This window comes from Diachasmimorpha longicaudata, chromosome 4, assembly GCF_034640455.1.
Source record: "Diachasmimorpha longicaudata isolate KC_UGA_2023 chromosome 4, iyDiaLong2, whole genome shotgun sequence".
Taxonomy (NCBI): Eukaryota; Metazoa; Arthropoda; class Insecta; order Hymenoptera; family Braconidae; genus Diachasmimorpha; species Diachasmimorpha longicaudata.
The window spans coordinates 3,554,875-3,698,245 of record NC_087228.1 but is presented as its reverse complement, the minus strand read 5'-3'; the positions used below and the strand labels follow the sequence as shown (position 1 = coordinate 3,698,245).

General features: G+C 41.3%; 10 protein-coding genes across 15 annotated transcripts; 4 read left to right on the top strand and 6 right to left on the bottom strand.

Annotated features, from left to right (window-relative positions):
• The first annotated feature begins 4,900 nt into the window (after positions 1–4,900).
• On the top strand, positions 4,901–5,731 carry LOC135161807 (uncharacterized). The gene has a single exon (XM_064119731.1). It carries the CDS (start codon positions 4,901–4,903, stop codon positions 5,729–5,731), a length of 831 nt encoding a protein of 276 aa, XP_063975801.1.
• Positions 5,732–19,637: 13,906 nt separating this feature from the next.
• On the top strand, positions 19,638–20,447 carry LOC135161492 (uncharacterized). Its single transcript, XM_064119096.1, has 3 exons — positions 19,638–19,725; positions 19,795–19,888; positions 19,931–20,447. The coding sequence occupies exons 1-3, from the start codon at positions 19,638–19,640 to the stop codon at positions 20,445–20,447; spliced, it is 699 nt and encodes a 232-aa protein (XP_063975166.1).
• Positions 20,448–26,135: 5,688 nt separating this feature from the next.
• LOC135161491 (uncharacterized protein F54H12.2-like) lies at positions 26,136–27,997 on the bottom strand. The gene is made up of 4 exons (XM_064119095.1): positions 27,749–27,997; positions 27,539–27,622; positions 26,405–27,428; positions 26,136–26,248 (listed from the first exon to the last, which is right to left on the bottom strand). Exons 1-4 carry the CDS (start codon positions 27,995–27,997, stop codon positions 26,136–26,138), a joined length of 1,470 nt encoding a protein of 489 aa, XP_063975165.1.
• Positions 27,998–38,959: 10,962 nt separating this feature from the next.
• Positions 38,960–40,290, bottom strand: LOC135161488 (uncharacterized). The gene is made up of 4 exons (XM_064119091.1): positions 40,004–40,290; positions 39,701–39,953; positions 39,291–39,598; positions 38,960–39,242 (listed from the first exon to the last, which is right to left on the bottom strand). The coding sequence occupies exons 1-4, from the start codon at positions 40,288–40,290 to the stop codon at positions 38,960–38,962; spliced, it is 1,131 nt and encodes a 376-aa protein (XP_063975161.1).
• A 2,921-nt stretch (positions 40,291–43,211) lies between these two features.
• Positions 43,212–43,796, bottom strand: LOC135161110 (uncharacterized). Its single transcript, XM_064118402.1, has 2 exons — positions 43,432–43,796; positions 43,212–43,365 (listed from the first exon to the last, which is right to left on the bottom strand). The coding sequence occupies exons 1-2, from the start codon at positions 43,794–43,796 to the stop codon at positions 43,212–43,214; spliced, it is 519 nt and encodes a 172-aa protein (XP_063974472.1).
• A 10,163-nt stretch (positions 43,797–53,959) lies between these two features.
• Positions 53,960–56,519, top strand: LOC135161487 (uncharacterized). Its single transcript, XM_064119090.1, has 8 exons — positions 53,960–53,967; positions 54,053–54,165; positions 54,220–54,390; positions 54,491–55,005; positions 55,113–55,548; positions 55,591–55,738; positions 55,781–56,092; positions 56,516–56,519. The coding sequence occupies exons 1-8, from the start codon at positions 53,960–53,962 to the stop codon at positions 56,517–56,519; spliced, it is 1,707 nt and encodes a 568-aa protein (XP_063975160.1).
• Positions 54,528–59,563, bottom strand: LOC135161108 (venom acid phosphatase Acph-1-like). Of its 6 annotated transcripts, none has more exons than XR_010298694.1 (10): positions 59,369–59,563; positions 58,779–58,889; positions 58,433–58,695; positions 58,078–58,361; positions 57,397–57,605; positions 57,116–57,318; positions 56,744–57,040; positions 55,874–56,623; positions 55,601–55,770; positions 54,528–55,537 (listed from the first exon to the last, which is right to left on the bottom strand). XR_010298694.1 is itself a non-coding variant. In XM_064118401.1 (6 exons), the coding sequence occupies exons 1-6, from the start codon at positions 59,456–59,458 to the stop codon at positions 57,187–57,189; spliced, it is 1,089 nt and encodes a 362-aa protein (XP_063974471.1). In that variant the 5' UTR covers positions 59,459–59,563; the 3' UTR covers positions 57,063–57,186. The 6 variants fall into 6 exon arrangements, 1 of the variants encoding a protein (XP_063974471.1); XR_010298695.1 differs by having other exon boundaries at positions 54,528–55,770; positions 55,874–56,095; positions 56,514–56,623; XR_010298696.1 differs by having other exon boundaries at positions 54,528–55,770; positions 55,874–56,057; positions 56,514–56,623.
• Positions 59,564–84,193: 24,630 nt separating this feature from the next.
• On the top strand, positions 84,194–87,283 carry LOC135161288 (venom acid phosphatase Acph-1-like). Its single transcript, XM_064118723.1, has 6 exons — positions 84,194–84,364; positions 85,014–85,124; positions 85,208–85,470; positions 85,760–86,043; positions 86,395–86,603; positions 86,688–87,283. The coding sequence occupies exons 1-6, from the start codon at positions 84,275–84,277 to the stop codon at positions 86,817–86,819; spliced, it is 1,089 nt and encodes a 362-aa protein (XP_063974793.1). The 5' UTR covers positions 84,194–84,274; the 3' UTR covers positions 86,820–87,283.
• Positions 87,284–94,000: 6,717 nt separating this feature from the next.
• Positions 94,001–96,743, bottom strand: LOC135161486 (uncharacterized). The gene is made up of 4 exons (XM_064119089.1): positions 96,737–96,743; positions 96,357–96,496; positions 96,285–96,306; positions 94,001–95,265 (listed from the first exon to the last, which is right to left on the bottom strand). Exons 1-4 carry the CDS (start codon positions 96,741–96,743, stop codon positions 94,001–94,003), a joined length of 1,434 nt encoding a protein of 477 aa, XP_063975159.1.
• A 7,963-nt stretch (positions 96,744–104,706) lies between these two features.
• On the bottom strand, positions 104,707–109,359 carry LOC135161485 (uncharacterized). The gene is made up of 3 exons (XM_064119088.1): positions 109,189–109,359; positions 105,261–109,066; positions 104,707–105,112 (listed from the first exon to the last, which is right to left on the bottom strand). The coding sequence occupies exons 1-3, from the start codon at positions 109,357–109,359 to the stop codon at positions 104,707–104,709; spliced, it is 4,383 nt and encodes a 1,460-aa protein (XP_063975158.1).
• Between the last annotated feature and the right edge of the window lie 34,012 nt (positions 109,360–143,371).

Sequence of the window (143,371 nt, the reverse complement as noted above, 5' to 3'; positions counted from 1 at the left end):
TGTCTTGGAGCTTGAGAACCCTGGTCTGCACAAAGTCTTTCTACCGAGATGGATCTCCGTTGATCCATGCGATGGCTACTGATGAGTCGCTCCATAGGTAGAGCTCCGCGTCCTCAAGCTCCAGAGCTCGCTCTACATAGGCCAGTAGATTTGTGACCATGACAGCTGCCGTGAGCTCCAGCCGCGGAATGGTCATCTTCTTGAGGGGAGCCACCTTGGTTTTGGCACAGACCAAGCTGACGTTGGCTCCCGATGATGCTGACCAGGTACGAAGATAGACCGATGCACCCATTGCTAGGGTCGATGCGTCCGCAAATCCGTGTAATTGTGTTTCCCTTCCCGATGAGAGATGTAGCCATCGTGGTATTGAGAGGCTGCTCAACTGTTGAAGTTCCTCCCTGACACTTCTCCACCGTTTTGCGTGTGTCATTGGTATTTGCTCGTCCCCGGTCGAGTTTGAGCAGCCATAATTCCTGTATGAAGATTTTTGCCGTGATGATGACCGGTGCTATAAGTCCCAAAGGATCGTAAATTTGAGCAATCCCGGACAGGATTACGCGTTTGGTGATGGTATCTCCGCTGAAGTTCCTTGCCTTGAAGTGGAAAGTGTCTGTCTGAGGCTGCCAGCAGAGGCCCAGCACTTTCACTGATGATTCCCCGAATTCGATGGTTGGAGCTGATTCCGTTGACATTCCAAGTCGTCCGAGTGTCCGTGGCGCGTTGCTACACCATTCCTGCAGTGGCATGCCGCCCGCCATGCAGAGGCTGATTAAATCCTTAATTATTTTTTCTAAATCCCGTTCCGTTTCTGCACCTCCGTAGATATCGTCAACGTATCGCAAAAAATGCTGCTCGCATTCTGCGTCAGCCTTGCTCATTACCGTTGCTGGTGTATCCGGTATTTCTTCCTGCGTCCAGAATTTCTTTAGGCAGTCTAATAGTTGTTGGTTGATAGTCCGTGTGGTCACCCTCAGTGACCTCTTATTAGCACAGCCTGTACAGCAGACTGGCTCCGATACTACCCAGCCAAAGGATGTTTGCTGGGCTATGAGACTCGTTCCGGTGTATCTCCTAAGTCCGTCCATGATGATTTTTCCGGAGAAATCAGCTCCGATAATTATGTCAATGACCCCAGGTTGTCGAAATTTCCGATCTGCCAATTTAAGTTCCCATAGTTCCTGGGGAGTTGGTGCGTCACAAGCAAATGGTGGGATCTTTGCCGTGAGCTTGCTCATGATGTGGGCTTCCATGTTAAACAACGCAGTGGAATTATGTCTCGGTCGTAAGTCGAATGACACAACCCCACGCGTGCTTCCCGAGGAAGTTTCTCCGATGCCGATGATAGATAACGTTGATGACCTCCGTTTCAGTTGTAGTTGATTGACCAAGCGCTCAGATACCAATTACACTTCTGAGCCTTGGTCGATGAGGATCCTTGCTGGCCTTGAATATCCCTGGTGATTCAGGGCAGTAACCCTTGCCGTTGCCAAGACGACCAGTGGATAGTTGTTTAAATCGAGGATGAAGGGAAAAGGTAGGCGTAGACGCCTAGATTTGATGGTGAGTTAGTTATTTTATTTGTTCGCCTTGGGTTAAGTCCAAAGCGCCCTTTCTCCGCGTCCGAGTGGTTAATGATTAGAGTTAGTAATGTTTTTCCCAAGTGATGACGATTTACCCGTCAATGCAGTACGCGTGTTCTCCAGATTTTACCTGGCCCAAAAATCCTCTTGAAGTGTTTTATTAGTTTTTCTTTTTTTGTGTAATTCCGAGCCGTAATGAATAAATGAAAGAAAGGATAGAATAATGGTTACGGTATTGCGTAGTAATGTGACGGATAGAGCGGGGTGGGGAGTGCATCATCCACCCGTTCGATATCCCGATTGAGATTCCGCCGGAACTTCTAATAGTTCCCCGTCGGCTACTAATGATCCGAAATCTCTCATATTTTGTGAGATTGCTCGGCGAGGTATTCTCTTAAGATGGGCCTTTGGATTTCGGAAATCCACTGAGCCGTTTTCGAGATATGTTAAATCGCCGGTTTACCGGTTAATTCCCCCCTTGGTGTGACACCTTGGGTGGGCCCATTGAAGCGAGTTCGCGTTTCCGACAGGATTACGGTGATCCTGTACGGCCAGGAATGATTAAAAATCGTTGAAATGTTACTGGGAGCATCTACTAGAATATCGCGATTTAATGGGCTAAAGTTTTTGATGTTCGCCTCTACGGATTAGGCGTTTTCACAAATCTCCGGAAGCGTGATTTCCGGCCTTCGAAAATCTCCCCCATGCGTGGTGGGTTTCGCATCCGTCTCTCGCTCTCTATCTCTCTCTCTCTCTCGCACGCGTTATATTAGATATGCTGCAAGATCTTTAAAATTTATTGGTTATTTTCACATTGTTTGAAGGGAAATTTTTAAGGGACACATATTTAGGGAATTAGGCAAAATATTTGGTAACCTATCCCGAAGCTTTGATAGTAATTTGGGATTTATTAAAGATTATCCAGGATTATTGATCCCGGCCAAGATTAAAGGAAATTAATTAAGGGGAATATCGAAGAAAAATAATGTTAGGAAAGTTTTGTATATTATTTGCGGATAATTGGGAGGGCGGAAAATTTGGAAGAATATACATAATTTAATTATTCTTGTGACTTCTTTTTTCTTTATTTTTCCCTCCTAAATCCCTTATTTTGTAGCCAATACCTCTAGTTCCACCTGAAATCCACCCCTCTCTCCACAACCGAGCATACTGAGCGACCCGAGGACCGTTACCTTTCCCCCGAAATCTAATTGTCTCCTTTTTTTTATATATATGTTTTAGTCACGTTTTCGTTTTTGCGTATTTTGGGATTTAACGATTGAGGTTCAGTCAAACCTCCGGTTTGGTACTTCCGGCTTAAAAAGTATCTGGCGCCCATTGATTTAAATTTTTGAGTCTAATTAGATAAAGGGGAAGTAGGGCGAACGTGATGGGCATTTTCCGACCCCCATAGAAAATTTCACGTTACAAATGGCTTTTGGTTCCGGTGGATGAGGATGTCGAGGATGATGATGCTGACGACGATGACGACGAGGAGGATGAGGACCTGGTAGAGGAGTGACGTCCTCTCTTCAGGGTCTCCACAGGAGTTGGTAAGGGGGGTACGACGTACCTCAACCTGGGGATGTACCTGAGGGGTTGTAGGCTACAGGTTTGGAGGGCCTGTAGGAATCCACGTTTTCTCTTCTCTAACCTCCTGATGTCCGGGAACCATGGCCGAAGGGGCTCCCAATAGTCGTCGATATGAGGGGGCGTCATATTTGGAGGTAGCCTTTCCAGGACTAGCACTGGCTGGATGCTGCGGATCCTAATTCCTTTGCCTGGTTTACTCTGGTTATCCGCAGGGGTCGGTTCCTCTTTCATTTCGGAGACAGGGACTTCGGGGTCGCAGCTGCTGAGGTTGGTTGTGGCCACCTCCTCACTAGTCACTGGTATGACGGGCGTATCGGGTTCTGGAGTGTCTGGTCGGGAGACTGGCTCGACGTCTGGGTAATAGGGGCTCCTTGGGGGAGAGATACCCTGGATCTCTCGCTCCAATTCCGGGAACTCGAAGTCAGCTAGCTCAGACGGCATGCCGGAAGGCCATAAGGCTGCGATGAGGGCCTGCTCGGCCCTTGAAGTTCCACCCTCTTCAGTTGTTGGTGTGGATGGGGGGTTCTCTGGTAGAGGTCTGGGCTCATGAGTAGCAGGTGAGCCTGGCGGGGTGTCCACGATGTCCACTATTTCCGGTGACTCCTCTGGCATTGTAGTGGCCGCTTTCTGCAATGAGAAGGCACGGAGAGTTTGTCCAGACATTTGGCCACCGTAAGGTGGATTTAGATCAGGGTTATTTCAGTTGGTGGTGTCGGCCAGTTGTGTTTGGAGGGGTACCACGGGTAAGTCGTGGAGAGATACTAAAGCCTTTAGTGATTTGCCGGGGACCGGTGTAGCGCCAGCTACATCATCAACACCGTCAGAGTGAGACGATACGACTCTCACTCCTGGTGTTGTTATTCTTTCGATGGTTCGACGAAATTCCTCACCGGATTATCCCCACTCCCGGCAAAATCACCTGCCAAATTCCGGGATTCGATCGTTCTAGATCATCAGTAATATTTCGCCCCTGACACGCGACACTCCAAATCTTTAATATTGTAATTAATCATTGTGATAATAAACTATGTATTATGTTTTCATTATCGAATGAGTTATTTATGTGGTAAATCCGCTACATAATTGGTGACCCCGACGAGTGAATAACCCCGTCAAGTGAATAATAATCATTTTTCTAAATTAATATTTAAACCGCGCACGTGCTCGCAAAAAAAAAAAAAAAAAAAAAAAATTCTTTTGTGTTAAATCTCAACGGCGGACACATTTAAATAACCGGGACCAACTAAACCACAAAATAGTAAACTAACGTGCCCCAGGCACAGTGCTAGTGATTTTTAGTGAGTGGCAAAAAGAAAAAAACAATTGTAAAGCAAGACGCTCAACCGAAATTTCGGTCAATTCTTTCGCCACGCAACCAATACTGCCCCGTGCGGACAGTACTTCTCCGGCGCGTCAACACTTACACAGCACGTCAATACTTACTCCGCGCGGTCAATTTCTTTTCGGGAGGGCAATATTTGTCCCGCGTGTCAACACATCTCCGTCGGACAATATTTTCCCCGCGCGACAATATTTTTCCGGGAAGACAATTATTTCCCTGCGCGAAAATACTTTGTTAAAAAACCGACGGACGAAAATTACGCAATTTGACATTTTAAACATTTAAAATTAGTGTTTTTTTTTTTTTTCAAAATACATTACTCATTTAGGGCGTCAAGTGAATTTAAGTGCCGAATCTCTCCATTGTACTTCCTCGCGCGCGTGTAATGCCCGGTCCAGTGCTTCCAGAAAACATCACACCCCCGCCTACCAGGATGACCGAGGGTTCGTTTTCATCGTCACTTCGACCACCCGCATTCAGCGTCGACTCGCCCAGAATATGGTTCACGCAGATGGAGGCGAACTTCGCGATCGCTGGAATCGTCACCGAACGTGACAAATTCAACAGGATCGTTGCCTCAATAGACACCAACATCTGCAAGGAGGTCAGTGACGTCATTGACCCGATACCCACTGACACACCCTACCAGAAGCTAAAGCACGCGCTGATCTCACGTTTCACAAGCTCGCAAGAGGCCAGAATGCGTCAGCTTTTGGACAAGGAATCCCTTGGCAGTCGCACTCCTTCAGCACACCTACGGCATCTCAGGAGTCTAGTCCCAGGGATCGGCGAAGACGTCCTCAAGTCGAAATGGCTTTCGCACCTGCCAAATCAGATGGAAGCTTTTCTCTCAGAGGACGAGGGCACCGACCTGACGAAGCTCGCTGAACGAGCCGACAGACTGAACGAAATCTTCAGCCCGGGATCAGCACCCATGGTCAATGCCGTGGCACACACGCCGACGCCTACGTCACAAGAGTCGGAGATAGCCGCACTGTCCAGACAAATTGCAGCTCTCCAAGCTTCTGTCCGACAACTGAAAGCCACGACATCCAGGCCAAGCACCAAAGCTTCCGAAAACCGTTCCCGCAGCACTTCACGGAACAGGCTTCCCAACAACACCGGTGTCTGCTGGTACCACAGGAAATTCGGTAAGCAAGCAAAGAAGTGTATTCCAGGTTGCAAGCGTGAGGGAAACGCCAACGGGGGTCAGTGATGGCGGAGACTGACTCTCACTTAGCTTCTCGCCGTCTGATTATCAGGGACGTCAAGTCGACCCTTGAGTTCCTGATCGACACTGGCTCAGACTCGTCAGTCATACCGTCCAGACGGCACCACACAAGATCCAAACCAGCAGAGTACCAATTGTTCGCTGCAAACGGCTCAGTGATCAACACCTACGGATACGTTCTACTGAACCCTGACCTTGGTCTTCGCAGAGATTTCCCTTGGCGATTCATTGAAGCCAACGTCTCACGGCCAATCATCGGGGCAGATTTCTTGTACCATTACCATCTGGTACCTGATCTACATGAGGGCGTGCTCATCGATCAGTCTACCGGACTCAAGGTCACAGGATCTCTCAAAGACGTAGCCTGTTGCTCCATCAAAACACTCCAAGCAACCAGTACCTCGGAGTGGACGGAAATCCTAAAAGAATTCCCGGCGATCACTCGCCCTGATGGAAAACTGAAAGCCACAGCACACCAGACGAAACACTACATCAAGACGTCACCTGGTCCACCGGTTTCCTGCAGGTTCCGCCGCCTGCTTCCAGACAAGCTGAAGCTGGCAAAGGCGGAATTCACGAAGATGGTACAGATCGGCACCGCTAGACCTTCAAAGAGCCCCTGGTCTAGTCCACTCCATATGGCTCCTAAGAAAAACGGAGAATGGAGACCGTGCGGAGATTATCGCCCACTAAACGCGAGAACAGTCCCCGACAAGTACCCTATACGGTACATCGAGGATTTCTCGGCTAACCTCCATGGAACGACGATATTCTCCACGATCGACCTAGTGAAGGCCTTCAATCAAATTCCTGTCGCAGCTGATGACATCGAGAAAACGGCTATTATCACACCGTTTGGGCTCTACGAGTTCCCTTTTATGACCTTCGGTCTCCGGAACGCCGCCCAGACTTTCCAACGTTTGATCGACGAGGTCACCCGAGAACTACCATTCACGTACGCCTACATCGACGACATCTTGGTTTTCTCCACAGACCCTGCCGAGCACCGGGATCATCTCCGAGCTCTCTTCGCCAAACTGCAAGAGTTCGGCCTCGTCGTCAACGTTGCGAAGTCAGTGTTCGGTAAGCCTGAAGTCATATTTCTCGGTCATCTAATTTCAGCAGAAGGAATCAGGCCACCTCAGGACAGAGTCGCAGCAATAAGAGAGTTCCCACGGCCAGCTACGGTTAAAGCCCTCAGGAGATTCCTCGGCACCCTTAATTTTTATCGTAGATATATTAAGGGAGCCGCCGAGATCCTTTCTCCACTGACTCGCCGTTTACAAGGCCCGGACCTAAAAGGCTCTCATCCGGTAGAGTGGACCACAGAGCTGGACCAAGCTTTCCAAGATGCCAAGCAAGCCCTTGCTAACGCCACTCTGCTGTCACACCCGAACATCGAGGCAGAGTGGGCAATATTTAGTGACGCATCAGACCACGCCATCGGAGCGGTCCTCCAACAGCGTAATCAAGGATCTTGGCAGCCGATAGCTTTCTTCAGCAAAAAGCTATCGGGTTCAGCAATCAAGCACTCGACGTACGATCGAGAATTGCACGCGATATATGAAGCTACCAGGCATTTCAGGCACATTTTTGAGGGTCGTCACATCGTAATGTTTACGGACCACAAGCCCTTGACGCATGCCTTCGCCCAGAAGCCAGAACGAGCAACTCCATGGCAGTTCACACGGCTAGATTTCATCGCGCAATTCTCGACCGACATACGTCACGTAGCAGGAGCCGATAACATCGTCGCCGATACTCTCTCTCGAATTGAAGCCGTCTCAGCAGTTGTTTCGACCGAAGAACTGGCACAAGCACAACGGCAAGACGAGGAGCTTCAACACATAATTCAACGAGAGGAAGGCGGCCTACGACTCCAGAAAGTCCATTTTCCTGAGCTGGACACCACACTATACTGTGATGTTTCATCACAGTCAGTACGGCCATTCGTCCCTCAGCCTCTACGGAAGCGGGTGTTCACTTCCCTGCACTCGTTGGCACACCCAGGAAAGAGGGGCTCAAAGAAACTTGTATCAGCTAGATACGTCTGGCCTGCGATCCAGAAGGACTGCGGCAAATGGGCGCAACACTGTCTTGAGTGTCAGCGAAATAAGGTGACTCGACACTGTGCAACCCCGCTCGGAAGTATCCAACTTCCATCGCAACGGTTCGAGCACATTCACATCGATCTTATTTCGCTGCCGCCATCGAAGGGCCATAGATGGTGCTTAACAATCGTCGACCGTTTCACCAGGTATCCAGAAGCAGTACCGCTCATCGACTCGAGCCTCAACACAGTCGCTCAAGCTCTGCTGTACCACTGGATATCTCGACATGGAGTACCACTGAGGATCACGTCTGACCGAGGCGGTCAATTCTTCTCAGACACCTTCCAGAAGCTCTCGGAGCTATTGGGCAACCATCGACTGATGACAACACCATACCACCCGCAGTCAAACGGCTTAGTCGAACGACTCCACCGCCAACTAAAAGCCGCCATACACTGCCACGGAAACGAATGGTACGACGCCGTCCCAATCGTCTTGCTGGGCCTACGAAACGCTTGGAAGGAAGATATCTCCACCACACCAGCCGAGATGGTTTATGGCGAACCACTGAGACTCCCAGGCGAATTTCTAGCTCCTTCAGCCGATCAGTCTCAAGCTTCAGACTTTGTCGGAAACCTGAAAAAGCGCCTCCGCACCATGGCACCCCAACAAACATCTCGTCACGGAAGCAGACAGACCTTCGTCTTCAAGGACCTGGCAACTTGCTCTCATGTCTTCGTCCGGAATGACCAAGTCCGTAGGGCTTTTGGATCGCCTTACTCTGGCCCATTCAAAGTGATCAGCAGACATGAGAAATTCTACAAGGTCCACTTCCGTACCGGAGGATTCGGGGAGTATCAGAGCGTCCCAATCTCAATCGACCGACTGAAGCCGGCGTACGTCCTGCCAGAGGATTTAGACCAGGTGCTAGGTCAGCCTCCAGAGCCACAACAACAGCAAGGTCGAGACGAACCTCAGCCGTCCACCAGCACAGCGACCAACTCAGCCGTATCAAACACCCAGGCCAAACGCAAGCGAGTAACCTTTAGCCGTCCAAGGCGACCAAGATAGCCAACGCAGCTATCTCTCGTTTGCACCGCTATACTTTTTCTTTTCTGTTACAGATTTTTTTTTATAACCATGGCCACTTTATCAAACAGGGGAGCCATGTAGCGCCAGCTACATCATCAACACCGTCAGAGTGAGACGATACGACTCTCACTCCTGGTGTTGTTATTCTTTCGATGGTTCGACGAAATTCCTCACCGGATTATCCCCACTCCCGGCAAAATCACCTGCCAAATTCCGGGATTCGATCGTTCTAGATCATCAGTAATATTTCGCCCCTGACACGCGACACTCCAAATCTTTAATATTGTAATTAATCATTGTGATAATAAACTATGTATTATGTTTTCATTATCGAATGAGTTATTTATGTGGTAAATCCGCTACACCGGTAGGGTTTCAGATCCTGAATGGCTGATTCACCCTGATCTCAACCATTGAAGTCGATGAGTCGATACCGGACTCGTGATACTTTTGTCTGGATGATAAATGGCCCTTCGAAGGGAGGTACCAATGCTGCCGAAAAGCGTTTTGCCGCATTGGATAGGGGGTGTGATCGTCGTAAGACTAATCACCCTCCTGGAACTCAACATCACAACGACGGAGATTGTAATATTGCGCTTGTTTGTCAGACGATTCCCGTAAGGCATGAGTGAGGGTCTTACGGAGGGTTTCCAGCCGCTTCATTCTAGTAACCCATTCCAGCAAGTGGTGAGTTGTCAGCATTGGTGTAACAATATCCCGGTGCAATTTCCGACCTTGAACGGTGCAATCCGTGGAGGTACATCATGTTGCTGAGGGATGCCCCGGCGGTGCTGTTTGACCAGAGCGTGGCGTTGGCCTCCGAAATAGCACAGCCTGTTCCAACGGGTCTCAAAACTTCGAGAAATCCAGTCATTCCAGGTACAGTCTTAACTTCGACCAATCCTGGCTGATGCTTCATCACTTCCCTGTTCGTGATGTAGGTGTTGACCATATGAACGATTTGCGTTGAATACTGTATCCTGTTTCTCACGGTACCAGGTTCGTTGTCAAATACGATCATATCTGTACTGAGCGTAGCCTCTGGGTGTATTCTCTCTGCTGGTCCGTATTTCAAACCAAAAGGATCGGCCCGTCGGCCCGGAGTTTGGTTGATTTCTCCGTTGACAGCTCTCTTGAACTTCCAAAACGTTGCGTGTGTCCACCTGATTAGCCGGTTGCGGTTCCGAGTGATGTTGATCCCCGTGGTGATTGTCCTGTTGCTGTTCCGATTGTGGTTCCTCTTCATGAGGCATGGCTTCTACATGGGATTGCTGTCCGGTTTGCTTTTCCGCCGAATGTAAATTATCACCCGAATGTTGTTGCTTTGCCGATAGATTTTCCGAATGGTGGTACACTTCCGGTTTTTGAAGTTCCCCGCAATGATTCTGAGAGGTCGTCGACCTCTTCCCCGATGGTGATGCGCCTTGTTGTTTGTCTTGGCGTGATGCTGGTCCCGCTAGTTCGTTGACAGGATCCTCTTTGATGCTCGCTCTGGTTCCCGTGATGTTGTTGTCTCCTGTCAACGTACACAGCGGTTAATGTAGCCATATTTATTATAATGGATAATAAAATGCTACTTAACCGCTCGTGCTAGGCTCCGATGATGTGCTAGCCTTTGTTGAGATTTCCGGTAGATCGTGCTTCCTTTCATGGATTAGCGTATGATGCAACCCGTTGCAGTGCCGACACCTCCTAGTGCTCTTGCACTTACTTGCCCGATGAGGCCCCAAGCAATTGTAGCACAGTCCCTCGTCAATTAGGAACTGCCTCTTTTGGACGGCATTCGTGCCGAAGAACTTCATGCACTCTGGCCCAATCCAGTGTGGCCCTCCGCAGGCCACACAGGCCGTCTTCTTGGTTGAGGCTCCCTTTGAGGCCTCTGATGGTGGTCCCGATGATGTACCGTGGAAGGCCTTTGCCGATTTGTTTCGGCCTTTCCGAGCTCGTCTTCTCCCCCTCCCGCTCTATATTTGCCCTCGCTCTGGCCCGGAGAAACTCCAAGAAGCTATCCAGCTTCGGGGGATCCGTTGAGTCTCCCAGTTTGAGCTCCCAGTCCTGACTGGACTTGCGATCCAGCGCCTTCCTGATTAAATGGCAGACCATGATGTCCCACGTGTTTGTTGGAGCCCCGAGATTTTTCAACGCCGTCAGTGATTCGGTCACTGCATCGATCACTTGAAGGAGACTCTTGGATGACAGTTCCCGCACCTCCTTGAGCCTCAATAACCGGTTGAGGTGGGCTGCCATTATCAGCCTTGGATTCTCGTACCCAGCTACGAGTTTCTTCCAAGCTGTCTCGTAATGGGCAGCTCCAGTCCCGATATTGGTGATAAGCTCCGCTGCCGAACCCTTTAAGGTCTTCCTCAGCCTTATCATCTTGTCCATATCCGAATAGCCGGTCTGGCTATGGACAAGTGAGACGAAGGCGTCGTGGAAGTTTCTCCACTCCGAGTAGGTGCCGTGGAACTCCGGCACCTGTAGCCTTTCCAGATGGCTAGTTGAGGATCCTTATTGGTTGCCCGGTCCCCTTTGTGGCAGGCTAGCCGTTCTGCGGCCTAGCTCCTCCATTGCCTTCCGATAGGCCCGGTCTGCTTGGGCAAACATGTCTTCAGCGAAGTAGGGGTGATCCATTGCCTCTTCGCAAGACTCCTCAATTAGCTTCTCGTGGTAGGCCGAGAACTTGGACCACGTGTCCCCTACCACGGCCCGGAGCGACTGGAGCTCATCATAGCGAAGTGATCCTGCTTCTTCACTTCCGAGTTTTTCGATGATTTCCCGAACGGATTTCATCCGAATCAGTTGGATCCTGATCCGATTTTTGACGCTGCTAGGCCAGGGTGTAATTGACCTCCGCGTCTTGGAGACCGGCTCCGACTCCGGTTCCTTGGAGGAAGGCTCCTCCGATGAGGTGCCGGGGTTTTCCGATGTTCCCAACGATGCGAGCATTCTATCATTTTTCTCCATCATCGTGGTCCACAATTTGGATTCATCTCGTTCCATGATTTAATGATTATCCGTTTAATTTTAATTTATTTAATTTGGATCCAACTGAATGTCTTCCCCTTACTTGAAATGTTGCACATGCGTTGACACGGGACGTTTGAAATAGTTGACTTACCGATCGGCGTTGGTAATTATTTACCGACAGTAGATGATGTGCCGCCGATGTATTACCGACCGTCTCGTCGATCGATAACGCGCTCGATAAATGAAGATGAGCGCCTGGTGTGGTCGACCTTGTAACCTCTCGAGGAATCCGACGTAAACAAAGCCCGGTGCGTATCACGTGCGTAATCCCTTGAGGAATTCGACCGTTGTCCTCGATGAGTCCGTGGGGTCTGTGATGTGGGCCCCGTAGATTTAATGTGTGGCCGGCGTCCCTTTTCCCACGTTGGATTTTCCGCTTCACACTTCACACACTTCACTCCCGTATCCGGCTCGAAGGACCAATGTTTGATTTTTGATGTGCCGTGGGATTGATGGGCCGGTTGGGATGGTGGGTGAGGAAGTTCCGGAGGGTGAATAACTAGGCACTGGGTGTGTTGAAGAGCTGGTTTATTTTAGTTAAAATGAATACACACAATATGCACTCCGAGTTGTTAAAAAGTTCTTCGTTATGAGTGGACTCTATAAACCGATTGATAATTTCCGGTTCCAACCGCGTTGGTTATCCGAATTCTTGCCGATAATTCCCTGGAGGAATTACGTAGATTTGACGACGCTTCTTGTCCGATTGCTATCTGATGGTGTACCGACCATCGTAACGATCCCGAGATCGATCGTGACCTCTCGTTACGATGGTCAAAGGTGATTGGCCGAGGTCATCCGGTTGGTCATCCTGACGTTTGACCGCGGGATTTTGAACAATGGGTAAATAATTAATTTTCTCCCAACGCTCAGGGAGGTGATGGAAGTTATCCCCCCCACTTGATAGTTCAAACATTTTTTCGTCATTAGTCGATAGGAAATCATTTGATGTTGATTGTTTGTTTATAAATATTGATTAATTCAATATTAGTAGGATGTAAACCATTAACATTCTATCGACGCTCCGAATGGCGATTTAAACTCACTAAATCCAATATGGCCGCTAAGGATCGATCAGTCGGTTGTCATTTTGAAGTAAAGAACCGGGCACTTCGGAGCGTAACATTACCTGGATTACCTATCAACGTGAAGTTGTGAAATTCTAATATGTTTCAAATGCGTGAGTGTCAAATTCCCGAATTGTATGTCTAATACATCTAATGAAACCAATAGTGCCATATTTTCTCTGAGAGGCACATAAAACTCATCGTGAATCACTTCAGAGAGCGTGCCTCGGCATTTGTTAAGCATAGGGATAACGAATTCTTTCCTTAATTCTATTAACCATTAATTGCATGAATTATCATGTTCCTATCTAGGTTCTGATTTTTGAGGGATAGATCGTTTCGGATGTACAATAAAAAAATTATCCGAGAAGTTGCTGCCATTAATTCAATAATAAATTGGCTGCTAGATTTGACTCCTTATTATTCTCTGTCCATACGAAATGAAGCATTCTGTTGCGTGGCAAGCCCGCAATTGTTAGGATATTATTATAAGAATTTCCTCATTTTTTTGAGAAGCGGAAAGTGCCCATTCCTTCGTTTTCCTTTCCTTCTTTTTCCCAAATTTTTATTGGTAGGCAAAGTCCCCAACAGATGTTTTGAAACAGAACTGCCGAATAGAGTTTGAATTGTCCCTCCAATATAACTAAATCCTTGTTTTGTTGTCCACCTCAATATTTCTGAGTGCCAATCTCACCTTTTATCGATTCATTGCCCGCTTTTAGTTTTTCCAGACAGACTAATCCCTTGCAATTGGCGTTTACGAGCCCGCTCGGCGCCAGTTTGGTCAGGCCCTAAATTTTGAGTTCCTAATTACCCTCTTCCCAGTTAGTAGACTCCTGATACTCACTAGTCCTCAAGAACTAATCAAATCAACCCTCCTCCCTCTGCCTCTAGTATTGACCAACCACATCACACTCCGTACCATCCCATTGCCCGCCTTTTCGGAAAAACTCCCACTCGCCGAAATTTGTTAACACAGTTAGTTATAATTTGTTCACCAAAGTGGAAACAAGTAATTTTCTCTACCTTCCACGCTCACACCAAGTGTATTCAGTGTTTAGTAAAATAAATTCTAAATCGAAATTGTTGGTGTTGCCATCAAGTTTTTTACTATACAATCGCTTCCCTCATACCTCATTCGTTCAATTTCTTAATCAGAAGTGACATAAAGAACCGATACGGCGTGTCACAGTTTCCCGCGGTTTAATTTCATTTTTATTTTATTTGAACTGGTGGAACTTACAACTCCATCAGAATTATTCAGTAATTGTTAATTCGCGGCAAAACACATTCATAGAAAACCTTAAAGAATTCTTTAGGAATCTCTATTGAACTTCTATTGGATTTTCTATACGTTTTTTGCTATTTCTATTGACATGTTCGATGGGGAATATTGTATAGAAAAATGTCAATAGAAAATAAAAGTTAATAGAATTTCATTTTTCGATAGAATTTTTTCGACTCAAATTTTTTAAGTTTTTTCAAGTCATTTTTTGATTTTCTTCTCTCCAAAAAAATCTAATGAAAAAACTTGAAAAATCTGAACCGAAAAAATTCCATAGACAACGAAATTCTATACACTTTTTCTATAGAATCTCCTATCGAACACGTAGAAGACAATGGCAAAAAACGTATAGAAAATTCAACAGAAGTCTTATAGAAAGTCTATAGAAATACCTCTAAAATTCTTTAGGGTTTTCTATTAAAAATTTTCGTGCGGGAACAGCGATCATTCTCGCAGGAATTGGTGTGGATTCGAACGATAATCCTCACCCTATGACTTTTAATCACCAAAGGATAGGAGTGACTTAAAATTATTCTCCAAATGACTTCGTACGTATTAAAAGGTAAGTTATTTTCAGTTTTTTCCGTTGGTGGTTTTTAAATCCAATTAGAAATTCTGTTTCAAGGCATTTGTGAAATGGAGAAATTGTTTATACCAGGCATAAAGATGCGTAAAACTTGGATTGTTTGGAGGAAAATAGAAGTTCAACGAAGGTGAGTAGAAAATATTGTTTAACGTTTTCTTAGAGAGAAATGAAAAATTTCATTCCATTGTCATAGTCACTATAACTCCGAGAAACTATTTGCAATATTCCTCATCAAATCGATTAACTCTGGATCTTCTCAGAAGTTGACGGGAGATTTGCTGTATTGTTCATCGGTGTTGAATAAAGTATTCTCTGGAATTGCACATACTTTTCTAGCTGCGGCAATCATCTCAGAAGATCACGATTTTTGTGATGATCCCTTTTACCGTGGACAATTTTTTTTTCTTAAGGTTCAAACACCTGTAATAATAATTTTTTTACTGGTATTGTGAATCCAATTAATTTGATGATGATCTTTAATGGAATTTAATTTGATTTTATTCAGTTTCGACATCAAAACGGAAAATTGTACTGTTCTCTTCCATGAAGATGGAGAAAACTAAAAAAAATCATCGCTGAGGTACTGACATTGTTTGACTAGTAAGGTAAGGTCGCGTAAGAGCGATAGGGAAATTTCACAACACTTAGAAAGTTTTTTTTCGAGTCCTCTAACTCCATAGAAACAGTTCCGTTGATTTTTGCGAAAGTGAAGGTCAGAGTTTGTTGAATTGAGTGTGGAATATTTTCATTATTAGTTACGAAAGTATACTTGAAAAAAATAAAATATTAATTTTCAGACCATACTGGACATGGGAATTGTCCAGACGATTACAAAGGATCCTGGACAATTCTGTTGCTCCCACCACGAAGACTTCGGCGATGCGTGTCCTAAATATACAGAGGATAAAGAAGTCTGTCGAGCAATTGTGAATGATTTAAGACATCAAAATTCGCCTCATTCTTTCCCTTTTTTTATGGAGAATTGCTGGAGTAATTGTTCATTCGGATGATAGATTTATGACGTATTGTCTCCGGGAAAGTGCATCGAATAGTTGGTGGGAGACGTATGATGGTGGACTTGGCAAAGTACAATCGGCTGGACCTGGTGATATTATTAAGCCGCAGGGAGCTATTTATGTAGTGGAATAAACATTCTTCTGAAAAGTACTGTTTTTCTCCTTTCCCCTAACTACCAAAATGTAAGAATTGGAGGATTCAAGCTGACCTACAAAACGAACTGAAATAAAAATGAGCTAATTCCAGTAACGTTGATGACTTGTATTATAAAACAGATGACTCTTATTCTATAGAATTATTAACTGATTTCTAGAATGTAGGGACATTAGGATAGATTATCCAAAAAATAGTTTCACTCGAGTTGATTGACAAATCCTGAAAACAGCATGTAGAATTAGTCGAATTCCTAAAATCAATTTCGATTTTCTTGAGAAAAAAAAATATTTTATCCAACATTTATGCTCCAAATGATCCAATCCTGAAATCGGCTTCATCCCCCCGATTAATTATCTTTGATTTTGTTACGGTTTTCCCGGTAAACAATGGTATCACCGATGAAAAAATCATTGAAAAATGCGAGGTTGATGGTAACCAAAATTGATGAAATAGTCAAAGATTTTCATTCATTACATAGATGAATCCCAGTCTCATATACATATCCTCAAATATTCGGAAAACTGTAAACATTTAAATGGGAACATCGTAACATATCGTCGCATATTGGCTATGTCAGAACGGGAACACTTCATTTACACAATTTTTTGCGATCAATAAATCTCAACTGATTATTCCATATGTTAGGAGGATTCAATCAACATCAAATGATTTCCTATCGACTAATGACGAAAAAATGTTTGAACTATCAAGTGGGGGGGATAACTTCCATCACCTCCCTGAGCGTCGGGAGAAAATTAATTATTTACTCATTAATATGATTTATTAAGTTGATGTCTATGGACCCGCAATAGCCAGCAAACGATTTTCCGACTATTGGTGGTGAGAAAATTTCAAAAGTGTATAGTGGGGGGTCATCCGATTTTTTTTTAATACAAATTTTTATAATTAAATTTTTAAAAAAGTAATCACCAGCAAACATTTTTTATCAACCATCAATCATCAGCATACGACTATAAAACGGAGAAAAATCGGAAAATTCTTAAATGGGGGGGTAACTGGACGGAGGTACTCAAAATGCTGTTATGTCCTACCTGAGTTACCAGGAGGATAGTGGCGCCTCTTACCAGGCTGCGCACCAATGTTTTAAAAATCGCAGCTTCGTCAGCCTCAAAATCTCTAAAGAGGACTCCGTCGAAGTTGACTGGTTCACTCACCGGATGCCAGGGTTCGAGTTTTAATTATAAATAAAACGATAATGCAAGCTCTTAGGGGAGCACACTTTACTTTATTTAAACTTCTGTTGAACCTTCAAGAACAGAGATTATACGGGAGATCACCAGCGCTTATGGAAAGGCTTCAGCCGCAATATTGCGTAGCGGTGGCGCAGGAACTAATTCCGTTAACGTCCCTGTAAGTAAAACAGAGAGCGTACGAGAGCGTCAATAATGACTAGAGTGGGAGAAAGCCCGTGAGTGGGGGAATGAGTGAAAATGAATGAACGTGCTGTGATCTCAACGAAACTGAGGGATTTTGAGTTTCATAGGTGCACGCCAACTGATCCAGAAAAATGCCCTCAATTAATATTTAATTTTGTTGAAAAATTCATTTCTCCCCCCTAACGAAGATTAAGGGATGAAACTCGTAGCCTTCCATTGAGAATTTCACTCTCAATAGACAGCCCAAGTTTCATTTCTCAATTTTCAGTTTTAAGGGGGTCAAATGAATTTTCAAACCGCGGGGGGCAAAGTGTCCGCGCTGAGTCCGTGATTAAAAAAAAATTAATTTCTCATCCCCTAATAAAGATTAAGGGATGAAACCAGCGGCATTCGATTGAGAATCTTATTCTCAATGGATACTCCAAGTTTTTATTCCTTAATTTTCATTCGAAGCGGCTCAAATGAATTTTCAAACCGCCGGGGAAACTCAGCCGATTCAGTTTCTCTGTGGGCGAAGTGCCCGCGGTGAACCCGTAATAAAAAAAAAATAATTTCTCACCCCCTAATGAAGATTAAGGGATGAAACCAGCGGCATTCGATTGAGAATCTTAATTTCAATGGATACTCCAAGTTTCATTCCTTAATTTTCATTTGAAGGGGCTCAAATGAATTTTCAAACCGCCGGAGAAACTTAGTCGATTCAGTTTCTCTGTGGGCGAAGTGCCCGCGGTGAACCCGTGATTAAAAAAAAATCAATTTCTCACCTCCTAATGAAGATTAAGGGATGAAACCAGCGGCATTCGATTGAGAATCTTATTCTCAATGGATAGTCCAAGTTTCATTCCTTAATTTTCATTTCAAGAGGGTGAAATTCATTTTCAACGAAGATCGATTGGAACTTAAATGGCCAATCGAATATCATCGGTTTCAGCTCTTATGTTGCTGATGGCATTACGAAACCCTGAATTTTGTGGTCACTGTTCTAGTATTACCCGAATGCATATACATTTTAATCATTTTGTCGATTGTTTAGCCGAGTATATCAATAGCGATAGAGATAACAAAGAATATTGTCATCTGACTTTCGATGTCAGATTGCCATAAATACGCGAAAAGTACGCATTAATATACTCGTTTTCAGGGAGCACCCCGAGAAGGCCATCAACATCACTCCCCATCTGTAGCTAACAATAAAAGATATTAGTTTTTGACTCACAACTTGGAAATGCCGAATCAATCTCTAAATGATTCTCAGAAATCTCGTTGAAGATATCGATATAATCAAATTTCGATTAATTGATGACATCAGTGGTGATATATGCATAGACGAAACGGATATGTGATAGGGAAAAATTCACATCGACTTACAATTTTTCATCCGCCCTGGGTGAATGCAGTAGTTACAAGATTAATATGTATGTGGTATCCTACCACATCGACACCAACGACGTGAAATTAAGACGAAGTTATTATTCGGCCCTTTTCGCCTATTGTCGTACACCGATACACTAACACTCGACCCGAATTATTATCGCGCCTGACCAGCAGCAGATTGAGTAGTCTAAATTTAACTTTGATTTGTATACATCTTTTCACGTAATAAATTTATCTTCGATAAATATTTAATAATTGATAGTTGAGTTAGCTAAATACCCAACTCACTTCATTGATGACCCCGACGTGATTTGTTGCAAATCAGTTACGTTAACAATTGCAAGCAATCTCACATTTTGTCGATTTGTTTGACCGGGTGGCCGAGTTAATTTTTCGCCGCACATCATTCTCCAACGTGTTAGCTAGTGCATTAGTGCTTCTCAGTGCCTAGCCTCACTGTTTTGTATAATCGTCGACAAGATAAAAGTATTGTTTAAATCATCGCCGCAGTATCTCGTAAACGATGATTTTCGGCGTATGGAAAATTCTCGTTAGGTGAACCTTCGAGAACATTCCATAGCATTACCTCAGTATCGATAGCCAGCCTGCGGAACCAAAACAAACGCGCCAAGGCCACCTCACGACACTTCAAAGCAGTGCCCGGAGAACAGTGAATTTTTGCCTAATCCGTTTTCGACAACAACACTCCTAAATCGATAATTCCGCGTGTGTATTACCAAGTGCCGTCAGCTGAGTGCCGACACATTGCTGAGCACCCTATAGACGCTGTGCTGTGTTGGTGAATTTAATACGGACTCACAACGCCCGATTATTCCACGATGCCCGTTGATCCAGTCACAGGTCTCCCGACACCTGCGACGGGAGTGTCAACGATTGTCACTGCTGACCTCAAAGCACCACCATTCAGCACGGAAAAGCCTGCCCTTTGGTTCGCCCAGCTGGAAGCTTAATTCAGGAACCGTGGTATCGTCACAGAAACTGATAAATACTACCGAACTATTCCTCTAATTGATACTCGCTCTGCATCGGAAGTGGAGGATTTAATTATCAATCCACCCACAGAGATACCGTACCAAAAATTTGAATCTGCCTTAATATCATCTTTTTCTAGATCCCGGGAGGCAAATCTCCTCCAACTGCTCGATCGCGAGAGCATTGGAGATCGCACTCCTTCGCAGTACCTTCGTTATCTACGAAGCCTGGTGCCAGATATCGACGAAGAAGTTCTAAGGACTCGCTGGATTTCACATCTGCCAGAGCAAACCAAGGTCTGCTTGATAATCCAGAAGAACGCCTCAGTCACCGAACTGGGAGAACTTGCGGACAAACTACACGAGGTCTTTCAGCCCACAGTTACCGCAATCTCAGGCCCGAATCTGGAGCACCAGATTGCCGAACTGACTAAGCAGGTGGCCGCGCTTTCTTCCGGCCGGTCACGGCCGAGTCGCTCGCCATTCCGCACCTCACCCGACTCTCGCAAAAGGCGAGGTAGTCGATCTCGATCCAGGAAAGTATCAAAAAAATTCGAAACGTGTTGGTATCATTTCGCTTATGGCGACAAAGCACGCTCTTGTTTACCAGGATGTAAGTTTCAGGGAAAAGGCCAGGAGAATCAACAGAGGCGGTAGTTGGTTCCCCTATTTCAAACCGCCGTTTCGTCGACGATACAGCCAGCCGTCAGAGATTTCTCATCGACTCGGGCTCAGACGTTTCCGTCCTTCCACATAATCGACGACCTTCTCTCCGAAGGATCCCTTATCAACTCTTTGCAGCAAACGGCTCGGTGATTAACACCTACGGCGACGCAGTCCTCACATTGAATTTAAAACTGCGCCATGACTTCACTTGGCGATTTCTGGTCGCCGACGTTACCCATCCGATCTTGGGCGCCGACTTCCTCAGCCATTTCGGTCTCGCCGTCGACCTTAAAAACAAACGCCTCATCGATACTGTAACGGACATGTCGACACCGGGTAAGACGACGGAAAACCAAACCGTAGCATCTATTAAAGTGCTTCAGCAACACGATGATTCACCGTACCTGAAGCTACTTCAAGAATATGCGTCTATAACGAAACCTGACGGAGCCTTCTCCAGAGCTAAACATTCGACAGTCCACCACATCAGAACGACAGATGGACCCCCAGTATCGAGTAACGCTCGTAGATTAGCACCTGATAAACTCGCTGTAGCTCAGAAATGTTTCCAAGATATGCTAAATTTAGGAATTGCTCGTCGTTCCCAAGGGTCCTGGTCATCTCCTTTACCCCTCGCACCGAAGGCGACAGGGGATGTACGACCATGCGGAGATTACCGCCGACTCAACGACAGGACCATTCCAGACAGATACCCAATTCGACGCCTAGATGACTTTGCTGCAACGCTCCACGGGAAAACAATATTTTCCACAGTCGATTTAGTCAGAGCGTTTAATCAGATACCTGTGGCAACTCGAGACATCGAGAAGACAGCCATCATTACGTTTGGGTTATTCGAATTCCCAGTAATGACATTTGGTCTCCGCAATGCAGCTCAGTCGTTCCAACGTTTCATGGACGAAGTCACGAGAGACCTGTCATACGCCTTCCCATACATCGACGACGTGTTAATCGCCTCGCGCAACGAGGAAGAGCATCTTCAACACCTGAAGACACTTTTCGACAGATTCCAAGAACATGGACTCGTCATCAACGCCGCGAAGTCGACATTTGGGAAGCCAGAAGTGAAGTTTTTGGGTCATCTCATCAATGCGCAAGGGATTAAACCACTACCCGAGAAAGTAGAGATGCTATTGAATTTCCCTCAGCCAAATAACATCAAACAGCTGCGTCGATTCATGGGCATGATAAATTTCTACCGCAACTTCATTAAAGGCCGTGCACAACTCCTCGCATCCCTGAATCAACTGACGAGTGGTAACGTCAAGGGTAGTACACTCATCGACTGGACACCACAGCTCAACGAGGCTTTCACGAAATCGAAGGAAGCCTTAGCCAATGTCGCGCTCCTCGCGCATCCTGACACTAGCGCCGAGTGGGCAATATTCACCGACGCTTCAGATCATGTCGCCGGAGCAGTTCTGCAGCAACGTCGTCAAGAGGGTTGGCAACCATTAGCCTTCTACAGCAAGAAGTTCGCCCCTAATGTCAGCAAGTTATCGACATATGATAGGGAACTTCACGCTATTTATGAAGCTATTCGCCATTTTCGATACATTTTTGAAGGACGACATGTCGAAATCCACACAGATCACAAGCCGCTAACGCACGCTTTCCAGCAACAACCTGACAGAGCCACTCCCTGGCGATTTCATCGATTAAACTTTATCAGCAATTTTACCACTGATATTCGACATATCGCCGGTGATGAAAATGTCGTCGCCGATTCTTTATCACGACTAGAATCGATTTCAACGGCCGTCACCATACAACAAGTAGCTGAGGCGCAACACTCCGATCCTGAGCTGGGAAATATCCTACGAGGAAATCACCCGGTTTCAACTCTAAACCTTCATAAAATTCGTTTCCCGGACACCGAGGTGGAACTGTACGTCGACGTCTCGTCGAGTTCAGCACGTCCTTACGTCGCACAGCAATTGAGAAAACAAGTTTTCAACTCGCTTCATTCTCTTGCGCACCCAGGACATAAAGCTTCCTTAAAGCTCATCGCTCAACGCTACGTATGGCCTTATATGAATCGCGACTGCCGCGAGTGGGCCAGAGCATGCATAGAGTGCCAAAAATGTAAGATAACTAGGCACCAGTCAGCTCCAATCGCTCATTTCGAACTTCCGTCTCAGAGATTCGAACACATACACATCGACATCGTCTCATTACCCCTGTCCAGAGGACACCGCAAATGCCTCACAATCATCGACAGGTTTACTCGTTTTCCCGAGGCAGTGCCACTGGAAACGGCATCTACGGAGAACATTGCCCGAGCACTATTACTGCACTGGATTTGCCGATATGGTGTGCCACTACAAATCACATCCGACCGAGGAGGACAATTCGAATCAGATCTCTTCAGACAGCTAAATGATCTACTAGGAACTAAACACCTCGTGACGACACCTTACCATCCACAAGCAAATGGCCTCGTCGAACGCCTCCATAGGCAGCTCAAGGCTGCACTACTGTGTCACAATGACACATGGGTCGCACCATCGAATAAACCGCTCCGCGCCGGAGAACTCGTCCAGAACTTGAGAAACCACTTCAACAACCTAGCCCCAGAACAAACATCAAGACAAGGACATCGTTCAATTTTCAAATTCAAGGACTTGAACGCCGCCAGCCATGTCTTCATTCGCCAAGGCCAAATCCAAGCAAGTTTCTCCAAGCCATACTCTGGACCACATCGTGTAGTCGAACGTCACGAAAAATACTTCATTGTCCAAATCCGCGATAAAACAATCGCAATCTCAATCGACAATTTGAAACCGGCATACCTCATGGATGAAGATATCAACCACACAGCAGAAGTACCTGAACAGATTGAGTCTCAACCAACAGCAGGAACAAGCTCATCGTCTACACCACCTAATCGAACCCGGAGACGAGTGCATTTCAGCGACAATTAATTCTTTCTTGTCTAATAGGCAAACACACCTATTTTTTTCTCTGTTTCAGCCAGTAATCTTTCTCAAAGCAAGGGAGGCATGTGGTATCCTACCACATCCACACCAACGACGAGAAATTAAGACGAAGTTATTATTCGGCCCCTTTCGCCTATTGTCGTACACCGATACACTAACACTCGACCCGAATTATTATCGCGCCTGACCAGCAGCAGATTGAGTAGTCTAAATTTAACCTTTGATTTGTATACATCTTTTCACGTAATAAATTTATCTTCGATAAATATTTAATAATTGATAGTTGAGGTAGCTAAATACCCAACTCACTTCATATATACCTGACTCCCAATTCCTAACGATCTATTGGCCTGTCACCTTTTGTAGCTCTTTGTTGCGACTAACGCCTTTGATGCCACTCTTCAATGCTTCTCGATTGTTAAATCTAGTTCTGTTATAAATTTTAACTCTTATCATGAATTCCATAACTGTTATACGATGGCTACAGCACGGATGATTCTGATCAAACCAGTCTGGGGCAGTCAGTTGAAGGGATTTAATTATATCTCCAGCAATGCTTTTAAGTACCTATGTTGATGCCCAGTGCTTCTTCCAAATGTTATCAAAGGCTCGCAGTTGCAACTGGACGATCTTCGTAAAACGATCAGTAGGACGAGTGAGTTTGGTAACTGGTGGAGCATCTTCGTCAACGTTTTCGTACGCGCGGAATTCGATGTACAGCTCACTTACACAGCGAGCGTCCATAGGTGACTTAGTCATATCTACCTTGCATGACTGACACTTCCCCACAGTTTTAAAAGCTATATAGCCGGCGAAGAAGGCGACTGCGTTCACTTCATAAAATGACATTGGCTCTTCAGCTGTGTCATTTCCGTCTCGATTATGTTCCAAGGTGAAAATGATTTCGGCAGCCTCAGAGATTCCCTCCCGATTCTTATCTTTATCCTCATCGTTCATTTTACGTGAATGGTTCGTAGATACTGATGGATCAGTAAAGGCTGTTGAAATACACGTGGCCTTCGGCCCTACAAGAAACTCGTTACCTTCGCATGAAACATTCCCTTTTTCTCCAATGTTGACATCGTTCATGGCCAAAACATGCCTTGTGGAGAGTCGTACCATTCGCGCTCTTGGATTTTGGCAATTACCGTTTCGAGCACGAAGAAGTCCAAATCAATGTTCCGTCCCATCTTGATTGCCTCGTGCAGTTGCGAACTTGAAGTTTGGATATTCCTGGGACACTGAGTTGTAGACTCCTAGGAGAGCATTGCCAGTTAGTTGCAAACCGTAAAAACTAGGCAGAATTGTAAAACCTCTTTTCTGAGGGATCCTACACGTTTTGGACCATTGAATCATGTCCTGAGTGAGTTCTTCTATTTGGGGATTATCCGAAGACAATGGTCTTCTATTGGGATTTCGATCGATCATGCCCATAGAGTTACATGCATCAATAATGTTATTCATTTTTTCCACAAATTGAGCTGTAGCCTCCCACGTGCTTGATACGAAGTTGTGTCCCGCTGCAGTCTTCGTCGAATAAGCCCACAACCGAATTGCTTGAGCGTATCTAGCTCCGAAGATTTGAAACGCTCGTTTGACATTCATTGACTGAAAATTATTGGGAGCCATATGAATATCAGAAATATGACTCAGGAGATTGGATGTCCCCAAAGTTTTGTCGAACAGTAGTAGTAAGTGGGCACGATTGGCGAATTTATTCCAGGAATCGTCCCCCTTCCCCCCTTTTTCCAGACGTGTCCGAACACGTTTTCCCCATTGTCCTTTGAGGAGGACGTCGCCGCTCTGGGGCCCCCTGGGGTGAGGGTCCCTAAAAGAATGTCTTTGTTCTACAGGAAGTGGGTGGTAAGGGTCACGTGATTCAAAAGGGGAGTGGGGGGGAATTGGGCGACGTGGGAAATGTGGGTATATATGTGGAAAATGAAATAAATATATAATACATAATTTATTGAGTATATAAATCATTTATTCAGAAATTATACTTATATGAGGGGTGGTACATAAGATGGGGGATTTAAAAAACAGTAGTCATCAAAATTATTATTATTATTATTATTATTATTAAATTAATGCAAACGGAATATATTTTTTAAAGACCGTTGGTTACATTGCAAACTACCTTTACCAGACAAGTTCTGAAAGGTTTACTTAAATTCCTACGATTACAATTGTGTTTTTGAATGATTTTGTTGAACATTTTCATAACAATGCGATCGTTACGTTTTGTGTCTGAAGTAAATAGTTTATGAAAGGACTGTAAAGACCGATCATTGAACAACCAGTGAAGCACAGCAATGCAGTACTGCCCACAAACATCAGACGATATATCTTGGAGTCTTCTCTGGCTCCATTCATAAACATTGCAATTTCGCGTGAGGCGCTGAGAGATTCTTGTATCGAAGGGTGGCATTCCGAAGCTGTCGAAATAGATTCCTTGCCTATTTGAACCGAGGTAAACGGCAACCCAGTGACTTCCTGCCTGATTGTGGTTGTCGGTGTTGATGATGATAGCACAGGGCGGGGGCCATGTCCATGGGACACGGTCGGCAGGGTAGACACCTCCAATGCGGTAATACCTCCAGGAGCTGAAGTGTATTCATAGAACGACGGTAATCCGGGAAATTAGCGTGGGTCTCGTTCAGCAGGCTGTGTGCAACTAATGCAATCTTATGCTGTGCGTCCATTAAGTAGTCTTCCATTTTCACCCGCTGTAGTCGACAATAACCTGCCTTGTGGAATTAATTTCTAGCAAATTGTCATATTCGGCGTAGAACACGCAATTTATATTCTTCTCTGTTGCTCCATGGAAGCGAACTTCAATGCGAATACTTCCACATTTCACCAGATTCCAATGGCCAGCGGAACTTGCAGATAAATCACGAGTCAGATCGAACGCGAACAAGCAAAATCCATCGGAATAGGCCGGACGAGAGATGTTATTTCCATGGTCGCTGAAATGTGTTCCAGTACCAGAAAATAGGGTGTTGAATGCCTCCACATCTAGGCAGACGGCAGAGATGAAACTCGGTTGCAGAGGTTTTGTAGGTACTTGACGTCCATCGACATTCAGGCATAAAAAGTTTATCCCAAAATTTTGAAAGTTGAAGGGATTCTTCTTCCTCGATCCGTTGAAACTGGCATTTTCAACAAATCCCAGTATGATTCTTTTAGGCACTTTCCCCAAAATGGCATTGTCTATTGTCTCTCCCATAATCCCCCTATGGAGAACAAAGGATTTGACCTCCACCCGTGTCAAGGGATATTTCGCAGTTGTCTTTGCAAGCATTTTAGCGTGAGCTATCAAAATTCCAGGGCTGAGTTTCACACGGCGAACTATCAAGGAGGCTTCCTCTATATGCACCTTATATCTCAGGGCACTATCGTCTATAAGACAATAGGCATCCTTTGCACGGATAAGACGAACGCGTAACTCTACGTCATTCATCAAAAACTTATCTTGATTGAACACGTCACAATGTAAATGTCCCAGTAGATCAAATGTTTTTCCACCTTTAGTAAATGCCTGACGTGCCGCTAGCCCATTGTTGGTTCTCGCATCGCCTGCCGCTACAGCAGTAGAATCCATTGCACCATAGCTATCCGTAGCCCAAAGTGACATTCCAAGATGTGAGGACTTTGCATCTGTTCCATAGTTCAGTAATGTTTCAATGTATGCTCTATAGGCGTACAGATTATTTGGAGGCGTAACAACCTTTTGATTGAAATATACATCCACCTGGTTAAACATTGAATGTAAAAAATTATTCACAGGACCAACAGAGTCGTCTAGAGCAGCAGTGCCCTCGGGTTTCAGGATTCTGGCGCGAACTTTGATCATGGTGTGTGCCAAATCAATATATTCTTCTCCATGGCCTGGTACGATGAATTCAATTGGGGCATCGTCGGACAGCGTAGACACAGGATTGTAATAAACAAATTGAGAATTTTCAATACTTGTTTGGGTAGGTGATATGGTAAATAGGTCCAACTCCGACTTCACACACTCAGAAGAGTGCGAATGTAGAAACGCCATGATGATTAGTTGAAAATATCGTACAAATCACGAGTCCTCCGTTTTGATTTATGTCTCGTTACTATTTTCACTTTCTTGCTTTTTTTGTATGCAGCGGGTCTCTTCTTTTTATTCTTCCGAGTTTTGGATGTCTTGGCAGATCCACGGCCAGTGAGCTTATGAGAGGCGAGGCGTTTACGCTTCCTCTTATATCCTGTGCCACGCATCATGGTTCCAATTTTGTCCTGGGCCCTCCTGTTCAATTTCAATCCAGACTCGGCTAATCGGTTTTCCAGCGCCACCTTTAAAGGCTTGCCATTTGTCACCACATACCCAACAACGTTAATACCCGCATTGAGAGCTTCTTTACCGACAGCTCGGGCTCCGCTTCCCAGATAGGGTAGAATCCGCCGAAAAACACCTCCAAGGAAAGCACCAATTCCATGGCCTCGATGATAAGGACTTCCAACGAATACCCTTCCAAAATTAGTATATCTATCCACTGTTCCTCCACCAGCTTGGTTTGCGTAATATGCAATGTAGGGGCTCATTTTTTAGTCAATCAATCCTCTTGAAATGAAGTGTCACGTTCAAAGGACCATACTCGAATGGAATCATATCACCCTGATTGCATCTTATATCTATTTCAATTGTGCGAAATGAATACCTCATCAACGGAATATAATGAGGAGTGGAAAACGTAGTACAGTGCATGGTCCCATAGGTATACGTAGAAGCGCTGAATGGTACCACTCGTAACAGAAATGACTGCACGTCACCTGTTACGGAGGGTACACAAAGATCGCTGTAGATGAACAAATTCCCAGGCAAAACTTGCTGGTAAGGTCATTGACGGTAGGGCCTGGCGTTTGTGAAGCTGTGTACACGTCTCTCAAATCCCAATATATCGGATATTTTATTGGAAAAGTCTATTGCATGAACTGTGCTAGTGCAGTTCTTGGAGTTGCAGTGTTTTACAATTTTCACAAAACTTTGTTGCGATAAATATTCAAATCGGATATGAGTACTCAAGGGCGGAAAAGTATTCATGAACCCCACTAAATCTGTTATATCTTTGAAAACTGCAGTAGGTAGAAAAAATGTTTGTAGTGAGTTTGTCTTGCTCTTTTTGTCGATTGAATTACTAATGAAATTGATTGAAGAATCTTTTCCATCACGTATATGTAAAAAATTGCAAGGAAATTGTATTTCACTCAGACCCACTACCCATTCTCCTTCCAGTTCAACTTGTTTTGGAAGCAAGGTGGTGAATTTCGATGCTGTATTATCAGGATGATAGTTCATGCTGCTGTTGCTGGGGAGCACCATATAAAATTCGTTTCTCTTCATTTTTTTCCAATTGCATGCAGTTCTGCAGCAGGTATTCAAGAATCAAACTTATCAGGATATCCTTCCGAATGAACAAGAACCTTCTTATTTTTTCCTCTTCCCTTGGAGCGTATGACACGTTCCACTATGAACTCGTCCCTGTCCGTTGGTTTATTGACAAGCACCAATTCTGGTTCGTAGAAAAATCCTTCAATTGGTTCGTCAGCAAAATCCATCAACTCGTATATCGGCAACGATTGCTTGAAAACAGCTTTCGTTATTTTGAATATTTCTTTACTCCAATTAGTTTCATATCCTTTCTCAAAGGTGCCTTTCGTTCGACTGATGCGTACATAGTCGCCAACTTTATATTTAAAGGATTCTTTAGGTGGTTTCTCCGTCTTGAATCGACTTTGTATATTACGCCATACGTATGGTGCATTATCCATACTCACAGCCGCAGGCGCCATCTTTATTGAAGAATGTCGCGCGTTGTTATAAGACTCGACAATTTGTTTCAAAACATCTGTATACTTATATGTTCGACTATGTGTGAAGTAAGGCCACATACGTTCCTTCAATGTCCGATTGAAGCGCTCCACAACTGCAGCTTTTATGTGGGGATTACGTGGAACACGAAATTTTATTTTCTTATCAGAAAAAAATTTTTGGACACTGTTGGCCATAAATTCTTTTCCCTTGTCCGTTTGTATAGAAACAGGAACGCGCCCTTCATTTGTATCGATTATACGCTTGAAAGCTTCAAGAACCTGTGATGCTGATTTGTGTTTCAATGGCTCTACCCAGGCAAACTTACTCAAGACGTCAATAACTACAAGTAAATATGAAATCCCATGATTATATGTTTTTAATGATCTCAATTCAACTAGGCCAGTCTCCGACACATCATCAATGTTGGTTACTGTATAATGAAGACGCGGAAATTTACGCTTAATGGGCCTATGAAGTGTATAAGGATTCTGAGCATTAATCCAATATTTTATTTCACTTTCAGGTATTTCTTTCTTATGTTTTGACAAAATATTTCGAGCCCCTATGTATGCTTCAGGCTCTGGAAGGTTAAAATATTTCCTTGAGAGTTTTTCATAGCTCAAAACGAACGCCATGATGTAACTTTGTCGGTTTTCGGGGTGTAGGAAGGACTTAGCCGTGGTTTTTTCGAGTTTTTACGGGGACGATGTACAGGTGGAGTGAATGGCCTATAGCTTTTCCTTCTTCTACCTTCGTCTACAGAACTCTCGTCCTCCGAAATTGCAGGTTCTTTTCGATTCCTAATGTCTGGCAATGCTGGTGGAGGCTGATGAAACTTGGGATTACCCAGAAACTCCCGAGGGGTGTTCAGGCTTTCGATATAAACGACAAAATGTTCCCATCCTTTAGCTGAATATATTTCCGTGCTCTGACAACATCTTGTATGAGATCCACCATATTAACACCATGAAATGTTTGTCCATCCAAAGTCACTTGTCCTTTTGAATTCCATTTGAGTCTGTTAGCAGTGTCGATGGCGTCAATGGATTCTAGTATACCAGCAGCTTTTCGCTGATATACTTTAGGTACAGTAGCAACAATAGCTTTTGGATCGTATCGTTCAGTGGTTTCAGTTTCGACGGGGGTCTCCGTTTCTAGCACCGGCGTTTTACTCTGTTCTGTATAAAACAAATATCGCCTCAGAACGTCGTTATACAGCTTCCATTTTTCATGATCGTCTCTAGGGCTTTTCGAATTTAAAATTTCCAATAGCTGGGTAGCTAATCTACCTGTAACAGTGCCTGGAATTTGGGCTGATGGCTGAATTTCTTTAGCCAATTCAGTTAAAACATGGTGAGCATCAACATGTGAAGAATTTTTTTTTTTAGACGCTCCACACTGTCCTCTGGTACAAACTCATTTTAAGTTCATGTTCCATCCTTATACAATGGCTGAGATAAGTGCGCTTATCAGAGGACCCAATAGCATCGGTTAAATTGAACCACCTTTCTGATTAATGATTTTTTTCTTGCTACTTAAACTTTGTTTTTTATCGGGGAGTTTTCTCAATAGTTTTTTATGTTTGCACAGTTTTGATTTCTCACAATTTTTCAAAGGAATATTTCTGTGTAACAAATTTAAAGCACACTCACAAATGCAGCGAATCAAATCTTTATTAGCGTGTTGTATTATTACTCGTCGTAGCCTGGGTGGTGCGTAGATGAGAGCGTGTAATAAGGCTGCATTCTTTTCTCCCAGCGACTTGCGAACAGAGCCGCTTTCAGAACGACTTCTCGTTGCCATCACACATGAACGACTGGTACACTCCGTGATGCCCCTCCTCCTTTTATATTGCGATCCTTCCGCGGAATATAAACATGATGATGGGGATCACTGGGGAATACATTGGTACGAAACGTACAGTTTTCAGGAGTCGATTGTTTCAACTCTAACAACAAATAGCCATGAGCTGCCGAAGTTGCATCAAAATAGGCTTCTTGCAGAAATTTTGGATCTTCTGGATATATTTGACGAGCCAAATGGGCAATTTGTGCACGATCTCTGGGATTTTTAAATACGACGATGTAATTTGTATTTAATGAAATGTCTCTCTGTCCTTTTCCTTGGTGGAATAAATTCTGAGATAGAAACATTACACTGAGATTTTTATGATGGCTTCCTTTTGTAAATAAATCAACTATTGCACCATTCGAAGATTCCCGCATCAAATCGTCTACGACAACCAATTTTGGCTTATTATCATCAAAATCTCCAGATCTTGGTAGGCCTTCACGAAATTCGACAAAATTATTATCATAATCCGAATATCCATTCTGCCACTCAGCGTAATAAAAGATCACTTTTTCAATTTGTGTATCGCACATTTGCTTAATTTCTTTCAAAAACCTTTTAACAAAAAATGTTTTTCCACAACCCGTGGGGCCGCAAATCATTGCAGTGAAGGGATGTTTCCACCTCGTGTCCATATTGCCTTCTGTTTAATTATGCCTAAAATCTCATCATTTTATACAATTTTACGATATCAGAAAATATGGATTTGAAAATGCTAGAGAGGGCGTGACGTAATGCACCTGTATTGGGGGTCAAGTGGGCTTGCCTATGGCTAGGGCAAGGGCAATGCGCTTAGACGGGGGCAGGTAAAAAAGGTGAAGAAGTGTAGTAGCCCTCCTGTGGCACCAATATTAAAATCTCTGACTTTTTCCAATATAGACCGAATTTTCTCGCACTAGCTGCAGTCGTCCAATGACCATTCACAATGTCGGACCCAAACGATTTAGCGGGGCCCAGTGACCCTTCCGAAGAAAATACTGCACCTCCACAGGAAGATTTTGATTGGATAAATAATTTTGATCTTGCGTTATTCGGTGACTTTGCCATTGAAAATAATTTTGATCGAGATTTATTCGAAAATTTCAATTCTGAGCTCTTTGATATTCAATGTGGTGGTGGTGAAAATGTGGTGAGTGACCCTAAGGCTTTGGAAGCTGTTGAAGAGTTTAATCTAGATTTACTAGATCAACAGAATGATAAGTATCTAGCTTCATACCGTTTATAATACCGAGAAAAAATTTTAGGCATATTTTTTTATTGAAAAATACTAAACTCGATTTCAGATCAACAAAATGGCCGCGAAGAAGAAATTGAAAATCTATTGCCGCCCTTAAGGACAATACGACGATCACGCCAGAGACTTCCACGTTTCAAACTCGACACACATGTGATGGAGTTTGCAATCAACCCTTTACCTGAAAGTCGTGACCCTGCCGACTGGATTGAAGAAGCTTTTCGTGATGACTATAATAAAATTATTGAGGCTCGAGAACGTGGTATGAATCGAATGTGCCTTACATTCAATTTTGCAAATATGCAAAGAGACAATGCCTGGATAAGTCCACTTGGATAAGTGCGATCATAGGATATGAGTTTCAAGATCTATGGAATCTTGTCAGCTCTATCGCGCAGAGCGCAAACGGTTTCGGATGTGCCGATGAGTTCTGGATCAAACTTCACGTGGCTGAAGCTCCGGTAGGTCAACGTTTTCTTGAAAACGACATGAAAAGAGGGCTTAGTAGAAAATGTATCCTTCATATTTCGAATGAAGATGGCTTGTGTCTAGCTCGATCACTTGTTGTGGCCAAAGCACATGCCAAAAAATTGAAAACCAGAGCGGATAAGGGCAAGATCCACGAGGTATGGCAAGCCATACGACAATGCAAGGGAAGAATGCAACGTGAGGAGGCCAAAAGACTAACTCAAAGGGCAGGAGTCATTGCTCCTGACGAGGGCTGTGGTCTACAGGTAGTTGCTCAATATTAGCGGTACTTGGCTCAAGAAGGATGCCTTATCAAGGTTTATTCCCTCATGAGAAACGGAAAAGATCGCCCTGTACTCGATGGTACACCTACGATGGTACACCTGAATTGATTACCAGAAAGATGGCCGTCCGATATACCTTTCCGATTGTGTATTATCCAGAAGATAACCACTATGAGCCAATCCAAAATTTACCTTCATTCTTTGGCGTGAAGTATTATTGCGAGCATTGTAACAAACCTTACACTACGCAAGGACATGTTTGTGATAAGACTTGTGATAGGTGTTTGAAGAATCCTCTGTGTAACTCTACGATTGTTGAAAAAATAGTGTCTGACGGATGTAATCGAGAGTTTCACGGCCAATTGTGCTTCGATCAACATAAGAAGCCAGGATCTTTCAGCAGAAATAACCCCACCGTCTGTGGCTACATAAAATTGTGTGGACAATGTAATACGAAAATTGATCATCGCAAAACTCAAAATCATGTGTGTCATAAATATTATTGCACCGTATGTCAAAAGGACGAAGATATTTCTCATCTCTGCTATATGCCCACCTTAAAGAGCAAGAAAAAATTGACTTTGAAGCGCGTGGCGTTTGTTTTCTACGACTTTGAAACCAGACAGGATGAGCTTCTGCAAGGAACTACTAACGTCAACGTACACGTTCCTAATCTTTGCGTTGCACAAACTGTGTGTGACCGTTGTGCAGATATGAACGACGATGACATTGTGAACGCCAACGATAATCACGGAAATCCATGTGGCGTTTGTAAACATTGGGAAAATGTTTTCGATGGTGAGGATCCTGTGCGAGGATTTGTTGATTACATCACGTCGATGGGTAAGACGTATAAAAAAGTAGTTTGTATTGCACATAACGCGAAAGGCTATGATTCATAATTCGTTTTGAGAGACGTCATGAAACGCATTCACAGTCAAATTGAAGCAATAATTAACGGAACAAATATTATCTTGATGGATTTTGGGGACAATAAATTTATAGATAGTTTAAATTATTTTCACATGGCTCTGGCAAGTTTACCCAAAGCTTTTGAATTGGGGAATATAGCGAAAGGCTATTTTCCACATTTTTTCAATACAAAAGACAATCAATACTACGTAGGGCCTATACCTGATAGAAAATATTACGGTGCTGACACTATGCGTGTACAAGATCGTGAAAAATTCTTATCGTGGTATAATGACCGCGTCGAAGAAAATTATGAATTTGATTTTCGTAAAGAAATTCTTCATTATTGCAGACTTGATGTTACAATTTTGAGACGAGCCTGTGTTGAATTTCGAAAACTGATTATGAATGCTGGAAATGTCTGCCGTTTTACAGAGTGTGTAACGATTGCTTCTACATGCATGCGTATTTTTCAAACAAATTTCTTAAAAGACAAGCAGATAGGCATTATACCTCAGGGAGGATATCGGTTAGGGAAAGCGCAGTCGAAAATCGCAATTGAATGGCTCTTGTGGCGCGAACATTGCGAGAATCATCGAATAATACATGCCGGACGAACTCGTGAACACAGAACAACATCAGGCCTGCGTCTAGATGGTTTTTGGGAGGATACCGCGAATAATAATAAGAAATATGCATATCAGTTCCACGGATGTTATTGGCACGGATGTCCACGGTGTTTCAAATTCAATAGAGATAAAGAGTTAAGGGGTTACATGGGTTTCACGGTTTCAAAAAATCGATTTTTTTTTGTCTTATTAAATTCTATAACATCTCTAGAATATTGTCCTAAATTTTCAAGTTGATCCGAGAAATAGTTTCGGAGATACAGCCCTGAAAAGACGGACGCTCGAGGTCAGGTAATTCAAAGTGTTTAGAGCCGTTTAAAGTGTCTAGAGCCCAGATAAGCCAGGGTTCGTCATCTACAGGAGCAAAAGGATGCCCTGGACATTGGAGCTGCAGCAGGTTCTCTAATTTATGGCCCAGGAATCGACGATTCAATGTAAGTTGAAAGAAAGATTTTTTTTCTCACTTTTATTGTCTCCAAAACTTTAAACGCGTTTTTCTCAAAACTATATTTTCAAAGTCGGTTGTCAAGATTTCTCGCGAACTACTCAACCGATCTTAATGAAATTTTACACAAATCTTCGAGATATCATTTACAAGGTCTTGAACGAAGGATTTTTTTTTTTTTAATTACAACTATTTAAAAATAAAAAAATTTCGAGAAATTTTCATCAAAATTTGCATTTTTTTATAAAAATGTCTGCCAAAACTCGAATTTTCATTTTTTTTTTTCCTTCGTCCAATACCTAGTTTGTTGTCTTTAATAAAACACGAGTTTTTTCCTTTCATTTCAGATAATCCTGAAAGAAGTTCTGCTGACAACGCGGAGGCACCTTTTTTCCGAGGGACTGCCGGAAATGGCGTCGTAATGGCCGCCATCTTGATATTTTTTTTTGAAAATTTCACAAAATGTTTATTAAATATGTATCTTTTAAATAATAAAAAGTTTCATCTAAATATTTCATTTTTTATATGCAAAAAAAATATTGAAAAAAGGCCGTTTTTTGCCCGAGGAAACCCATGTAACCCCTTAAGTCACAAGGATACACTAGAGAGTCGATATGAGAGACCAGGGGCGATTACACGGGAATTGCGACACTCGGGTTATGAAGTCGTTGAAATGTGGGGATGCGATTTTATTCGTCAAAAAAAGACAGATCGTGCGTTGGCGAATTTTGTAGAAAACGTTGATCAGCAGATGTTTATAGCCCTGGATCCACGCGATGCATTTTTCGGGGGACGAACAGGAAATACGGTAACACATTATGATGTAAAAGATAATGAAAAAATTCGCTATATTGACGTTTGTTCGTTATACCCATACGTTTTAAAGACAAGGATTTTCCCGATTGGACATCCCACTGTCCCTGTAGGGCGTGATTGCCAGCTTATATGCCCTAATAACAATATTTCGCGGATAGACGGTCTCGTGAAATGTCGCGTTTTACCCCCTCGTCAATTATTTCACCCTGTTTTACCAGTAAAAGCCCATGGAAAGTTACTGTTCCCTCTCTGTCGATAATGCTGCGATGATCTTGTTCAGGACAATTGCCCTCATGATGATCCCACTGATCGCGAATTTTTGGAAACTTGGGTCGCTCCAGAACTTCGTAAAGCCGTAGAAATGGGGTATAAAATATTAGAAATCAGTGAGCTTTGGGAGTATAAGAGAACTACGCGTTATAATCCTGCTACGCGAACAGGCGGATTATTTGCCGAATATATTAACACTTTTTTGAAAATAAAACAAGAGGCTTCGGATTGGCCTGCCGAGTGTGTAGATGATGAATCAAAGAATAGATATATTGCTGAATATGAGGCGCGAGAAGGTATAAAACTTGACAAAGATAAAATTCAAAAGAATGCCGGATTAAGAGCAGTAGCAAAACTTTGTTTAAACTGTCTCTGGGGTAAATTTGGGGAGAGGGAAAACTTGACAAAAAAAGCTATTATTCGAACACACGAGGAATTTGCAAATATAATGTTTAATCCTGAAATTGAAGTAACAGGATTTGTTCCTGTCGATAACGACACTCTCTTCATGTCCTGGAAACATTTAAACGAAGCCGTGGAAATGTCCACTAAGGCTAATGTCGTTATTGCGGCTTATACCACCGCTCACGCGCGTCTAAAGTTATATTCTTATCTAGAAAAACAGCAAAAACGTGTTTTATATTATGATACAGATTCGGTAATTTACGTCAGCGATGGATCCAATGAATTACAGCTAGGGAATTTTCTAGGGGATTTGACCGACGAGGTAGAGGGCTACGGAGAAGGAAGTTTCATTACTTCTTTTGTCTCTTGGGGGCCTAAATTTTACACTTATCGCGTAAAAATACCGGACGGCAGTATCGCGGAAGTTAGTAAAATAAAAGGGGTTAGACTGAATTATGAATCGCGTAAACAAATTCATTACGACTCGATTCGCGCGCTCCTTGTCGATAAAGCAGATCCCTACCAGATCGACAATCATGGTATTCGTGGGACAGTTTATCATGACGTCATAACGAAACCTGAGAGCAAGATCATACGTATGACAGGCCCAAAACGGAGGCTTGATGGTTTTGCGACTCTGCCCTATGGTTTCAAAAAACCGCGATTTAACCGCTGCTAGTTGGCGCGCACTGTTTATTTAAAAATGAGGTATTTTATCAAATTAGATTGATTGTAGTAGTTTTGTATAATATTGTTATACACTAAAAACGTTTGTAGGTCTTCATTATTTAATAATTAATTAAACAATTTACCGAGTAGGGGCTATCCCGCCACTCGATCAATATTTATTTGTAGCCTCGAATAGTTATTATCGTTGGATAGGGAATCGTTTGTTGATAATTAATATCCAACTTCCATATTTTTAAGTTTATTTGTTCACTAGATATTCATTATTTTAAAAATAGGCCCTACAGTGTTTACATTTGCGCAGAGCCTCCTACTGTCAGGAGGCGGCCATACGTTTTTATCGACACTGTGGAATTCTGGGAATCTACGTTTCTGGGAGGAGATGCCGATTCTCGGGGGCGCCACCGTCAGCTTTGGCTGGCGGGTTTTTAGCCATTCGTATTTCGAATTGAAAAACGAAGTTTCAAAACCCCGCGGCCCGCGAAAATGAAAATTAGCTGTAAGAAAAATGTATGCTATATAAGAAAAAAAATAATAAATAAATAAAAATTAAAAAAAGGTTCCCTCTCAGTTTCTCCCCACCCAATTCCTATTTAATAATAATTTAAAATTAAAAGAAGTAAATGTTTAAAAAGGAGAATCACAAATAATTATTTTAAAAATGTTTTATTAAAAAAACTTAAAACTAAACTACATTATATTGAATAATAATCTGAAAGCCTAATATACTTTTCTTAATATTTAAACTTAAAACTAAGGAAGTAAATCTTCGGGTCGAAATATGTAAAAAAATAAGAAGAATTATTTATTTGAAAAAATTGATTTATTAAAAAACTTAAAAACTAAAAATACATTTCTTTCCTTCTTATTTTTAAACTTACAACTAAGGAGAGGAATTATGTGCAAAAAAAGAAAAGAAAAACATTTATTAAAAAATTTTTTTTTTTTTTTAACAAAACTTAAAGCTAAAGAACAGATTTTTTTTTCATTCTTATCTTCACTTATTCACTTATTATTCATTAAACGTTCCAAGCCAGACGTGCAATCAGCCTCACGGCCATTTTACACCCTGCCATTAGGCAGCCGTCTAGTCGCTGGTATCGAGTATCTGTGCCCTACGAGCAAACTCATAGAGCCCCTTGATCCCGTCCCTGTCGACGCATATATCTGTGCATGCAGACCCAAAAACATCCTACCGGACTTCATCGAGCCCGCTGCATCTTGTGCATAGGTGAAGAGGATCTTCCTCCGTCAACCCGCATCTTTTGCATAGGGGGTCAGTTCCCTGGCCTATCCTTGACAAATACAGAGCCAGGGGCCAGTGTCCAGTGATAAGCCCCACTATAGCGCGGAGCTTAGCCCTGTTTAGGCCCAACAAAGTTTCTGCGATCTTCCTAGTGGGTTTTTCTAGGAAGGATTTCGTGTGCCTGGCATCCGTCTCCGAGTCCCATCTCTCCAGAATCCTCCTATCCCCACGCTCCTTGACCAGGTCCTTCACAAAGTCGGTGTGCACGCCTACGTGCTCCACCTCTCCCCGAAAGGCCCTGTTGCTACCGTTCTTTGCTAGCTCATCGGCTTTCTCATTGCCTTTGATGCCAGCGTGGCCCGGAATCCAAGCCACCTCAAGCCGATTATTTACGGCAATTTCCTCCATCAGCTCAACGCATTCACCCACTAACTTAGAGCAACACTTATACCTGAGCATTGCCCTCAGCGCGCGCCTGCTGTCTGAGTAGATGACGATCTTTTTGCCCTTGTCCCCTCTCTCCAGGATCATCCTGGCGCAGTTCCTTTAGGGCAGCCAGCTCAGTCTGGAGCACGGTTGCGTGCGAGTCCAGCCCAATGGTCCTCGCTATTGCGGGCCCCTCTGACCAGACCCCCGCTCCAGCCCGTCCGCTCACCCGTGATCCGTCCGTATACCAGACTAGTCCACGGGGCGGCCCCCAGTCCGCGTCCTCTTCTGACGGGGTTTCCCTTCATCATAGGTTGACAGAGAACTTTCTGCGAAAGTGCCATATGGGCCTGCAGGCGTCAGCACCGCACGACAGTAGCCCTTCCAGCTCTCCGTCTGCGCGGAGGACACTACCGTGCCCATTCCTGGCTTCCTTCCATGTTCCCTGCAGCCGCAATCTTGCGGCCGCTTTTGTCGCCTCCTCCCTTATAATCAGGGGTGGCGGTTGCATGAAGAGCAGGGCCTCCAATGCTGAGCTCGGGGTCGTTCGAAGGGCCCCTGTTATGCCCAGCATCGCAAGCCTGCCCACTCTGTCCACCGCTTTCCTGTGGCGGGCCTTATTCAAGGCTGTCCACCACACTGCGGCTGCGTATGCTAGCTGTGGGGTCATAATGGCCGTGTAGATCCACTTGACCATCCTCGGCCTTAGACCCCATGTGCTTCCGAACATTCGCCTGCATGCCCAGTATGTCATAGTGACCTTGTTAGTCTGCATGGCGATATGCTTTTTCCAGCTGGATTTCTTGTCGAGCCAAATACCTAGGTATTTGACTTCCCCAGAGAATTCCAGCTCTGTGTTATAGATGGAGGGAGCTTTAACGGCACCCCTCCTTCTGCTTGTAAAGTGCACCATCTCCGTCTTGCCTGGGTTTACCCTTAGGCCCTTCGATGTGCACCAGTGCTGAACATAGTTCAGCGCCTTCTGCATTTTGTTATGTAGCGTGCTCGCGTCCCTGCTAGTTACCAGCAGTGCCACATCATCTGCATACGCGACTGTCCTTACCCCCAGCTCTTCGAGTCCAGTGACGAGGCCGTCGACAACGAGGAGCCACAGCAGAGGGGAGATAAACCCCCCCGCCGGCAGCCCCATCCCGCCGCAGCCCTTACCGCACTGTCCCCAAGGGTGGAGTGGACAACTCTAGTTCGGAGCATGGCGGCTATCCATTTGGTGACCGATTCCTCGATGCCAAAAGATGCCGCCGCTTTCTCAATCGTATCAAAGGAGGTGTTGTCGAAGGCCCCCTCGATGTCTATAAAGACACCAAGGGTGTCCTGACCCTCTTCTAACATTCTAATTTATCGGAATATCTTTTCAAATTTCGGGGATAAAATGGTGACTTAATAGTGCCATCTATGTAATTCTGGCCGCAGGACATCACAATGCTGTTCACTGCACCATATGATTGACCGTACTCCACCTGAAGTTGCAATAGCTGCTTGCTATGGCTTAACAATTACCCGAAGCTCAGATGTTAATGCCAATAAAATATTTTTGTGGTTATGGTATGTGATGATAAGGATACAGTCAATATTACCGAGGATTAGTCGTCAATTAGAGATTAAAATATTTATTCTGCAAATTAACATTTTTTGGGGAAAGGGTTATATCATGGAATCAAATTGCCATGCAATTGCTAAAAAAATGTATTAACTCACACACGCTTTGAATTTTACATTTCTCATAATTCACTTCTTTTTTATTATTTTCTCTCATCAAATTGCACATTTATGCTAAATTTAATTGAATTTGCAATTTGAAATTTTTATTTGTACGACCGTTAAAAAATTAATTATCAATGCATCATTGATATCGCATAATGTCGATTCGCAATATTAATCATAATACATTTTTGCTCATAAGATCAAGATTGACTCCAATTAGGAGTTCCAAGGCTTGAGATTATCTAGGTATAATATATTAGGTCGTGATTGAAACTACCTTGGTATCCAAGCTTGTATTTGCATTGTACCTTCAAGCTTGGTTGAACTCTGGTAATTCAATAGGATCAAGGATGGTCCAAACTAGGAATTCCAAGGCTTGGAATTACCTAGACATCAGCTATCGGATCAAGCTTGGCTGAAAGTGGGGAGTTCAAGCTTGAAATACCAAGGTTAGGCCATGATTGGAACTACCTTGGTATTCAAGCTTCTATTTGCATTGTACCACCAAGCTTGGTTGAACTCTGGTAATTCCATAGGATCAAGGCTGGTCCAAACTAAGAATTTCAAGGCTTGGTATCCTAGGTTGGTTCAAGCTTGAATTTCCCCACCTCAATAGAGGTTTAATTTTTACCTAAAATTGAACAATCAAACGAGCCCGCTGAAGGCGGGCGGAGTTCGATCTAAATTATACGAAGCGTCTCGTTCGAAGATGATAGATTATATGTAGTACTGTCTGGTACGCGGCAAATACACAACCTTTAGAGTTTTTAAAAGAAAGCGCCGTTTTCGTCAGTGGGCGCCCTCTCGGAGGCCCCCCTCTCCTGCTTTCATATTTTTAGAGTGTCCAGCTTATCACAGGTTTTTGCAAGATGATCGGGGAATGGGTTTTTTTTTTTTTTTTTTTTGGGTGGGTGATGATCATCTTCGAACGAGACGCTTCGTATAATTAAGATCGAACTTCGCCCGCCTTCAGCGGGCTCGTTTGATCGTTCAATTATACTACGCGTCTCGTTCTCGATGATAGATTATATGTAGACCTTTAGCAACTGTGATAACTGGAGATTATGTATATTTATCAAATTTTTTAATTCATATGCAAATAGAAGAAGGAAAATTACATAAACTGTGAGAATTTAATCTTTATGTTTCTTTACTAAACACTACCCTTGCAAAAGTATCTTCTGATTTCTGGATTGGCTTATCATAAATTTGGGCAAATACCCTTGATCTCTCAGACCATCCGGCTGTTTTAATTATGGTTTGAACATCAATACCTCGATTGTATGCAGCAGAGACAGCTGCGTGATTTGTACTGTAGGCACTGAATCTTTCTATATCAATACCAGCTTTTTTCAATAATGCTTTAATCCAATGCCCCAATGTTTGTGCGCAGACCGGACGATATGGACGGACCGTTGATATAAATAATTTATCAGTGTTATCTCTCAGGTCCTGAGTTAATCTTACGTAATGTAGTACGATAGAGGCTACGCACACGTTTTTTCTTTGATTTAAGAAAGGTAAGATCAATGTTGGTTGGGCCTTCCCGGGCTTGGAGGTCTTGATAATGTCTGGAATTTTTATTTTAATACCTGAAGAGAACGATTCGATGTTATTAACATTGATTAGGGCAAAAGTGTGAAGTCTAGGAGCTGTAGCTAGTGCAAGCAGAGTAATGGCAATCTCTGATATTTCCTTAAGTGATAATTCTGCAATGTTCTCTAAATTTTCGATGTATGAAAGCACTGTCTCAGTATCCCATTGTGGGAAGAAAGTTCGGGATCGGAGGGGATCGGGTGGTGTGTGGGGGTATGAGCAATCCCAAAAAAACTAAAGAGAGATGAATTACACTGCACGTGTCACCTTGATTTATTAACAAACACAATTCGTCAGTCTTAATAATATTTAATCATATGTTGAAGAGCGGTCCGTTATTATAACTTATTGAAAAGAGCAAAAACAATATGATTATATTAGAGGCATATATAAGTTTACACCAGTACTGTGAGGTCATTGTTTCCTGGAGAGACCGTCTGCGTGGTCTTGCGCCGAAACCTCCAGTTTATGTTTATAGAATAAAAGAAAGAAATCATTGTTCATTGGAAGAAAGAAACCATGATGACGATGCTTTGGTTTTTAAGATTTTCCAATTCGTTTGTTAGTTCGTCGACTGCTCTCGAAGTGTGAACATATATTCCTCAAGAAATAAAAACTGCTCTTACTTATATCGTGCATTTTTGTTAATTAACCTGGCTTCCAATTTATTAAAATCTAATATAACTAATTATAAGAAAACCCGATGAGCCGTTTCGCGGATATGACGAGTAACAATAGTTCGAGCGGTCTAGAAAGATCGATTTAGATAATTGAGCGGTAGTTAATAACCACGTGTTACTAACACAATAATCCGGAAGCGAGTGAGCGAGCGAATCGCCCGATCGATCTGATGAGTCGAATTCGGGGATCCTCGTGGTCGGTGGTGGGGCAGCTTCCCTATGCAGGAGAGCTAGGAGCGGTCCAGGAAGTGGCGCCCCATCACCCAAAGAATGCTAAGTAGGCCCATAGTAACAACTGGATTGTTTTGATTTTGCCTGACGGTGAGCAGGCGTAAGTATTGGTGATGGAATCCTGTCGGCTTCCAGGAATTCCAACACCCATGTATCAGAATATTTCGGTTTTGGAGGACGTTTCTTCGAAATACCTCTGAAATATCTAGATATGAGTGCATCTTTTGACAAAGCTTTCCCAATTATAAGAGATATAGCAGACCTAGTAGAATTCAAGGTACCGTAGCTAGCTCCCTCATCAAATCTTGAAGTTAAAAATTTGATCACATCAATATTTTGAGGATTACACATGTTAATTCCCTCCTCTTTGGAGAATTTTGACCATTTCAATAGCGGTCCCTCATATTGCTTCAGAGTTGATGAGGTGACTGAATTCACCATAATGTCTAAAGCACGTTCGGGGATCCTCTTATTCCGGTATGACTGCTCGACAATTTTCCTGCCATTAGTGAAAGGTTTGGGGTCAAGGGATGCATTTTCTGCCTGCAAGGAGACAATAATAATTTTGAAGAGCGTTCGAACATTAAAGGAGAACCCCTTAGTAAAGTTGTAAAGAGTGGGTACCATGGCTGAGTGGGCCAGTAGGGTACCACCACGGTTCCCATCGCTTTTTCGTTAATTATTTTACGTACAGTCGGACCAATGAGTGCGAAAGGCGGGAAAGCATAGAATTCCTCATTATCCCAAGAGATTGAGAATGCATCAACAGTTTCTGATTCGGGATCAGGATAACGAGAACAATATATTTTACATTTTTTATTAACCCGACAAGCAAATAAATCAATTGTGAAAGGACCGAATTTTTTCTTGACCAGATCATAATACGATTGAGCAAGTTCCCATTCAGTATCAAAATTTGTGACTCTAGATGCTGCGTCGGCTTGTACATTCTCCCTTGATGGAATATAAATCTCTCGCTAAGATGTGGACACTTTATGCCACCTGCCTTGTTTATATAGGCTATTGCAGTTGTATTGTCTATATGTATTAATATTTCGCAATTTTTAATATCTGATGCAAAGCATTTTAGCGCAAAGAAAGCTGCTAAGAGTTCTAAATAATTGATGTGAGATTTTTTGTCCTCCTTGTCCCAAAAACCATGTGTTACGACTCCATTCGACTCAGCACCCCAACCCGTTCTCGAGGCATCAGAACTAATGACCCGTTTGTATTGCTGCATTTTAATTGGATTAATCCCTACTATTATATTATGTTTCCACCAGACGGTATCTTCCATAGAAGCTTGACTGATTTCCATAAGACCCTCAAAATTATTGTCATTCTTCAATAATGCCAACCATTTTTCACGTTCCAGTCTTTTACAATAGACTTTTCCATAATCAACTCCTGAGCAACAAGACACTAATTTTCCCAGAAGATGTGCAACTTCACGAATTTTGTATTGCTTTTTTAATGAAAATTGATTTAATAACCTCGTTACATTTGTTTTCTTGTCCTTAGTCATTTCAATTTGATATTCCGCAGAATTTATGATGAAACCGATATATTTCTGTCTTCTTTTGGGTGTCATAGAGCTTTTCTGATAACTTATAATAAATCCCAATTCCGCTAATATGATCCTTGTTTTTAATGCGTTGGCCTCGCAACTCTCAGCAGTAGTACTAATGCCCAATATATCATCCAAATATATCACCGACAAGAGGCCCTGGGTCCGCAAAACATTAATAACAGGTTTCATAATTTTTGTAAATACGTATGGACTTGTACTCAAGCCGAACGGAAGACATGTGAATTGATATAATTTATTATCGAAACGTGTTGCAATATAGCCTCAGTCTGTTGAGACTTGATTTTATGAGTCTATGGTTTCAAAAATGTATCAACATGAAGAGAGAGAGAGAGATCTCTAGACATAAACACAAGCCATGGGGTCATGTGGCAAAGGAACTGGGGATCCTTTGTCACATTATCACGATTTTTCTTTTTAGTCTAGTTGACCACTTCAGTCTGGTGTGGCAGGTCGTAGAGTACAGACATTTCTTCCTCGAGTAATTTTTCAATAAACGATAATTAAGAATATTTAAATCCACTGCGTTAAAAAGTTATTGTTCTGTCCCCCATATTCCATTAGGTTATGGGCCCAGAGCATATCGTGTATTAACTGTGTATTTTCTGTGAAACAATCTTAGTGATACGTCGAACTGAAAAGTGAAGTGACGTGAAAGTGATTAGGATTTAAAAACTATATAGGAGTGTAAGTGATAATGTCGAAATCGAAGGAAAGAAGAAATATTGAACAGTTTGATGGAAGCAAGTACATTCCATGGAAACATAGAATCCGAAATTTATTAGATGAACTAAATGTGCTTCAAGTGATTTATCAAGATCCTCCTAATCCTATCACTAGACGATGGAAGAAAAAGGAGAAGAAGGCAAAGACAACGATTGTTGAATATTTATCAAAGTCTGATCTCAAGTATGACTCACCAGGATGCACTGCTAAATCTATTCTAGAAAGTTTAGATGCTGTTTATGAGAGAAAGACATCAACTAGTGAAGTGTCAATTCGAAATCGGTTAAATCGTCTGCAAATGAAAAGCGATGCAACATTAAAAGAACATTTTGAAGAGTTTGATGATCTTGTCACAGAACTAGTAGCTGCAGGAGTGTACATGAGAGAAGGTGAAAAAGTGTCGTATCTTCTTCAAAGTTTAACTTTAGTGTTTGAAACGATTTCGACAGTGATCGGAGCAATGAAAGATAGTGAAATTACATTGGATGGCGTGAAATCCAAGCTCCTTGACCAAGAGACAAGGATGAAAAGACGAAATGATGACACAAGTGTAAAAGTGTTACATATTCGTAATGAGACTCCACGTGAAAACGATCAAGACCGTTCAAGATGTTACAAAAGATTTAATCGAAGAAATAACAGACAAGGGAAAGGCCCAAGATTTTCGTCATCATTCCGACACCGCAGGGATGCACCGCATGTTATGTGTCACAACTGCGGACGAAAAGGTCATAAAATAAGGGACTGCTATTACTACAAACGATCACAAGACAAAAACCAACAGAACAAAGTAGCCCATACAATTCAGGCAACACGCACAACCACAAATGACAACATCTCTGGATTGGTGCTCATGACTGACGGTGACAAATTAGCATTTATTTTGGATTCGGGTGCAACCGATCATCTTATCAATGATGACAGTCGGTTCTCGAGCGTGATTGAGTTAAATCCACCACTCAAAATCTCCGTCGCTAAAAGTGGCGCATTCATCAAAGCTACAAAACGAGGAAAAATCAAGGTGACGACAAACATGGGAGTTGAATGTACCATCGATGACGTCCTGTACTGCCCAGAGGTTCCCTACAACTTGTCATCAGTGAGGAGAATGCAGCACAAAGGGTTGAGTATTATATTCGACGAGAAAGGTGTGGAGATACGCAAAAACGGTAAAACGATGATGTACGGTAAGCTCACAGATAATTTAATTGCATTAGATTTTAAAGTAGCGGAAACGGTGAATTCCAATAAGATGCAAGTATTGAACGCAAGTACTAATAATTATAATTTATGGCATCAGCGTTTGGGCCACATCGGTAAAGGAAAATTTCTAGAACTAAAGAATAAACAAATGTTTGAAGATGTGAGTCATCTTCAAAAAGTTATTCCGAGTGACGATTTATGTGAGGCTTGTATAAACGGAAAACAGTCTCGATTGTCCTTCAACAAAACAAAAGATAAAAGTCACATAAATCGACCATTGTTTATTGTACATATCGATGTATGTGGTCCAATAACTCCTCCAATGATTAATAATCAGTGGTAATACCCCAAGACCTTCAAAATTATCGGATATTTCCCGAGAGTTTCGTTGCGTAGCAACGAGAGGGATAAGGTTCGCAGGTTAAAAAACCCGAGCGCGAAGCGCGAGGGTTTTTCTGCGAATCTTATCCCGATCGGTGCTACGCAGGGAAACTGGAGGGAAATATCCGATTAATTTTGAAGGTCGAGGGGTATTTGGCTGGATTATTTTTTTCATTCCAATTTCAAACAATTAAATGTGTGGCATTTCACGTCATATAGTATGGTTGTTCACTCGTAGTCGTGGCTTCTCCAGCGTATATTTTTTGTCTGCACAAAATGCAGAGAATTATTTCCAAATTGTGGCTTTTGTCTTCACTGTATTATTAGGAACATTTTAAAAAATTTTTTGATCAATAATCTCCAAGGATTCCCGTCCAAATCTGCTCATGTCGAGGTAAAGTCTTTGAACTTGATTTTTTGTAATGACAGTTTTGGGGTTTGAAACGCGTACAAATTGTTTATCGGATATTTTCATTGCTTAGCAACAAACAGGGAAATATCCGAAAAATATCCGAAGTAAAACTCTCTTACTTGTACCACGTGACGGGAAATGCCACCATTTGATTGGTTGAAATTGGGATGAAAAAAATAATCAAAATTATTTTCTAACTTTTATTGATGAATTCACGCATTATACTGTAACGTATTTAATCACTCATAAGTCAGACGTGTTCAGATTTTTCAAGGATTTTATTGCAAAGAGTGAAGTTCATTTTAACGTAAAGCTCGTAAATATACATTGCGATAATGGTAAAGAGTATCTGTCAAACCAGATGAAAGATTTTTATATAGAAAGAGGAATTAGCTATCATTTGACTGTTCCATATACTCCTCAATTAAATGGCGTTGCGGAACGTATGAATCGAACGATTGGCGAGAGAGCCCGTGCAATGTTAAATGGTGCAGCTCTGAGTAAAGAATTTTGGGGAGAAGCCGTTTTAACGGCAACATATTTAATTAACCTTACTCCAACAAAAGCTATACAGTTGTGTAAAACACCATTTGAATTGTGGCATAGTAAAAAGCCCAAATTAGAGTATCTGAGAGTTTTCGGATCGACAGTTTACCTGCATAACAAAAATAGAAAAAGGACATTTGATGAAAAATCGTGGAAGGGTATTCTTGTCGGTTTTGAATCCAACGGATACAAAGTTTGGGATGTTGAGACTCAGAAGTTTGTGAAAGTAAGAGATGTAATAATTGATGAGGTAAATTACGTGACATCTCGGCCAGTGTCAAAAGAAAATCCGCCACCTCGCCACACTGATGATTTTGATGTGATGTCAGAACCAGTTGAAAGGCGATGTGAACCTGATGATGAGAAATCAGGAGGCGTTGATACGAGTATACCTGGTACTAACCGACCGGAGGCAACTCATATAAATGAATCTGATAAAGAGAAATTTGAAAATGATGTTGGTTTGAATATACCTGGCAGCCATAAACCAGATGCAATTCAAAGACAACGATCTGAAGGTGAGAAATCAGATGAACAAGGTATGAGTGAATTTGACAATAATAAAGCTCAGAGATGTAAATCTGATGATGAAAGTAATTCAGATCCACTGGAGCCGATTGATCAGAACGTAAAACAAAATCGTAATAAATCTGCAGATGAAGCAGATGGTCTCCATCAAACCGACAAGAAAATTAAAATTAGAAGCGAAAGAATTAAGAAACAACCACGTATTTCGTATGATGAAACCGAAACTCCAGATGATTACCTCTTGTGTGCTCAGTCTATTGTTTATAAAATACCTACAATGTTCGAGGAAATAAAAACAAGGGACGATAGGCTGAAATGGGAGAAGGCCATTGGGGATGAACTAAATTCTCTTATTATAAATAAAACGTGGACATTAGTAACGAGACCTAGTGGTAAAAATATTGTCGATTGTAAATGGATATTTACAATTAAAAATGATGGACTCGGGAATCCGATAAAATACAAAGCTCGTTTAGTCGCTCGCGGTTTCAGTCAACAGTATTTGGTAGATTATGATGAGGTATTTGCACCAGTCGCGAGAATTTCGAGTTTTAGATTCATTGTAGCATTTGCAAACCAGCATAATTTACTAATTCGTCATATGGACGTTAAAACTGCATTCTTGAATGGTACATTAAAAGAGGAAATTTACATGAAAGTACCAATGGGTGTAAAAAGTAATGAAAATCAAGTTTGCAAGTTGAATAAAGCACTATATGGGTTAAAACAGGCTGCAAGATGTTGGTTTGCAATGTTTGAAAAAGCTCTCATTGGAAAAGGTTTCCAAAACTCAGCAGTCGATCGTTGTATTTATTTTCTAAATCGAGGAAATGTATCGGAAAATATTTATGTGGTATTATATGTGGATGATCTTGTGGTTGCAACGGCTAATGTCATAACCATGAGAAAATTTAAGAATTATTTAATGAGTAAATTTCAAATGACAGATCTAAATAGTATCAAATTATTTTTGGGAATGAAAGTTGACTGAAAAGATAGAATTTTAACGTTGAATCAGAGTGCCTATATGAAAATGGTTTTAGAAAAATTCAATATGCGTGATTGTAACTCCGTCAATACACCTCTCCCGAGTAAATTTAATTTTCTTGCTTTAAACTGAGATGAAAAATGTGAGGCACCTTGTAGAAGTTTAATTGGATGCTTGATGTATATTATGATTTATACGAGGCCTGATTTAAGCGCAGCAGTTAGTATTTTGAGTCGTTATGCAGCTAAGAATAATACAGAGCTTTGGCAAAGTTTGAAAAGAATTCTAAGATATCTCAAGGGTTCAATGGATCTGAAATTAACATATGTTATGAATCATTTTAATGAACTTTTAAGTGGCTATGTTGATTCAGATTGGGGAGGTGGTGAAAGTACGGATCGAAAAAGTACAACAGCTTATATATTTAAGTTATATGATCGATGCACAATATGTTGGAACACGAAGAAACAATCATCGGTAGCTATCTCCTCCACAGAAGCCGAATACATGGCTTTGTCTGAGGCTGTGAAAGAGGCTTTATGGTTAAAATCATTAGCAGTAAGCCTCAATGCATACATTTCAGACCCAATAACAATTTACGAAGATAACACAGGTTGTATCAGTATTGCGAGCAATCCGAGCAGTCACAAACGATCAAAGCATATTGATATAAAGTATCACTTCTCGAGAGAACAAGCGGAAAGAAATGTAATTAAATTAAAATTCATTTCCACAGGTTGCCAACTAGCCGACACAATGACGAAGCCGTTACCAGCGGTTAAATTCCTGGAATTCAGAAGGGGAATTGGTTTAGAATAAATAATATGAGTCGATTATAATTAGTTTGTTTGTTTAACAGAGATATGATTGTTAATATGGTCTGATTGGGTTTTTCTGGGTTTCCCCAATCCTATGCAACAAATGTTGGACCATTTTGTATTAGCCCCAGGTATAAATAGAAGTATGAGGAAGATCTGTCTTGAGTCTGATAGTGTTAAGAACCTCCTAAGAACCTCCCAAATCAGGTTCCTCGTGGATTCTGGATCCATCATATCCATAATTCCACGAGGGAAGCGACAAAATAACGAAAAACCAGCGGATTTTCAATTATATGCAGTCAACGGGACCATAATCCACACGTACGGACAGCGAGTGCTCAACCTAAACCTCGGTCTCCATCGTGCCCTGAAGTGGCCCTTCACCATTGCTGACGTGAAGACTGCGATCATCGGTGCAGACCTACAGGCCTACTATGGTTTGCTCATCGACATCCAAGGTCGCCGTCTGGTTGACAAAGTGACCAGTCTCAGTGTCACCGGCACCTTGCTCGAGACCTCAATTTTCAACGTCTTTCCAGTCGACAAAGCCCGGCAGTTGCCACCATTCTACACGGGACTGCTGCTGTATATTGACGTCACCAAACCTGCACCGATCCCCATGATCAGCTTCAGCAACCCAGTCGCACACCACATCCTCACGACAGGCCCACCTGTAGCCGAGCGCCCACATCGTTTAACTGGCGAGAAATTCCAGACCGCCAAGGAGAATTTCGACCTGCTCTTACAGTTCGGTGTCATCAGGCCTTCCAGCAGCCAGTGGTCCAGCCCCATACATATGGTGGCTAAGAAAGACGGCGCATGGCGTGCAACAGGTGATTACAGACAGCTCACTCGTCAAACGACACCCGATCGCTACCCCATCCCACACATAGAGGATGTGATCCAGCGCTGCCATGGTAGTAGCATTTTCACGACCCTAGACCTGGTGCGTGCCTATCACCAGATCCCGGTAGCTGAAGAGGACATCCCCAAGACTGCGGTGACCACTCCCTTCGGCCTTTTTGAGTTTTGCGGCATGCCACCTGGGTTGTGCAACGCCCCACAAACCTTTCAAAGGCATGTGGACAATTTGCTACGAGATTGTCAATTCGCTGCGTGTTCCTTTGATGACATCATCATCTACTCCACGACTCCAGAGCAACATCAACGCCATGTGGAAGCCATCCTCAAGCTGCTCCTCAACAATCACCTGACGATCAACCCAGGCAAGTGCCAATTCGCTCAGGAGGAGGTCCTATACCTGGGGTACATCCTTAACAGGCATGGCTACTGTCCACCCACAAACAAGGTAGAAGCAATTTTGACCTACCCAAAGCCAGAGACCATCGAGGACCTCCGGAGATTCCTCGGCATGGAAAACTACTACCGGCGCTGTATCCCTCTAGCCGCAGCGATCCAGGCCCCCCTGAACGAGCACCGGAAGCAGGCCAAGGAAAAGGACAAGCGTAAAGTCCCTTGCACCGCGGAATTGGAAGCAGCCCTGGAGAGTTACATGCAGAGTGTGGCCAAGGTCACCAGGGCGTCTTTTCTGTCAGCATCAGCCCCTCTGTCTCTCTCCACTGACGCTTCCGATTCAGCCATCGGTGGTGCCTTGGAGCAACTCGTCGATTCTACACGGCAACCATTAGGTTTCTTCTCGAGGAAGCTGAGCCCCACTGAGCAACGCTACAGTACTTATGACCGTGAGCTACTCGCCATCTTCTCCGGTATTAAATACTTGAAACACATAGTCGAGGGTCGTGAATTCATCGTGAAAACGGACCACAAGCCCCTCGTCTACGCGTTCCACCAGCGACCCGAGAAGGCATCGAGAGGGAAATATTCTATAATTTTGAAGCTCGAGTGGTATTCAGGGGATTATTTTTCCTATCCAAATTTCGGCCAAGAGAATTGTGCCATGACATGAAAAAAGGTTTATTTGGTTAAGTGTCGTTTGTTTATCAAAATTATCAAAAAATTATCGCATATAATACCACAAGAGCTCCGAAATTATCGGGAAATATCCGATAATTTCGGACATCTTGTGGTATTATATGCGACAATTCCACTTTTTTTCTTTTTGAATGGAAATCACTGTACCTGATACATCTTGATCTCATCATTGTATTTGAGAGCATCATCCCCCCAGCAAAGTATGCGAACCCTTCTGCCATCATTGTTATTTATATTTCGTCCTCGCTCTCCTACATTACAACTGTAGTATGCCTTCGGTCGGCAAGGCAGCACACGCGACTTTAGAGTTAAATAGAAAAAGAACACGAGAGGTGACCCCCACCTCTCCCCATCCTCGCGCGGAGACCTCGCTTTTCTTTCGCGCGCGCTTGATGACACACGTTTTAAGAGTTTTGTGACATTTTTAAGTGGTCAAGATGGGAAAGAAATCCAAGAGATCTCGTGAAAGAGACGAATTGTTAGAAAGTTTACTAAATAAAGTTCAGAAGATCGAAGAGAAACTGAATATTCTACCGGACGATTCGGAAAATGAAGCACCGAACAACCAGCAGAATTTGGGAGAAGACACTGAGATTACATCAGATGCAGCGACAGGTGTCATATCGGAACTGGTGGATAAAACTGCCGCGGAATCTAAGGATGACGAAGACTGGATAAAATTTGTAAGTCTTTCTTTTATGATAAAAATATTAATTTAATCGCAGAGTCCAGTTAGAAGGCAAATGACAAGGGAAACATGCATACATGAAGCGATCTGTGCTTGTGTGTGTGTGACAAGCACAGACACACATAACGCACCACGCAAACATATCGCACCACGTCTGTGCTTGCTGAGTGGTAAGACATGACGCATAGAGCCTTGCAAACGGGATCCTTCTTTCAAAGGACGTCTGAAACAAAGGGTATTTTTAAAAAACAAACAACAGTTTGTCAACCACAGAGCTCAGGTGCATCAACCCCCGAGATTTCCGAACAAGATCGAGAAGACCAATTAAATAATGTAAGAGCAGGTAGATTATCCCTTTTCTATAATAATTGGACTCAGATTACTGATGATAAGTTTGTTCTATCCTGTATTTCCGGATATAAGATTCCTGTCGAAAAAGACCTTATTAAAGAGAACTACAGGAAGTGTGAATACTCGGGATCAGACTTAGAAGCCACAAGATATTGTATTAAAGAATTATTATTTAAGAAAGCCATTAGGAAGTGTTCGGACACAGAAGGTCAGTTTTTATCATCTTATTTTTTGGTCAAAAAGCCTGATGGTTCAAACAGGTTTATTTTAAATCTAAAAGCACTTAATAAATTCATCACAAAACAACATTTTAAACTTGAAGACTTAAGAACAGTAATTGAGCTGATTTTTCCAAACTATTTTTTAGGATTGATCGGTCTACAGGACGCGTATTATTTATTGCCAATACATAAAGAAAGCAGAAAATAGTTGCGTTGCAAGTTTAAAAATGAATTATTCGAATTTCTTTGTTTACGCTTTGGTTTGTGCACAGCTCCATTCGTGTTTACGAAGGTTATGAAAGTAGTGATGAGAAAATTGAGGGATAGAGGCTTATCATCAGTAATTTATTTAGATGATATCTTATGTATTGAAGAACCTCTCGAACAATGTCAAGGTAACTTGAAGCAAACACGAGGCTTTCTCGAGTGGTTGGGTTTTTTGGTTAATTATAAAAAATCAAGCCTCATCCCTTCCAAAAGGTGCAAATTCTTAGGTTTTATTATTGATACCAAGAGCTACAGGATTGAACTGCCGGTTGAAAAGAGAAAGAAAGTTGACGACTTACTAGAAGTCTTTTTGAACCTAGATAGATGTTTAATCAGAGAGTTTGCTCAATTAATTGGAACCCTTATTGCATGTTGCCCAGCGGTCGAATATGGTTGGTTATACACTAAGGCCTTGGAGAGGGAAAAAAATTTCCAGCTCTTATTTAACGACTATTGTTTTGATAGAAGAATGGTTATTAAAGAACCGATTAAGCAGGAGTTAGCCTGGTGGAAAGAAAACATATTGAGTAGTGTTCACTACATTAAGGACGGTTCTTTCTTCGAAATCGGGCTGGGGAGCATGCAATAGTAATAAGAAAATTTACGGTTTTTGGTCAAAGACGGAACAGGCGTTACATATCAACTTTTTAGAACTTTCAACGATAAAGCTCGCATTAGTAGAACTAGCTTCAGGGTTTGAAGACTGTAAAATTCTATTGCGAATAGATAACACCACGGCCATTGCATACATAAATAAAATGGGTGGTACCAGATTCCAGAGATATAATAAATTGGCTCGTGAAATTTGGCAATGGGCAGAGCTTAGGAAGATAATTCTGATTGCTTCTTATATTCCATCTAAAGAAAACATTATTGCTGATAGCTTATCAAGAATTAAGAATATTGATACGGAATGGGAACTGAACGAAATTTATTACAAGGAAATCATTAGGAATTTTGGCGTTCCTGAGATTGACCTTTTCGCATCCGAATTAAATACGAAATGTACAAGATTCATCTCATGGAAACCAGAGGGTAGATCCCTGTATGTTGATGCCTTCACCATCACCTGGGATAAATGGGATGTTTACGCTTTTCCCCCCTTTTCATTAATTTTGAAAGCCTTAGCAAAAATTAAACGGGAAAAAGCAGAGGGTATCTTAGTGGTTCCTCTGTAGAAAAATCAACCTTGGTTTCCGCTTTTCGAAAAATTAATAGTAGGCAAGCCTCTATTTTTCAAACCTAATTCAAGACTACTCCTTTCTCCATGCAGGAAATTATCACATCCCAGAGCAGACCATCTGGGTTTAATTGCGAGCAGAATATCCGGGAGGCCTTTCTAGCAAGGAAAGTTCCCATTGAAGCCTTAGACATTGATCTAGCTTCATTAAGTAAATCTACATTCAAACAATATGGTAGTGCTCTAAAGCAATGGGATGAGTTTTGTAGACGGAAGAACAGAGACTGTTTAGATATAAATGTTAAGGTAGTCCTAGAATTCTTATATGAGAGATACAAAGCGGGGGCGTCTTATGGTACGCTCAATTCTTGCCGTAGTGCAATTTCATTATTGTCTAAGAAGAAGATTGGGGAAAACGCAATCATTTGCCGTTTAAAGGGGGTATACAAGATGAGACCATGCAGACCCAAATATTCCTCTACATGGGACGTGGCAACTGTCCTCCGTTTCTTGGAATCCTTAAATATATGTACTTTAAGAGATCTAACATATAAGACTGTAATGCTTTTAGCCTTACGTACCGCTCAAAGAGCGCAAGCTCTCTCAAAGATCAGAATCGATCTTATAAAAGAATCACCTGACGGTATTGAGATAAGGATCCCTGATGTTTTAAAAACTTCAGGACCAGGACGTAATCAGCCATGTTTTCGATTACCAAAGTTTAACGAAAAACCATTGTTATGTGTGTATTCTGCAATTAGATTATATTTAGAAAGGATAAGTCCTTCACGAAAAGAGGAAAAACTATTATTTATCTCATATAAGAAGCCTTATGAAGCAGTAACCACTCATACCATTAGTAGATGGGTGAAGAAATGTTTGTTTTTAGGTGGAATTGATACCACTATTTTTCTGCTCATTCCACACGGCATGCTTCTACGTCAAGATCTGCCGAAAAAGGTGTTGATTTCGATACCATTCGCAGAACTGCAGGCTGGTCTGCTGACTCTCAGACGTTTGCCCGTTTTTACCAAAGGCCTATCAATACAAATACTTCAAACTTTTCTTTATCGGTACTGGAATAAAAAAAAAGAGAAAAAGAAAAACCAAAGAGGGAATTGATTATTTTCAAATCTCTAAACAACTACAGTTGTAATGTAGGAGAGCGTGGACGAAATATAATTGGATGATCAAACTAACTTACCTGTAAGTGATGTTCGATCGTAATTATATGAAGTCCTCGCTCGAGTACATTAGTCCCACCTAGAGGCCAAAAACGATTTTTTGTTTTTCCCTCCCCTTTAAGTTGTGTGTATGGTGGGGCTCTAAAATTGAGGTCTCCGCGCGAGGATGGGGAGAGGTGGGGGTCACCTCTCGTGTTCTCTTTCTATTGAACTCTAAAGTCGCGTGTGCTGCCTTGCCGACCGAAGGCATACTACAGTTGTAATGTACTCGAGCGAGGACTTCATATAATTAGGATCGAACGTCACTTACAGGTAAGTTAGTTTGATCATCCAATTAAAATGCACTTGTAAATCCACTTAGATGGAGATTTTGGCAGCTCCCTCAGGCCTTCAATGCAGTCGACGTAGCCGATGATTTTCCTAAGAAAAAAAAATGAAATTACTCTCCGAACACGTGTCAATGATAGGTTATGATGATTGAATGCGTAATAAAATTTTGAAATATGTCCATTTTTTGAAAATAATCATAGGAATACTTACATGAGTGTAGCTCCAATATTGAAATGATCAATGGCTCTGTTGGTCGTATATTTAATAGGTGGAGATGTCATGATGTTTCACGATTATAAATTATCTCCTTTTTATAATAGGATAAAAACACTCAAACACGTTGCCAAATGTGATGGTTTTTACCGGTTCATTTGTTCCAGTTCATTTGTTCCCGTCCAATGTGCGACTTATATAATCGACAGATGTCGCTTCGGTTTCTGTCTTACGCTTACGCATTTTCGAGATATTTCTTTGAGAAATATCGATATCGATCTGTACACGGGTCTCCTTTTTATAATAGGAATAAAGACATTTGTGAGGACGGTTTTGCAGGGATCAGATGAATAGTTTTTTCTTTATTACCGTTTCGAGACATCTAATTGACTACATGAATCCTAGTAATAGAAAATATTTTTGAGTGGAAGCCATCCTGGTCAACAGCTATTCTCAGCCGTTGGCATGGAACTGCCAAATAGTTCCACAAACTTTTCCAGAGGACATAGTTCTTCACATCCGGGGATTCTTAGGGATTCTGTCGCCGAAGGGTTCCCCAGGTAATAATGAATCTATAGTGAGGGTTCGATGGCAAATATCAATGAAACTCGTATATTATTATTATTAACCTAGAGAGAATGTGAACTTACGTTGACAAAATATTTATCGCCATCCGCCAGTAATTCAACAAAAATGGCGCTGGCATATTCTGGAACCTGAGGTTCGTAGAGGTTAAGTATTTTCAACAACGAAACGATATTTATGTCGTGGGCGGCTAGTAATTCCATCTTCAATTTTGATTGGCTATCTCCACTCGCAGCAATTAACATGTTATCTGTAAATTTCTTTAAAAGCCTTCCTATAACACATAGGAACACATTGATAAGTTAATGAACTAAATAGTAGTCGTGATAGTGTATTGGTCAAGGCCATAAATTCTATCGAATTGATGGTGCGATAGGAATCATTGAGATCTTAAATTTCAATTATGTGGTGTCGGAATTTATGGAATGCAGTACCATCATTTGTCTGATACTATCCTAGGTTAAACCTAATTTACAAAACTGTCCGGAAATTCTTTCCTGAATCCCTTGAACAGTTTTTTTATTCAGGTCAATCCGAATAAGACCGTATCGAATTTCAAAGTCATTCAAGAATTTTGAAATCATTATTCTCTCCTCCTGTCTTTGATCGTAAAAAAATTGCCCGGAAATTACAGCTTTGATTTGAGACATGATGTGGCCTGCATTCTTAAAAACAATATTGAAAACCATTAAACAAATAGTTCGCATATTGTTAATTACTTGTGTAGATAATTTTTTCATAGTTACCTCCACTGAGGCACCTCATTTTCCAGTTGTAATTTAGCACTTTATATTCTTGATCGACAGCATCTAGTAATAGACCTCTTGGATAAATCCCTGTAGCCCATGAAGGAAGAGAACAATCCATGGACTCTAGTGACGCTAAACCATGATAAATAAAGTTGTACTGTTTAGTATCCGTGACGGGAGTACCGATCCAGTCGCTCAGATTTTTCGCAAAATCACTTAATGTTTCAATTTCTGCCCGAAGCTTCGAATCTTTGAGGACACTAGCGCGCTGTTCTTTGAACCTACCGTGAAGTAAAGGGTCAGTTTGCATGGTAAAATTTACGACCTGTGAAGAAATAATATTTGATCTCACTCCGGGTGTTTGTGGAAAAGCAAGAAGTCGTCGTCAGGTGGTGGAACATTCATCACCACTGGCTGCCAATTTAGTTTTGAATTCCATTTTTGGTAAGGACCAGGGGGAAACATACCCGCCATCGCCATTTGAAGAGACATTTGCGTTCTGTCAGCATGAGTACTACGCGCGGATACCACGTTAGGATCATATAGATCCCCCAGAAACTGGTCAAGACGTTCGCGCATGTATTTACCCAGTTCATAAACACTTTGCTTTCCTTTCTGAATAAAAAAAGGGAACAACAAATGATAAGTGTGTACAAGCACGATTGATCTGATAAACATAAGAAAATGATGCAATTTACGTTTGTCAATTGTCCATGACCGTAAGGAGAAAAATCCGATTTTACATATGGGCTTGTTGGAAATGATTCGTAAGGTTTATTCGTCGGAGTTCGATCTCCATGGCGAAAAATCTAAAATCAAATGACGATGTTTTATTACAAGGATGTTATCGTTCTATAAACATGCATTGGGAACCGTTGCTATCATATGTTCGTGAGATAAGGAATTGATTTTTATGCCTGATTTTTATAACACGTAAAAGATAAGGTCGAATGCCTTCTCATTCGTCATTATCTTTTACGTATTATACCACGAACATGTTGCATATCCAAACATTGTTATAAAACTTGAAAATAGTGAATACGTGAAGAATCATAACTGTACGTGACTTGATTAAATTTGCTGGTAATCAAGTTATACGTGAATGCAAAATATTTTTATGTTATTCGTTTTATGTTAATTACGAGATGAATTTAAACGGTTCAATTCTTCGAAAAAAAACGATTTTAAACTAATTCTACAGAGATTATTCCTTACAAGATCCACTGTGGTATATTTCTAGGGCTAAACAATTCTCTTAGAGGGATTATGAACAATTGATGCTACCCACCACATTCACGAATTTGTATTCTAGGTCACTAGTGACTTCAAGTATCCCGAGAAAGAAAATAATCGAGTGACAAAAAATTATTGTCGTCATTTCAATGCAAAAAACTGGAACCGAGTACCTCGCAATATTTACTGAAAAAAATTCTAGGATGTGTCAAGAATTTCCCACGACTTCACATTTTAAAATCCCAGCTTGGACGCTAGTCTCCGCACTTTATATACCTTAATGACAGTGCCACACTTGTAGTGGGGGAAAATTAGAAGAATGACTCATGCCATTATTCAATGAGTACACTCTATAAACAAGTTACGGAATCGTTTCACTCAGAAAAGTGCAAATCAGGTCCGGCTGAGGGTCAATGATGACTTTTTTTGTTGGCGTACTTGCGAAAGACATCATCACCTCTTCAAGGTTCTCATATACCTGGAAATGAGCTTGTCATCCAAATTTTCGTGAAAAATTTTTTTCCATCATGAATTGATGAGAGAATCTGAGGGTGATTGGCATTGAGTGACGGTTCGCACTCGAGTTACTGGTGAGAGGGTTCGTGCATTACTGAACCAAATAAGATTTTCGAGGCATTCGCCCGAGCAGTTTATCCACCCTCCGAGAGTGAATATATGAAATGTTCAGAACATGTCTATTATGAATGGCAATTGCCTTCACATGAGTATATCAAGGAGATGCAATATGTAATTTCAATTTATGATATCATCTGGAGCGAGTACAAGTATCAAGTGGGGTGGTAGGGACTCGTGCCAAAAGCATTTGTTGCCTGAGGTGCTGACAGTATTTACACAGTAGGGTGTAAGGTTCATGGTGTGGGTGGAACTGTTGTTCACAGACTTGTTTCGAGTACGTGGATAAGTGCTTTGGGACTTGGTTTCAATCAAGAATTTTATCATTGCCCTGGAGCAATAGAATTTTCAAAACATTTTTAATGAGACCTATGGAATTTCGATTGACTTCTCCGAAAAATGATGTCTTCTACATTTCCCATCGAATATTCCTATAAAATCGGCATTTATTCAGCTGTGTTGAGCTGTCAATTACGAATACCAATCTCTATATTTGAACTATTGTAGTAATGAGATATTTAAATACATAAATCGATATTGAAATTTTGATGAATGCTGTTCATCAAAAATTTTTGACGAAATTCTGCATCATTCGGTTCATCGAAGATTTACAATTCGATTTAATCTATTATTCAATTCAGCATTTGCAATCGTGAATTTTTTACCAAATTGCAACACTTGAATATTTCCAGAGGCTTTAACTCCCTCATTGATTCACTTCAGCTTATCGCTTCGAACTACCGCAAATACTTGGAACGTCGTAAAAAGAGGTTCTTTGTGCCCAACACGTCGTACGTCTGGCAAAAAATTACAGATCAGTTTTGCATTAGCAGGCCGTCAAGACAGACGAATAAATTTCTTCCATCAAATACGAATATTCAAATCTTTATCATCACAGTGTGATTCAAATCCAAAATTAACTGCGAACCAAGCAAATCATCTAAATTCAATTTTTACATATTTTTTCTGATAATCCCATTAATAATTTTAATTCAGGAAGCGAGAAAATGGAATTCAACAATCTTCAAGTAAAACTTGATTCTGTCTCGTTGAAACATAGTTGGGAAAGCGCTCAGAAACGACTGGAGTACATTGCATCCACGTTATCACCAATAAAATTCATTTCCAGATTGAAAAATGAAAGTTCTAGTTCTAATTTTTATTGGGTGGAACAAAATAGCTCAGATCCGTGGCAAAATCGTCCGGAAAAATCCCATCAATTCTTATTAAAATGTAATGAATATTATGAGAATTCATAGCTATATTAATCCAGTGGGTCGCCCTTAACATGGTACCTTGGTGCCACGTTTACCTATGCATAGGAAAAGAATGAAGGAAAATAGGAGCCAGAGTGTTACACGATATTTTTTAAATATCACTTGGCAACTGATCCATTATTGTTGGAATTTTGCAATAAATTATTGTTGTATTTTACATAAAATTTTATAGTGTTACCACGACAGATCCTCAGGTTTAGAAAATTCTCACGAGATAATAGAGAAAAATTCCGGTTTTGAAACGTAATCTCCAAGATAAGGACACGAATTGTTATTCATAATTCGCAATATTTTGAGACATCGCACGTACGACAAAATTCATTGATTGCACCATATGGAAAACGTAATAGCAAGACTCATAAAGGACATTTCGCTCTTCTGTACGACAGAACAATACGCAGGATCATGTGGGCAAGATTCGAAATATCGCCCGAAAACTTGAGTATACAAAGCAAGAGCTAACTATTATATCTTCAACAGCTCGCTATAGTGGGTCAATATTGCAGACAGTTTGGGTTACAAAAGAGTATTGTATGGTAGGTATACGGTGAAAACGTGATGAAGACAATGGAGACCCCGGGTCTTGTAAATAAACATTGTCATATTTCCATGCAGTGATGTTACGTTATGATGATAACCATTAAAGTTCTTCGGGTACAGCCAGAGGTACACGAAATACTGTATCGAGTGGGACACACCTTATAAGGAACCATCAATTCCTTTTCTCTTTGGTACTGAAGACGGCAATCGATAAACGATTAGTCGAAAATTCACTAGACATCCAACGATAATATTTTTTTACTTCAATACTAGTTATATTAACATAAATAATATATTTACTTATTTCTTTCATGGTGCAGTATTTGTGAAAAAGGGCCCGAATATTCGGCCATTTCGGAAGAGTCAAAAATTCGTTTGTGATAAATAAATTTTATTTTAATTCAGAGAAATTTTATTTTGATGAAAATAAAAAATTCTTGCGCAGAGTAGAAATGAATTCTACTGGCCATTTGTTATGCGTCAGATTAAAATGAAATCGGCATCAAAATTTCAGTTCGTGTGTATATCATCAATGATCAATCTGTGTTAATGGTTCATATTTTTTTCAATATTCAAGAATCTCCAGTGCAAGGAAAATCCCAACTAAATTTCCATTCCCGTTTCAACTTCAACACTGAATGCATAAACGGACAACTACGACTTTCCAGAAATACATTTTAGATATCGAACTGGTAACCGCGTTTTGGCATCTCCAGGTCGTTGTCGCTTAGCATGTTTATTGAAAATTGTTGGAAGGGAGAAACTAATACCGTTCGAAAACTCCTGAGGAAAATGGAGAAACATAAATCCAATCCAATCTGGCGAATTGATGAAAAAAGTTTCGTATTGTAGAAAAATATTGAGTTTTTTACATCAATCCGCAGCAAAAATCCTACAATAAAGGGGCAAAACCAACCGAGCTATCGAACTACATCGAAATCTCGAATCCGTAACATCCGGATGACGATAACGATGCACTCTACGATTTGATTGTCGAAACATGTTTCATAAATTTAATGCAATTATTCTGAATGTTTGCGAGATAAAGTAACGGTAGGAATAAATTTGAATAATTGTGAGAATTTTTCACTCCGAAATGTCCATTAATTTTTAATGCCCGAATCCAGATGAATCTTATTTAGGTAATTTACTCGGGTAGTAAACCGAAGCCCGTTTTTTTCTGCCCGAATTACCATGAGTTCCCCTGGGTTTGCCTGGTCAATAAATGGAACTGACGCTGGTACAACCAAGAGGGCAAGCTTCTGAGTTGCTGCATTTTTAATGTGTTTTCTTAGGATTGGGTTATTCTTCATCATTAATGAGGACGCGAGGTTGAGCGAGAGATTAGGAAAGGAGTGAAGAGCAAATTTTGTTTTTAAACACGTGTTTAATATTCCCAGATAATTTTCTCTTTATTAAACTATAGACATTTACACTAGTTCGTTTTCGCACTCGCTCTGGACCTTTCTATTACTGAAAAATAAAATTCTACAAAAATCTCGAGTTGTTGGTCAACTTCTTTACGTCTAGATAGAATCCGATAACTTGAAATTTTCTCTCCGTCAGTTGAATTATCCGTAGATCAAGGAAATATTGAGAAAAATAATATCACCAAAACCGCAGCGTTTTTGTGAAATTGATTTGCGCATCACTCGCAATTGAAATTGATATTGCAATTTCTAATAAACACTGTCATGTACGGCACAAAAAACGCTCTTCATGGACGGTTGTCCACTGCCTTGTAAATAATACTCTTTGACCCCGGCCCTTCACTGAAGCACATTACGATACATGTGCTTCAATGAATGGCCATTGAAAATTGAAGCATCCTAGAAAAATCGTGTGGAAAGTATTTCAACACACGAGCCATGGAAAGCTCTACCTCGTGATTTTCAAATTTCGAAAGCATCGGAAGCTTGTCAAGAAAGAATCCTCCTGTGGTATCGTAATTAAATGGTGTCATCCTTCAAATTAACGATTGGATAATTATGTACACCACCATTTCGAGAGATATCGATGGAGGAGAAATCGATAAATAACATCGAAACATAATTCGACCCATACTCTATGATCCACTCCCCCAAATATCGAACTAGATCAAATCACAAAACTTCCAAAAATTTTTTTTTCTCTGAATATTGATGTAGCCCAGCAGCAGAGATCCGACGAGTTATTTATGACGTCTACAGGTGATTTCCACAACGAGACAACTATTCAGGAAAAATTACGTTTCTTTTTCTTCTAATTCCAGAGCGAAATGTCGAACATTTAGTGGAACCCAGATCCTGATCTACAACCGAAATCCATTTGTTTATGATAATTATTATAATTCGTTCGATCTGTGTGTCCTAGCAAATGTGTATTTTGTCGGATGGTGTGATCCAATACCCATCCTGATAAAACACCAGGGTAACAGGTACCAATAACTCCGTCTAAATGGCTTTTCTTTATCTCATTTCACGAGAACGTTCGCCTTTTTCTCTTGTCCGCGTTTAAAATAGGACGATGACGCACAACGGGTGGTAATAGTTTCGAATAAGGGTCGTGGTAGGATATCCCAAACGTCCATCTGCTGAGGACGGTGGAGTGTGGCTTCCAGTATCGATTTCATATTTCGCGTTTCAATGCTCAGAAAAGGTCCATTGTGCGTTATCCTCTTCAGTACAGTGCACACTTGGGAGTGGATCGGCGAACTCATCTATTTTGTTACGGTTTTGGAACTTCAACTCTTTTCAAATCTACACACTCCCGTTACATCCCTTGTTTCAATGTATCAGAATTTTTTTATGTCTCCGAGGCAATTTTATTTCTTATATTTATTGTTTATTTCTTTACATTTATCGTAGGAAGGAAGAAACCTGGAGGAATCCAGGGGATAGAGGGAAAACAATTAATAAATCCACTTCGATGGCTCAAGAATTCAATGGCCCAGTTCGTCAAATAGTATCATAACTAAACAATTAATAATTGCAGCTAAAATGTTTATTTAAAAAATCAGGCTGCGACTGGCTAATTATCGTTGTTCCTTAGACGAGGGGTATACAACTTTCCGGAAGGCTTAACTGACCTCCCAAGTGTAACACTGTGACAATTCCATCACATGAATAGTCACCGAATTCTCCGGCCTCTAATCCACCTTCTCCCTTGATATAAATAACCCGTAAACATCGCCCTTATCACCCCCCCCCCCCCCAACGAAATGGTTTTTTGCCCTTGTCATATAATTACAAGCTATGAGACACAATCCATACATGAAATTTTGAAGTCTATGTCCCCTGGAATTCCATAAAAAAGTGTAGCTTTCTTATAAAAAAATACGTATAGCTGTACAGGAAAACGGTAGTTTGACGGAAGGAAAGCGAAATGAACAATGGGCCGACGGGGTAACATGAAATAAGGCGGAGATGACAGGATTGGATGTCGTGGGATTGGATTTGTAGGGTGGGGAGAACAGCGATATTGCGAATAGAGAAATAACCTACAGGTGAATACCCAGATCCCTGCGAACTCGAATATATAAAATTAATTTTAGGAAATACTTTTTTCATTAATGAAAAAAATATTTCCTAAAATAAAGTGCCCAAATTTTCTTCGCATTATCTAATAAGAACTTAATTTACTCCTCACAATCACTATTCAGATCGTGTCCGCACGTTTCTGTGAAAGTTCGATATTGACCGCAGCATAATCATAATCTCAAAGGTTCGTCTCGTTGGCACTAGATCGGCATTTCTCCGGGACATCTGCGCTGAGACAAAAATCTGATGTTGCCAATTAAATACTTTTCTGACAAGAATTTAAAGCGATTGACAAAATTATATTTTTGTCTTCGTGCGAATGTATCGATGGGTGTAATGGCACGAATTCATTCCCAACCATCTCCCCACGAAATAGTGTCATTAACACACATATCTACCAGTCTGACATCTGCATAGAATTCCAGAGGCCATGATCAATAACAATGTCAAATGTTCTTCAATTCGTCCCACGATTAGACGGTAGCACATTGTCCACTCATCACAGCCCTCGTTATTCCCCAGTTCTCTCATCCATAAACCAGTGCTTGTTAACGTTTCCAATTTCACTATAAGCCGCGAGAATAGAATCATGACTAATCCATTGTGTCGCATTCTGAGTTAATTGGTTTATACCATTACATTCAAATCTTCTACAAGTGACGGGTAATCTGTCGAAGTGGCAGCGACAGATGGAATATTCCTTGATGAGAATTGTCATTTTTAATTAAATGACATTCGTCGGTACGTAGCATATATGTATCTATATGTCAATATTATTATTATTATTCTTTATTTCCTTGATGTTACAACGTATTTCCGTTGTTTTACATCTCCTCCCGCCTCTCTTAGCCTTTCTCCCTTCTTCCTACACTTTGTTTTTCCCTTCCTCTGCGGTGCCATGGGACCGACTTTTTTCCCCAACTGTACTGCATTTGCACAGGAGTAGAGGGAAACCATGGAAAACCTCTACCGTACAGTCGGCCGATAGTGCAGGGTCCCAGTGTACCCTTCCGTCACACTGACTCGAAGGGTACACTGGGTCTCCACACCCGTGCCTTCCGCGCAGTAATTTTTGAGCGAGCGAACGGTGTTCCTAAGCGGTCACCCATCCAAGCAGTATCCCAGTGGAACGTTGCTTAGCCTGGGTGATCGCCGGAGCAACACCACACTCGCCCAACCATTACAGTCGGTTTCTATATGTCAATAAATCTTATATATAAAATTCTCGTGTCACAGTGTATGGCTCCATACTCCTCCGAAAAGCAGTATCCTATTAGCCGCAAAAAAACGATTTTTGAACAAAAAAACTTATAGAATCGTTTGTACTTCGTTAGCAGGTGATTGTACCTTCGTTTTTAACGTTTAAGAGCTGATTATTCTTCTTTAATTCATTAATCAAAATAATGCGTGAAGTTAGCCGACGAAATTTTGAAAAATCAATTATTTTGAGTTTTTTTTTTCATTCGATTCTAAATCGTTTGTACAATCCGCCTCTATAATTATTATCGTTTAAGAGTCCATATTTTTTTATGAATCATATATTTTTCTCAATACCATTTGACATAGGCTCCCCCCCCCCTGTACTATATTAGCCGACAAAGGTCAGAAAAATACAGTATCACAATATTCTCTTCCTGTCATCAATAAGAAATCGTTTGTAGAATCTAAATCTAAATCATTTATTGTTTAAGAGTAGATATTTTTCTTATATTGTAGCGCATGTGCTCATCCGCATGCGCACTCGTCCGTCAGAATAATATTCTTTAATTAATTAATAGCCCATAAATGATGATTGATAGACTAATGACAATGGACTATATATGACCTACAAACAATTTTCAATCCAATGACGAGGTTACTTTTGACCTTCAATCGAAAATTAAAAAATGGGGTGCTAACTTTTGCTTGAAAAAGTTTTTAATTAATAAAAAAATAGATATTGACTATCAAAGCAAATTGATCGAATATCAATGGTCTTCCATGATAAGTCCAATGTACTGTCCAGCGTTTCGTTTTGGACTGACTCACCTGACAATTTCTTCATGAGCAACGACCATAAACCCGCTTTATTTTGACGCTTTTTATTTTGTTTCAGTTTATTGTACCAATTATGATGGGACCAAGCATTGTCTTTCTCTTTTTCAAGATCTTTCCAAACCTTATGTGAGTAGATCGGAATCTCTCCTGATCGGAAATAAATTTCGTACTTCATCAGAATCGCGAGTGCTTCTTCATCGGAAATTTTACACGTTGGTGGCATTTTTAATGTTTTAATGTTAACTTGTTGCACAGTGTTTGAGACACAGTGAAAACACTTTTTAGAATAGTCTTTATTAACACAAGGAAGACACGTCTTAGGTAGAGGACCGTTGTCCAGAGACTGAAAACTATATCAAAGGGAAAACGCTCTCAGGGAAAAGAAAAACAGTTTTATGACTCAAAATGAACGCGGTCCATTGTTGAAATTTCAGCACATGTTTAGGGGGGGGGGCTCTGTTTGTACGTTTACAAATGTACGAATGATGAACAGTAGAGAGAATTTTCAAACGTTGAGAGCACCGGTGTGCAGGGATCCAACTGTCGAGACAAAAATGTGGCTGTACATGTGGACCCAGCGCCACATGTACAGCTTACCTTTTATTGCTCATTTTTTTGGGTGTTCATTTTTTTCATTTCCCTCCCCTTCCTCTTACCCGCCGACGCCTGTCATCTCTTTCTGCCGCCGCAGGGGAGTAGTACGGTATGGTGGGGACACGACCACACTCGTATGTTTTCCTCACCGTCGTGCGACCGGGTATTCCACGCCCCTGATTCGTCCAAATTCAACCCTGAATAAGTTGAAGAGGGTGCGTCTGATCAAAAAGTCGCTCAGGACTTTTCGACCCAGAATTTCACTCCCAACTTAAGTTTAAAGTCTGGACGTGCAATTCTGGGACACCCTGTATATTAATCCTATAACTGTTCGCCTAGAATCGGGGAAAGAATTCGAAATTGAACGTATCGACGTAAAATTCGAAATCATGAGTGGAGCTTACATATCGAGACGACAGTTTCCCATCTATTTGAGCTATGGAATTACAACACATAAGAGGCAAGGTTTGAGTTTACACAATGCTGTTATGGATGTGGGACAAACCATATTTTCTTCTGGTCAAACGTACGTCGCTCTTTCAAGAGTAACTACATTGGGAGGCGTCCATTTGATCAATTTCGATCCATCTCCGGCAAAAGCTTCCATTACGGCCATTGAAGAATACAATAGACTCAGGGCAAAATACAGACCTGATATGATACAAATACCTCTGCCCGATAAATATTGGCCGAAGGTATGGGACGCTCAGTGGGCTTTTGAAATTGGTTAAAATGATGAGACGAATGTAGAAAATAAACAAATCGATATAAGTTCGTCTATCTGTGGGCTATGCAATTCTGCCGCTGGTGCCAGTTATGCTAATGCAGTAATTCAATGCATATTTCGGTCCCTCGTAATACGCCAAGTACTGTTGCTCACACCTGAAGATGAGCACACAGTAATAAATGAATTATTGAAAAAATACATAGAAGGCTCTGAAGTTTTGAATGCAAGTGCACTCATACAATTCGTCTATGATAAATTTTCGCTTGATAACGAGCAGGATCCCGTAATCTTTCTGGAACGTTTATGTGACAAAGTGCGTGATTTACAACAAAATTTAAAACATGAATTTACTCATCTTGATCGATGTAAAGTATGTAATTATATCAAAACTTCAAAAGAGAATAATATTGTTTTGAGTTTATCATTTAATAACATCAAAGAACCAGTGTGAACCAATTATGAAAATTAGAAAAAACTACATAAATAACAAAAGACGCCAAGCTCATTGATTGAATTTACCAGTGGAGAAAGCTGGTGATAATACGAGTCCATAAACGGTTTTGAGTTCTCTATGAATATTTTGACTAAGACGAGTCCCATAATATCTTACAAAGGACATCGCAGTCAAATCAAATACTCGACTCAAATCGAAAGGGGTAAAAAGTCCTTTGTGAATCAAAAGAGTATTTGATTTGACTGCGATGTCCTTTGTAGGATATTATGGGACTCGTCTTAGTCAAAATATTCATAGAGAACTCAAAACGGTTTATGGACTCCTATTATCACCAGCTTTATCCACTGGTAAATTCAATCAATGAGCTTGGCGTCTTTTGTTATTTATGTAGTTTTTTCAAATTTTCATAATTGTGGCTTCACTTTGTAAGTAATTGTTGTTTTAAGTTTCTTTTCAATTATGTTTTTCAAATGAACAACATCGAAATGTATGCTTGGCGCATTTTTTTACAAAAACATGTTTTGTTTTTGTTTTTTGGCGGATTTTAGGATGCTATAACCCTCTCCCATCCGATGTGTTTATTCACAAAAATCACATCTCACGAAAAATCCTGAATTTTTAGTAGATATTCAATAATAAATACATCAAACGGAGAAACTGCCGGTTAAAAAATCACAAATACAAGTTCCCAACAGCCACCAACTGGATTTTATTTCCACGCAACAGTCGTGTGCAGGAAAACGACTCAAAGATTTGGAAATAGAGTAAACTCCTATTTTATATTACCCCCTATAAAGTGAATTCACGTACTCGTCATTTATCACGATCTAGGAGGCAATTTTCGCATATAATACCACAAGAGCTCCGAAATTATCGGATATTTCCCGATAGGTTCGTTGCAAACAAATGAACGTGTCAAGTTTTCCAGTCTAAAAATCACGAGCGCGAAGCGAAGCTTATTTGTTTGTAGGGAACCTTGAGGGAAATATAAGATAATTTCGAAGTTCGAGTGGTATTCGGGGGATTATTTTTTGCATCCAAATCTTGGCCGATAGAATTGCACCATGAGACATAATTTTCAACGAATTGCCATTTAATCTGTCAGATACAATTGAGGGTTACTTCAACATTTGTTTTTTTTTTTGTATATAGCAACATGCAAAATTTCCAGTGAAATTTCCAAGAATTTCCGCTGAAATACCGTGTTGACTATATAAAATAACGTCGAATGGTGCAATCCTATTGGCCAAGATTTGGATGGGAAGAATAATCATTCGTCAAATCACGTAATTATCAAACTACAAATTATCAATTTAGGGAGGAAATTAAATTCTGTGCAACTATTTGTCACTCGTAATTCCAGGAGTGCAGAAGTTTGGGCAGTAGCGTTTCCAATCACAGAATCAATAATTTCACTCTAGAATGAACGAGGATAATTGTTGAAAGTATATTTGTCCTGGTAAAAATTATTCGAGAACTCTCAAAATTGAAAAGCCCACTTTTCCTTGAAACGTAGATATAATGCAGGCAATCAAAAGAAGAGAAAAATATTCTCTAAACAGTGGACTGAATTGTTTACTTCTACCCACCTGAAAAATGGAAGAATAGTACAACAATAAACTGTGGAGTGGAATAACTAAAATTACACCGAGGTAGCCGTCGGCATTACTCGTCAACTTTGACTTGTTTCGGCGGTCGTCAGGGTGGAGAGATTAGTTGACGAGGAGAAATTCCAAGAGCCTTTTGACTTGTCCACGTATATCGCTGAGGGTGAACTTTCCCGCTTTTCCCTTGCGGTATCACCTACATTTTCAGCACTTTGCATTTCCGGAGGATATCATGTCCCTGAATTTTTTAGCAACGCCATAAGGAGAGGTATTTATCAGGTCATTTGTCAATTTCGCGAAGCAACTTCAGTGCACTGAGAGAAAAGTCCAATAAAAATTACCCAAAATCCCTTCAGGAAAATTCCCAGAACTGCCTAGGATTTCTTTTAAAGCATCCCCTGATTTTTAATTGGATTTTCTGGGACAAATTACGTCAAACAATTTGCCTGAACGTTCCGTATACCGCCGCAGGGGTGTAGCACTATGTGTGGGCATCCTCGCCTTCGGCTCGGACGACAACTGCGATTCTAGTTTACAAACTATTTTTATTCCCACGGTATTTTTATCCTGTTTTTTTTTTCAATGTCCTTGTATTCATTCCATTACTCAATTCCATTACTTAGGCAACATTTTTGTCATAAAGGTACTACCACCTTTCTGACTAACGATTTTACAGTATTCACTGTTGCAGATCGTAGTGAAAATATGCCAGAAGAACCGAAACTGCAAGTTTAATACAAGTCCAAAAAGTATAACCGACTGTAATGGTTGGGCGAGTGCGGTGTTGCTCCGGCGATCATCGATGCTAAGCAGCGTTTCGCTGGGACACTACTTGGATGGGTGACCGCTTAGGAACACCGTTCGCTCGCTCAAAAATTACTGCACGGAAGGCACGGGTGTGGAGACCTAGTGTACCCTTCCGTCCCACTGACTAGAAGGGTACACTGGGACCATGCACTATCGGCCGACTGTACGGTAGAGGTTTTCCGTGGTTTCCCTCTACCCCTGTGCAAATGCAGTACAGTTGGGGAAAAAGTCGGTCCCATGGCACCGCAGGGGAAGGGAACAAAATGTTAAAAGCCGAGAGGGTATACATGTGAAAAATAATATACAAGTCCAAAAAGTTTCCAGAATGATCCTTGTCCAGGGTTAGCCAAGTACCTCGAAATCGCCTACAAGTGTCGTCCCTATAAGTACTCCCATGAACATTAATGCATGAATGTGGCACTCGTTCATTGGAATAAATGAATATTGATATTGCATTCAACTTCTCCGGATAATTTCCAATTGAGCGCTGAAAGTTCTGGGGGAATCTGCTCTTGTTTTCGCAAAATTACATGTTCGTACAGCCGATGATTGCACGAGTATCGAGTTTAATAATGAGATGGAGTATTCAAAAAGTTTTAGCTAATGAAATATGCTGAATTCCGACGATATTCAGAAAATGTATCATCCAGCCTTCCCCAGTGCGAGAATTGGTAGAATGAGAATCAGGAATTTAATGTAGTGACAATTGAGATTTGCTTTTTAACATTGATGTATGGAAAATACCTTCGTGGAAGGAAAGAAAAATGTATCGCCATTTTTTGCTCATTCGCTCAATTTTTTTCCTGTGTCGCAGGACCGCTCTCCAGTTTTATTCGAAGCTACCACTTTCATTGCAGCTCACGTGTGCTTTAGTGTCACACGTTTTCACGTATCGTCACCATCAAATTGCGCCGAAATGATCAACAGAGGGGTCAAATAAACTCGTACACATGTTTTTCGCGATGCTACATGAAAAGCTCTTTTCTGTCTACCCACGTATCTGTGACATGAAAATCAGAGATTTCTGTGAACGAGAGAACAAATGCTGATTTTATCAGACTCGTTAGGATTAGATCCCCTCGGAGCTAAATTTAAGTTATTGATGTGACAAATTGAATAATTGTATTATAATAAATAAATAATACAGGGCAAATGGTTTGTGTAAAAGGGAATCATCAAATGTCAGAAAAATCACAGGTTGATTGGCGACAAGTCAGCTTTTTAATATCACTCGGATGTTCAAACGTATCCAGGTATTACGTCAGCATTGATGGAAAGAAAGTACATTCTGCAGATGCGCAATCTTCCACAGCAGTATAAAATTCAAGATAAAATCGGCAGAATTGTCGTCCCGGTATTTACTGCTTCATAAAATCGTCTTGGACATTTGTCCCAGGTTTTCGCAAATCGTATGCTTAATACTGTTTGGAAATTGATGATTGTATTGCGCGCCTCTTCCTCAAGATGAACAACGTAGTACTCTTTCTACCGACCGAGGCGCCACAAGTTTAAAGCGAGAAAACAAAAATGTATCGACCCCCCACTCCTGCGTCCCATGCATCGGGGCCTGCCTCCCGAGACTCATTATCTTTAACGTGCTTCCGTAGCCAAATATTAAAATGGGTGTCCACAGAACCAAGGGTATTGGGACGGACTCATGTTTTCGGAAGTGGCGCTTCATACAAGTATGATAGAACTTCACTTACAGGTAAGTTCGTTTAATCATACAATTGTATTGCGCGCCTCTTTCTCAAGATGAGCAAAGTAGATGTTTAGAGATTAGAAATAAATTGAATTCCTCAATATAATAGAATTTAATGAAATGCATTGTATCAAGTAATTAATCCGCAAAAAAATTTATGTATTAAAAAATCAGGATCTTCATTGAAAAAGGCCCTCAACATGTCAAAATAGATTTAGCAAATAAACTCGGATCTTGCATAATAGGCCTGTTATAAAAATTAGCAAAAACCGACGAACTTTCTGTCCAGCCAACACATTTCTTTATCAGATCAATGCCTACTCCCAGTTTTTTTGCAGAAGAAGTAGAAGCATGTCTGGCGCTATGAGCAGAGAAAATCTCTATATCAACGCCACATTCCTGAAGGGTATCCTTCAATCATCTACTCAATGTTTGAGTCGAAATCTTATGATACGGTTTCTTAAATGAAATAAACAGTGCATGACTCTCAGTTCTAATATCTTTTGAGATATTCAGGTATTTCTGAAGCGTTTTGGCAGGACAGATGTTTTGGTTTTCTTTAAAAAATGGTAAAATTAATACTGGTTGTTTCTTACTGTCAATCTTAATTTCTACTGAATCGTTCTTAAATCTAATATTCCTCTCATCAATTAGAGCTAAGGTTTGCATCCTTTGGCCAGTAATTAATGCTAATAAGGTAACTAATTTTTTACTCAATACATCTAAAGGCAAGTCTTCATTCGATAAATCCTTAAAATAATCCAAGACACAGTCGCACTTAAGACGTTGACGCGTCAACAACTGTGTATAGTGGTCGCGAAATTAAATTAACCGATCGAGTATACCACTCTAGTGTGTCCTTATGAAGAATAAGACGAAGAAGGGTGAGAAAACCAAAACCCAACCGCCGGGGTATGTGAAAGCAGTCTTGAATCTCTTCCAAGAAAAAGAAGAACCGGAAAAGATGACAGCCAATTTGCAAGTTCTGCATCCAGCATGAATACTGATACCTCTCCATCACGCGGATGCCCATCTCTTCCAATCACCACCAACAACTCACTTCCGTCGACATCCAACAACACTCCAAACAGTAAAAAATCTATCAATTCCTTCAAACGCTTCCAAGAAATCATCCAAAAAACATTCAACAACCTATACTAGATTAAATCAAACATCATAAATCGTATTGAATTCGCAAAACTCGGGAACTCAAACCGTAACAACAACAATGATGTCATCATCCAAACGAGTCAAGGATTCCTACTCAAATCCAACACAAGCAAGATCGATCTCATCAACACTCTCAATCTACTACGAAGCCAAGGTAAACTGACCGATTTTAAGGAAACATACCTAACCACATCCCAGGCTAATCCTTCCCCCCCGCTACCTTCGCTATAGTAATTGCGACTGTCTAATTCGAAATCGATGATGACACAATGAAGAAACACCTGGTTCTCATCAGTATCAATCACCGCTACTGCAAAAGGATTATCGCTAGAGCAACAAGCAAACCAACCTCACTCTTCAGAGTTATCACCGGATGCGAAAAATCATTCCACAAATTAATGAATGAGGGAGTTTTTCTCTTCAACAAACACTATCCCGTATATCCCAGTTCCCCTTCCCCCGCAGCCCCGTCCCCATGCAGAAAATGTGCCCAATTCACGCACACCACCTCTGACTGCCCAAATAAATTAACATGTCAAAAATGCCAAGGTGCACACAATACCAACTCATGCATCAGCGATATGGCCATCAAGTGCAGCTCCTGCAACTCGTTCGATCATGCTGCCTGCTCGTTCAAATGTCCCAATAGGCCAACAAAACCTGTAGAAGGAGTCTTCAATGCACCCACTAAATCAATCAATAAAAAATCATCCGAGCTTGATAAAACCATCACCAAAAACAATCCCATTCACGCCCCAATCACCACCCACGACTACATAATCAGCACCTACATCAACAAAATAAACATCCCCAAAAATAAAAACAGAAAAGAACTCATCGCCAAACTGACAAAAACGCTTCATCGACACCTTCAGGTTCGACACAGCAGCAGTTTTCTCCGGTAACAAGATATACATTTTGATGTTCAACTTTGATGCACCAGAGACCCCGTCACCTACCGAACCATCCAAAGGTAAAAGTGTCATAATCGAAAATGGAAACAATTAATATATTATATTCCAACATTAACAGTTACTCCAACAAGAAGCCCCTCATAAATCCCTTTATGGAAAAGCACAATATCAACTGCAGTCTATTCGTTGAAGCCAAGATCAACGAGAACACCAACATCAAATACAGAGACTGGTTCTCAATGGGTAAAATCGGAGTGAGACTGAGAGGGTAAACAAGAGGAGGGGCACTAGTCCAAACACCTCCAAACCTCCAACTAAAAAAACAAAGTGCTCCGTCCATTAATCATCAACTGAATAAAATTCTCCACTTCTCTCTTGCCTTCAGAGATGAACCACTCCATATTTTTCTAGTATATTCCCACCACTCGGCAAAACTAGAAAACTCTTTGTTCATCAAGGCATCACTCTGCAAATACGCCATCATAATAGGGGACTTCAATCCTAATAAACACATAAATTATCAAATCAAAAACTTTCTTTTTACTGGGCAGTACACCCAACTACACACAGACTCAACATTCATCATGCCGTAAAACGATGACACTACACCTGATCTAATCTTCTGTACCAAGAACATTCAAAACAGAATACGCGACATTGAACTCTTCCCAGATCTGAGTTCGGATCACCTAGCAATCAAATTAAGCATCACCAAAGACCCCAGAATTTTCACCGAAGACCTACACCCTCCTCTTTATAACTTCGCAAGAACAGATATGGATAAAGTTAAGGCCGAATTACAACAGTTTATCACCAACCACCCGGAAATAAACGAAAGAAATATTACGACATTCAATACATTTCTATCAAAAACCATACTGAATCACACGCCTAAAATCAAACATAATTTCTTCAGTTATACGCTACCACCGTTCATCATACATCTCATCAAAACTAAGAGGAAGAATGTTGGATTTTGGAGTTTTCTCCACTGCAAAATTCAACCTGCTATAAAGCCATTCACTCTATAAAAATATTCTTTGGTATATGTTTATGGAGCCCTCCTCCTATAATAATTTAAGGGGAATCGCACGAGGATTATCCAGTATAGTTTTCCCCATTTACGTCTAGTGACCAGGATGGGTGCAGGGAGAGGGAGCTCTATTGCCCTCTGAGTCCGGGCCTTACGAGAGTTAGTTAGCTAGTTCAGTTCATAGTGAACATTTGTAGTATGCACTGCCTCTTGAGTGTGTAAAATCAATAGTAATATTCTATAATAATAAATTGAATTAAACAAAACTCGAACAGTGTTGATTCTTTTCTACCCCCATAAAACCAACAAAGAACTACAGGAGATACCAGGAGAACAAACTTGGGACTCCTCCTACCGTTAACAAAAAAATCAAAGCAGAAATAAACGCCCTCAACAACACCATCTTCGGTCTCTCTCAGAAGTTCAGCTCCTATCAATGGCTCAAGGCGTGTAGAGAAATCCAGTGCAAACAGGGTAAAGAATATTGGTTCACCATCAAGAAACTTTCCAGATACAGACCGGAAATGACAATCCCAGAAATAATATACAACACCCGCTCCCTTACTTCTGACACAGACAAAAGGGACGCTTTTGCAGAATACTTTGAAAACGCATATAAATTCACCGAATCCGACACCTTTGACGACATAATGCATAACCTTATAGATGACTGGTACGACGCCTTCTCCCATTCTCCTTCACCGTCTCCCGAAAACACTCCCACCATTTCCTCCAGAGAATATCAAAGATTCCTGATGAGCGGTACAAATACAGCTCCCTGTCACGATAGCATACGCCAAATTACCTTAAAGAGTTTTTCCTACTCAATTCACCTCCACACCAGGACAATTTTCAATTTCTGCATGAAAAACTCCTACTTTCCACCAGAATGGAAAAAGGGAATTATCACATATAATACCACAAGTCGTCAAGTTTTTCAGGAAAAATCACTCGTTCTGCGCACTCGTGATTTTTTAACCTGATTATTTTTCCCACCCAAATCTTGGCCAATAGGATCGCACCATTCGACGTTATTTTGTATAGCCAACACGGTATTTCAGCGGAAATTCTTGGAAATTTCACTGGAAATTTTGCATGTTGCCTATATAAAAAAAAATGAAGAAGTAACCCTCAATTGTTTCTGACAAATTAAATGGCAATTCGTTGAAAATTATGTCTCATGGTGCAATTCTATCGGCCAAGATTTGGATGGAAAAAATAATCCCCCGAATACCACTCGAACTTCGAAATTATCTGATATTTCCCTCAAGGTTCCCTACAAACCAATAAGCTCGTCAAGTTTTCCAGAAAAATCACGAGCGCGAAGCGCGAAACTTGACACGTTCATTTGTTTGCAACGAACCTATCGGGAAATATCCGATAATTTCGGAGCTCTTGTGGTATTATATGCGAAAATTTTGCATGTTGCTATATATAAAAAAAAATAAATGTTGAAGTAACCCTCAATTGTATCTGACAGATTAAATGGCAATTCGTTGAAAATTATGTCTCATGGTGCAATTCTATCGGCCATGATTTGGATGCAAAAAATAATCCCCCGAATACCACTCGAACTTCGAAATTATCTGATATTTCCCTCAAGGTTCCCTACAAACAAATAAGCTTGTCAAGTTTTCCAGAAAAATCACGAGCGCGAAGCGCGAAACTTGACACGTTCATTTGTTTGCAACGAACCTATCGGGAAATATCCGATAATTTCGGAGCTCTTGTGGTATTATATGCGATAATTTTTTGAATATTTTGATAAACAAACGACACTTAACCAAATAAACCTCTTTTCATGTCATGGCACAATTCTCTTGGCCGAAATTTGGATAGGAAAAATAATCCCCTGAATACCACTCGAGCTTCAAAATTATAGAATATTTCCCTCTAGGTTCCCTGCATACAAATGAAGTCGTCAAGTTTTTCACATATAATACCACAAGTGGTTCAAAATTATCGAATATTTCCCGATAGATTCGTTGCAAACAAATGAAGGAGTCAAGTTTTTCAGGCTAAAAAATCACGAGTGCGAAGCACGAGTGATTTTTCCTGAAAAACTTGACGACTTCATTTGTATGCAGGGAACCTAGAGGGAAATATTCTATAATTTTGAAGCTCGAGTGGTATTCAGGGGATTATTTTTCCTATCCAAATTTCGGCCAAGAGAATTGTGCCATGACATGAAAAGAGGTTTATTTGGTTAAGTGTCGTTTGTTTACCAAAATATTCAAAAAATTATCGCTGATATTCGAGGTAGGCTATACAAAATATCAACAAATGGTGCAATTCTATTGGCTGAAATTTGGGTGGGAAAAATAATCACATATAATACCACAAGTGGTTCAAAATTATCGAATATTTCCCGATAGATTCGTTGCAAACAAATGAAGGAGTCAAGTTTTTCAGGCTAAAAAATCACGAGTGCGAAGCACGAGTGATTTTTACTGAAAAACTTGACGACTTCATTTGTATGCAGGGAACCTAGAGGGAAATATTCTATAATTTTGAAGCTCGAGTGGTATTCAGGGGATTATTTTTCCTATCCAAATTTCGGCCAAGAGAATTGTGCCATGACATGAAAAGAGGTTTATTTGGTTAAGTGTCGTTTGTTTACCAAAATATTCAAAAAATTATCGCATATAATACCACAAGAGCTCCGAAATTATCGGATATTTCCCGATAGGTTCGTTGCAAACAAATGAACGTGTCAAGTTTTCCAGTTTAAAAATCACGAGCGCGAAGCGCGAGTGATTTTTCTGGAAAACTTGACGAGCTTATTTGTTTGTAGGGAACCTTGAGGGAAATATCAGATAATTTCGAAGTTCGAGTGGTATTCGGGGGATTATTTTTTGCATCCAAATGTTGGCCGATAGAATTGCACCATGAGACATAATTTTCAACGAATTGCCATTTAATCTGTCAGATACAATTGAGGGTTACTTCAACATTTGTTTTTTTTTATATATATCAACATGCAAAATTTCCAGTGAAATTTCCAAGAATATCCGCTGAAATACCGTGTTGACTATACAAAATAACGTCGAATGGTGCAATCCTATTGGCCAAGATTTGGATGGGAAAAATAATCGCTGATATTCGAGGTAGGCTATACAAAATATCAACAAATGGTGCAATTCTATTGGCTGAAATTTGGGTGGGAAAAATAATCACATATAATACCACAAGTGGTTCAAAATTATCGAATATTTCCCGATAGATTCGTTGCAAAAACTTGACGACTTCATTTGTATGCAGGGAACCTAGAGGGAAATATTCTATAATTTTGAAGCTCGAGTGGTATTCAGGGGATTATTTTTCCTATCCAAATTTCGGCCAAGAGAATTGTGCCATGACATGAAAAGAGGTTTATTTGGTTAAGTGTCGTTTGTTTACTAAAATATTCAAAAAATTATCGCTGATATTCGAGGTAGGCTATACAAAATATCAACAAATGGTGCAATTCTATTGGCTGAAATTTGGGTGGGAAAAATAATCAGGAAAAATCACTCGTGCTTCGCACTCGTGATTTTTTAGCCTGAAAAACTTGACTCCTTCATTTGTTTGCAACGAATCTATCGGGAAATATTCGATAATTTTGAAGCACTTGTGGTATTATATGTGAAAATTTGTAAAAATTGAATTTAGATGATTTGCCTGATTCGCAGTTAATTTTGGATTTGAATGGCGCTGTGATGATAACGATTTGAATATTGGTATTTGATGGGACAAATTTATTCGTCTGTCTTGACGGCCTGCTAAGGCAAAACTGATCTGTAATTTTTTGCCAGACGTACGACGTGTTGGGCACAAAGAGCCTCTTTGTTACGACCTTTCAAGTATTTGTGGTATTTCGGAGCGATAAGCTGAAGTCAATCAATGAAGGATTTGAAGCCTCTGGAAATATTCAACTGTTGCAATTTGGTACACAATTCACGATTGTAAATGGTGAATCGAATAATAGATCAAATCGAATTGTAAATCTTCGATGAACCGAATGATGCAGAATTTCGCCAAAAATTTTTGATGAACAGCATTTATCAAAATTTCAATATCGATTTATGTATTTAAATATCTCGTTACTACAATAGTTAAAATATAGAGATTGGTATTCCTAATTGACAGCTCAACACAAATGAATAAATGCCGATTTTATAGGAATATTCGATGGGAAATGTAGAAGACATCATTTTTCGGAGAATTCAATCTCATAAAAATCAAAAATAATTTTTGAAAAAAATGGCCAAGTCCACGTTTCAATGCATTGTGTTATGCACGGTTTCGTTAATTTCACTGGTTTCAAAAAATGCTAAAAATAAAAAAAAAGCCAAGCTTGTATAAATACACTGCCTTATTTATAAAGCCACCACTCTGAATACAAGATTTACGCCAAAAACGCCTGATATTTGGTCGAAAAAAAAAATTCAAAAAAAACGCCGCGACCAACGTACTTGGCGCGGTTTCTACAAAACCCCATCAGATGAGAGCTGCTATTCACTGTAGATGTAGGTCCTACATTATAGGATTGGGTGCAGGAAGTGTCCCTGAACAAAAACATCATTGCTGCCTTGCTGTGGCAGAGTTATTGATATGTGGATGCCAGATTATCCAATGGTATAAGTTGAAAATTCCCTTAATTTCAGGGTTGCACTATTGGGCAGCTCTGGGCTTACACCATGGATGGATTCTAACTGATTGGAATAAAACACATATCATCTCATAATCTGCAAACACCTCCGGTGGCAATATAGTTCCTGTTCCTGAAGTATGCTTCAGGGTAAAGAACCTCCTAAGCTAACTTCTCGTTAGTAGGAAAAACCGCGCCAAGTACGTTGGTCGCGGCGTTTTTTTTGAATTTTTTTTTTCGACCAAATATCAGGCGTTTTTGGCGTAAATCTTGTATTCAGAGTGGTGGCTTTATAAATAAAGCAGTGTATTTATACAAGCTTGGCTTTTTTTTTATTTTTAGTATTTTTTGAAACCAGTGAAATTAACGAAACCGTGCATAACACAATGCATTGAAACGTGGACTTGGCCATTTTTTTCAAAAATTATTTTTGATTTTTATGAGATTTTTACTATTTTTCCAAATATATTTCAAGTTTTTTTACCTAAATGAATTTTCATATTAATTGTTAAGAAGTTGCCAGCTAATTGTATTTTTTTGAGGCCATCCGAGAGCGGGAGTTATGATGAGTGAGTGGGTGTTGGGGGTAGGATTGAAGGATAAAGGGTTGTCCAAACCGGATTTCCATCTCGAAACCTAAGCACCTTTCCTTCTTAAGCTGTCCACACGTAGATTATTTTTTCATTTTTCAATTGTTTTCGTAGTCTAATTGTTGCCGCCGGTACATGCCCCTCTTGGTTAGCTGTACCGATGTCTTCCTGAACAGTTAGCATGTATCAACTATTTTTAATTTTTTCTGTAGACTATACGAGAGCTAGAGTGATGATGAGTGAGTGGATGTTGGGGGTGGGATTGAAGGGTGAAGGGTTGTCCAAACGGGATTTCAATCTCGAAATCTAAGCACCTTATCTTGTTCAGCTATTCACACGTGGAGTATTTTTTCATTTTTCAATTGTTTTCATAGGCTAATCGTTGGTGCCGGTACATGCCCCTGTTGGTTAGGTGTACTGATGTGTTCATGGACAGGTGGCATGTATCGGCTTTGTTTAATACTATATCAAATATATTTTTCAAGTTTTTTCACGTAAAGGAACTTTTATACTAATGTTAAGAAGTCTCTAGTGAATTGTATTGTTTTTTATGTTTTTATGAGAAATATATAGATATATTTTGAATATTTTTACTTCTAACTTTTTATTCCCTATTCCTTACCCCGGTAGCTTATTCTAATTTTGACCGCAGATATTGGTATTCCTTGGGGTTTCTTTAAGTTAGGTATATTAACAAGATAACCTTTGAATAAATAAAAACGAAAAATAGAAAAGTATATAAGAAAAAGACAATGGGAAAAAGGAACGCAAAAAAATTAGTTTAGACATTTTATAAGGTCCATTATTTTTTTTTTTATTGTCAAATTCATCACAAACTTCTTGACTCCGGTGATCACCTACTTTTCTTATTTTACATAAACAGTCTTTTTCTCTATTGTCTACTTAATATTTCACATTTTCAAATACCTTCGTACGTTTAAGTTTTTCCGATAATTATATTTTAACATTAATAATGTTACGCTATATTATATTTTAACGAGACTCATATTTAACATGGACATAGATGATTTTATATTTAATAATAATTAACAGACTTTTCTTGATATGATCTATCACAATATTCCTGAGGTACGAAATTCATTAACAATTATTTGTTTTACTTCATCAATTAAAAATACAGCTATTTTATTTTTATTTTTCGGAAAATACTAACGCATATTTCCGTGTGAAATTTTAACCTAAAAAATCGTCGACGGACGCCGGCGGTTTTCCCCCCCTAAAAACATATGCAATAAATGGATCACATAGCTCAATGGGCTCCGAATATTGACGCGGATAACTTAATTAACGTTTTATATATTTAAAAGCTTACCAGGTCGTCGTTACTCTCCATAACTGCCAGAGGTGGGATGTTATTAAGATTGTTGTTGTCCATATTGATACACTGAAAAAACAATAGACGATGCATTCACCAACACTTCACTGCACTGTACACTTTTATCTAGGGACAAAAAAAAATCGCCAGCGTCTTACTAGCGAATGGCCAATCACGATTAGGTATTTCACTATAGTACACTACACTGCGCGCTGCCAACTGAGCGGCTCCAATGTAGCCTTTTAGTGATCGACATAATAAAAACTCGAGAAATGTGCATGTTAGCTCGTTGCTATGCGCATATTTTCCTTAATATTCCATAAATAAAAGCGATAATTGGTTCACTGGAAAGCTGATACGCGATTTATATTACGTAACTAAGGGCAGTTTTCACCTAAATAATCGCATAATGTTATTAAGTGAGAAAAAAGGATTGGAGGTAGTGGAAGGGGAAGTTGTGAGGTGTATAGATACTTGGTAGCGTTCGGCGATCTTTCGCGTATGAAACGTGTACTTGGCCGATACGCTACCGCGTATCTCGATCGAAATCACATGTCTCATTAAAAATGTTTTGAAAATTCTATTGTTCCAGGGCAATGACAAAATTCTTGATTGAAACCAAGTCCCAAAGCACTGATCCACGTACTCGAAACAAGTCTGTGAACAACAGTTCCACCCACACCATGAACCTTCCACCCTGCTGTGTAAATACTGTCAGCACCTTGGGCAACAAATGCTTTTGGCACGAGTCCCTACCACCCCACTTGATACTTGTACTCGCTCCAGATGAAATCATAAATTGAAATTACATATTACATCTCCTTGATATACTCGTGCGAATGGAATTGCCATTCATAACAGACCTATTCTGAACATTTCATAAATTCACTCTCGGAGGGTGGATAAACTGCTCGGGCGCATCCCTCGAAAATCTTATTTGGTTCAGTAATGCACGAACGCTCTTACCAATAACTCGAGTGCGAACCGTCACTCAATGCCAATCACCCTCAGATTCTCTCATTAATTCATGATGGAAAAAATTTTTCATGAACATTTGGATGACAAGGTCATTTCCAGGGATATGAGGACCTTGAAGAGGTGATGATGTCTTTCGCAAGTACGCCAATAAAAAAAAATCATCAGTGACGCTGAGCTGGACTTGATTTGCACTTTCTGAGCGAAACGATTCCGTGAATTGTTTATAGTGAGTACTCATTGAATAATGGCATGAGTCATTCTTTTAATCTTCCCCCACTACAAGTGTGGCACTGTCATTAAAGTATATAAAGTGCGGAGACTGGCGTCCAAGTTGGGATTTTCAATTCTTGACACATCCTGGAATTTTTTTCAATAAATATTTCGAGGTACTCAGTTGCAGTTTTTCGCATTGAAATGACGTCAATAATTATTTGTCGCTGGATTATTTTTTTTCTGGGGATACTTGAAGTAACTAGTGACCTAGAATACAAATTTGTGAATGTGGTGAGTAGCATCAATTGTTCATAATCCCTATAAGAGCTTATTCTATAAAAAATTTCTTAAATTGTCATCGTAGCCTCCTGAGTATGCTGTTAGTTGTTATCAATTATCACCGTTTTGCGTTATTCCTGTATTGTTTAGCACTAAAAATATACCACAGCGAATCTTGTAAGAAATAATCTCTTTAGTATTAGTTTAAAATTATTTTTTTCTAAGAATTGAACCGTATAAATTCACCTCGTAATTTTCTTACAACATAAAAAGAACTACTGGAATGGAAAAACTACTGGAAATTTTTAAACATATCAATTAGCGATGGCATAACATAAAAGATATAGCATAAAAATTTTCTGCCGTCAAGCATGACGATTATGAATAAATTTAATCACGTCATGTGCAATTATCATTCTTCAAGTATTCATTATTTTCAAGTTTTATAACAATGTTTGGATATGCAACATGTTCATGATATAACACGTAAAAGATAATGATGAATGAGGAGGCATTCGAGGTTCGTGAAGTGCAAACGATTCGAGATTTATGAAACTAAAAATCAATTGCTTTTCTCACAAACATATGATAGCAATGGTTCCCAATGTATGTTCATAGAATGATAGCATACTTGTAATAAAATACCGCCATTTGATTTCAGATTTTTCGCCATGGAGATCGAACTCCGACGAATAAACCTTACGAATCATTTCGAACAAGTCCATATGTAAAATCGGATTTTTATCCTTATGGTCATGGACAATTGACAAACGTAAATTGCATAATTTTCTTATGTTTATCAGATTAATCGTGCTGGTACACACTGATCATTTGTTGTTCACATATTTTATTCAGAAAGGAAAGCAACGTGTTTATGAACTCGGTAAATACATGCGCGAACGTTTTGGCCAGTTTCTGGGGGATCTATACGATTCTAAGGTGGTATTCGCGCGTAGTACTTATTCTGACAGAACGCAAATGTCTCTTCAAGTGGCGATGGCGGGTATGTTTTCCCCTGGTCCTTCTCAAAAATGGAATTCAGAACTAAATTGGCAGCCAGTGGTGATGTATATTCCATCACCTGAAGACGACTTTTTGTTTTTCTACAGAACCCCGGAGTGAGAGAATATATTTAAAGTATATTTCGATGCAGGTGCGACAGGATGGTAACGAGGGTGAAGTTGTCAATCACATGAGTCAAAACACCCTGTCGCACGTATATCCGAACTATTCGTCTTTGTTAGTGATGCTACGTTCGGGGAGTGGCGAACTGTGCCATTTTTCGTTTACTAGTAAACGAAAAGGTACTTTTCAATACGAGCTGAATGTAGCAGCAGTGAGAAAAAATATTATTTCTTCACAGGTGATAGATTTTAACATGAAAATTGACCCGATATTTCATGGTAGGTTTCAAGCGGAGTGCGTTAATGCCCTAAAAGTTCTGCAACTTCAGGAAGAAATTGAAAAATTCAGTGATTTTGGGAAAAATCTGAGCGAATGGATCGGCGCTCCAATCACGGATAGTAAACACTATAATTTTGTTTATCATGGTTTAGCGTCACTAGAGTCCATGGGATATACTCTTCCGTCATGGGCTTCAGCGATTTTTCCCACTGGTATATTATTAAAGGCTGTCGATCAACAATATAAAGTACTAAATTACAACAGGAAAATGAGGTGCCTCGGTGGAGGTAACTATGAAAAAGTTATGGGCAAACTATTTGTTTAATGCACGGCAATCAGGGCAAATCTGGGCAGGAGGGGAGAATAATAATTTCAAAATTCTTGAATGACTTTAAAAGAATTTTCGGGTAGTTTTGTTAATGAAGTTCAACCTAGAGTAGCATCAGAAAAATTATAGTAGGGTATTCCACGAATTCCGGCACCATACCAGTAAGTATTCAGAGCTCACTGATTTCTATCATACGATAAATTCAATAGAACTATTGCCTTGACCGATGCACTACCGTATATTTGGATTCCAAAATATAACGACTACTATTCAGTTTACAAATTTATCAACGTGATCTTATGTGTTATAGGAATGGTTTTAAAGAAATTTACAGATAACATGTTAACTACTGCGAATAAAACTAGGCATTCAAAATTGAAGATGGAATTACTAGCCGCCCACGACATAAACATCGTTTCGCTGTTGAAAATTCTTGATGTCTATAAACCTCAGGTACCAGAATATGCCAGCGCAATTTTCGTTGAATTACTGGCGGATGGTGATCAACATTTTGTCAACGTGAGTTCAAATTCTCTCTAGGTTAATAATAATAATATACGAGTTTCATTGATAGCTATATTTGCCATCGAAACCTCACTATAGATTCATTATTACCTGGGGAGCCCATCTGTGACAGAATCCCTAAGAATCCCCGGATGTGAACAACTATGTCCCCTGGAAAAGTTTGTGGAACTACTTGGCAGTTCCATGCCAACGGCTGAGAATAGCTGTTGACCAGGATGGCTTCCACTCAAAAATATTTTCTATTACTAGTATTCGTGTAGTCAATTAAATGTATCGGTCATCACAAACGTGTTTATTAATCTTTATAGTGTAATGACTCCATTATGAAGGTCAACACTTTTTCACCACACGAAACGAAATTTTAGGTAGAAATTAAACTTCAAGGGGGTGGAACGAGGAACCGTAGTTGCGCGAGGGAGTTGCGCATGAAACTCCCACGCGTGGGATTTTTACCCCGGTCTGGCATTTTATTTAAATATTTCATTTGACTTGTGTTGCTGCTATGGTATTGTGTTGAAAAAAAAATCTAAAGTGTTAATAGAATTAATAAAAACATTGTTGTAGTGCTTTTGTATACTATAGTGTTACTATATTTTGTATACATCATTACAACTGCTACCTACATAAACAAATGCAACACGTTATTAAATAAAATTATCTAAAAAAGTGAGAAACACGATGGGGATATATATGTTTACAATAGTGTGCAATACTATTAGTATACGCATAGGTGTGACAGGAGGTATTATTTTCCCCTCGCGTCGGAGTGATTTCCCCACCCTCGGGAATCGCCTCAGATCACCGTAGGCTAAGTCCTAGGGATTAAAACCCACCATCCGTCTTTACGACGACTGCTAGGGACTCTAGCCACCCTCAAAGGGCGCATGCGTTGAATTATCGATCGAACCACCCTGCAACAGGTCGTTCGATCGGGACAACGATTACTCTTGCCCCGGTGCTATTCTTGATCACATTGTACATGTCCCGGTGCCACTTTTGCCCGGTGTTACGTCTGAATACTTTTATCTTATTATTGCACGCGTGCCTTCGTTAATACGTTTGTAATTTGTAACAGACATTTGGGGATGTCTGTTGGGAACCCCAAAGACGGGAGGAAGACCACCAAATCCCGAGACGACGAGTAGAATAAAAGCGTGAGTGAGCGGGAAGAGAGAGAGAATATTTTTATTTATTTTTGTACTATTCCACTTCGGTGTGGCTAAACACGGAAAATGGGGATTTTTATACTTTACCGCCGTTTACCGACCCAAGTAGGATTTTTGTGGGCCCATTAAAATTATCGCGAAGAAGGGCCAAAATACGAGTCATCCGGTAATTTTGGTGGGGTTCACCCTTAGTTAATCGTTCGGGCATTTGAATGAGCCCGGCTGAAATACCAGCGCTCCAATATGCGGATTTTCGGGGGATTAATTGGTTACGTTTTAGGTTTTTTTTTTTGGTGGAAGGTCGCTCGAAACAGGCACAGCCCCTGTCTTCGACGAATTGCCAGGCTGTTTGGAATTTACGTCATTAGTTTTCGGTTTTTGGATATATTGATTTAACCCCCCTAGATCCCGGAGAGTCCAACCCGCAGGAAGCGCCAAAGCCATAGAATCATTTCTGAGTAATCACGTCCGTAGAACCCAGTCGGTAAAGGGGAGAGTCAGGACCACGATTGGACTAATTAGAGTAGAGAGGGTGACACTACCCGGTGCCCTCGGAAAATTTCGGGAGGACCTCGGGAAATAGGGCGGAGCCGCCCGGTCCATCCACATTCGATCACATCGACGTGATCCATCAGTTGTGATCTACGAATCAAAGGGATAAGTAGTACTTAGAGTTATCCGTGAATACTTGTTTCAATCGAGGATGAAGGGAAAACGTAGGCGTAGACGCCTAGATTTGATGGTGAGCTAATTATTTTATTTATTCGTCTTGGGTTACGCCCAAAGCCCCCTTTCTCCACTCCCGGGCGGTTAATGATTAGAGATAATAAGAATTTTTTACCCGTCAATAAAGTACGGGTCTTCTCCAGGTTTTACCTGGCCCAAAAATCCCCTTGAAGTGTTTTATTAGTGTTTCTTTTTTTTGTGTAATTCCGGGCCGTAATGAATAAATAAAAGAAAGGATAGAATAATGATTACGGTACTGCGTAGTAGGGTGAAGGATAGACCGGGGTGGGAATTGCATCATCCACCCGTTCGATATCCCGATCGAAATTCCGCCGGAACTTCTAATAGTTCCCAGCCGGCTAATAATGATCCGAAATCTCTCATATTTTGTGAGATTGCTCGGGGAAGTATTCTCTTAAGATGGGCCTTTGGATTTCGGAAATCCACTCAGCCGTTCTCGAGATATGTTAAATCGCCGGTTTACTGGTTAATTCCCCCCTCGGTGTAACACCTTGGGTTGGCCCATTGCAGTGCGTTCGCGTTTCCGACAGGATTACGGTGATCCTGTACGGTTAGAAATGATTGGAAATTGTTGAATGTTTACTGGAAGCACCTACTAGAGGATCGCGATTTAATGGGCTAAAGTTTTTGATGTTCGCCTCTACTGATTAGGCGTTTTCGCGAATCTCCGGAAGCGTATCTTCCAGCCTCCAGAGAATCTCCCCCATGCGTGGCGGGTTTCGCATCCGTCTCTCTCGCTCTCTCTCTCTCGCACGCGTTATATTAGATATGCTGCAAGATCTTTAATATTTATTGGTTATTTCCACATTGTTTGAAGGGAAATTTTTAAGGGACATATTTAGGGAATTAGGCGAAGTATTTGGTAACCTATCCCGAAGCTTTGATAGTAATTAGGGATTTATTAAAGATTATCCGGGATTATTTATCCTGGCCAAGATTAAGGGAAATTAAGAGGAATGTCGAAGAAAGATAATGTTAGGAAATCTTTGTATATCATTTGTGGATAATTGGCAGAGCGGAAAATTTGGAAGAATATACATAATTTACTTATTCTCGTGACTTTTCTTTATTTTTTTCCTCCTAGATCCCTTATTTTGTAGCCAATATCTCTAGTTCCACCTGAAACCCACCCTTCTCTCCACAACCTAGCACACTGAGCGACTCGAGGACCGTTATCTTTCCCCGGAATCTAATTGTCTCTTTATTTAATTGTCTCTTTTATTTTAATGTCTCTTTTTTTTTTTGTCTCTTTTATATATATCTTATATATAAAATTCTCGTGTCACAGTGTTTGGTTCCATACTCCTCCGAAACGGCTTGACCGATTTTGATGAAATTTTTTGTGCTTATCCGGTATCTATGAGAATCGGCCAACATCTATTTTTCATCCCCCTAAATGTTAGGGGTAGTCCACCCCTAAATTTTTTTTTCTATTTTTTAGACAAAATTTTTAATTTCTATTTTTTTATGATACAATATACAAAAATACATACAACCCTCAATTTTCACCCTTCTACGATCAACCCTTATTTTTTAATAGCCATTTTAGTAGTTTAATCATTTTTCCTCTCCGGTCGATAACTGATCAATCGTCATTTAATTAGTTATATCCCCGCCAGATATCTACAGATGTCACTTCTGACCAGGGTTGGGTAAATCGGGGGGGGGGGGCTCCGTTTGTACTTTCTCAACTGTACAAATGATCAACTGTACAGAAAATTTTCAAACGGTGAGAACACCACTGTGCAGGGATTCAACTGTCGAGACAAAAATGTGGCTGTACATGTGGACCCAGCGCCATATGTACAGCTTAGCTTTTTGTACGTAAAAACGAAAACGTAACTAGAACATATATATCTTATATATATGTTCTAGTTACGTTTTCGTTTTACATATATATCTTATATATATATCTTATATATATGTTCTAGTTACGTTTTCGTTTTTGCGTATTTTGGGATGTAATGATTGAGGTTCAGTCAAAACTCCGGTTTGATACTTCCGGCTTAAAAAGTATCTGGCGCTCATTGGTTTAGATTTTTGAGTCTAATTAGATAAAGGGGTAGTAGGGCGAAGGTGATGGGCATTTTCCGACCCCCATAGAAAATGTCACGTTACAAATTTCTTAATTAATAATCCTATTATATTGTGAAACCGTTTAATTTATTGTGTGACGTGGAGTCGATTTGCGAGCTGTGTTAAGCGTACAGGTCATATTATCGACAATAAAGTAAGTTTTGAATTTATTACGCTTCTGCTTTATTTCTTTTTTGTCTCTCTCTCTAATCTATGTTGGGTCTTCCAACTCTCACACCCCGAGATTGCCGGGAAACGTTGTTGGCTTTCGAAAAACCAACTGGCGCCCAATTAATTATTATTAAGTTGTTTATTAAGAATTCCTTAAAGGAAAAATCTAGAGCCCTGACAGCCCTTGACCCAGGCCTCGTCAGGTGAGGGTCTTTAAAATGGTTGTTCGAAATAACGAATAAACCGTAAATTGTTTAAAATAAAAAAGCCCTTGTCTCATAGATATATATCAGCCGTCTCTTTCTTTGGCTAGGGAGACAACTTCCTGTTTTACCAACAGTTACATTACAAGACTACAAGTTTGGGGCTAGCGTTTAAAAGGGCGCTGCGTTTAAAGTGTGAAGTTGATAAATTTTTACAAAATTAGAGGGAATCTCGAAATTTTGGCGAATTAGGAAAATTGACTCTATGCTCATTTCAGCTAAGAATTAAAAATTATCGAAAAGCCGGAAAAGTAGGAAAACCCGAAAAAGTATATATGCTACGATTATAGCTTTAAAAAAATCTACATTTTTATTTTTGATTATAGATTTGTCTTGAAAAGTGCCCACATTGCTATGTAAAACTTGATTTTTTATGTACAATTTTTCATGTTGCGAGCGCCATAAGTTCAAGTTTTCACTTCTGCCTGTACTCCCGGAGTGCAACCCTTTTTTTTTATTGCAGTATTGATAAAGAAAAGTTTGAAGTATCTGGATTAAGAGGCCTTTGGTAAAAACGGGCAAACGTTTGAGAGCCGGCAGACCAACCTGCAGTTCTGCGAATGGTATCCAAAACAACACCCTTTTCGGCAGCTCATGACGTAGAAGCATGCCGTGTGGAATGAGCAGAAAAAATTGTGGTATCGATTGACACTTAAAAACAAACATTTCTTCACCCATCTACTAATAGTATGAGTAGTTACTGCCTCATAAGGCTTTTTATATGAAATGAATAATAGTTTTTCCTCTTTTCGTAATGGATTTGTGTGCGATGAGATGTCTCGTTTGTGGGATTGGAGTGGGTGAGGAGAGCAATGAGTGGTGAGATATGGTGAGGAGGGATTGAGGGTGGCCGCACAAAACGCTACACAATTTCACACCCGTGATGAGCGGTTCAATGGCAGTTTATTATAAAAAACTATAACTTATTTTAATTATACTATGGATGAGTAATCATTTATAATTACTGAGAACTACGATTTGAGTTTAATCCGGAGATATCGATCTAGAGTTGTACTAGAGAACACTAATACGCGTGTTACCAGATTGAAGTCCGAACGACGAGAGAGTGATCCTGAGAGGGGTTATGGCCGAGAAAAATCCTAATTGATGGCACGTGACCATTCCCATTGGTCTGAGGGCGTGTTTCCGGGGTTAACGTCTCCGGGAAGTGGCGCCCCAATTAGGCAAATATGCCAAAAGTTCTCCTGGCAACCGCAGGTCGTTTTGGGCCAGGGATCGAGCGGTTATAGATTGGCGAGCGCGGGGAAGGGAAGGCTAGGAATTTAGCCGGTTTCCCAACATTCTCCCCGATGATCAGCAACTGGAGTTGCCTGATTAAACGTTCTGGCTGAGCTGCAACAATCAAAAGACAATATAAGAATGCTGAGAGTCATATGAGTTACCTAGTTTGAGCTGTCAGTCCACCCTGGTTTGCTGGCTGGGCGCGGCAACCCTCGGGTCTTTGGGGGTTGTAAGTCCCGGTTGGTGTCACTCTCGCACTGAGCACCGCCGGTTGGTCAGGGTTGTAAAGTCGTCGCGGTTGGCGATGCACGGTTCGAGAAGCCGTTGAGTCCAGAGTCTCTGGAGCTGGCTGTATAGGCAGGGTGACCAATTTGGCTATTGGCCTGGTGAGTGGGGTTTGAGGAGTCTTGAGAGTGACGATCCTGGTGAGTCCGTTTTGTCCTGGATAGAGGGCTGTGACATGAGCAAGAGGCCACTTGCTAGGTGGTAACCTCTCGTCAGTGAGAAGTACCAATGAGCCGACTTGGAGTTGATGATTGGCGTGCTGCCACTTGGAGATGGCTTGGAGCCGTTGAAGGTATCCAGTTCACTAGTGTTTCCAGAACCTTTGAAGTTTGCTCTGAATGAGCTGCCATCTGGTGAACCTGGCGAGATTGTAGTCGTCTCGAGCTGGTTATGGGAGAGTCGTTCGAGTTTGTCCGATGAGGAAGACTGGAGACTCGTCGATATGCGGCGATGCACCCTTCCGCAGAGTAGTCTGAGACAACTTCCAGATGAACTGCTGATGTGGCCATGCAGATGAAGATGGCCAACCAGCCCTTGTAGGATTTATGACCCCGTCCTTTCCAGGATCGTAGAGCCACTGGACCGGCGTAGTCGACTCCAGTGTTAAGGGATGCGCGGACGGGGGTGAGTCTGGCAGGGGGTAGCTGACCCATGAGCTGTTGTGCTTGCACTCCACGGTGTCTAATGCAGATGACGCACTTGAGTATAAAGGAGCGTACGGGTGCTCGGCCTCAGAGGATCCAGTAGCTGTTTCTGAGTTGTCTGAGGGTGAGTTGAGTGCCTCCGTGGAATGTCCTGAGGTGAGCTTGTGCGATGAGTAGATGAGCCAGCTTGGAGTCCTTGGGCAAGATCACTTGATTCTTGCTCTCAGGGTCTAGTTGAGCGAACGGAAGTCTCCCTCCAACGCGTAAGATTCCCCGGTGGTCGATGAAGGGAGTGAGCTTGGTGAGCGGATGAGATTTCGAGGATCTTTCACCACGTGAAAGTGTCCGGAGTTCAGCTTTTAGAAGAAGGATCTGGCTTCGTCGATGTCACCATGGTTGAGTGGGTGGTAAAATGAAGAGTCTGGAGTCGTCCTGAGTCTAGCGATGAATCGCCTGCAGATCGCTGTAACTCTAAATAGACGATCTGCTGATGAGTATCTATCGATGAGAACCCAAAGAGCTGGCAGATGAGTAGAGGACAGAAACAGGACTCTAGGTTTTTTCTCCAAGTCTGCTGGAAGATCCTTTTCCAGTGTGTATGAGGGCCATGAGGTACTAGCATCCTTAAGCCATGGTGGGCCTGTCCACCAGAGCTTGTGAAATACTAGCGAAGGTACCGATACGCCACGTGATGCGCAGTCTGCTAGGTTGTCCTTGCCAGGGATTATTCTCCATTGAACCTGGTGGGTAAGTTCCTGAATGAGCGAAACTCGATTCCTTACGAATTCCTTCCATCGTCATGGATGATGACTGATCCAGGTGAGTGTTACCGATGAGTCCGTCCAGAGATAGGTGGAGGCATTGGAGATGTTGAGTTGATCCTGAACATATCTAGTGAGTTTGGCAAGAAGCAGCGCTGCGGTGAGTTCCCATCGTGGTATTGTCAGCCTTTTGAGTGGAGCTACCTTGGTCTTGGAGCAGAGGAGTGTAATCTGAGGTGAGTGTGATCCACTGAAGACCATCAGGTACACCATAGCTAACATGGCCACTTGAGAGGCGTTGGAGAAGTCGTGGATTTCCACGGTTGAGACCTTGAGCAAACCAAGCCACCTTGGAATGGAGACTTGTGAGAGCTGGCTAAGTGCCTCTCTGAACTGTCGCCAGCGGTGAGCCGTGAGTGGAGAGACTGGTTCGTCCCATCCTAACTTCTCGATCCAGAGTGATTGGACGAGAATTTTAGCGCGGACCACCACCGGAGCTACAAACCAAAGTGGATTGAACAGCTGAGATGTCTCTGAGAGGATGATTCTCTTGGAAATAGAGATATTCTCTGGTGAGGTCACTGCGAAGTTGAATTTGTCAGTGCCTGGATTCGAGGAGACTCCCAGGATCTTGGTGAGTGAGTCATCTATGCTGTGATTGCCTTGGAGAGAATTGTCAGGTGAGAGAGCAATGAGCAATTCCGAGCTGTTGGAATACCACTTAGCCAGTGGCAATCCTCCTGACAGGAAGAGATTGGCTAATTGATTAGCCGTATCGATTAGATCCTTGCTGGAATCAGCACCTCCGCAGACGTCATCCACGTACCTCTCTCTAGTGATTGGTTCCACTGCCAGGGGATATTTCGATCCTTCGCCCTCGACGAACTGTGCTAAGACTGGCACAGCGAGAAATGGAGCCGAGCGAGTTCCGTACGTGACCGTTGTGAGGAGGTACGTGGATACATCTCCGTTTGAGTCAGTCCAGAGTATTTGCTGGAGTGGCCAATCATTCTCATGCACACGTATTTGGTGGAACATCTTCGTGATGTCCGTCGTGATGAATATGAGTGTGTGCCTGCGAGAGTAGAGCAACACATTTGAGATGACCTTTTGAAGCTTTGCTCCTGTGTGCATGAAGTCGTTCAATGATTGACCCGAGCTGGAGCTATGTGAGCCGTTGAAGACCACCCTAAGCTTGGTCGTCTCGCTGCCTGCTCTGAGAATCCCATGATGTGGGAAGAAGAATTCCGATGAGCCATAAGCTTGAGTCGGTTGAAGACCCTCCGAGACCCTCCACCCTCCTGAAGCCGGACCTTCATGTAAACGGAGTCCTACAAAAATCGGAAATCGTCCCACAAATTCAATAGCGTCAGCCAAATGGCCCTAGCTATGCTATTTCCAGGGAATGGACGAAAAACGGTGGCATCCCAAATCCGTGCCCTTTTTGCTCTAGCAGCCACAGGAGCCGAGAAAAACACGAAAAACGAAAAAATTGACTTTAGAATATTCCCGGACCCCTAGAAAAATGGGAAATCGTCTCACGAATCGGACGGTGCCGGCCAAATTGTCCTAGCTATTATATGTCCAAAGATACGGAAGAATAACGGTGGGATCCCAAATCCGGGCCCTTTTTGCTCTAGGAGCCATAGGAGCCGAGAAAAGCGCGAAAAACGAAAAAATCCATTTTAAAAAATTCACGGACCCCTAGAAAAATCGGAAATGGTTTGACGAATCCAATGGCGCCGGCCAAACGGCGCACGCTATTATATTTCCAAAGATATGGACGAAAAACGGTGTGATCACATATCCGGGCCCTTTTTGCTCTCGGAGCCACAGGGCCCGAGAAAATCACGAAAAAAGATAAAATCGACTTTAGAATATCCCCGGAACCCTAGAAAAATCGGAAATCGTCTCACGAATCGGATGGCGCCGGCCAAATTGCCCTAGCTATTATATGTCCAAAGATATGGGAGAATAACGGTGTGATCTCATATCCGGGCCCTTTTTGCTTTAGGAGTCATAGGAGCCGAGAAAAACGCGAAAAACGAAAAAAAATGAGCCGTCATGGGACGCCTGGCAGATGTGAAACATCGTGTGTGTACAAGTAATATGCATAAAAGATATTATTATAGGAATTAAATATAGCCTAATGAAAAAATGAAGTATTACGAGATTCTTACAGTAAATGGTAACTTTATTTAATAAACATTTATTTACATGATCTAAAAATTCGATATTAGTATCAAGTTGCCACAATTTAAATATTTTCATCTGTGGCTTCAATAATAGTTATATTCGATTTTTCCTCTGCCGGTATTACTGTGACGATTGGTCGATGATAACTAAAGTACGTTACAAAAGTAATGGATGAAACCCCATCAAGATATCTCACAAATACAGCATCTATTGTTGTTCCATATTTGGTAGTAGATTCTTTTGGATCGTTATTGATTTGCCATTGAAATTCTTTTTGAAGAAATGTCATTAATGGCAGTGATTCAGCTTTTGCAAAATTTACATTGAAATATGCAGCTAAAAATAATGGTAGTTTATGTTTATTCGTTTTAAGAATTATTGAACCTGTTTGACTATAAGGAAATAACCTTTCATGTAAAAATGAAATGATATGATCCGTTTGTTATTAGGTGAAATGTACATTACAATCATAATTAATTCACTTCCGTCTTGTAGTTTAACATGTGAAGAAAACATACCTCCAATAGATGCAATAGTTTAAAATAGTCTGGTACAATTCCATTAATAAAGTCTCACACAACATTGATAGTATGCCTTGTGTTTAACTGATCAGGGTGACGTCCAGTTTCACTAATAATATTTTGTGATCCTTCGGATGATTGTTGGGAACTGAAATATTTAAAAAAATATGATATTAAAATACACAAAAAAAAAATTTTTAAGTGTGGCTTCAATATACTCAAGAACTCAAATCTTAGTTAATTATTGCAATATATGACTAACGATTTTGTTGGATGAGAGATCTGGTTTGTGCAAGTTGGGTGATTGAGGGGGGCTGGCGGTGATGAAAGGTGAGGGGTGAGGAAATTGAGCCGGATGTGGACACAATAACTCACACGCGTATCGACTGAATGAGTCTCTTTTATTATAAAAATATAGTCTGAGAACAATTACAATTGATGGTGAGCGGTCACTGATTCTAACAGATAATACTATTGAGATACTCGCGATTTGAGGAATCGAGAGTTTAAACACGTTTGGGTTTCGTTGAAGGTTAACGAGAACACAATGTGGTACTTGTTATCGCAACGGAGTCCAAACGGTAAGAGAGCGATTTTTGGAGAGGTCACGGTCGAGAGCGATCTTGATCGATGGCACGTGACCCCGTCCGATTGGTCAAAGGGCATGTTTCCGGGGTGGACTCCTCCGGAAAGTGGCGCCTCAATTAGGCAAAAATGCCAATTGCCCCCTGGCAACAGCGGGTTGTTTTGGCCAGGGGTCGAGCGCTCAAGAGTTCGGTTGGCGCGGGGGACGGGAGGCCAGCGTTTAGCTGGATTTCCAACACTTTTATTGCATGTTTTTTCCTCTCAAAAGTTTTTTTTATTCATAGATCAAAAATGTTTTTGCCTTCCGTCTTTCTTTTTTATACCTGAAAAGATGTTGAGGGTTTTTTTTTCATAAATCATTAAACATAGGATTTACATGTAATCTTTTTTATATTTCATAAAAATCGTAGGATACATTTTACAAATCATTTATATAAAATCATATGTGTATGGTTTTTTTCAATATGAGGGCATTCTGTAAGCCCCTCCCGCGAATTTATCTAAATAATTAAAACAATTATGGAATAATTCTCCAAATAATTGGTACAAATATCCGAGATTTTCGTGAGGTATTATACGACGGAGATCATCGCGAGCCATGAGTTACATTTCCTCGAAATTTTCGCGTATGCGATGATAAAGATCCTCCGTGGCAGGCATTCTATTGTATTCCATATAATTCATAGCAATGCCTGTAATTGATCGTACAAGCGATTCTTTATATTCCTTGAGAGGCAATGTCTCCAAGAAATCCAGCCACTGATTAATCCATGCAGCCTTGTTTTTCAATGTAATGATGCTCTGCCCCATCATCATGATGGGAGTCTGATTTGCATCATCATTGCGAACAAAGGTCACGCAGGGATTTTCAAAACTACGGTGGAATTTCACGTTTATGGCCCCAAATTCCTTTGCAGGTACATTGTGGTTGATCTTTGGGTGAAACTTCTCAGGGTCAAAGTAGTCGGTTACGGCATCCAATTCGTTGAAAAAAAGGGTCCATTCTTCTCGTGTCATTGACAATATGGCGCGTTTCGGGCGTACACCCATAAATTGCACAACCGGGACGAATTGACCGAAACACGTAACTTTTAAGCCGACACGAATTTGTTTTGTCTCTGATCTATTCAAAGTTATAACTTGAGACAATACCACATGCTGTTCAGCATCACTGAATCCCTTTTGTTTAGTACTTTCCATGTTGAAAAAATGAATGAATGAAATCGGGACGACTGAATAAAATCCACCGCGAGCACCCGCGTTTTATAGCGCTACGTATGAGAGTGGAGGGGACAGAATCCCCACTAAGCACATGACAGATCTATAACCGTCAAACATTATACCCCACCGCAGGGAGTTCTGCGGCGGCGACGTCACACATGCACCCCACTTTCGCGGTTTTTGTATGTTGCGCAGTACCCCCACTATTACCATGCAGCCTTCCAATACCGATTTTTTTTTGTTAAATCGAGTGACGCGTTTGTTGTCATTCGTTAAAAGGCATTGCAATAGTAAAAATGTCTAAAAACTTTGAAACTTACGCTTTAGAGTCCCTTAAAAAATATCTCGCGGATCGCAAATCGTATGAGGGACGACAAAAGCCTCAATTTCGCCAGAAAAGAGTACGTGTATGTGTTGATAAATATACAGATGATGATGACCTAGACAGTGAAGATAGTGATGACATGTGCATTCCAGCAAAAGCGCGGAGAATCGCGATAGGGTCAGGATTGGAATGCGACGTGGAAGATTTCCTTGTTGATGCTTCTTGTGTATGTAAATATAAATTCCTTGGTGAGACATGGAATAAAATCCATATCAGATATCGCAGGGATAAATTACACTCTCAAGATGAGAGCATCGACATGTGTACGACATTTAAAGTATGTTACAATGAAGAACGTGCAGAATCTAATAGAGAAATCGAATCAAATTTTCAAATGAGATATAATCCTCCATCACTGAGAAGCATTGCAATCGCGAAATTATTAAATGAAAGGAAATATGTGAAAAATGCAAAAACTTTGGCTGTGGTTACTAAAGCAATTGTGCATAATAGTGATGTTTTATTATATAAAATGTCGGAGTCAAATGGTTTTTTCGACTGCATAGAACACACAAGATTATGCAAAGCAGACGTAGAGGAAAAACTCGATTGGTACCATTTTTTTAGGATGTGTGAGGAAGAATATTATCTCCCTGCGGGGGAGGAGACGTTGGTCTACAAGAAGAGAAATGGACCAATGATTGACCTTTCCTTTCAATAGCCAACAAATGCAAAACGAGTGCGGGGGGGGGGGCGAAAAAAAGGAAAACTCGAGCATCCTTCCTCATCAGGTATTCAAAGCACCCCCCACCAAGGTCAAATGTTCAAAAAAGTGTGGAAAACTTAGCCCCTCCTCTAAACTAGGGATGCATCAAGGAGCCCAGTGAGATCATTTCACTGCATTTGCGTTTTTTACGTCAAAATGACATCAAGTCAAGTGGACTCATCTCCAAAATCTAGTTATCAATCAGGTTATCAGCCTGGAACTTTTAAGCCTAAAAAATCTAAATATTGTGGAAACAACGCCATTAAAAATGGAATTAAGATAATTAGTGATCGTGTAGTGAAATATAACAGTGATGAGAAAAAATCAATTGAAAAAATAGTGAAAAAAGTGAAACTCCAACGACATGAGATTTCCAAGACAGGTCCTGTCATAAATATTGACTCTGACCTTCAAATAGTTGAAAAGAAGACGAAAAACTCAACCAGACGATTGGCCCATAAATCACCCGGTAGCACTCAAAGTGACTCTAAAATCCTGAAAGCCAATAATAAAAAAACAAGTGAAATCGTGCAAGTGAGTACAGAGGAAAAAAAGTTGTGGATTAATATGTTAGAACAAGATCTTGATGTGTTCAATCAAGTGAACTATATTGATAAGAAAAAGGATCTGAAAAAAATACAGGCTCGCGAAAAACGTTTAAAACTCGCGGAAAAAAAAGACGGCCGACTTTATCGCTCGCGAAAAACGCCGCGAACTAGCTAAGGAAAAACAAAGACAATTTAGAGCTCGCGAATCCGAAAAAAATCGATCCAAGGACCACACATCGAAGGATATCATCCCTGAGACCATGATGGAATTGGATTGATCGATCGAGACCATTCCCAGCACTCCATCAGTCATCAATTTAATCCTGGAACGCGAGGATGAAGATACTCAGCATGGATCATTGAATTTCGCGGCCTCAACCCCTACAAGTAAATATTTAATCAATCAATCATAGGAATTTTTAGATTAGATTGACTTAAGCTAATCTTGTATTATTTTTTTGTTTCAGAAGCGCGAAAAACTATCGAGGAAATTGAGGCCGTTCTAGTCGCGTTGGGCGCGAATCTAGAACAAAGGAATCGCGAGGACGATTACGAAGCGCGATGCACTCCAACGCAGCGTCAGAAAGAGCTTGATCAAATTGCGATGCAATTGAATCAAAGCGGTAATGATGATGATGAAGGATTGGCCTTCCAGGGTCTTGATTTTACCCCGTTATCACCCAGTAACCGTTCGGGCTAAAAATTCATTAAACATTTTTGTATTTTTTTGGATAGCTGAAATAAAGGTCATAAATTTTATTGTAATAGCGGTGTCAGGACTTTTTTTATTGCTAGGCAAGACCCAATATTCCCTCTCCTGTCCCCAGCCCTTTTTTTTCTCGTAGAAGCTAGGAGAAATTTCTCTCGCTTCTTCTTCGTCGGTGCCTTGAATCCTTTCGTTTATTGTCTCTTTCCTTCTAGTTGTTTAGAAGGTTTAGAGAACAACTTTGATTTTTTCCTCGTCTTTCCTACATTTATCCTTACCCTCATCTCCCTCTAACTCACGGTTTAGAGGGTTGAGGGCGAATAGTGGGGCAAAAGTTATATAAACCGTGAGGTCTCACTACTCGCCCTCTTCCACCATCGGCATCGCGAGGACTCCAGTGTCTCGTTCTGTTTTTAGTGATTTTTGTGTTTTTTTGTTTAAAACAAATTAAAAAATGGTGAAGGTGACGTGCCAAGGAGCGTGTCAGGAGGATTACGCCCGCGAGGTAAGTTTTTGTGTATTTTTTGCATGTTTTTCGTTGTGTTTCGCGGTTTTCAGTGTGTGTTTCGCGGTTTTTTAATTTTCTGTATTTTCGCGTCTGCGGGTTCTTTTTTTAAATGTTTTTGGGAGAGTTTTTTTTTATATTGTTTAAATACCTACCCGTCGCGGGGTATACGTTTCCTGGTTTTAAAATTAAAAATCCGCGTATTTTTTCATTTTGTTGGATGAGGGATCTGGTTTGTGCCAGTTGGGCGATTGAGGGGGGGCTGGTGGTGGTGAAAGGTGAGGGGTGAGGAATTGAGCCGGTTGTGGGCACCAAGAGTCACACGCGTTATGATTTCTTTGAGTCACTTTTATTACAAAATAATATAGTCACAATCTATTATAAATAAATGATGAGCGGTCGCTGACTTTAAATCATTATAATATGGAGTTACTCGCGATTTGTAGAATCGAGAGTTGAAACACGTTTGGGTTTCGTTGTATAATGACGAGAGCACTAAATGGTACTTGTTGTCGCAACGGAGTCCAAAGTGAGAGAGAGCGATATTCGGAGAGGTCACGGTCGAGAAGGATCTAGATTGATTGACACGTGACCCCTCTGATTGGTTGAAGGGCGTGTGTCCGGGGTCAATCCGTCCGGAAAGTGGCTCCTCGGATAGGCAAAAATGCCAATTGATCCCCTGGCAACAGCGGTTGTTTTGGCCAGGGGTCGAGCGGTCATGAGTTCGGGGGGTGCGGGGGACGGGAGGCCAGCGTTTAGCTGGATTTCCAACACATTTTAATTTTTGTTGTTTTAGGTTTTTAATTTCTCGTTTGTTTTAGTTTTTAGATTTTTCGTTTGTTTTAGTTTTGAAATTCATTCTGTTTGTCTTTTTTTTTTAAATTTTTAATTCATGGTTTTTTTTTATTTTTCAGATGCAGGCCACCAGGAGGCAGCGCGCCTAATTCAGGGCGGCCAATGCGCGGCTGCGGTGGGAGGATGCGGAGGGTGAACAGATCCCAATACGGATAAGGAGCAAAAGGAGGAAAGACGACCTGATAGTCCTCACAGTGATCACAGTAAGTCCTTGTAAAATGACATGATCGGTTTCATGGGATTTTTCTTAACTATTTATTATTATTTAAAAATATTTCCACAGGATTCTACGTAGGATACCGGAAAGTATTTTCCTTTTTTCTTTCATGTAGCTATTTTTATTTTTTATTTATAGTTTGTGACATCTTATAAGTCGAGTCGTTCGAATCTTCACCAAAAATATCCTGCGACATTGAAAGCTTTCTCACTGGCACTGGCTATTATTTTTTTGTTAAACTATTAAAGCTATTAAAGCGACTTTTAATCAAATGTGGCCGCAGGAGTGGGGGTGAGAAGGCAGAGCAGGGCATGTTGGCGCAAGGGCCTGCGGCAAAGGGCAAACAGACAGGCAGGCGCGGGGAAAGAGGAAGTGTTTGGTGGAGGAAGAGCTGGTAGCGACTTCCGAACCAAATCTGGCGGCGCGGTGTCACGGTACGGGGGTTAAAGTATAGGGGGTGAAGTGGAAGACAGCCGTGGACGCGCTGACGTGAAGGGTGTATTTGGAGGGTGAAAACATTTTCGCCATCCAGGATTTCCATGACAGGGCCGCCAAATGGTTGGCGGATTCCGAGGACGAGGCCTACCTGGTAAGTTGTCTCTATCTGTCTCTCCGTCTCGCTCTCTCACTCTCTCGCTCTCTCTCTCTCTCCCTCCCTCTGTAAACCCTTTATCCCCTCTAACTCCTTCCTGTCATTCCCATCTGTCTATTCCACTCCTAAAATACCCCTCCCTGCCTCATGTGCCTTTAAATATTTAATATCAATGTTTTTTTTTGTTTCAGGCCGGAGCCCGTTGGGAGGGAGGTGTCGGCCCGGACACCCCGAGAGCGCGGTGGATCCGCGCTCTGAGGCGTGAGGCGCGTGGCCTGGAAGCCGAGGGCGAGCAGGTGTTCGCCCTGTACGAGGTGGAGGATGCCTGGAGTCTCAGGATCCTCTTCGGGGAGGAACCAGCGCATCCCGATCTGACAGAGGAGGACTGACCCTGGAGCAGTGGGACTGAGGCCCCTGCCCCCCCCCCCCAAATCTTAAATTGAAACAAAAAAAATTTGTATTTTTAATTTTAAGTTTTTGATGTGAAACATCTATAGGCGCACTCCTAAACCGAATCGTTGGCGTGGCGATACTTGCCGTGGCGAGCAATCGCCACGCTAAACTAAGGTATGCCTATCTATATTCTGTGTAGTAGAGTGTACGGTCTGGCTTCTCACTCAGTTCGACGTTGTTGTTTACTACGGTACACATAACCTGCGTTTTATTTAATTTTTCATTTTAATTTTTGACAATAAAATATGTGTGACAGTGATAACTCCGAAGATCAAAGTGATCAACCTTGTGCAAAAAAGTGAAACTACACTATGGTATACTACCAAGTCATCAGTAAGTAGATCGTATTTTTCAAGTCTCCATAAATGTAATTATTATATTTTTATATTTAATTAATTATATTCATATTAATCATATTAATAATTTATATAAATCATATTAATATTATCTTCAATTAAGTATTCTTTTATTATTAATGAAGGAATTAATATAGAAAAATTTATTAATAAAATTTATATTTGCAAATCTTTAGTCATATATTGCAATAATTAACTAAGATTTGAGTTCATGAGTATATTGAAGCCACACTTAAAATTTTTTTTTTTTGTGTATTTTAATATCATATTTTTTTCAATATTTCAGTTCCCAACAATCATCGCAGGGATCACAACATATTCTTATTGAAACTGGACGCCACCCTGATCATTCAAACACAAGGCATACTATCAATCTTGTGTAAGATTTTATTAATCGAATAGTACCAGACTATTTTAATTTTTATCTTAGATTTTATTAACATATTTATATTTTTTTAAATATAAATGTGTGCTTATATTTTTTAATATGGAACAACAATAGATGCTGTATTTGTGAGATATCTTGATGATGTTCCGTCCAATATTTTTATAACATACTTTAGGTATCATCGACCAATGGTCACAGTAATACCGGCAGAGGAAACATCAAATATAACTATTACTGAAATCACGAATGAAAATATTTAAATTGTGGCCACTTGATATTAATATCAGACTTTTATATCACATGTTGTTGGATGAGGGATCTGGTTTGTGCAAGTTGGGTGATTGAGTGGGGCTGGTGCAGGTGAGGGGTGAGGGGGGAGGAATTGAGCCGGATGTGGGCACCAAGAGTCACACGCGTTATGATTTTTCGAGTCACTTTTATTACAAAAATATGGTCAAAAATCTATTACAAATTAATGATGAGCGGTCACTGATTCTAAATACCAATACTATTGAGATACTCGCAATTTTAGGAATCGAGAGTTGAAACACGTTTGGGTTTCGTTGTAGGTTGACGAGAGCACAATGTGGTACTTGTTGTCGCAACGGAGTCCAAACGGTGAGAGAGCGATTTTCGGAGAGGTCACGGTCGAGAAGGATCTAGATTGATTGACACGTGACCCCTCTGATTGGTTGAAGGGCGTGTTTCCGGGGTCAATCCGTCCGGAAAGTGGCGCCTCGGATAGGCAAAAATGCCAATTGACCCCCTGGCAACAGCGGGTTGTTTTGGCCAGGGGTCGAGCGCTCATGAGTTCGGGGGGTGCGGGGGACGGGAGGCCATCGTTTAGCTGGATTTCCAACATTCTCCCCGACGAATCAGCAACTGGTGTTGCATGATTAAATTCTCTGGCTGATCTGCAACAGTCAAAAAACAATATGAGGAGACTGAGATTGGTAAGAGCTACCGAGTCTGAATGATGAGTCCGTCCTAGGGTGTTAGCCAGGCGTGACAACCACTGCTTCCTTGGGGGTTGTAAGTCCCGGTTGGTCGAGTTGTCCTCACCCTCGCACTGGACATCGCCGGTTGGTCTGGGTTGTAGGGCCGTCGCGGTTGACGATGCACGGTCCGAGGGGCCGCGCTGAGTCCTGATTCTGTGAGGTTGACGTGATGGGCAGAGTGACCAGTTTAGCGATTGGTCTCGTGAGCGTTGCCTGAGAAGTCCTGATGGTCACGATCCTGGTGAGTCCATCTTGTCCTGGATGAAGGGCTATGACACGAGCAAGAGGCCACTTGCTGGGGGGGAACCTCTCGTCAGTGAGGAGTACCAATGAGCCCACTTGAATTTCATGATTGGCGTGGTGCCACTTGTGGGTAGCTTGTAGTCGTTGAAGGTATCCAGTGGACCAATGCTTCCAGAACCCTTGTAGTTTGCTCTGAATGAGCTGCCATCGAGTGAGCCTGGCGAGATTGGAGTCGTCTAGAGCTGGTTCTGGTAGAGTCGTTGGAGCCTGTCCTATGAGGAAATGTCCTGGAGTTGACGCTGAGAGGTCTTCCGGATCATCGGTGAGGGGTTCCAGAGGTCTCGAGTTGAGGACTGCTTCGATTTGGGTAAGCAGTGTGGTGAGTTCCTCGAAGGTGAGGAGGTCATTCCCAATGGCTCGGGTAAGGTGGAATTTTACCGACTTTACGGCGGCCTCCCATTTTCCTCCGAAGTGAGGTGCACTCGGAGGATTGAATGACCAATGAGTTCCGTCGTTGAGCAGCAGCTGAGCTAGTTGCCTTGACTGCGTGGATCCCGCCGAGAACATTTTCTGGAGTTCCTTATCAGCGCCAACGAAGGTAGTTCCGCAGTCGCTGAAGAGGGCCCGAGCTATTCCGCGACGGCTGACGAAGCGTCGATATGCGGCGATAAATCCTTCCGCTGAGTAGTCTGAGACCACCTCCAGGTGAACTGCTGATGTGGCCATGCAGACGAAGATGGCCAACCAGCCCTTGTATGACTTATGACCCCGGCCTTTCCAGGATCGCAGAGCTACTGGGCCGGCATAGTCAACACCAGTGTTGAGGAATGCGCGGCCAGGAGTGAGTCTGGATGGTGGTAGCTGGCCCATGAGTTGTTGAGCTCGAATTCCACGGTATCTGGTGCAGGTGACGCACTTGAGGATAAATGAGCGTACGGGTGCTCGGCATCCGAGGACCCAGTACCTGCTCCGGAGTTGTCTGAGGGTGAGTTGCGTCCCTCCGTGGAACGTCTTGAGGTGAGCTTGGGCTATCAATAGTTGAGCCAGGGTGGAGTTCTTGGGCAAGATGACCTGATTCTTGCTCTCAGGGTTCAGATGAGCGTGTCGAAGCCTCCCTCCAACACGTAGTATCCCCTGGTGATCGATAAAGGGGGTGAGCTTGGTGAGCGGATGAGATTTGGTAAATTGCTCACCACGTGAAATTGTCCGGAGCTCAGCTTTGAGGTACGCTGCCTGAGTGACTTTGATCCAGAAGGATCTAGCCTCATTAATGTCGTCATGGGTGAGTGGGTAGTAGAGCGATGATGCTGGAGTCCTCCTGAGTCGTGCGATGAACCGCTTGCAGATCGCTGTAACTCTGAACAGTCGATCTGTTGATGAGTATTTATCAATGAGATCCCAAAGAGCTGGCGGATGAGTAGCGGTGAGAAGCAGGGCTCCAGGTTTTTCTTCCAGGTCTGCTGGAAGATCCTTTTCGAGAGTGTGTGAGGGCCATGACGTGATAGAGTCCTTAAGCCATGGTGGTCCTTGCCACCAAAGCTTGTGAGATACCAGCTGAGCAGCTGATAGTCCTCTTGATGCGCAGTCTGCTGGGTTGTCCTTGCCTGGGATCAATCTCCAATGTGTTTGATGAGTGAGTTCCTGGATGAGCGAGACTCGGTTTCTAACGAATTGCTTCCATCTAGAAGGATGATGGCTGATCCAGGTAAACGTCACCGACGAGTCGGTCCAGAGGTAGGTGGAAGCATTGGAGATGTTGAGTTGCTCCTGGACGTACTTGGTGAGTTTGGCAAGTAGCAGCGCTGCGGTAAGTTCCAGTCGCGGTATTGTCACTCGCTTGAGTGGTGCTACCTTGGTTTTGGAGCAGACGAGGGTGATCTGAGGTGGTTGATGTGTGTTGAACACCTTCAGGTACAACACGGCTGACATGGCCAACTGGGAAGCGTCGGAGAAGCCGTGGATCTCCACGGTTGAGTCCTTAAGTAGTCCAAGCCATCGTGGTATGGAGACGTGTGAGAGCTGGCTAAGTTCCTGTCTGAACTGTCGCCAGCGTTGAGCCGTGAGTGCGGGGACGGGTTCGTCCCATCCCAGTTTCTCGATCCAAAGCGATTGGAGGAGGATTTTGGCTCGAACTACCACCGGAGCTAAGAACCCAAGTGGGTCGAACAGCTGAGCCGTCTCGGATAGGATGATCCTCTTGGAGATGGAGCTCTCCCCTGGTGAAGTTACTGCGAAGTTGAAGTGGTCAGTACTTGGATTCCAGGAGACCCCCAGGATCTTGGTGAGTGAGCCATCTATGATGCGAGTGCCTTGAAGAGTACGATCAGTAGAGACAGCGTCGAGTAACTCGGAGCTGTTGGAGTGCCACTTGGCTAGTGGAAATCCTCCTGACAGACAGAGGCTAGTGAGTTGGTTAGCCGTGTCAATTAGATCCTGTGCGGAGTCAGCACCACCGCAGATGTCGTCCACGTATCTTCCTCTGGTGATTGGCTTTACTGCGAGGGGGTATCTCGATCCATCATCCTCGACGAGTTGTGCGAGGACACGCACAGCGAGGAAGGGAGCTGAGCGAGTTCCATACGTGACTGTGGTGAGCTGGTACGTGGAGATGTTGCCAGTTGAGTCTGTCCAGAGTATTTGCTGGAGTGGCCAGTCGTCCTCATGTACACGTATTTGACGGAACATCTTGGTGATGTCAGTCATAAATATGAGTCTGTGCTTGCGAGAATAGAGCAGCACGTCAGAGATGTCCTTTTGCAGCTTGGCTCCTGTGTGCATGAGGTCGTTCAATGATTGACCTGAGCTGGAACTATGTGAGCCGTTGAAAACCACTCTGAGTTTGGTGGTTTCGCTGTCTGCTCTGAGCACTCCATGATGTGGGAAAAAGAATTCCGGTGAGCCGTGAACTTCGGTCGGTTGAAGACCCTCCGAGACCCTCAACCCTCCTGAAGCCGAAGTTTCATGTGCTAAGGTCATCTCGGTGGTCATGCAACGTCCCATGAGCTGGCTTGAGACTCGGCGCATGTGGCCAAGATCCTCGTATTCTTTCAGGAAGTCCGTGTAGAGTTGTCTGTAGGACTCGTTCTTGGAGAACTTCCGGTGGAGTCGGTGTAGGCAGGCTAGAGCAGATGATCGAGTGTCTCCAAGCGATGATGTTGGAGCCTTCAGAGGTAGCCGCACGATGTACCGTCCTGATGAGTCCCTTGTGTGAGTCAGACGGAAATGAGCTTCACACTGAGCTTCTTCATCCGAGAGTGAAGCTGGAGATGATTCAGGGATTTCTTCCTGAACCCAAAACTTGGTGAGGAGATTATTGAGATCATCGTTGGTGATCGCCAAGTGAGTGTTGGCCTGGAGCGTTAGTTCGGTTCCACCAGTTGGTCCGAAAACTATCCAGCCGAGTTGAGTAAGTTGAGCGGTCGGTGAGCTAGCCCCAGCTGTGCGGATGTCTGGAAGGATCAGTTGCCCATAGATATCAGCACCGAGGATCACGTCAACGGGCGCTGGGGTGAGGAATTCTGGATCAGAGAGTTCTAAACCTCTGAGGTGGTCCCATTGGCCATGTTCCGATGCAAACGTCGGTAACAATGACGTGAGTACGTTGAGGATGTAAGCCTCAACTTTGATCTGAAACAGAGAGCAAGTGGACTGTATGGTGAGTGGTACTTTACCTAGGACTGGCCCAGATGCCGTCTCTCCTATGACGGAGATATTGAGGGATGTCCTTTGCCTCGTCAACCGGAGCTGACGGACGAGATGATTGGTGATGAGTGAGACTTCGGAGCCAGGATCGAGGAGCAGGCGATTCTGGTGAGGTGTCTGGCCTGGCCGTAGCAGGAATGCTCGGCTGGTAGCCAAGAGTACTCCTGGCCGAAGATCCTGAGTTGTCGTTGAGTTGTGAGCGGAGCTCGTGACGGCATTCTGAGCGTGATCACTTCATTCAGCTGAAGTGCCAGGCTGAGGTTCCTGCACAACCTTGGTGTTCTTGATGGCCCCGTGCTCGTAATAGTAATGAGTTACTGGGACGGGGTGTCGAGGAGCTGAGTCTTCTTGTTTTTGGGCTGGAGCAGGACGAGTAGCTGTCTCAGCTGTTGGCGGATGCAGCAGCGAGTGATGATGACTGCCACAGAGTTGGCAGTTGAGTTTGGAACGACAATCCCTCACTGGATGTCGTCCCAGGCAGTTGTAGCAGAGGTACTCCTTTTCGACGAGATCCCTGCGAGCTTAGAGAGTGAGCTTCTTGAAACTGCCACAAGAAGCGATGTAATGATTAACCCCGCACATGGAGCAGGGGTATGAGACCTTGGGCTGAGTTGATTGAGGCTTCTGAGCTGGCTGAGTGGACACCTTGTGTGTCCTGATTGTTGAGCGACTCATTTTGGGCGATGGAGGTGGGGATCTTCTGGCTGGAGCAGTCGTTGGAGAATGTGGAGCCTTGGTGACCGATCTCTTCTCGATACTTTCCATGGCTCGAGCTCGTCCAGTGAGGAAGTCCTGGAACTTGTCGAAGGTGGGGTAGTCACTTGAGGACCCGACCTCCACCTCCCAGGCTTCGATGAGTCTGTTACTTAGCCTCTGTGATACGGTGTGGAGTATTATTTGATCCCAGTGCTGAGTAGGCGATCCCATCGCCTGCAGAGCGGCTACTGACTCCGTCACTGTGGTCAGGAGTGCATTCAACTGCTGCGACGTGTGAGCTGTCATGTGTAGAGGATTAAACAACTGCTCGAGGTGAGCAGAGGTAAGCAGTCTTTTATTCTCGTACCTTTTGACGAGGATATGCCAGGCCGTGCTGAATGCCTCGTCGTCGATCTTCAGGTTGGAGATAATTCGGGAAGGCTCGTCCTTGAGGCTGGTCCGGAGATAATGCATTCTCTCCACGTTGGAGAGCTCTGCATTTGAGCTGACCAGTGAATTAAAGAGGTCCCGGAACGATGTCCACTCCGAGTATCTCCCCGTGAAGTTGGGGAGAGAGATACCTGGTAAATACCTCTTACTTTGATTGCCTTGAGGTGTCCCAGCTGCCATGGAGCGTCGAGAGGTCGATGGGCCATCCTTCTGGTCGATGAGTTGGGTGAGTAAACCCCTGGCCTCATGGTAATGAGTGATCGCCGACTTGAAGACGTTGTCTTTGAAATATGGAAGATCCATGGCACCTTCCATCTTGGCACTGGCTGAGACCAACTTCTCGTGAGTAGTCTCGAATTTCGCCCAATAACTCTCCAGCATATCTAATTTAGACTGGAGATTATTGACGGTGATGTTCCCTACATCATCGTCGAGAAGCTCTTCATGAAGGCGCGCCATCCATGCGCCCCGATCCCGGTTGAGTGAGATGGTGGTCTCCGGTAGCGCCATCTGAGTGTGAGGTGTCGTGAGGCGTCGATCGGTGAGTTACCGCGCGTCGGTAAGGCAGGGTCCTGATGTAGAGTGGCGCGGTGCGCGTTGAGCACCGTTGCGTCGACGAGCACGCTTCTCGAAGCTTCGAGCGTCGCGTGAGTTGAGTACCCTTGCCGGTACCTTGACCGTGAATTTTACCACGTGTTCGGCACGTGCCACACAAAAAACCACCACTATTTCTCACTTCACTTACACTATCCGGCTCGAAGGACCAAAATGTTGGATGAGAGATCTGGTTTGTGCAAGTTGGGTGATTGAGGGGGGCTCGTGGTGATGAAAGGTGAGGGGTGAGGAAATTGAGCCGGATGTGGACACAATAACTCACACGCGTATCGACTGAATGAGTCTCTTTTATTATAAAAATATAGTCTGAGAACAATTACAATTGATGGTGAGCGGTCACTGATTCTAACAGATAATACTATTGAGATACTCGCGATTTGAGGAATCGAGAGTTTAAACACGTTTGGGTTTCGTTGAAGGTTAACGAGAACACAATGTGGTACTTGTTATCGCAACGGAGTCCAAACGGTAAGAGAGCGATTTTTGGAGAGGTCACGGTCGAGAGCGATCTTGATCGATGGCACGTGACCCCGTCCGATTGGTCAAAGGGCGTGTTTCCGGGGTGGACTCCTCCGGAAAGTGGCGCCTCAATTAGGCAAAAATGCCAATTGACCCCCTGGCAACAGCGGGTTGTTTTGGCCAGGGGTCGAGCGGTCAAGAGTTCGGCGGGCGCGGGGGACGGGAGGCCAGCGTTTAGCTGGATTTCGAACACTTTTATTGCATGTTTTTTCCTCTCAAAAGTTTTTTTTATTCATAGATCAAAAATGTTTTTGCCTTCCGTCTTTCTTTTTTATACCTGAAAAGATGTTGAGGGTTTTTTTTTCATAAATCATTAAACATAGGATTTACATGTAATCTTTTTTATATTTCATAAAAATCGTAGGATACATTTTACAAATCATTTATATAAAATCATATGTGTATGGTTTTTTTCAATATGAGGGCATTCTGTAAGCCCCTCCCGCGAATTTATCTAAATAATTAAAACAATTATGGAATAATTCTCCAAATAATTGGTACAAATATCCGAGATTTTCGTGAGGTATTATACGACGGAGATCATCGCGAGCCATGAGTTACATTTCCTCGAAATTTTCGCGTATGCGATGATAAAGATCCTCCGTGGCAGGCATTCTATTGTATTCCATATAATTCATAGCAATGCCTGTAATTGATCGTACAAGCGATTCTTTATATTCCTTAAGAGGCAATGTCTCCAAGAAATCCAGCCACTGATTAATCCATGCAGCCTTGTTTTTCAATGTAATGATGCTCTGCCCCATCATCATGATGGGAGTCTGATTTGCATCATCATTGCGAACAAAGGTCACGCAGGGATTTTCAAAACTACGGTGGAATTTCACGTTTATGGCCCCAAATTCCTTTGCAGGTACATTGTGGTTGATCTTTGGGTGAAACTTCTCAGGGTCAAAGTAGTCGGTTACGGCATCCAATTCGTTGAAAAAAAGGGTCCATTCTTCTCGTGTCATTGACAATATGGCGCGTTTCGGGCGTACACCCATAAATTGCACAACCGGGACGAATTGACCGAAACACGTAACTTTTAAGCCGACACGAATTTGTTTTGTCTCTGATCTATTCAAAGTTATAACTTGAGACAATACCACATGCTGTTCAGCATCACTGAATCCCTTTTGTTTAGTACTTTCCATGTTGAAAAAATGAATGAATGAAATCGGGACGACTGAATAAAATCCACCGCGAGCACCCGCGTTTTATAGCGCTACGTATGAGAGTGGAGGGGACAGAATCCCCACTAAGCACATGACAGATCTATAACCGTCAAACATTATACCCCACCGCAGGGAGTTCTGCGGCGGCGACGTCACACATGCACCCCACTTTCGCGGTTTTTGTATGTTGCGCAGTACCCCCACTATTACCATGCAGCCTTCCAATACCGATTTTTTTTTGTTAAATCGAGTGACGCGTTTGTTGTCATTCGTTAAAAGGCATTGCAATAGTAAAAATGTCTAAAAACTTTGAAACTTACGCTTTAGAGTCCCTTAAAAAATATCTCGCGGATCGCAAATCGTATGAGGGACGACAAAAGCCTCAATTTCGCCAGAAAAGAGTACGTGTATGTGTTGATAAATATACAGATGATGATGACCTAGACAGTGAAGATAGTGATGACATGTGCATTCCAGCAAAAGCGCGGAGAATCGCGATAGGGTCAGGATTGGAATGCGACGTGGAAGATTTCCTTGTTGATGCTTCTTGTGTATGTAAATATAAATTCCTTGGTGAGACATGGAATAAAATCCATATCAGATATCGCAGGGATAAATTACACTCTCAAGATGAGAGCATCGACATGTGTACGACATTTAAAGTATGTTACAATGAAGAACGTGCAGAATGTAATAGAGAAATCGAATCAAATTTTCAAATGAGATATAATCCTCCATCACTGAGAAGCATTGCAATCGCGAAATTATTAAATGAAAGGAAATATGTGAAAAATGCAAAAACTTTGGCTGTGGTTACTAAAGCAATTGTGCATAATAGTGATGTTTTATTATATAAAATGTCGGAGTCAAATGGGTTTTTCGACTGCCTAGAACACACAAGATTATGCAAAGCAGACGTAGAGGAAAAACTCGATTGGTACCATTTTTTTAGGATGTGTGAGGAAGAATATTATCTCCCTGCGGGGGAGGAGACATTGGTCTACAAGAAGAGAAATGGACCAATGATTGACCTTTCCTTTCAATAGCCAACAAATGCAAAACGAGTGCGGGGGGGGGGGCGAAAAAAAGGAAAACTCGAGCATCCTTCCTCATCAGGTATTCAAAGCACCCCCCACCAAGGTCAAATGTTCAAAAAAGTGTGGAAAACTTAGCCCCTCCTCTAAACTAGGGATGCATCAAGGAGCCCAGTGAGATCATTTCACTGCATTTGCGTTTTTTACGTCAAAATGACATCAAGTCAAGTGGACTCATCTCCAAAATCTAGTTATCAATCAGGTTATCAGCCTGGAACTTTTAAGCCTAAAAAATCTAAATATTGTGGAAACAACGCCATTAAAAATGGAATTAAGATAATTAGTGATCGTGTAGTGAAATATAACAGTGATGAGAAAAAATCAATTGAAAAAATAGTGAAAAAAGTGAAACTCCAACGACATGAGATTTCCAAGACAGGTCCTGTCATAAATATTGACTCTGACCTTCAAATAGTTGAAAAGAAGACGAAAAACTCAACCAGACGATTGGCCCATAAATCACCCGGTAGCACTCAAAGTGACTCTAAAATCCTGAAAGCCAATAATAAAAAAACAAGTGAAATCGTGCAAGTGAGTACAGAGGAAAAAAAGTTGTGGATTAATATGTTAGAACAAGATCTTGATGTGTTCAATCAAGTGAACTATATTGATAAGAAAAAGGATCTGAAAAAAATACAGGCTCGCGAAAAACGTTTAAAACTCGCGGAAAAAAAAGACGGCCGACTTTATCGCTCGCGAAAAACGCCGCGAACTACCTAAGGAAAAACAAAGACAATTTAGAGCTCGCGAATCCGAAAAAAATCGATCCAAGGACCACACATCGAAGGATATCATCCCTGAGACCATGATGGAATTGGATTGATCGATCGAGACCATTCCCAGCACTCCATCAGTCATCAATTTAATCCTGGAACGCGAGGATGAAGATACTCAGCATGGATCATTGAATTTCGCGGCCTCAACCCCTACAAGTAAATATTTAATCAATCAATCATAGGAATTTTTAGATTAGATTGACTTAAGCTAATCTTGTATTATTTTTTTGTTTCAGAAGCGTGAAAAACTATCGAGGAAATTGAGGCCGTTCTAGTCGCGTTGGGCGCGAATCTAGAACAAAGGAATCGCGAGGACGATTACGAAGCGCGATGCACTCCAACGCAGCGTCAGAAAGAGCTTGATCAAATTGCGATGCAATTGAATCAAAGCGGTAATGATGATGATGAAGGATTGGCCTTCCAGGGTCTTGATTTTACCCCGTTATCACCCAGTAACCGTTCGGGCTAAAAATTCATTAAACATTTTTGTATTTTTTTGGATAGCTGAAATAAAGGTCATAAATTTTATTGTAATAGCGGTGACAGGACTTTTTTTATTGCTAGGCAAGACCCAATATTCCCTCTCCTGTCCCCAGCCCTTTTTTTTCTCGTAGAAGCTAGGAGAAATTTCTCTCGCTTCTTCTTCGTCGGTGCCTTGAATCCTTTCGTTTATTGTCTCTTTCCTTCTAGTTGTTTAGAAGGTTTAGAGAACAACTTTGATTTTTTCCTCATCTTTCCTACATTTATCCTTACCCTCATCTCCCTCTAACTCACGGTTTAGAGGGTTGAGGGCGAATAGTGGGGCAAAAGTTATATAAACCGTGAGGTCTCACTACTCGCCCTCTTCCACCATCGGCATCGCGAGGACTCCAGTGTCTCGTTCTGTTTTTAGTGATTTTTGTGTTTTTTTGTTTAAAACAAATTAAAAAAATGGTGAAGGTGACGTGCCAAGGAGCGTGTCAGGAGGATTACGCCCGCGAGGTAAGTTTTTGTGTATTTTTTGCATGTTTTTCGTTGTGTTTCGCGGTTTTCAGTGTGTGTTTCGCGGTTTTTTAATTTTCTGTATTTTCGCGTCTGCGGGTTCTTTTTTTAAATCTTTTTGGGAGCGTTTTTTTTTATATTGTTTAAATACCTACCCGTCGCGGGGTATAGGTTTCCTGGTTTTAAAATTAAAAATCCGCGTATTTTTTCATTTTAATTTTTGTTGTTTTAGGTTTTTAATTTCTGTTTGTTTTAGTTTTTAGATTTTTCGTTTGTTTTAGTTTTGAAATTCATTCTGTTTGTCTTTTTTTTTTTAATTTTTAATTCATGGTTTTTTTTTATTTTTCAGATGCAGGCCACCAGGAGGCAGCGCGCCTAATTCAGGGCGGCCAATGCGTGGCTGCGGAGGGAGGATGCGGAGGGTGAACAGATCCCAATACGGATAAGGAGCAAAAGGAGGAAAGACGACCTGATAGTCCTCACAGTGATCACAGTAAGTCCTTGTAAAATGACATGATCGGTTTCGTGGGATTTTTCTTAACTATTTATTATTATTTAAAAATATTTCCACAGGATTCTACGTAGGATACCGGAAAGTATTTTCCTTTTTTCTTTCATGTAGCTATTTTTATTTTTTATTTATAATTTGTGACATCTTATAAGTCGAGTCGTTCGAATCTTCACCAAAAATATCCTGCGACATTGAAAGCTTTCTCACTGACACTGGCTATTATTTTTTTGTTAAACTATTAAAGCTATTAAAGCGACTTTTAATCAAATGTGGCCGCAGGAGTGGGGGTGAGAAGGCATAGCAGGGCATGTTGGCGCAAGGGCCTGCGGCAAAGGGCAAACAGACAGGCAGGCGCGGGGAAAGAGGAAGTGTTTGGTGGAGGAAGAGCTGGTAGCGACTTCCGAACCAAATCTGGCTGCGCGGTGTCACGGTACGGGGGTTAAAGTATAGGGGGTGAAGTGGAAACAGCCGTGGACGCGCTGACGTGAAGGGTGTATTTGGAGGGTGAAAACATTTTCGCCAGCCAGGATCTCCATGACAGGGCCGCCAAATGGTTGGCGGATTCCGAGAACGAGGCCTACCTGGTAAGTTGTCTCTATCTGTCTCTCCGTCTCGCTCTCTCACTCTCTCGCTCTCTCTCTCTCTCTCCCTCCCTCTGTAAACCCTTTATCCCCTCTAACTCCTTCCTGTCATTCCCATCTGTCTATTCGACTCCTAAAATACCCCTCCCTGCCTCATGTGCCTTTAAATATTCAATATCAATGTTTTTTTTTGTTTCAGGCCGGAGCCCGTTGGGAGGGAGGTGTCGGCCCGGACACCCCGAGAGCGCGGTGGATCCGCGCTCTGAGGCGTGAGGCGCGTGGCCTGGAAGCCGAGGGCGAGCAGGTGTTCGCCCTGTACGAGGTGGAGGATGCCTGGAGTCTCAGGATCCTCTTCGGGGAGGAACCAGCGCATCCCGATCTGACAGAGGAGGACTGGACCCTGGAGCAGTGGGACTGAGGCCCCTGCCCCCCCCCCAAATCTTAAATTGAAACAAAAAAAAATTGTATTTTTAATTTTAAGTTTTTGATGTGAAACATCTATAGGCGCACTCCTAAACCGAATCGTTGGCGTGGCGATACTTGCCGTGGCGAGCAATCGCCACGCTAAACTAAGGTATGCCTATCTATATTCTGTGTAGTAGAGTGTACGGTCTGGCTTCTCACTCAGTTCGACGTTGTTGTTTACTACGGTACACATAACCTGCGTTTTATTTAATTTTTCATTTTAATTTTTGACAATAAAATATGTGTGACAGTGATAACTCCGAAGATCAAAGTGATCAACCTTGTGCAAAAAAGTGAAACTACACTATGGTATACTACCAAGTCATCAGTAAGTAGATCGTATTTTTCAAGTCTCCATAAATGTAATTATTATATTTTTATATTTAATCAATTATATTCATATTAATCATATTAATAATTTATATAAATCATATTAATATTATCTTCAATTAAGTATTCTTTTATTATTAATGAAGGAATTAATATAGAAAAATTTATTAATAAAATTTATATTTGCAAATCTTTAGTCATATATTGCAATAATTAACTAAGATTTGAGTTCATGAGTATATTGAAGCCACACTTAAAATTTTTTTTTTTTGTGTATTTTAATATCATATTTTTTTCAATATTTCAGTTCCCAACAATCATCGCAGGGATCACAACATATTCTTATTGAAACTGGACGCCACCCTGATCATTCAAACACAAGGCATACTATCAATCTTGTGTAAGATTTTATTAATCGAATAGTACCAGACTATTTTAATTTTTATCTTAGATTTTATTAACATATTTATATTTTTTTAAATATAAATGTGTGTTTATATTTTTTAATATGGAACAACAATAGATGCTGTATTTGTGAGATATCTTGATGATGTTCCGTCCAATATTTTTATAACATACTTTAGGTATCATCGACCAATGGTCACAGTAATACCGGCAGAGGAAACATCAAATATAACTATTACTGAAATCACGAATGAAAATATTTAAATTGTGGCCACTTGATATTAATATCGGACTTTTATATCACATGTTGTTGGATGAGGGATCTGGTTTGTGCAAGTTGGGTGATTGAGTGGGGCTGGTGCAGGTGAGGGGTGAGGGGGGAGGAATTGAGCCGGATGTGGGCACCAAGAGTCACACGCGTTATGATTTTTCGAGTCACTTTTATTACAAAAATATGGTCAAAAATCTATTACAAATTAATGATGAGCGGTCACTGATTCTAAATAACAATACTATTGAGATACTCGCAATTTTAGGAATCGAGAGTTGAAACACGTTTGGGTTTCGTTGTAGGTTGACGAGAGCACAATGTGGTACTTGTTGTCGCAACGGAGTCCAAACGGTGAGAGAGCGATTTTCGGAGAGGTCACGGTCGAGAAGGATCTAGATTGATTGACACGGGACCCCTCTGATTGGTTGAAGGGCGTGTTTCCGGGGTCAATCCGTCCGGAAAGTGGCGCCTCGGATAGGCAAAAATGCCAATTGACCCCCTGGCAACAGCGGGTTGTTTTGGCCAGGGGTCGAGCGCTCATGAGTTCGGGGGGTGCGGGGGACGCGAGGCCAGCGTTTAGCTGGATTTCCAACACATGTAAATAAATGTTTATTAAATAAAGTTACCATTTTCTGTAAGAAATTCGTAATACTTCATTTTTCCATTAGGCTATTTTTAATTCCTGTAATAATATCATCTTATATGCATATTACTTGTACACACATGATGTTTCACATCTGCCAGGCGTCCCATTGTAGCGCCAGCTACATCATCAACACCGTCAGAGTGAGACGATACGACTCTCACTCCTGGTGTTGTTATTCTTTCGATGGTTTGACGAAATTCCTCACCGGATTATCCCCACTCCCGGCAAAATCACCTGCCAAATTCCGGGATTCGATCGTTCTAGATCATCAGTAATATTTCGCCTCTGACACGCGACACTCCAAATCTTTAATATTGTAATTAATCATTGTGATAATAAACTATGTATTATGTTTTCATTATCGAATGAGTTATTTATGTGGTAAATCCGCTACACCATGACGGCTTATTTTTTTTTTAAATAAAATAAAATTTTTTAAATCAATATTTTCTTGTTTATTTATTCATTTATTTCCCTTAGTTTTAAATTAGAAAACAAAACAAGAAAAAAAATACAAAAAATTTTAATATTTGAAAAAAAAAAAAATCTGTATTTTAGTTTAAGTTTTTCAAATAGAAAATTTTTATTTAAATTTCCGTTCTTTGTTTATTAAATATTTGCTTTCCTTTTTCTCTTTTTTCACATATCCTCTAACCTTAGTGTTAAGTTAAAATCTGTATTTTAGTTTTAAGTTCTTTTAATAAAAAAAATTTTTTAAAATAAATGTTTTCCTTTGTTTTTTAAATATATATTTCTACCCTAAGATTTACTTCCGTTTAGTTTTAAGTTTAAAATAAATTGTATTTCAGGTCTAAGTTTTTCAATAAAAAAATTTTTACAATAAATATTTGTATTCCTTTTTTTACATAATTCCTTCCCCTTAGTTTTAAGTTTAAATATTAAGAAAAAAGTCGTGTTAGATTTGAGATTATTATTTGAAATAGTGTAGTCTAGTTTTTTTTTTTAAATAAAAAGTTTTTAAAATAAAAATTTCGATTCTTTTTTTTTAAGTGTTTACTTTTTTTATTTTCAAATTATTATTGAATAGGAATTGGGTGGGGCAAAACATAAAGGGAATCTTTTTTCTAATTTTTATTTATTTTTCTTTATATATAACATACATTTTTTTTACAGCTAATTTTCATTATCGCGGGCCGCGGGTTTTTGAAACTTCGTTCTTCAATGCGAAATACGAACGGCCAAAAATCCGCCAGTAAAAGTTAACGGTGGCGCCCCACCCGAGAATCGGTAACCTCTCCCAGAAACGTAAATTCCCAGAATTCCACAGTGTTGGTAAAAAACGTAGGGCCGCCTCCTGACACCAGGAGGCTCTGCGCAAATGTAAACACTGTAGGGCCCATTTTTAAAATAATGAATATCTAGTAAACAAATAAACTTAAAAATATGGAATTTGGTGATTTACCATCTACTAACGATTCCCTATCCATTGATAATAACTATTCGACTCTACAAATAAATATTGATCGAGTGGCGGGATAACCCCTACTCATTAAATTGTTTAATTAATTATTAAATAATGAAGGCCTACAAACGTTTTTAGTGCATAACAATATTGTTACATCCGTCGAAGTAAACTCATTAAATTCTTTTTAAATAATTAGGAGTAGAAATTGCCAAACAGGGTTCAATTATTGGGAAGACCCAAAGGCCAGCCAAATAATAAATATTAATAGAAATTTTCCAGACGGATTTCTCTTCCGAAAATCCGTCGTAAAAGGAAATAAGTTGGGTCTGTCATGCTGAAGGCATCTGGAGTGCATGCCCAGTTCATTTCCCGCAATTTTAAAATTTTAAATTTACTTTCAATGGACAAATGCATTAAGGGAACTCAAGCCCTTTCTTTTATTATTTATTTTAGCGTGGGGCCAGACCCTTGTAAACTAAAATTCGAGTTTCCGTCCCATTAGAAATTTTATGGGGGTTCTATGAGTTCTCTTCGTAACGAGAAGTCATAAATCCCTTTTTGACAATTTTTAAATGTTTAAAAAAATATTCTTGTAATTTAATAATTTTGTGATAGAATAATTACAATTTTTTCTACGACCATGCCAATGTAAAAAATTCGTTGTTAGGACAATCCTAACTTATTCTTTCAATTATTTTTCAATTCGAAAGAATATGTTAGAGAACCTCAACTATTAATGTTAGTACAAACTAAATTGGAAAATTACCCAACTTTTTTTGTTTTGGTTAATCTTAAATAGTTATTAGTTTAAATTATTAATATTCAATTATTATTTATTTTAAATAGAATTGTGGAGGGAGGAAAATGGGACCTCCCGAAACAATTCTCATTTGCGGTCGAGAGGGGGAAGCACGCCCACACTCTCGACACCTCAATGTAGAGGGGTTGGAGTTAGCCCTGAAACATTGAGACTATAGAGTAGGGAGGGAAAATTCGGGCCCAAGGTCATCAACCATTGGTCCCCTGAATTTTCCTTCCATACTTCTGAGGACACACCCTGAGGCAAGAAACAAAAACTGTTTGCACGCCGTTTTCGTCCTCAGTGTGAATTCCTCCGTTTTCGGTACTTAACTTTCAAGTTAGAATTTTCTTTTTAGTCCTCCGAGACTATTTTCTACTTCCGTCTTTCAAGACATTTACAAGTCGTTCGTGACTTGGATTTTCAAGTTTAATTTACTCAATTCTTTTGAGATTATTTTTTTTTTCTTTTGTTTACATACATTAGATTCGTATTTTTATATAACGCCAAAATTATAATTTAGTAAATTACCAAATAAGTGGAAATAGTGGTTAAGTGAATTGTAAGGTGAAGCAGAGACTCATCACCCGTAAGTTTTTATATATATATTTTTTTTGTGTAATTTACATTTTTATTCAAATATAGACTCTTCGGAGTCAGTCTAACTAAAATCCTCGACAATTTGTTTATTGTATTTAAATCCCTATTCAGTGGGTTAGTTTTTAATTCCATGGGAAATTCCATTTAACTATTATTTAACTACGTCAAATCGGTTAATTTTGACGTAACAATATTATACAAAAGTACAACAGTCGATCTAAATGCATAAAATACTTAATTTTTAAATAAAAAGTGCGCGCCAACTAGCAGCGGTTAAATCGCGGTTTTTTGAAATCATAGGGCAGAGTCGCAAAACCATCAAGCCGCCGTTTTGGGCCTGTCGCACGTACGATCTTACTCCCAGGTTTCGTGATGACGTCATGATACACTGTCCGACGAATACCATGATAGTCGATCTGGTAGGGATCTGCTTTGTCCACAACGAGCGCGCGAATCGAGTCGTAATGAATTTATTTACGCGATTCATAATTCAGTCTAACCCCTTTTATTTTACTAACTTCCGCGATACTGCCGTCCGGTTTTTTACGCGATAAGTGTAAAATTTAGGCCCCCCAGAGACAAAAGTAGTAATGAAACTACCTTCTCCGTAGCCCTCTACCTCGTCGGTCAAATCCCCTAGAAAATTCCCTAGCGGTAATTCATTTGATCCATCGCTGACGTAAATTACCGAATCTATATCATAATATAAAACACGTTCTTGCTGTTTTTGTAGATAAGAATATACCTTTAGACGCGCGTGAGCGGTTGTATAAGCCGCAATAACGACATTAGTCTTAGTGGACATTTCCGCGGCTTCGTTTAAATGTTTCCAGGACATGAAGAGAGTATCGTTATCGACAGGAACAAGTCCTGTTACTTCAATTTCTGGATTAAACATTATATTTGCAAATTCCTCGTGTGTTCGAATAATAGCTTTTTTTGTCAAGTTTTCCCTCTCCCCAAATTTACCCCAGAGACAGTTTAAACGAAGTTTTGCTACTGCTCTTGTAGTATCGAAAATTTTGATAGTTTTATTTTATAGTAGTACTCAGACGAGCTAGATTAAGATATTTTAAGTGTAGCCATAATATTATATTGTAGGCATAGTAATAGGTACAATTTACGGGGAAAACCCCATAAATTGCACTAGTTAATAGACAGCTGTATTTTTAGAGAGTAAATGAGAGATGCCCACAGACGAGAATGGGGAAAACCGTTTCCCATTAGTGTGGCCTAGAGACGCCTAGACCAGGTAACACCGCTAGGGCCTGACCGAGAGTGGGGCAGGACCCAGGGTTAGAGGTAAAAGCCTGACTCGAGAGGACAAGGATCAGAGTAGAGGTAGAGTCTCAGAGCGAGAGCTGAGACAAGGGTGGAAAGAGTGCCACCAAGCGATCGAGAAGAGTCTCGCGCTTTAGAGTAAAAGACTTAAGAAATTAGTGTAAAGTCTGTTTTTATAAATAAACGTGTATTAATCATATCTACTTTTTTTCTGTCAATCCTTTGCCCGATAAATCCCACACTCTTAATCCGGCATTCTTTTGAATTTTATCCTTGTCAAGTTTTATACCTTCTCGCGTCTCATATTCAGCAATATATCTATTCTTTGATTCATCATCTACACACTCAGCAGGCCAATCCGAAGCCTCTTGTTTTATTTTCAAAAAAGTGTTAATGTATTCGGCAAATAATCCACCTGTTCGCGTCACAGGATTATAACGCGTAGTTCTCTTATACTCCCAAAGCTCGCTGATTTCTAATATTTTAAACCCCATTTCTACGGCTTTAGGAAGTTCTGGAGCGCCCCAAGTTCCCAAAAATTCGCGATCAGCGGGATCATCATGAGGGCAATTGTCCTGTACAAGATCATCGCAGCATGATCGACAGAGAGGGAACAGTCACTTTCCATGGGCTTTTACTGGTAAAACAGGATGAAATAATTGACGAGGGGGTAAAACGCGACATTTCACAAGACCTTCTATCCGCGAAATATTATTATTAGGGCATATAAGCTGGCAATCACGCCCCACATGGACAGTGAGATGTCCAATCGCGAAAATCCCTGTCTTTAAAACGTATGGGTATGACGAACAAACGTCAACATAGCGAATTTTTTCATTATCTTTTACATCATAAAGTGTTACGGTATTTCCTGTTCGTCCCCCGAAAAATGCATCGCGTGGATCCAGGGCTATAAACATCTGCTGATCAACGTTTTCTACAAAATTCGCCAATGCACGATCTGTCTTTTTTTGACGAATAAAATCGCATTCCCGCATTTCAACGACTTCATAACCCGAGTGTCGCAATTCCCGTGTAATCGCCCCTGTTCTCTCATATCGACTCTCTAGTGTATCCTTGTGACTTAACTCTTTATCTCTATTGAATTTGAAACACCGTGGGCATACGTGCCAATAACATCCGTGGAACTGATATGCATATTTCTTATTATTATTCGCGGTATCCTCCCAAAAACCATCTAGGCGCAGGCCTGATGTTGTTCTGTGTTCACGAGTTCGTCCGGCATGTATTATTCGATGATTCTCGCATAATCATAATCATAATCAGTTTTCGAAATTCAACACAGGCTCATCTCAAAATTGTAACATCAAGTCTGCAATAATGAAGAATTTCTTTACGAAAATCAAATACCACGATAGGAATTTTTCACGATCTTGTACATCCATGGTGTCAGCACCGTAGTATTTTCTATCAGGTATAGGCCCTACGTAGTTTTGATTGTCTTTTGTATTGAAAAAATGTGGAAAATAGCCATTCGCTATATTCCCCAATCCAAAAGCTTTCGGTAAACTTGCAAGAGCCATGTGAATATAATTTAAACTATCTATAAATTTATTATCCCCAAAATCCATCAAGATAATGTTTGTTCCGTTAATTATTGCTTTAATTTGGCTGTTAATGCGTTTCATGACGTCTCTCAAAACGAATTGTGAATCATAGCCTTTCGCGTTATGTGCAATACAAACTACTTTTTTATACGTCTTACCCATCGACGTGATGTAATCAACAAATCCTCGCACAGGATCCTCACCATCGAAAACATTTTCCCGATGTTTACAAACGCCACATGGATTTCCGTGATTATCGTTGGCGTTCACAATGTCATCGTCGTTCATATCTGCACAACAATCACACACAGTTTGTGCAACACAAAGATGAGGAACGTGTACGTTGACGTCAGTAGTTCCTTGTAGAAGCTCATCCTGTCTGGTTTCAAAGTCGTAGAAAACAAACGCCACGCGTTTCAAAGTCAATTTTTTCTTGCTTTTGAAGGTGGGCATATAGCAGAGATGAGAAATATCTTCGTCCTTTTGACATACGTTGCAATAATATTTATGACACACATGATTCTGAGTTTAGCGATGATCAATTTTCGTATTAAATTGTCCACACAATTTTACGTAGCCACAGCCGGTGGGGTTATTTCCGCTGAAAGATCCTGGCTTCTTATGTTGATCGAAGCACAATTGACCGTGAAATTCTCGATTACAATCGTCACACACTATTTTATCAACAATCGTAGAGTCACACGGAGGATTCTTCAAACACTTATCACAAGTCTTATCACAAACATGTCCTTGCGTAGTGTAAGGTTTGTTACAATGCTCTCAATAATACTTCACGCCAAAGAAGCAACATAAATTTTGGATTGCCTCATAGTGGTTCTCTTCTGGATAATACACAATCGGTAAGGTATATCGGACGGCCATCTTTCTGCTAATCAATTCAGGTGTACCATCGTAGAATACAGGACGATCTTTTCCGTTTCTCATGAGGGAATAAACCTTGATAAGGCATCCTTCTTCAGCCAAATATCGCTGATATTGAGCAACTTCCTGTAGACCATAGCCCTTCGTCAGGAGCAATGACTCCAGCCCTTTGAGTTAGTCTTTTGGCCTCCTCACGTTGCATTCTTCCCTTGCATTGCCGAATGGCCTGCCATACCTCATGGATCTTGCCCTTATCCGCTCTGGTTTTCAATTTTTCTGCATGTGCTGTGGCCACAACAAGTGATCGGGCTAGACACAAGCCATCTTCATTCGAAATATGAAGGATACATATTCTACTAAGCCCTCTTTTCATGTCGTTTTCCAGAAAACCTTGACCTACCGGGACGTGAAGTTTGATCCAAAACGTATCGGCACATCCGAAACCGTTTGCGCTCTGCGCGATAGAGCTGACAAGATTCCATAGATCTTGAAACTCATATCCTTTGATCGCACGTGGACTTATCCAGGCATTGTCTCTTTGCATATTTGCAAAATTGAATGTAAGGCACATTCGATTCATGCCACGTCCTCCAGCCTCAATAATTTTATTATAGACATCACGAAAAGCTTCTTCAACCCAGTCGGCAGGGTCACGACTTTCACGTAAAGGGTTGATTGCAAACTCCATCACATGTGTGTCGAGTTTGAAACGTGGAAGTCTCTGGCGTGATCGTCGTATTGTCCTTAAGGCCGGCAATAGATTTTCAATCTCTTCTTCGCGGCCATTTTGTTGATCTGAAATTGAGTTTAGTATTTTTCAATAAAAAAATATGCCTAAAATTTTTTCTCGGTATTATAAACGGTATGAAGCTAGATACTTACCATTCTGTTGATCTAGTAAATCTAGATTAAACACTTCAACAGCTTCCAAAGCCTTAGGGTCACTCACCACATTTTCACCACCACCACATTGAATATCAAAGAGCTCAGAATTGAAATTTTCGAATAAATCTCGATCAAAATTATTTTCAATGGCAAAATCACCGAATAACTCAAGATCAAAATTATGTATCCAATCAAAATCTCCCTGTGGAGGTGCAGTATTTTCTTCAGAAGGATCACTGGGCCCCGCTAAATCGTTTGGGTCCGATATTGTGAATGGTCATTGGACGACTGCAGCTAGTGCGAGAAAATTCGGTCTATATTGGGAAAAGTCAGGGATTTTACTATTGGCGCCACAAGGGGGCTACTACACTTCTTCACCTTTTTTACCTGCCTCCGCCTACGCGCATTGTCCTTGCCCTAGCCATAGGAAAGCCCACTTGACCCCCAATACAGGTGCATTACGTCACGCCCCCCAGCCAAAATTGGTTGTCGTGGACGATTTGATGCGGGAATCTTCGAATGGTGCAATAGTTGATTTATTTACAAAAGGAAGCCATCATAAAAATCTCAGTGTAATGTTTCTATCTCATAATTTATTCCATCAAGGAAAAGGACAGAGAGACATTTCATTGAATACAAATTACATCGTCGTATTTAAAAATCCCAGAGATCGTGCACAAATTGCCCATTTGGCTCGTCAAATATATCCAGAAGATCCAAAATTTCTGCAAGAAGCCTATTCTGATGCAACTTCGGCAGCTCATGGCTATTTGTTGTTAGATTTGAAACAATCGACTCCTGAAAACTGTAGGTTTCGTACCAATGTATTCCCCAGTGATCCCCATCATTATGTTTATATTCCGCGGAAGGATCGCAATATAAAAGGAGGAGGGGCATCACGGAGTGTACCAGTCGTTCATGTGTGATGGCAACGAGAAATCGTTCTGAAAGCGGCTCGGTTCGCAAGTCGCTGGGAGAAAAGAATGCAGCCTTATTACCCGCTCTCATCTACGCACCACCCAGGCTACGACGAGTAATAATACAACACGCTAATAAAGATTTAATTCGCTGCATTTGCGAGTGTGCTTTAAATTTGTTACACGGAAATATTCCTTTGAAAAATTGCGAGAAATCAAAACTGTGCAAAGATAAAAAACTATTGAGAAAACTTGCCGATAAAAAACAAAGTTTAAGTAGCAAGAAAAAAATCATTAATCAGAAAGGTGGTTCAATTTTACCGATGCTATTGCGTCCTCTGATAAGCGCACTCATCTCAGCCATTGTATAAGGATGGAACATGCACGTAAAATGATTCTTGTACCAGAAGACAGTGTGGAGCGTCTAAAAAAAAAAAACTCTTCACATGTTGATGCTCACCATGTTTTAACTGAATTGGCTAAAGAAATTCAGCCATCAGCCCAAACTCCAGGTACTGTTACAAGTAGATTAGATACCCAGCTATTAGAAATTTTAAATTCGAAAAGCCCTAGTGACGATCATGAAAAATGGAAGCTGTATAACGACGTTCTGAGGCGATATTTGTTTTACACAGAACAGAGTAAAACGCCGGTGTTAGAAACGGAGACCCCCGTCGAAACTGAAACCACTGAACGATACGATCCAAAAGCTAATGTTGCTAATGTACCTAAAGTATATCAGCGAAAAGCTGCTGGTATACTAGAATACATTGACGCCATCGACACTGCTAACAGACTCAAATGGAATTCAAAAGGACAAGTGACTGTGGATGGACAAACATTTCCTGGTGTTAATATTGTGGATCTCATACAAGATGTTGTCAGAGCACGGAAAACATATTCAGCTAAAGGATGGGAACATTTTGCCGTGTATCTCAAAAGCCTGAACACCCCTCGGGAGTTTCTCGGTAAATGCCAAGTTTCATCAGCCTCCACTAGCATTGCCTGACATTAGGAATCGGAAAGAACCTGAAATTTCAGAGGATGAGAGTTCTGTAGACGAAGGTTGAAGAAAGAAAAGCTATAGGCCACTCACTCCTCCTGTGCATCGCCCCCATAAAAACTCGAAAAAACCACGGCTAAGTCCTGCCTACACCCCGAAAACCGACAAAGTTACATCATGGCTTTCGTTTTGAACAATGAAAAACTCTCAAGGACATAGTTTAACCTTCCAGAGCCTGAAGCATACACAGGAGCTCGAAATATTTTGTCAAAACATAAGAAAGAAATACCTGAAAATGAAATAAAAAATGAGCCGTCATGGGACGCCTGGCAGATGTGAAACATCGTGTGTGTACAAGTAATATGCATAAAAGATAATATTATTACAGGAATTAAATATAGCCTAATGAAAAAATGAAGTATTACGAGATTCTTACAGTAAATGGTAACTTTATTTAATAAACATTTATTTACATGATATGAAAATTCGATATTAGTATCAAGTTGCCACAATTTCAATATTTTCATCTGTGGCTTCAATAATAGTTATATTCGATTTTTCCTCTGCGGGTATTACTGTGACGATTGGTCGATGATAACTAAAGTACGTTACAAAAGTATTGGATGAAACACCATCAAGATATCTCACAAATACAGCATCTATTGTTGTTCCATATTTGGTAGTAGATTCTTTTGGATCGTTATTGATTTGCCATTGAAATTCGTTTTGAAGAAATGTCATAAATGGCATTGATTCAGCTCTTGCAAAATTTACAGTGAAATATGCAGCTAAAAATAATGGTAGTTTATGTTTATTCGTTTTAAGAATTATTGAACCTGTCTGACTATAAGGAAATAACATTTCATGTAAAAATGAAATGATATGATCCATTTTGTTATTAGGTGAAATGTATATTACAATCATAATTAATTCACTTCCGTCTTGTAGTTTAACATGTGAAGAACACATATCTCCAATAGATGCAATAGTTTAAAATAGTCTGGTACTATTCGATTAATAAAGTCTTACACAACATTGATAGTATGCCTTGTGTTTAACTGATCAGGGTGACGTCCAGTTTCAATAATAATATTTTGTGATCCTTCTGATGATTGTTAGGAACTGAAATATTAAAAAAAATATGATATTAAAATACACAAAAAAAAAAAATTTCAAGTGTGGCTTCAATATACTCATGAACTCAAATGTTAGTTAATTATTGCAATATATGACTAAAGATTTGCAAATATAAATTTTATTAATAAATTTTTCTACATTAATTCCTTCATGAATAATAAAAGAATATTTAATTGAAGATAATATTAATATAATTTATATACATTATTAATATGATTAATATGAATATAATTAATTAAATATAAAAATATAATAATTACATTTATGGAGACTTGAAAAATACGATCTGCTTACTGATGACTTGGTAGTATACCATAGTGTAGTTTCACTTTCATAGCATAAGGTTGATCACTTTGATCTTCTGAGTTATCACTGTCACACATATTTTATAGTCAAAAATTAAAATTAAAAATTAAATAAAACGCAGGTTATGTGTACCGTAGTAAACAACAACGTCGAACTGAGTGAGAAGCCACACCGTACACTCTACTACACAGAATATAGATAGGCATACTTTAGTATAGCGTGGAGATTGCTCGCCACGGCAAGTATCGCCACGCCAACGATTCAGTTTAGGAGTGCGCCTATAGATGTTTCACATAAAAAATTGGCTTAATGCTCAGAACACTTATACACTTCATAGACCCATTAAGCGTAAATTTCCGCGTCTTCATTATACAGTAACCAACATTGATGATGTGTAGGAGGCTGACCTAGTTGAATTGAGATCAATAAAAACATATAATGATGGGATTTCATATTTACTTGTAGTTATTGACGTCTTGAGTAAGTATGCCTGGGTAGAACCATTGAAAGACAAATCAGCATCACACGTTCTTGAAGCTTTCAAGCGTATAATGGATACAAATGGAGGGCGCGTTCCTGTTTCTATCCAAATGGACAAGGGAAAAGAATTTATGGCCAACATTGTCCAAAAATTTTTTTCTGACAAGAAAATATAATTTCGTGTTGCCCGTAATCCCGACATAAAAGCTGCAGTTGTGGAGCGCTTCAATCGGACATTGAAGGAACGTATGTGGCGTTACTTCACACATAGTCGAACATATAAGTATACAGATGTGTTGAAACAAATTGTCGAGTCTTATAACAACGCGCGACATTCTTCAATAAAGATGGCGCCTGCGGCTGTGGCTATGGATAATGCACCATACGTATGACGTAATATACAAACTCGATTCAAGACGGAGAAACCACGTAAAGAATCCTTTAAATATAAAGTTGGCGACTATGTACGCATCAGTCGAACGAAAGGCATCTTTGAGAAAGGATATGAAACTAATTGGAGTAAAGAAATATTCAAAATAACGAAAGCTGTTTTCAAGCAATCATTGCCGATATACGAGTTGATGGATTTTGCTGACGAACCAATTGAGGGATTTTTCTACGAACCAGAATTGGTGCTTGTCAAAAAACCAACGGACAAGGACGAGTTCATAGTGGAACGTGTCATACGATCCAAGGGAAAAGGAAAAAATAAGCAGGTTCTTGTTCATTGGGAAGGATATCCTGATAAGTTTGATTCGTGGATACCTGCTGCAGAACTGCATGCAATTGGGAAAAAATGAAGAGAAATGAATTTTAGATGGTGCTCCCCAGCAACAGTAGCATGAGCTATCATCCTGATAATACAGCATCGAAATTCACCACCCTGCTTCCAAAACAAGTTGAACTGGAAGGAGAATGCGTAGTGGGTCTGAGTGAAATACAATTTCCTTGCAATTTTTTACATATAGGTAATCGAAAAGATGCTTTAATCAATTTCGTTACTAATTTAAACCCCAATAAGAGCAAGTCAAACGTAGCAGAAACATTTTCTCTACCGAGTGCAGTTTTCAAAGATATAACAGATTTAGTCGGGTTCTTGAATAACTTTCCGCCTTTGGGAACTCATATCCGATTTGAATATTTGTTTCAACAAGGTTTTGTGAAAATTGTAAAACACCGCAACTCCCGAATCTGCACTAGTTCAGTTCATGCATTAAAGCTTTCCGATAAAGTAGCCGATATGTTGGGATTTGAGAGACGTGTACACAGCTTCACAAACGCCAGGCCCTATTGTCAAGGATCTTTACCAGCGAGTTTGGCCAGCGGTTTGCCTGGGAATTTGTTCATCTACAGCGCTCTTTGTGTACCCTCCGTAACAGGTGACGTGCAGTCATCTCTGTTACGAGTGGTACCATTCAGCGCTTCTACGTATATCTATGGGACCATGCACTGTACTACGTTTTCCACTCCTCATCATATTCCGTTGAGGAGGTATTCATTTCGCACAATTGAAATAGATATAAGATGCAATCAGGGTGATATGTTTCCATTCGAGTATGGTCCTTTGAACGTGACACTTCATTTCAAGAGGATTGATTGACTAAAAAAATGAGCCCCTACATTGCATATTACGCAAACCAAGCTGGTGGAGGAACAGTGGATCGATATACTAATTTTGGAAGGGTATTCGTTGGAAGTCCTTATCAACGAGGCCATGGAATTGGTGCTTTCCTTGGAGGTCTTTTTCGGCGGATTCTACCCTATCTGGGAAGCGCAGCCCGAGCTGTCAGTAAAGAAGCTCTCAATGCGGGTATTAACGTTGTTGGGGATGTAGTAACAAATGGCAAGCCTTTAAAGGTGGCGCTGGAAAACCGATTAGCCGAGTCTGGATTGAAATTGAAAAGGAGGGCCCAGGACAAAATTGGAACCATGATGCGTGGCTCAGGATATAAGAGGAAGCGTAAACGCCTCGCCTCTCATAAGCTCACTGGCCGTGGATCTGCCAAGACATCCAAAACTCGGAAGAATAAAAAGAAGAGACCCGTTGCATACAAAAAAAGCAAGAAAGTGAAAAAAGTAACGAGACATAAATCAAAACGGAAGACTCGTGATTTGTACGATATTTTCAACTAATCATCATGGCGTTTCTACATTCGCACTCTTCTGAGTGTGTGAAGTCGGAGTTGGACCTATTTACCATACCACCTACCCAAACAAGTATTGAAAATTCTCAATTTGTTTATTACAATCCTGTGTCTACGCTGTCGGACGATGCCCCAATTGAATTCATCGTACCAGGCCATGGAAAAGAATATATTGATTTGGCACACACCATGATCAAAGTTCGCGCCAGAATCCTGAAACCCGAGGGCACTGCTGCTCTAGACGACTCTGTTGGTCCTGTGAATAATTTTTTACATTCAATGTTTAACCAAGTGGATGTATATTTCAATCAAAAGGTTGTTACGCCTCCACATAATCTGTACGCCTAAAGAGCATACATTGAAACATTGCTAAACTATGGAACAGATGCCAAGTCCTCCCATCTTGGAATGTCTCTTTGGGCTACGGATAGTTATGGTGCAATGGATTCTACTGCTGTAGCGGCGGGTGATGCGAGAAACAATGATGGGTTAGCCGCATGTCAGGCATTTACTAAAGGTGGAAAAACATTTGATCTACTAGGACATTTACATTGTGACGTGTTCAATCAAGATAAGTTTTTGATGAATGACGTAGAGCTACGCGTTCGTCTTATCCGTGTAAAGGATGACTATTGCCTTATGGACGATACTGCCCAGAATTATAAGTTGCATATAGAAGAAGCCTCCTTGATAGTTCGCCGTGTGAAACTCAGCCCTGGAATTTTGATAGCTCACGCTAAAACGCTTGCAAAGACAACCGCGAAATATCCTTTGACACGTGTCGAGGTCAAATCTTTTGTTCTCCATAGGGGGATTATGAGAGAGACAATAGACAATGCGATTTTGGGACAGCTGCCTAAAAGAATCATACTGGGAATTGTTGAAAATGCCAGTTTCAACGGATCGAGGAAGAAGAATCCCTTCAACTTTCAAAATTTTGGGATAAACTTTTTATGCCAGAATGTCGATGGACGTCAAGTACCTACAAAACCTCTGCAGCCAAGTTTCACCTCTGCCGTCTGCCTAGATGTGGAGGCATTCAACACCCTATTTGCTGGTACTGGAACACATTTCAGCGACCATGGAAATAGCATCTCTCGTCCGGCCTATTCCGAGGGATTTTGCTTGTTCGCATTCGATCTGACTCCTGATTTATCTGCAAGTTCTGCTGGCCATTGGAATCTGGTGAAAAGTGGAAGTATTCGCATTGAAGTTCGCTTCCATGGAGCAACAGAGAAGAATATAAATTGCGTGTTGTACGCCGAATATGACAATTTGCTAGAAATTGATTCCACAAGGCAGGTTATTGTCGACTACAGTGGGTGAAAATGGAAGACTACTTAATGGACGCACAGAATAAGATTGCATTAGTTGCACACAGGCTGCTGAACGAGACCCACGCTAATTTCCCGGATTACCGTCGTTCTATGAATACACTTGAGCTCCTGGAGGTATTACCGCATACAGATGCATGCATTGGAGGTGTCTACCCTGCCGACCGTGTCCCCTGGACATGGCCCCGACCCTGTGCTATCATCATCAACACCGACAACAACAATCAGGCAGGAAGTCACTGGGTTGCCGTTTACCTCGGTTCAAATAGGCGAGGAATGTATTTCGACAGCTTCGGAATGCCACCCTTCGATACAAGAATCTCTCAGCGCCTTAAGCGAAATTGCAATGTTTATGAATGGAGCCAGAGAAGACTCCAAGATATATCGCCTGATGTTTGTGGGTAGCACTGCATTGCTGTGCTTCACTGGTTGTTCAATGATCGGTCTTTACAGTCCTTTCATAAACTATTTACTTCAGACACAAAACTTAACGATCGCATTGTTATGAAAATGTTCAACAAAATCATTCAAAAACACAATTGTAATCGTAGAAATTTAAGTAAACCTTTTCAGAACTTGTCTGGTAAAGGTAGTTTGCAATGAAACGAACGGTCTTTAAAAAATATATTCCGTTTGCATTAATTTAATAATAATAATAATAATAATAATTTTGATTACTACGATTTTTTAAATGCCCAATCTTATGTACCACCCCCTCATACAAGTATAATTTCTGAATAAATGATTTATATACTCAATAAAATATGTATTATATATTTATTTCATTTTCCACATATATACCCACATTTCCCACGTCGCCCACTTCCCCCCCCCTTGAATCACGTGACGCTTACCACCCACCCACCGCCACCCACTTCCTGTAGAACAAAGACATTCTTTTGGGGACCCTCACCCCAGGGGGCCCTAGAGCGGCGACGTCCTCCTCAAAGGACAATGGGGAAAACGTGTTCGGACACGTCTGGAAAAAGAGGGAAAGGGGGGCGATTCCTGGAATAAATTCGCACAATCGTGCCCACTTACTACTACGGTGTGATCCCATATGCGGGCCCTGTTTGCTCTAGGACCCGAGAAAAGCGCGAAAAACAAAAAAAAAATCGATTTTAGAATATTCCCGGGCCCCTACAAAAATCGGAAATCGTCTCACGAATCCAATGGCGCCAGCCAAATTGTCCTAGCTATGATATTTCCAAAGATATGGGCGAAAAACGATCTGAGTCTAAATCCGGGCGCGTTTTGCTCTAGGAGCCCCAGGAGCCGAGAAAAACGAGAAAACCGAAAAAATCGACTGTGGAAAATTCCCGGACCCCTAGAAAAATCGGAAATCATCTCACGAATCCAATGGCGCCAGCCAAATTGTCCTAGCTATGATATTTCCAAAGATATGGACGAAAAACGGTCTGAGTCTAAATCCGGGCGCGTTTTGCTCTAGGAGATCCAGGAGCCGAGAAAAACGCGAAAAACTAAAAAAATCGACTTTAGAAAATTCCCGGACCCATAGAAAAATCGGAAATCGTCTCACGAATCCAATGGCGCCGGCCAAATGGCGTAGGCTATTACATTTCCAAAGATATGGAAGAAAAACGGTGAGTAGTAAGTGGGCACGATTGGCGAATTTATTCCAGGAATCGCCCCCCTTCCCCCCTTTTTCCAGACGTGTCTGAAAACGTTTTCCCCATTGTCCTTTGAGGAGGACGTCGCCGCTCTGGAGCCCCTTGGGGTGAGGGTCCCCAAAAAATGTCATTGTTCGACAGGAAGTGGGTGGTGGGTGGGTGGTGAAGGAATGCGAGCAGGTCCCAAAACACTTAAAACCATCCCATTGTTATGCAATGGAATGTCGTTCACGTGTTAAGGGAAACTGGCCCATTATTTTTTTTTTAGATGGAGGATTGCGCAATGCCCTGGCATGGATGGCGCACTAGATGGATGCTTTTTTTTTACAGGTTTTTAGGGTAATAAATTTTCCCTTTCTATGGAAGACCGTTGGAAAAATTCTCAACGATGTCTCCTTTTTTTGACTAAGTTTTTCTCTCTTTCTTTTATTGCATGTTTTTTCCTCTCAAAAGTTTTTTTTATTCATAGATCAAAAATGTTTTTGCCTTCCGTCTTTCTTTTTTATACCTGAAAAGATGTTGAGGGTTTTTTTTTCATAAATCATTAAACATAGGATTTACATGTAATCTTTTTTATATTTCATAAAAATCGTAGGATACATTTTACAAATCATTTATATAAAATCATATGTGTATGGTTTTTTTCAATATGAGGGCATTCTGTAAGCCCCTCCCGCGAATTTATCTAAATAATTAAAACAATTATGGAATAATTCTCCAAATAATTGGTAGAAATATCCGAGATTTTCGTGAGGTATTATACGACGGAGATCATCGCGAGCCATGAGATACATTTCCTCGAAATTTTAACGTATGCGATGATAAAGATCCTCCGTGGCAGGCATTCTATTGTATTCCATATAATTCATAGCAATGCCTGTAATTGATCGTACAAGCGATTCTTTATATTCCTTGAGAGGCAATGTCTCCAAGAAATCCAGCCACTGATTAATCCATGCAGCTTTGTTTTTCAATGTAATGATGCTCTGCCCCATCATCATGATGGGAGTCTGATTTGCATCATCATTGCGAACAAAGGTCACGCAGGGATTTTCAAAACTACGGTGGAATTTCACGTTTATGGCCCCAAATTCCTTTGCAGGTACATTGTGGTTGATCTTTGGGTGAAACTTCTCAGGGTCAAAGTAGTCGGTTACGGCATCCAATTCGTTGAAAAAAAGGGTCCATTCTTTTCGTGTCATTGACAATATGGCGCGTTTCGGGCGTACGCCCATAAATTGCACAACCGGGACGAATTGACCGAAACACGTAACTTTTAAGCCGACACGAATTTGTTTTGTCTCTGATCTATTCAAAGTTATAACTTGAGACAATACCACATGCTGTTCAGCATCACTGAATCCCTTTTGTTTAGTACTTGCCATGTTGAAAAAATGAATGGATGAAATCGGGACGACTGAATAAAATCCACCGCGAGCACCCGCGTTTTATAGCGCTACGTATGAGAGTGGAGGGGACAGAATCCCCACTAAGCACATGACAGATCTATAACCGTCAAACATTATACCCCACCGCAGGGAGTTCTGCGGCGGCGGCGTCACACATGCACCCCACTTTCGCGGTTTTTGTATGTTGCGCAGTACCCCCACTATTACCATGCAGCCTTCCAATACCGATTTTTTTTTGTTAAATCGAGTGACGCGTTTGTTGTCATTCGTTAAAAGGCATTGCAATAGTAAAAATGTCTAAAAACTTTGAAATTTACGCTTTAGAGTCCCTTAAAAAATATCTCGCGGATCGCAAATCGTATGAGGGACGACAAAAGCCTCAATTTCGCCAGAAAAGAGTACGCGTATGTGTTGATAAATATACAGATGATGATGACCTAGACAGTGAAGATAGTGATGACATGTGCATTCCAGCAAAAGCGCGGAGAATCGCGATAGGGTCAGGATTGGAATGCGACGTGGAAGATTTCCTTGTTGATGCTTCTTGTGTATGTAAATATAAATTCCTTGGTGAGACATGGAATAAAATCCATATCAGATATCGCAGGGATAAATTACACTCTCAAGATGAGAGCATCGACATGTGTACGACATTTAAAGTATGTTACAATGAAGCACGTGCAGAATCTAATAGAGAAATCGAATCAAATTTTCAAATGAGATATAATCCTGCATCACTGAGAAGCATTGCAATCGCGAAATTATTAAATGAAAGGAAATATGTGAAAAATGCAAAAACTTTGGCTGTGGTTACTAAAGCAATTGTGCATAATAGTGATGTTTTATTATATAAAATGTCGGAGTCAAATGGTTTTTTCGACTGCATAGAACACACAAGATTATGCAAAGCAGACGTAGAGGAAAAACTCGATTGGTACCATTTTTTTAGGATGTGTGAGGAAGAATATTATCTCCCTGCGGGGGAGGAGACATTGGTCTACAAGAAGAGAAATGGACCAATGATTGACCTTTCCTTTCAATAGCCAACAAATGCAAAACAAGTGCGGGGGGTGGGGCGAAAAAAAGGAAAACTCGAGCATCCTTCCTCATCAGGTATTCAAAGCACCCCCCACCAAGGTCAAATGTTCAAAAAAGTGTGGAAAACTTAGCTCCTCCTCTAAACTAGGGATGCATCAAGGAGCCCAGTGAGATCATTTCACTGCATTTGCGTTTTTTACGTCAAAATGACATCAAGTCAAGTGGACTCATCTCCAAAATCTAGTTATCAATCAGGTTATCAGCCTGGAACTTTTAAGCCTAAAAAATCTAAATATTGTGGAAACAACGCCATTAAAAATGGAATTAAGATAATTAGTGATCGTGTAGTGAAATATAACAGTGATGAGAAAAAATCAATTGAAAAAATAGTGAAAAAAGTGAAACTCCAACGACATGAGATTTCCAAGACAGGTCCTGTCATAAATATTGACTCGGACCTTCAAATAGTTGAAAAGAAGACGAAAAACTCAACCAGACGATTGGCCCATAAATCACCCGGTAGCACTCAAAGTGACTCTAAAATCCTGAAAGCCAATAATAAAAAAACAAGTGAAATCGGGCAAGTGAGTACAGAGGAAAAAAAGTTGTGGATTAATATGTTAGAACAAGATCTTGATGTGTTCAATCAAGTGAACTATATTTATAAGAAAAAGGATCTGAAAAAAATACAGGCTCGCGAAAAACGTTTAAAACTCGCGGAAAAAAAGACGGCCGACTTTATCGCTCGCGAAAAACGCCGCGAACTAGCTAAGGAAAAACAAAGACAATTTAGAGCTCGCGAATCCGAAAAAAATCGATCCAAGGACCACACATCGAAGGATATCATCCCTGAGACCATGATGGAATTGGATTGATCGATCGAGACCATTCCCAGCACTCCATCAGTCATCAATTTAATCCTGGAACGCGAGGATGAAGATGCTCAGCATGGATCATTGAATTTCGCGGCCTCAACCCCTACAAGTAAATATTTAATCAATCAATCATAGGAATTTTTAGATTAGATTGACTTAAGCTAATCTTGTATTATTTTTTTGTTTCAGAACCGCGAAAAACTATCGAGGAAATTGAGGCCGTTCTAGTCGCGTTGGGCGCGAATCTAGAACAAAGGATTCGCGAGGACGATTACGAAGCGCGATGCACTCCAACGCAGCGTCAGAAAGAGCTTGATCAGATTGCGATGCAATTGAATCAAAGCGGTAATGATGATGATGAAGGATTGGCCTTCCAGGGTCTTGATTTTACCCCGTTATCACCCAGTAACCGTTCGGGCTAAAAATTCATTAAACATTTTTGTATTTTTTTGGATAGCTGAAATAAAGGTCATAAATTTTATTGTAATAGCGGTGTCAGGACTTTTTTTATTGCTAGGCAAGACCCAATATTCCCTCTCCTGTCCCCAGCCCTTTTTTTCCTCGTAGAAGCTAGGAGAAATTTCTCTCGCTTCTTCTTCATCGGTGCCTTGAATCCTTTCGTTTATTGTCTCTTTCCTTCTAGATGTTTAGAAGGTTTAGAGAACAACTTTGATTTTTTCCTCGTCTTTCCTACATTTATCTTTACCCTCATCTCCCTCTAACTCACGGTTTAGAGGGTTGAGGGCGAATAGTGGGGCAAAAGTTATATAAACCGTGAGGTCTCACTACTCGCCCTCTTCCACCATCGGCATCGCGAGGACTCCAGTGTCTCGTTCTGTTTTTAGTGATTTTTGTGTTTTTTTGTTTAAAACAAATTTAAAAAATGGTGAAGGTGACGTGCCAAGGTGCGTGTCAGGAGGATTACGCCCGCGAGGTAAGTTTTTGTGTATTTTTTGCATGTTTTTCGTTGTGTTTCGCGGTTTTTTAATTTTCTGTATTTTCGCGTCTGCGGGTTCTTTTTTTAAATGTTTTTTCGAGCGTTTTTTTAATATTGTTTAAATACCTACCCATCGCGGGGTATACGTTTCCTGGTTTTAAAATTAAAAATCCGCGTATTTTTTCATTTTAATTTTTGTTGTTTTAGGTTTTTAATTTCTCGTTTGCTTTAGTTTTTAGATTTTTCGTTTTTCGTTTGTTTTAGTTTTGAAATTCATTCTGTTTGTCTTTTTTTTTTAATTTTTAATTCATGGTTTTTTTTTATTTTTCAGATGCAGGCCACCAGGAGGCAGCGCGCCTACTTCAGGGCGGCCAATGCGCGGCTGCGGTGGGAGGATGCGGAGGGTGAACAGATCCCAATACGAATAAGGAACAAAAGGTGGAAAGACGACCTGATAGTCCTCACAGTGATCACAGTAAGTCCTTGTAAAATGACATTATCGGTTTCATGGGATTTTCTTAACTATTTATTATTATTTAAAAATATTTCCACAGCATTCTACGTACGATACCGGAAAGTATTTTCCTTTTTTCTTTCATTTAGCTATTTGTATTTTTTATTTATAGTTTGTGACATCTTATAAGTCGAGTCGTTCGAATCTTCACCAAAAATATCCTGCGACATTGAAAGCTTTCTCACTGACACTCTCTATTATTTTTTTGTTAAACTATTAAAGCTATTAAAGCGACTTTTAATAAAATGTGGCCGCAGTGGCGGGGGTGAGAAGGCAGAGCAGGGCATGTTGGCGCAAGGGCCTGCGCCAAAGGGCAAACAGACAGGCAGGCGCGGGGAAAGAGGAAGTGTTTGGTGGAGGAAGAGCTGGTAGCGACTTCCGAACCAAATCTGGTTGCGCCGTGTCACGGTACGGGGGTTAAAGTATTGGGGGTGAAGTTGGAAGACGGCCGTGGACGCGCTGACGTGAAGGGTGTATTTGGAGGGTGAAAACATTTTCGCCATCCAGGATCTCCATGACAGGGCCGCCAAATGGTTGGCGGATTCCGAGGACGAGGCCTACCTGGTAAGTTGTCTCTATCTGTCTCTCCGTCTCGCACTCTCACTCTCTCGCTCTCTCCCTCTCTCTCTCTCTCCCTCCCTCTGTATACCCTTTATCCCCTCTAACTCCTTCCTGTCATTCCCATCTGTCTATTCCACTCCTAAAATACCCCTCCCTGCCTCATGTGCCTTTAAATATTTAATATCAATGTTTTTTTTTGTTTCAGGCTGGAGCCCGTTGGGAGGGAGGTGTCGGCCCGGACACCCCGAGAGCGCGGTGGATCCGCGCTCTGAGGCGTGAGGCGCGTGGCCTGGAAGCCGAGGGCGAGCAGGTGTTCGCCCTGTACGAGGTGGAGGATGCCTGGAGTCTCAGGATCCTCTTCGGGGAGGAACCAGCGCATCCCGATCTGACAGAGGAGGACTGGACCCTGGAGCAGTGGGACTGAGGCCCCTGCCCCCCCCACAATCTTAAATTGAAAAAAAAAAATTTGTATTTTTAATTTTAAGTTTTTGATGTGAAACATCTATAGGCGCACTCCTAAACCGAATCGTTGGCGTGGCGATACTTGCCGTGGCGAGCAATCGCCACGCTATACTAAGGTATGCCTATCTATATTCTGTGTAGTAGAGTGTACGGTCCGGCTTCTCACTCAGTTCGACGTTGTTGTTTACTACGGTACACATAACCTGCGTTTTATTTAATTTTTCATCTTAATTTTTGACAATAAAATATGTGTGACAGTGATAACTCCGAAGATCAAAGTGATCAACCTTGTGCAAAGAAAGTGAAACTACACTATGGTATACTACCAAGTCATCAGTAAGTAGATCGTATTTTTCAAGTCTCCATAAATGTAATTATTATATTTTTATATTTAATGAATTATATTCATACCAATCATATTAATAATTTATATAAATTATATTAATATTATCTTCAATTAAGTATTCTTTTATTATTAATGAAGGAATTAATATAGAAAAATTTATTAATAAAATTTATATTTGCAAATCTTTAGTCATATATTGCAATAATTAACTAAGATTTGAGTTCATGAGTATATTGAAGCCACACTTAAAATTTTTTTTTTTGTGTATTTTAATATCATATTTTTTTCAATATTTCAGTTCCCAACAATCATCGCAGGGATCACAACATATTCTTATTGAAACTGGACGCCACCCTGATCATTCAAACACAAGGCATACTATCAATCTTGTGTAAGATTTTATTAATCGAATAGTACCAGACTATTTTAATTTTTATCTTAGATTTTATTAACATATTTATATTTTTTTAAATATAAATGTGTGTTTATATTTTTTAATATGGAACAACAATAGATGCTGTATTTGTGAGATATCTTGATGATGTTCCGTCCAATATTTTTATAACATACTTTAGTTATCATCGACCAATGGTCACAGTAATACCGGCAGAGGAAACATCAAATATAACTATTACTGAAATCACGAATGAAAATATTTAAATTGTGGCCACTTGATATTAATATCGGACCGTTATATCACATGTAAATAAATGTTTATTAAATAAAGTTACCATTTTCTGTAAGAAATTCGTAATACTTCATATTCACTTATTCACTTATCATATTTAGACGGTCCTGTCCGGAGGTGCAATCAGCCTCTCGGCCATTTTACACCCTGCCCTCAGGCAGCCGTCTAGTCGCTGGTATCGAGTATTTGTGCCCTACGAGCTAACTCATAGAGCCCCTTGATCCCGTCCCTGTCGACACGTATATCTATGCAAGTAGACCCGAAGACATTCCATCTGGCTTCATCGAGTCCGCTGCATCTTGTGCATAGGTGAAGAGGATCCTCCTCTGTCAGCCCGCATCTTTTGCATAGGGGGTCAGTCCCCTTGCCTATCCTTGATAAGTACAGAGCCAGGGGCCAGTGTCCAGTGATAAGCCCCACCATAGTACGGAGCTTAACCCTGTTTAGGCCCAACAGGGTCTCTGCCAACTTCCTAGTGGGTTCTCCTAGGAGGGATTTCGTGTGCTTGGCACCCGTCTCCGAGTCCCATCTCTCCACGATCCTCCTATCCGCACGTTCCTTGACCAGGTCCTTCACAAAATCGGTGTGCACGCCTACGTGCTCCACCTCCCCCTGAAAGCCCCTGCAACTACCGTTCTTTGCTAGCTCATCGGCTTTTTCGTTGCCTTTGATGCCAGCGTGTCCCGGAATCCAGGCCACCTCGAGCCGATTATTTACGGCAATTTCCTCCATCAGCTCGACGCATTCACTCACCAGCTTAGAAAAACACTCATACCTGAGTATTGCTCTCAGCGCGCGCTTGCTATCTGAGTAGATGAAGATCTTTTTGCCCTTGTCCCCCCTCTCCAGGATCATCCTGGCGCAGGCTCTTAGGGCAGCTAGCTCGGTCTGGAGCACGGTTGCGTGTGAGTCCAGCCCAATGGTCCTCGCTATTGCGGGCCCCTCTGACCAGACCCCCGCACCTGCCCGTCCGCTCACCCGTGATCCGTCCGTATACCAGACTAGTCCACGGGGCGGCACCCAGTCCGCATCCTTTCCTGACGGGGTTTCCCCCCATCCAAGATTGACCGAGAACTTTCTGCGAAAGTGCCATCGGGGTCTGCAGGCGTCAGCACCGCGCGACAGTAGCCCTTCCAGCTCTCTGTCCGCGCGGAGGACACTAGCATGCCCATTCCTAGCTCCCTTCCATGTTCCCTGTAGCCGCAGTCTTGCGGCCGCTCTTGTTGCCTCTTCCCTTATAATTAGGTGTGGAGGTTGCATAAAGAGCAGAGCCTCCAACGCTGAGCTGGGGGTCGTTCTGAGGGCCCCTGTTATGCCCAGCATCGCAAGCCTGCCTATTTTGTCCACCGCTTTCCTGTGGCAGGCCTTGTTCAAGGCTGTCCACCACACTGCGGCTGCGTATGTTAGCTGTGGGGTCATAATGGCCGTGTAGATCCATTTGACCATCTTCGGCCTTAGACCCCATGTGCTTCCAAACATTCGCCTACATGCC

What these genes read in the sequence shown, in the direction of transcription:
- LOC135161807 (XM_064119731.1), top strand. Translation starts at nt 4,901, where the DNA reads ATGCCCGGTCCAGTGCTTCCAGAAAACATCACACCCCCGCCTACCAGG.
- LOC135161492 (XM_064119096.1), top strand. Translation starts at nt 19,638, where the DNA reads ATGCCCGTTGATCCAGTCACAGGTCTCCCGACACCTGCGACGGGAGTG. An exon ending in CCTCAAAGCACCACCATTCA is followed by an intron (nt 19,726 to 19,794) that starts GCACGGAAAAGC and finishes GTATCGTCACAG; the next exon opens with AAACTGATAAATACTACCGA. An exon ending in AATCCACCCACAGAGATACC is followed by an intron (nt 19,889 to 19,930) that starts GTACCAAAAATT and finishes ATCTTTTTCTAG; the next exon opens with ATCCCGGGAGGCAAATCTCC.
- LOC135161491 (XM_064119095.1), bottom strand. Translation starts at nt 27,997, where the DNA reads ATGAGCCCCTACATTGCATATTACGCAAACCAAGCTGGTGGAGGAACA. An exon ending in CAAATGGCAAGCCTTTAAAG is followed by an intron (nt 27,623 to 27,748) that starts GTGGCGCTGGAA and finishes GCCTCTCATAAG; the next exon opens with CTCACTGGCCGTGGATCTGC. An exon ending in ATTCAACACCCTATTTTCTG is followed by an intron (nt 26,249 to 26,404) that starts GTACTGGAACAC and finishes TTCGCATTGAAG; the next exon opens with TTCGCTTCCATGGAGCAACA.
- LOC135161488 (XM_064119091.1), bottom strand. Translation starts at nt 40,290, where the DNA reads ATGTTAGAAGAGGGTCAGGACACCCTTGGTGTCTTTATAGACATCGAG. An exon ending in TCGCCATGCAGACTAACAAG is followed by an intron (nt 39,599 to 39,700) that starts GTCACTATGACA and finishes ATGACCCCACAG; the next exon opens with CTAGCATACGCAGCCGCAGT. An exon ending in TGCGGTGCTGACGCCTGCAG is followed by an intron (nt 39,243 to 39,290) that starts GCCCATATGGCA and finishes CCTATGATGAAG; the next exon opens with GGAAACCCCGTCAGAAGAGG.
- LOC135161110 (XM_064118402.1), bottom strand. Translation starts at nt 43,796, where the DNA reads ATGGTACCCACTCTTTACAACTTTACTAAGGGGTTCTCCTTTAATGTT. An exon ending in GGTACCTTGAATTCTACTAG is followed by an intron (nt 43,366 to 43,431) that starts GTCTGCTATATC and finishes TAGATATTTCAG; the next exon opens with AGGTATTTCGAAGAAACGTC.
- LOC135161487 (XM_064119090.1), top strand. An exon ending in CTTGGAATCCTTAAATATAT is followed by an intron (nt 55,549 to 55,590) that starts GTACTTTAAGAG and finishes TAATGCTTTTAG; the next exon opens with CCTTACGTACCGCTCAAAGA. An exon ending in CCATGTTTTCGATTACCAAA is followed by an intron (nt 55,739 to 55,780) that starts GTTTAACGAAAA and finishes TTCTGCAATTAG; the next exon opens with ATTATATTTAGAAAGGATAA.
- LOC135161108 (XM_064118401.1), bottom strand. Translation starts at nt 59,458, where the DNA reads ATGACGACAATAATTTTTTGTCACTCGATTATTTTCTTTCTCGGGATA. An exon ending in CTTTTCCACAAACACCCGGA is followed by an intron (nt 58,362 to 58,432) that starts GTGAGATCAAAT and finishes ACTTCACGGTAG; the next exon opens with GTTCAAAGAACAGCGCGCTA. An exon ending in GCGATAAATATTTTGTCAAC is followed by an intron (nt 57,319 to 57,396) that starts GTAAGTTCACAT and finishes CCCTCACTATAG; the next exon opens with ATTCATTATTACCTGGGGAA.
- LOC135161288 (XM_064118723.1), top strand. Translation starts at nt 84,275, where the DNA reads ATGACGTCAATAATTATTTGTCGCTGGATTATTTTTTTTCTGGGGATA. An exon ending in GTCATGGACAATTGACAAAC is followed by an intron (nt 85,125 to 85,207) that starts GTAAATTGCATA and finishes TATTTTATTCAG; the next exon opens with AAAGGAAAGCAACGTGTTTA. An exon ending in AATGAGGTGCCTCGGTGGAG is followed by an intron (nt 86,044 to 86,394) that starts GTAACTATGAAA and finishes TATGTGTTATAG; the next exon opens with GAATGGTTTTAAAGAAATTT.
- LOC135161486 (XM_064119089.1), bottom strand. An exon ending in CAACAATAGATGCTGTATTT is followed by an intron (nt 96,307 to 96,356) that starts GTGAGATATCTT and finishes AACGTACTTTAG; the next exon opens with TTATCATCGACCAATCGTCA. An exon ending in ATCATCGACCAATCGTCACA is followed by an intron (nt 95,266 to 96,284) that starts GTAATACCGGCA and finishes GTCCGGCTTCAG; the next exon opens with GAGGGTGGAGGGTCTCGGAG.
- LOC135161485 (XM_064119088.1), bottom strand. Translation starts at nt 109,359, where the DNA reads ATGCCGTCACGAGCTCCGCTCACAACTCAACGACAACTCAGGATCTTC. An exon ending in CATCACCAATCATCTCGTCC is followed by an intron (nt 109,067 to 109,188) that starts GTCAGCTCCGGT and finishes TCTCTGTTTCAG; the next exon opens with ATCAAAGTTGAGGCTTACAT. An exon ending in CGGCGATGTCCAGTGCGAGG is followed by an intron (nt 105,113 to 105,260) that starts GTGAGGACAACT and finishes TGACTGTTGCAG; the next exon opens with ATCAGCCAGAGAATTTAATC.